Source organism: Bufo bufo, chromosome 2 (genome assembly GCF_905171765.1).
Source record: "Bufo bufo chromosome 2, aBufBuf1.1, whole genome shotgun sequence".
Classification (NCBI taxonomy): Eukaryota; Metazoa; Chordata; class Amphibia; order Anura; family Bufonidae; genus Bufo; species Bufo bufo.
Genome location: NC_053390.1, coordinates 467,831,014 through 467,970,367, shown reverse-complemented (window position 1 = coordinate 467,970,367; position 139,354 = coordinate 467,831,014). Strand labels below are relative to the sequence as shown.

The following is a 139,354-nucleotide window of genomic DNA, read 5'->3' as shown; positions in this document are numbered from 1 at the left end:
TTAATAGCAGAATAGAACCACAGTATCTAAAGGGTGTATCTCACAATGACACATGCAGCAAAGGCTGCCAAATTTTGTTTTTTGCCAAAATGGGTGTTTTTTTAATAGCAGAATAGAACCACAGTACCTAAAGTGTGTATCTCACACGTACAGATGCAGACTAGGCCGCAATTAAAGATTTCTGCCTAAAGTGGGTGTTTTATTAATAGCAGAATAGAACCAGATGCAGAATAGAACCAGAATAGAACCAGATGACAGATGCATCAAAGGCTGTAAAGTTTTTTGCCCAAAATGGGTGTTTTCTTACTAACAGAATATGACAGCAGTATATAACGCTTGAATTTCACACGTGCAGATGCAGCAAGGGCTGTAAAATTGTGTATTTTGCCCAAAAAGGGTGTTTTTTAAAACCTAGAAAATTATAGCTGTATTTCTAGCTTGAATTGCACACTGACTAATGAGGCCCTAGATGAAGGTTATTGCCAAAAATTGGTGTTTTTTCAAAGCCAGAAAATTATTGAAGTATTTCACACTAGTTTTTAACAATAACAGATGCAGCAAGGGCTGCAATATTAAGTATTTTGCCCAAAAAGGGTGTTTTTTTTACAAACCGGATTCCAAAAAAGTTGGGAATAAAACAAAACAAAACAAATTGTGAATAAAAACTGAATGCAATGATGTGGAGATGGCAAATGTCAATATTTTATTTGTAATAGAACGTAGATGACAGATCAAACGTTTAATCCGAGTAAATGTATCATTTTAAAGAAAAAATACGTTGATTCCAATTTTCACGGTGTCAACAAATCCCCAAAAAGTTGGGACAAGTAGCAATAAGAGGCTGGAAAAAGTAAATTTGAGCATAACGAAGAGCTGGAAGACCAATTAACACTAATTAGGTCAATTGGCAACATGATTGGGTATAAAAAGAGCTTCTCAGAGTGGCAGTGTCTCTCAGAAGCCAAGATGGGTAGAGGATCATCAATTCCCACAATGTTGCGCAGAAAGATAGTGGAGCAATATCAGAAAGGTGTTACCCAGCGAAAAATTGCAAAGACTTTGCATCTATCATCATCAACTGTGCATAACATCATCCGAAGATTCAGAGAATCTGGAACAATTTCTGTGCGTAAGGGTCAAGGCCGTAAAACCATACTGGATGCCCGTGATCTCCGGGCCCTTAAACGACACTGCACCACAAACAGGAATGCTACTGTAAAGGAAATCCCAGAATGGGCTCAGGAATACTTCCAGAAACCATTGTCAGTGAACACAATCCACCGTGCCATCCGCCGTTGCCAGCTGAAACTCTACAGTGCAAAGAAGAAGCCATTTCTAAGCAAGATCCACAAGCTCAGGCGTTTTCACTGGGCCAGGGATCATTTAAAATGGAGTGTGGCAAAATGGAAGACTGTTCTGTGGTCAGACGAGTCACGATTCGAAGTTCTTTTTGGAAATCTGGGACGCCATGTCATCCGGACCAAAGAGGACAAGGACAACCCAAGTTGTTATCAATGCTCAGTTCAGAAGTCTGCATCTCTGATGGTATGGGGTTGCATGAGTGCGTGTGGCATGGGCAGCTTGCATGTCTGGAAAGGCACCATCAATGCAGAAAAATATATTCAGGTTCTAGAACAACATATGCTCCCATCCAGACGTCATCTCTTTCAGGGAAGACCCTGCATTTTTCAACAAGATAATGCCAGACCACATTCTGCATCAATCACAACATCATGGCTGCGTAGGAGAAGGATCCGGGTACTGAAATGGCCAGTCTGCAGTCCAGATCTTTCACCTATAGAGAACATTTGGTGTATCATAGAGAGGAAGGTGCAACAAAGAAGGCCCAAGACGATTGAACAGTTAGAGGCCTGTATTAGACAAGAATGGGAGAGCATTCCTATTTCTAAACTTGAGAAACTGGTCTCCTCGGTCCCCAGACGTCTGTTGAGTGTTGTAAGAAGAAGGGGAGATGCCACACAGTGGTGAAAATGGCCTTGTCCCAACTTTTTTGGGATTTGTTGACACCATGAAATTCTGATTCAACATATTTTCCCCTTAAAATGGTACATTTTCTCAGTTTAAACTTTTGTTCTGTGATTTATGTTCTATTCTGAATAAAATATTAGAAGTTGGCACCTCCACATCATTGCATTCAGTTTTTATTCACGATTTGTAGTGTCCCAACTTTTTTGGAATCCGGTTTGTACTAACAGACTATGACAGCTGTAGATAACGCTTAAATTTCACACGTGCAGATGCAGCATGGGCTGTAAAATTTTTAAAACCCAGCAAATTATAGCTGTATTTCTCGCTTAAATTGTACACTGACTAATGCTGCAAAGGCACCAGATGTAGGATATTGCCAAAAAAGGGTATTTTTTTTTAAACCAGATTATTATTGCAGTATTTCAAGTTTGGATTTAAATGTCACAAAAGCACATATGCAGTGTTGGTGCACTGAGCTTGCATAAAATGGCCGCCGCCGCCCACCTAACTAACAGATGGATAAAAGTTATTTTTCTCTGTCACTGGGCTCAGGGCAGGGTTAAAAGATTGTGCACTGCACCCACACAACTAAATCTATGTAGATTGGAGTTCGGATTAAAGATTCTGTTCTATTCTCTCCCTCACAGCAGCAGCATCCTCTCCCTACACTAAACACAACAGAGTGACGTGCAGCGCTACGTGACTCCAGCTTATATAGAGGCTGGGTCACATGGTGCACTGGCCAATCACAGCCATGCCATTAGTAGGCATGGCTGTGATGGATTCTAAGGTCACACAATTAAACGCTTGTTGATTGGCTGCTCTGCTCAGGAGAGTGTTACAGCCAATCAAAAAAGCGCTAAGAAATCGAACCCGAACCTGAACTTTTACAGAACTTTTACAGATATGTTCGGGTTCGGGTCCGGGGTCCAAAAATCCTAAAGTTCGGTACGTACCCGAACTTTACAGTTCGGGTTCGCTCAACCTGCGATCGCTTTACGACACCTTCCCAGAACATTGTAAGGAACATGGACACATGTACTGCGGTCACTAAAGATTTAGTAAAGCTCATGAGAGAACTATCATCTTTAGAAAACTATGATAAAGTTAAAGCAAGAAGTAGAATGAATGAGCTTTTTATGAGAGACTATGCTAGGTCCTTAGGGGGAACCACAATCTCAAGTGTGACTTCCTTCGCTAGCAGAAGTGCCACCCATATGTCAGAGTCCTCTAATACTTCAGCCAAAAGAAAGGAATAAGCTGAACATCTTGCTGTCAAAAAAGCAGAAATTGAGATGGAAGCTGCCACCGAGGCGCAGCGCCAACGGATAGCTGAAATGGATGCACAACGCCATCAAATGGAATCTGAAAGGGATGCACAACGCCATCAAATGGAAGCTCGAATGGAGGCACAGCGCCATCAAATGGAAGCTGAAATCGAGGCACAGCCCCAAGATGAAAAGTCTGGAAAGGCAGTAAGAAGTTAAGATCATAGAAGCCAGACTCAGAGTACACAAAGCGGATATGAATCAGAGTAGTCTTAGGTTCAAATCTGTACTAAGTGAAGAAACAGACTCTTACTTTCCTCCATACACCCAGGAGAATGGAAGGAAATCTCCGTCACGTAGTGAAGAAATAAATTATTATTCTTCCATCCCTGCTCATAAAAACAAAGAGAGGTCTAGTCCAGTGTTAGGAAAAAGGTGTGTGAATTTGCCTTCTATCTCTACTGGAAAAGATGAAGAAAAGGACTCACCTAATTCAGAACTAAGTGAGAAAATAGAACCGGGTGATTCTATTCTTAGATGTCACGGCAATGCTCAGGAGAGTGTTACAACCATTGTCCCAGCAAGACAACAGAGAACAGTCCTAGCCAGACTTCCCGTCCTAGCTAGACCCACTGTATTTTCAGGAGACGTACTGAAGTTCATAGGGTGGAAGGCAAGCTTTGAAATGGTCATTGAGCATCATTGCTTCAGTCTAGTTGACAAGTTATTCTACCTTCAGAGATATGTTGGTGGAGAGGCAAAGGAAGTTCTTGAAGGTAACTTCTATAGAAACGACGAAGCAGCCTACAAACAAGCTTGGGAAAAATTGAATGCAAGATATGGTCATCCTTTCTTAGTACAAAGAGCCTTTAGAGAGAAACTAAATAACTGGCCAAAAATAAGTCTTAAAGAACACTTCAGACTCCAAAAGTATGGTGACTTCCTGAAAGCATGCAGCAATGCCATCCCACTGTCACGGTGGGGAGTGAGGGAAACTCCCCACCGTACAATGTCACCAAATACTAGGCCATAGGCAGGGAAAAGGGAGCTGGTCACCTCTTAAAGCTTGCCTAAAATTGCCCTAGTCTCCTGGCTGTATGAGCCGCCTTCAATGGTAAGGGGGCTCATACCCACGAACCTAGAAGTCTAGGAATCCCTGCATCGCCCTCAACACGGATGAAAGGCGTCTCCAGCGGCCCAGTAGCTGACAGGGAGAAAGACAATGCAGCAACTACACGGCAGGTAAGAACACAGTGTAACAACTGAACATCAAACACTTACCTTTCGCAGCAAAGATGGAAAAACACCAAAACAACCTGGACACCGATGCAAGGTGGCTCCAGGCAAGGCTGCATATATCTTTAGGTTCACCCCTTCGGGAAACCAATGGGACCCCCTTTCGGAGGTAACACACACAAAGAGACGTCTTGCACACATGCAGGGACAAACACCAACAACATCCCAAACATGCAATCACAAACAAGACGTACAGCAAACCTCCAACTCAAACCCACACCATAAACGTCACACCAGGAGGGGAAGGAAGACAAGGAGGAAACACTCAGTATGACATCGCAGATGACACTGCTAATAACCTTGATGCAGTGGCGTAGGGATCGCCATAGCAACCATAGCAGTGGCTATGGGGCCCTACGCCACTAGGGGGCCTGTCCGACCGCATTCAATTTTTTTTTATTTATTTATTTATTTATTTTTATTAACACACACAGACACTACACACAGGCAGCCAGGAGGTGGCGTAACTACCGGGGAATCAGCTGCTTCGGGGCCCGACAGTTTATTTTCAAGTTAGTTAAATATCGATGTCTTACTGTTCAGGGCCCCTTCACAGCAGCGGTCTTAATGTTCCCTCGCTAATGTGCTCTAATCTTACTGTATATACTAAAGTCTCCTGATGTGTCTGGGATTCGAACCCACAACCTCCAATGTATCAGTGTATCAGAGGCAAAGCATTAACCCTCACAGCCATAAAGAAGGCATTGCAACTGACTGAAAAAATTTGACACTTCTACTGTTATAGCTGGCTAAGTGTACATCTATACACATGACAGCTGCCCCAACACACCCAGCACTGCTATATCTCTATATGACAGCTATCCCAGCACACTCAGCACTGCTATATCTCTATATATGAGCAGCTATGTGTATAGATGTACACTTAGCCAGCTATAACAGTAGAAGTCTCATAATTTTTCAGTCAGCAGCAAGGCAGCTGTTATGGTCTTGAGGGTAGGTGCTCTGCCTCTGATACAGAAGGTCGTGGGTTCGAATCCCAGCAGAAACCTTTTCTGAAATACAAGCAGTGACTCCATATATGGACATACAGGGTGGGACACAATACAGGAAGAGGCTGCATCGCATCGAAGTAGAAGTGTTTATTTTTTTTTTTTTTAATACCCGACTGTTACTGCCATGGGGGGAGCGGGGGGGGGGGGGGGGGCACTTGATACTGGCACATGGGGGGAGGGGGGTTGGCACCTGACCTGATACTGGCACATGGGGGGGGGGGGGGTTGGCACCTGATACTGGCACATGGGGGGGGGGGAGAGAGAGGCACCTGATACTGTGGATGGCACTGTTCAGGGGAGGGGGATCTGTGTATGGCACTATTTAGGGGAGTGTGGATGGCACTGTGGATGGCACTATTTAGGGGAGGGGGATCTGTGGATGGCACTATTTAGGGGAGAGGGATCTGTGGATGGCACTATTTAGGGGAGAGGGATCTGTGGATGGCACTATTTAGGGGAGGGGGGATCTGTTGATGGCACTATTTAGGGGAGGGGGGGATCTGTGGATGGCACTATTTAGGGGAGGGGGGATCTGTTGATGGCACTATTTAGGGGAGGGGGATCTGTGTATGGCACTATTTAGGGGAGGGGGATCTGTGGATGGCACCATTTAGGGGAGAGGGATCTGTGGATGGCACTATTTAGGGGAGAGGGATCTGTGGATGGCACTATTTAGGGGAGGGGGGATCTGTTGATGGCACTATTTAGGGGAGGGGGGATCTGTGGATGGCACTATTTAGGGGAGGGGGGATCTGTTGATGGCACTATTTAGGGGAGGGGGATCTGTGTATGGCACTATTTAGGGGAGGGGGATCTGTGGATGGCACCATTTAGGGGAGAGGGATCTGTGGATGGCACTATTTAGGGGAGAGGGATCTGTGGATGGCACTATTTAGGGGAGAGTGATCTGTGTATGGCACTGTTTAGGGGAGGGGGATCTGTGGATGGCACTATTTAGGGGAGGGGTGATCTGTTGATGGCACTATTTAGGGGAGGGGGATCTGTGTATGGCACTGTTTAGGGGAGGGGGATCTGTGGATGGCACTATTTAGGGGAGGGGTGATCTGTTGATGGCACTATTTAGGGGAGGGGGATCTGTGTATGGCACTATTTAGGGGAGGGGGAACTGTGGATGGCACTATTTAGGGGAGGGGGATCTGTGGATGGCACTATTTAGGGGAGGGGGATCTGTGGATGGCACTATTTAGGGGAGGGGGGATCTGTGGATGGCACTATTTAGGGGAGGGGGGATCTGTGGATGGCACTATTTAGGGGAGGGGGGATCTGTGGATGGCACTATTTAGGGGAGGGGGGATCTGTGTATGGCACTATTTAGGGGAGGGGGATCTGTTGATGGCACTATTTAGGGGAGGGGGATCTGTGGATGGCACTATTTAGGGGAGGGGGGATCTGTGGATGGCACTATTTAGGGGAGGGGGATCTGTGGATGGCACTATTTAGGGGAGGGGGGATCTGTGGATGGCACTATTTAGGGGAGGGGGGATCTGTGGATGGCACTATTTAGGGGAGGGGGGATCTGTGTATGGCACTATTTAGGGGAGGGGGATCTGTTGATGGCACTATTTAGGGGAGGGGGATCTGTGGATGGCACTATTTAGGGGAGGGGGATCTGTGGATGGCACTATTTAGGGGAGGGGGGATCTGTGGATGGCACTATTTAGGGGAGGGGGGATCTGTGTATGGCACTATTTAGGGGAGGGGGGATCTGTGGATGGCACTATTTAGGGGAGGGGGGATCTGTGGATGGCACTATTTAGGGGAGGGGGGATCTGTGTATGGCACTATTTAGGGGAGGGGGATCTGTTGATGGCACTATTTAGGGGAGGGGGATCTGTGGATGGCACAGAGGGGGGGGGCCCATAATTTTTTTTTGCTATGGGGCCCATGCATTTCTAGCTACGCCCCTGCCTTGATGTCAAACTTGGATGGCCCTCAGATCTCATCCATGCACAGAGCAGACATCTCTCATGCAAGGCAGACAAACCAAAACTGATCTCAGTCTCCAAGCCAGAGTATATAAGGAGACCTGAGACCACACCCAACTCACCAATTTGCTCCAGTCAGTGTATTAACCCCACACACACCACACAGCAGGGAGACACTACTTAAAGGGGAATTGCACACACAAGCAAAAAGGCAACAGGTTGCCGCAGACAACAGCATGAGTGGCCAGCAAGTCACGGCGCACACAGCAAAACCCGTGACACTGCCACAACATGCCAAAACAGCAACATGTTACCACCGGCAACAGCAGGCGTGGCAACAGTGTCACGGCGTACACCATAGGCCGTTACACCCACATGTTCAAGGACTGGAAGTACTGAACGACTATCTAAAAAACCACAGGATGCTAACTAAGCTACCTGAAGAAGTGGCTTCTAGATGGAATCGCTATGTGACTAAACAGTTAGATCTAGGTAAGAACTTCCCAAGTTTTAAAGAGTTCTCTGAGTTTGTCAATGAGGAAGCACGGATAGCATGTAATCCATTAAAATCATCTTATGTCTTAAAATTCTTAGAAGAAAGGCCTGCAAGAGAGATAAGATGCGCAAGAGCAACTAGCTTTGTAACCAACACAGCAGCTAAAGGTCCAGATACCTACGAGAGCAAGTTCAAAGTCACTACTGGGATCAGTAGAGAGACAGAACCGACAAATCTTCAGACTACCTTCAAGTTTATGTTCTGTGGAGAGAACCATTCCATATACAAGTGCCAACAATTGAAGGCGAAGTCCCCAGAAGAAAAGAAAAAATTTGTGCTGGATAATCAACTGTGTTTTGGATTCCTAAGAAAAGGCCATGTTACTAAGTGTAAGAAAAAGGCCACATGCAGCGTTTGCAAAGAATGTCCAAAGAAAGATAAATCCTCAATACCTAAAGATACTGAGGAAGGAAAGAAAGTATCAGTATTCTCTTGCAGTGTGAGGGAAGGCGAAAGCAATGGCACATCAATGGTTGTACCAGTGTGCATATTAAATCCTAAAAGGAGGAACAGGAAGGTATACGCCTATGAGCTACTGGATGCCCAGAGTGATGTCACCTTCATTGATCAAGAAATCTGCAAGAAATTACAAGTGGCTACAGAACCAGTGATGCTCAAACTCACCACAATGACGAGGAGAGACACATTAGTGAACAGTCAAAGGGTCAAAGGACTGAGAGTTAGAGGACTTCATTCAAACTGCACATTAGATCTACCTCCAGCTTATACAAAAGACAATATACCTTGTGGTAATGTGAACAGTGCTGGAAGGTGTGTTGTCCCACTTCAGGTACCTCAGATGGGTGAGGTAAAATCCAGAGAGTGGCAGTAGTCTCAGCAAAGCATAGTTTGCTGAGACATTTTTGTATACATTTTCTGGGCTGGATTTTACTTGGACTGGTGGCTAGGCTTGGTAAAGGGAGTTGCCAGTCCACACCCTTCCAGTACGGGTTTTCCTTTCTACCTGAGGTGATCGCAGGTGAGGCCTGCTGTAATCAGGCTGGCATAAAGCGCCTCAGAGTAGGTCAGTCTGGGGAGAGATACAGAGACCCAGAGCAGAGGCTCTGTGCATGATCTAAGCTCGCCAGGCTGAGAGACCCCGGGGCATTGTGACAGCCCAACGTGACGCCGGGATTCAAGGGTCACAAGGCCGGAGTCGGGAGGACTGTTGGGCCACACTTCCCCATACAGGTACGGGACTGATTCCAGCCGGAGAGGCTGGGGAACTACGGGCTGAAAAAAAAAGCCGCATATGGGTTCCGTGTGTGAACAGGGTTCTATCTGCCGAGCCAGTCGGTGTAAAAACACCAGGACTAGAGACTGCTACACAAATGGTGGAGGATGCGTGCAAGTTGTCCGTGGAAGAAGGTCAACAGTCGGTTGCTAGGGGCAACAACAAGACAAAGAACAGGTGCTACTGAGTGCTGCTTTGTTGCCGTGTGATGCTTAAACAGCCGGAAGCCTCTTTCGTCCAGCGGAGCTGTGGCTTGTGCTGTTCTGGACTCTTTTTACTATTTTGCTGTGCTGTGATTTAAAGGGCCAGTTGGCCAAATATAAAAAAATATAAAAAAACTGACCGGTGAAAATGGCTGCGGCTTGGTATCATCCGTGGGAGAAGGACTGCGAGCTAGTGATTGGGGGAATCCCGCTGGGGGTCACTCTAGATGCCCACCAGCAGGTGTCTCCGGTCAGGCCTGAAGTGCTGGACTTTCTGGAGAGAGGGCCAGAGACGGATGCCACCGTGTCTCTAACCTTTGTGACAGAGTATGGCTCTGTGCAATGGGGGCTGTTAAAATGTGAGACACTGGAAGTGGAATTTGTGCTGGGCAAGGACTTTCCATTGTTTGGGCAGTTGTGGAGCGGAGCCCCTGATAAAAAGCAAAGATATGCCGTTGCCAAAAGCAACCTTCGGGAAGACAAAGACGTGGAGAGTGGTGCAGTTCTCATGAGTGCATATCTTCTCTGCGACTGTGCACAAGGTTCTAAAGGGTGCGGCTGGAATGACCGTCCAGGAAGAATCTTAACTGCAGGCTAAGTTGTTTCCGGTAGCAACTGTTGGAGTAAGGAGTCTACAGATGATCATGGTACCAGGAATCAAGGGCAGGTCTCCAGAAGCGGGATTTTGGAGGATGATCTCGGTAGAGATGTCCATGGGATGTCCTCATCTCCCGAGACTGCTGAACCCGTGTCAACGAAGGGTAAGACTGTTCCTGTTATTAACTATGTGACAGACCCAGTGACAGTGAGCCAGCGACAGTTGATACCTGCTGGGCCGGTAGGTAATAAGTCACACAGAAAAAAAACTGTGTCTGAACAGGCGGATAAGCCTGCTGTGATTGCTCCCTCGCAGAAATCTACAGAGGAGAAGGTTTCTGTGTTACCTCAGTTGCCCATGACCAAAGCTAGTTTTGGGATGACAAGGATCCGGGATCCCATGCTAGCCCGGGTAAGAGGTAGCACAATATTGAAACCTGAGACTGGTAAAATAATAAAGGTGCTGGACAGTTGTGTGGATAAGGACTATCTGCTGATTTTCACTGAGCGTGAGACTCCAATGAGAACAGGGACTTAGGAACTTGATGTTACAGATACGCTCATGCATGAGGGAGTGTTGGGGTGTAATTTTCCCTTATGCTGGGAGTTGTGAGGTAATGGAGACACTTCTGCAGAGAGTGCAAAGATTCCTGCAGAACTTGTACCTGTCCCTTTAAGTGAACATGTAAGGGAAAGGACCATTGAAAAAAGTGATGTAGTTGAAGTGAAAAATGAAAATGTGAGGTCAAGTGTAGTATTATGATGATGACATGCCTTTTCCCTTTCAGGATGTGATCAGGAGAGAAGTGCCCCCTCCTGGTAAAAATATATGTGATACAAAAATGCTGGTTAATGTTGTGAGTCCAGAGGGTGTACCACACGTACCAGAGGTGGATATGCAGTACCCACAGGCTTTTATGGTTGCTGGGGAAGTGTCCAATGTGGGGATTAGCGCATAAGTGCCCCTAGAGGTCAGAACTGATAATGATGAAGCAAGTAATATAAGTGACGCATGTGCCGTGGCCGATAGCAACTCAGAGAGAGAGGCTGCCGTGTCGAGGTCTAGCCAAATTGACGTAGTTACGGGCAGCAACCAGACGATAGTTGTACCTGACGTGACTAGAGTTGAATGGGGAGACGCCAGCCTAGTGTCTGAGACCCATATTCAGGCAGCGGTAGATGACCTGACCTGTCAGTACAGCTGCAATCATGAAGATGATTTCTCTCTCTCCACACGGTCCCTAGAAACGATAGAGAAGGGACTAGTTGTCATCATAAAGACATTGAAGAAGGCTGCAGAAGGGTCAAAAGAAGAGACCCCGGAAAAGATGAGTGAATTGAAGGGTCTACTGCCTGGTGTCCCGGAGAAGAGGAAAGATTCCAGAAAGACACGGAAGTCTGTAGTAGACATCGACAATGGGCTTGAAGAGTCCCTGGGTGGAAATCCCACAAAGTGTCTAAAGGAGAATGGTGGTACTCCTTCGTCTGATGCGGCAGCAGAACAGAGTGAAGAGCCGCTGGAACAGGAGGCCCAAGAGTGGGGTGCTTCTAACGAGCTAGTGCGAAAAACTAAGAAGAAACAGAAGTTTGGCCAGCTCCTGGCTGAAGAGAAATACATATCGGCTCAGTATGCCGAAGAACATGACCGAGCGGAGGCTGATGCTCGGGAGAAAGAGTCCAAGGCCCTCTCCTTGGCTAGACCCCTTAAAGAAGTGCTTGAGGAGCGAAATGAATTAGAGAGATGGAAGATCTCATGAGCTCAAAAGATGACATATATGAGTTGGAGAAACCTAAGCGTGCTCCTGCACAGCAGGTGGAAGAAAATGAGAAACCGGAAGAGGAAGATCCTCTGGAAGGTGCCAAGAAGTCAGAGCCTGGTAACAGTGGGTCTGGAGATGGTGGTGCCGGGGTGCTGGCCAATACAGAGAAGGTGGAAAAGGTGTCGGCTGAACAGGTGGAAAAGGTATCGGCTGAACCAGTTAATGGTGCTGATGTGGATACAGAAGCCAAGAGGCTCCTGACAGTGAGCAGCCCGGGCCTGAGAATGAAAGTTGTCCCCTCTGCCGTCAATGCCTTCCAGAAAGCCAGGGGTCTGATGGGGAACAATATCCTGGGTGAACCTCTAAAGGGATTCACAGAAGATGACGAGTCTGGTGAAGAGCCCGATGTCCCCAGTGCCTCCAACCTTGATGCAAAAGGGGAGGAGGAGTTAAAAAAACAAGGATATGATGCCATGTCCCTGAATGGTGAAAAGGCTAATAAAATGAAGGAGGATGCCAAAGAGACAGAGGCCAAGGAAGTTAAGGCCGAGGTCTTGAAGTGGGAGAAATCCTTGGATGTTCCAGAGATCAAGGATAAAGCCGAAGTGGGGAGAGCCAGTGAAGAGGCAGAAGACCCTGAAACTGAGGCACCATCTGAGAAAACCACTGCTGAGAAAGAAGTGAGCGGGGGCAAGCCAGCTCTGCTGATGGAGCTTCGCAAAGACAAGAAGAAAAGGCCTAAGCATCTGCAAGAGCCAGCAAAGTCAAACAGAGAGTCTGTCGTTTGCATAAAAATATATTCTGAAGGGAGTTCCAGAAGCCGAGATCGAAATTCTAAGAGTAAAGGAAAAAGAAATGTACGATCTGCTGCTAAAATAAAGGGACAAAAAGAGGCGAGTCGTAAGAAGCGTGCTTGGCTGAAGCAGCTGTGTAAGTCAAAGAGAGAGAAAGATAAAAAAATAAAAAGAGAGGGTCTGCCCGTCACATGGACACGGGAACCTTGTAGACAATGTCTCTTGGGCAAGATGTCAGTGTGGGTAACAAACCAAGCACTGATGGCATGGGTCTGGAAAAATAAAGGGAAGCCTCTGAAGCTGACCACATCTTCCAGGGGGAAGGTTGAGCCGGGCGATGGCAAGATAATGCGGATGCCCTGTCACAAGCATCCGGTTAGTACAAGTGTTCACCCCCACGGGTTTGAACAGAGGGGGGGATATGTGGTAATGTGAACAGTGCTGGAAGGTGTGTTGTCCCACTTCAGGTACCTCAGATGGGTGAGACAGATAAAATCCAGAGAGTGGCAGTAGTCTCAGCAAGGCATAGTTTGCTGAGACATTTTTGTATACATTTTCTGGGCTGGATTTTACTTGGACTGGTGGCAAGGCTTGGTAGAGGGAGTTGCCAGTTCACACCCTTCCAGTACGGGTTTTTTTTTCTACCTGAGATGATCGCAGGTGAGGCCTGCTGTAATCAGGCTGGCATAAAGCGCCTCAGAGTAGGTCAGTCTGGGGAGAGATACAGAGACCCAGAGCAGAGGCTCTGTGCGTGGTCTCAGCTCTCCAGGCTGAGAGACCCCGGGGCATTGTGACATCCCGAAGTTTGGGGAACGCCGTGACGCCGGGATTCAAGGATCACAAGGCCGGAGTCGGGAGGACTGTTGGGCCACACTTCCCCATACAGATACGGGACTGATTACAGCCGGAGAGGCTGGGGAACTACGGGCTGAAAAAAAAGCCGCATATGGGTTACGTGTGTGAACAGGGTTCTATAGCTGAGTCAGGTGTAGTGAGAGCCCAGCCGGGCAGGTATTTGTTTTGTTTTGATGTATGTGGGAATCTCACCACACTCAGTGATTATTAACTGGACTGTTCCGTGTATGAAAAATGTCCCAATAAATTGCAATGTTTGGCCCCGAAAGCTGCGGTGGATGGCGATTCTTGTGAGAATGACCCCCCAAGTACAGCGATCCCTTACAACCTCTAGATAGAGATCGCATACCTACCTGTGAAACAGCCAATGAATGGGAGCACCTATCTGTCATAGCTCATGAAATGTCCCCGCTAAAGGAGTTTGGTGTTGGACTGTTGATAGGCTATGATTGTCCCGAAGCCTTGGTACCACGAAATGTAATCATAGGAGGAAAGGGTGAACCCTATGCTGTTCAAACTGATCTAGTATGTGGTGTTGGGGTGTTGTTGGAGGAAAACAGCAGATCGCAAACTCAAGACAGGTGACAGGATTGTGTCATTGAATATCTCTCCAAGAGTTACCAACTATAAGTCCAGCAACAGTAATCAAGATCCTTGAATCCGACTTTGCAGATATAAGTTCTAAAGAAAAGAGTGCATCCCAAGAACACATAAAGTTTGTACACACTCTAGAAGAAAATATTCAGCAGAATCAACAAGGTCATCTTGAAATGCCCTTACCTTTTAGAGAACGACCTCTTCTGCCAAATAACAGAAATCTTGCCCAAACAAGATTGGAATGTTTGAAGAAAAAGATGGGAAGAGATCCCAAGTTCAAGCAGGATTATTTAAAATTCATGGAAGGCATCCTTGAAGAAGGACATGCAGAGAAAGTTAATAACCAACCTAAAGAAGGAGAAGTTTGGTACATCCCACATCAAGGTGTTTACCACTCAAAGAAACCAGATAAGATTAGAGTAGTATTTGATTACTCAGCAAAGTACAATGGTGTTGCATTGAACGATCATCTACTAAAAGGATCAGATCTTACAAATGCTCTGTCTGGAATACCCTGTAGATTCAAAAAGTATCCCGTAGCAGTCATGTGTGACGTTGAAAAGATGTTCCACCAGTTTCATGTGAAAAATGAAGATAGACACTTCCTGAAGTTTTTATGGTGGAAGGATGGAGATACAGATACAGAGCCAGCAGAATACAGAATAAAAGTACAGCATCATCTCCAGGTTGCGCCAATTATGGTATAAAGTACCTAACTAATCAGAATTAAATGGATTGCCCATCAGCAGCACATTTTCTGAAGAAAAACTTTTATGTAGAGGATGGTCTTATAAGTCTAGAGTCCACAGAATCTCCAATCGAACTAGTGAAAGAAAGCCAAGAGTTATGCGCAAGAAACCTGCGCCTTCACAAATTCATCTCAAACAACAGAGGGGTACTGGAATCCATCAGTGACTCTGAACGTGCAGCAACAATGAAGAATATAGATCTCAATTATGATTATCTTCTAGTTCAGAACGTACTTGGATTGGGATGGAATGTAGAGAACGACAAGTTCTTCTTTGAAGTATCTATTGAAGAGAAAGTTGCAACTAGACAAACCATTCTTTCCGCAGTGGCTTCTATATTTGATCCATTGGGATTCTTGGCCCCAGTAATCCTCAGAGCAAAAGAAATACTGCAAGAATTATGCAAACAGATGTTGGTATGGGATGAGCTTATACATGAAAATTTGAAGCCAAGGTGGGAGAGTTGGATAAGAGACTTGCAAAACTTGAGAGAAGTTCGGATACCCAGATGTTTTGTACCTCATGATTTCAGAGAAGTACAAGAAAAGAGAACATTTTTCTGATGCCAGTAGTTATCGTTATGGTCAGCGCTCCTACATCAGAGTAATTGGAGAAGAAAAGATACACTGTGCCCTGGTTATGGGGAAGGCCAGAATTGCACCTACCGGTATTCAGACAATACCAAGACTTGAACCGACAGCAGCTGTTGTTTCAGCATCAGAAAGCAAGTTTCTGAGAGAAGAATTGGAATTGAAAATAGATAAAGAATATTTTTGGACAGACTCACAAGTTGTACTAGGATACATAAACAACGAAGCTCGAAGATTCCATATCTTTGTCGCCAACAGAGTTACGAAAATTCGGGAAATAACAAGTCCGGAACATTGGCATCAGATTGACACAAATAATAACCCAGCAGATCATGCTTCAAGAGGCCTGAATGTAACAGAATTGAAAAATTCAAATTGGTTCACAGGTCCACAGTTCCTTTAGGAAAAGGAAATCACACCCAGTAAAGGTTACACAGACTTGTCTATGGGTGATCCAGAAATAAAAGTTTTTCAAACATTGAGCACTGGGGGGCGTGGCTTGCTCATGTCGGCGTAGGACGCATGGAAGATTAGCTCTCCCGCCATCCCTGTGAAAATCGCTATCCCAGTGCTTTAATTCACTCACTTTCCCTCCAGATGGGTCGCAAAACGATCAGAGCCCCCCCCCCTTCCCCGAGAGTGACCAGCAGCCCGAAAATGCCGGCATTCAGAAGTTTTTCCCAGCCGTCCACAACGGGCCCGCCAGCTACACCTAAGATGGCCGCCGGAGCGCCTCTCCCTGCAGCGGATCGTGGAGCAGGCTCCTCTCCCTCGGATAGGGAATCGGGAAGCCCGACTTCAGGTATCTCCACAGGGGAATGGGATCTCCGCTCCCAATTGCTAGCCATCCCCACTAAGGAAGACCTGGAAAGGTCTGTCTTCCGACTAGAACAGACTTACCGCTCCGAAATGGAGACACTCAAAAGGGAGATCAAACATCTAGGAAATCGTGTGGAGGCCTCTGAGAAGGTTCAGGAGGCTGTTCAGGGTCAATTAGAAGACCATCATGCAGTTCTGATGGCCCATATGCAACACATCTCTCATCTGATGTCCTATATAGACAATATGGGGAATAGTCACCACAGGAACAACCTGCGCATACGAGGGGTTGCAGAGTCGGTTAATACCGCTGACCTGGAGGCCACGATACAATCCTAATTTGGCTACATCTTAGGGGATTCGACCCCCATGCCCATCGAGTTGGACTGAGTTCATAGAACACTAGGTCCCAGATCTAATGATGCGGCCAGGCCAAGAGAAAGTGTTTGCCGCGTACATTTTCTCAAGATTAACCCCTTCGCGACTGCAATCCGTATATATACGTGATAGCTGCACATGCCCCGTACAGCTATCACGTGTATAGACGTCATTGCAGTTCTTTAATCCAAGCGCTTTGCAGCGCTTGGATTAAAGCTTCTGCCCGTGTCCTGCTGCTGTCACGGACAGCATACAGTCTAGTAATGCCGGCAAGGGACCAATCAGAGTGGCCCCTTGCCGGAAATCGATCCGATTGGTTAGTCTGTGCAGACTAACCAATCGGATCGCGGCAGTGTTAAAATGCCGGTTTCAGGCTCTGATCTGCCCCCGATGCGGTCCGCCCCCTCCTGCCCCAATCTGTAATTTGTGAATGCTGCCCCCCCTCCCCCTTTCCAGCGCTGCCCCCGATCGGTCCCCCTTCTGTGTGTGATGGCGGTGGCTCCATTCCTGATCCGCCGCCATCAGCAGCTCTATGCTGACACTGCTGTAACCCCATAGATGCTGCAGTAGTGGCATCCATGGGGTTAATAGAGGGAGGGGACTCCCTCTCTCAACCATCAGGGCTGCTGCGATCGCAGCGCCCAATGGTTAGCATGGCAACCGGACGCTTTGCAAAGGCGTCCGGTTGCCATGGCATAGGCGTCCGGTGCTGCCACCTACAGGGCATCTGATTGTATTATACTTTGCAATGCAAGAGCATTGCAAAGTATAGTACAACCATCAGCCCCACTGGATCTTCAAGATCCAAGAGGGAACTGATAAAAAAAAAATTTAAAATAATAAAAGTAAAAATAAATAAATAAAAATTGAAAAAATAAATTGCCTTTTCCTATAAAAAAACAAAAACAAAAAACAAAAACCACACATATTAGGTGTCACCGCGTCCGTAACGACCATCTATATAAATATATCACATCATCAACCCCGTCCAATAAACACCATAAAAAATAAAAAATAAAAACGGTGTAAAAAAATAAGCTATTTTTGTCACCTTACATCACAAAAAGTGCAACACCAAGCGATCAAAAAGGCGTATATACCCCAAAATAGTACCAATCAAACCGTTATCTCATCCCGCAAAAAATGAGCCCATATTTAAGACAATCGCCCAAAAATAAAAAAGCTATGGCTCTCAGACTATGGAGACACTAAAACATTATTTTTTTGGTTTCAGAAATGCTATTATTGTGTAAAACTTCAATAAATAAGAAAAAGTATACATATTGGGTATTGCCACATCCGTAACGATCTGCTCTATAAAACTGTCACATGACCTAACCCCTCAGATGAACGCTGTAAAAAAAAACTGTTCCAAAAGTTGCCCCATAAAGTGTAATAATGAATGATCAAAAAATCATATGTACCCAAAAATGGTACCAATAAAAACCTCAACTCTTTCTGCAAAAAACGAGCCCCTGCACAAGACGATCGGTAGAAAAATAAAAAACATATGGCGTTCAGAAACCAATCCAGCAAAATCTGCCTTCCAAAAACCATACGGTGTTCCTTTCCTTCTGCACCCCGACCACATGTGGGGTGTTTCTGTAAACCGCAGAATCAGAGTAATAAATATTGAGTTTTATTTGGCTGTTAACCCTTATTGTGTTAAAGAAAAAAATTTAATAAAATAGAAAATCTGCTAAAAAAGTGAAATTTAGAAATTTCATCTCCATTTTCCTTTAATTCTTGTGGAACACCTAAAGGGTTAATAACGTTTGTAAAATTGGTTTTAAGTAACTTGAGGGGTGTAATTTCTACAATGGGGTCATTTATGGGGGGGTTTCCATTATGTAAGCCCCACAAAGTGACTTCAGACCTGAACTGGTCCTTTAAAAAGTGGGTTTTGGAAATATTCTTAAAAATTTCAAGAATTGCTTCTAAACTTCTAAGCCTTGTAACGTCCTAAAAAAATAAAATAACATTTCCAAAATGATGCCAACATAAAGTAGACATATGGGGAATGTTATGTAATAAATATTTTATGAGGTATCACTTTCTGTTTTAGAAGCAGAGAAATTGAAATTTAGAAAATTGCAAATTTTTTTAATATTTTGGTAAATTTGGGATTTTTTCATAAATAAAGGTGATATACAGTACAGACCAAAAGTTTGGACACACCTTCTCATTCAAAGAGTTTTCTTTATTTTCATGACTATGAAAATTGTAGATTCACACTGAAGGCATCAAAACTATGAATTAACACATGTGGAATTATATACATAACAAACAAGTGTGAAACAACTGAAAATATGTCATATTCTAGGTTCTTCAAAGTAGCCACCTTTTGCTTTGATTACTGCTTTGCACACTCTTGGCATTCTCTTGATGAGCTTCAAGAGTTAGTCCCCTGAAATGGTTTTCACTTCACAGGTGTGCTCTGTCAGGTTTAATAAGTGGGATTTTTTGCCTTATAAATGGGGTTGGGGCCATCAGTTGCGTTGAGGAGAAGTCAGGTGGATACACAGCTGATAGTCCTACTGAATAGACTGTTAGAATTGGTATTATGGCAAGAAAAAAGCAGCTAAGTAAAGAAAAACGACTGGCCATCATTACTTTAAGAAATGAAGGTCAGTCAGTCAGCCGAAAAATTGGGAAAACTTTGAAAGTAAGGGCTATTTGACCATGAAGGAGAGTGATGGGGTGCTGCGCCAGATGACCTGGCCTCCACAGTCACCGGACCTGAACCCAATCGAGATGGTTTAGGGTGAGCTGGACCGCAGAGTGAAGGCAAAAGGGCCAACAAGTGCTAAGCATCTCTGGGAAGTCCTTCAAGACTGTTGGAAGACCATTTCAGGGGACTACCTCTTGAAGCTCATCAAGAGAATGCCAAGAGTGTGCAAAGCAGTAATCAAAGCAAAAGGTGGCTACTTTGAAGAACCTAGAATATGACATATTTTCAGTTGTTTCACACTTGTTTGTTATGTATATAATTCCACATGTGTTAATTCATAGTTTTGATGCCTTCATAGTCATGAAAATAAAAACTCTTTGAATGAGAAGGTGTGTCCAAACTTTTGGTCTGTACTGTATATATATGAATATATATATATATATATAAACATACCCGAGCGCACAGTGTGTGTGTTTGTGCTTTAGGGTGCACACCCTAATGCAATAGGCTGCGCACGCCTATGTAACCATGGAAACGAGCAGTGTGTAATGTGATGGAAAAAGTGGATCAAGCCATCAAAGGAAGCAATATGGATTATAACAATACATTAGTAAGTGCCTTGTATTAACATTCTCTACAAGATAAATGCCATTTGGTGAAGTGAGACATCACCATTAATTCTGAAATATATGGAATTGTATAAATAACTGAATAAGTATGGAACTGTAAGGGTGCTTTCACCCTTGCGGCAGAAGATTCCGTCAGGCAGTTCCGTAGCTGGAACTGCCTGCCAGATCTGTCAATCCGGACGCGAACGGATGGCATTTGGCAGACTGATCCGGATGCGGATCCGTCTGACCGGTGTCATCCGGAAAAACGGATCCGGTATTAGTTTTTTTTCACAGATTAAAAGGTCTGCGCATGCACGGACCGGAAGAACGGATCCATTTTGCCGGAACACTTAATGCCGGGTCTAATACATTTCAATGGAAATTAATGCCGGCAAGTGTTTAGGATTTTTGGCCGGAGAGAAAACTGCAGCATTCTGCAGTATTTTCTCCGGACAAAAACGTAAGAGGGACTGAACTGATGCATCCTGAACGGAATGCTCTCCATTCAGAATGCACCAGTTTTTTTCCGGTATTGAGCCCCTGTGACGGAACTCAATGCTGGAAAACAAAAACGCTAGTGTGAAAGTACCCTAAGGCTTGTTTTAGACTTAAAGCAGACGTTCCAGCAGGCTGTTCTCTGCTGCTCTCTTGATCCAACATTGCCGGACGTTACTGGAATGCACGCAGTAGTATTTGCCTGGTCGAATTCCAGCATTATAGTCAACGGGGTGGGCGGGCATTCCAGTAATGTCTGGCAATCCCAGATCCACAGAGCTTTCGCAGGCTGTTCTCTGCTGAACAGTGCTCATTTCCATGGTTACGACCACCCTGCAATCCATCAGTGGTGGACAAGCTTGCCCAATATAGGAAAAAGTGTCTGCCTCTCTGGTGGCCAAAACCGGGGCAGTGCACATAGGCTGACACTTTTTTTTATAGTGTGTAAGCACGACCACCGCTGATGGATTGCAGGGTGGTCATAACCATGGAAACGAGCAGTGTATAATGTGATAGAAAAATGAATCCAGCCAGTGAAGGAGGCAATATGGACAATCACAATACATCAGTAAATGTAAAGTATTAACTTTCTCTACATAGTACCTGCTATTTACTGAAGTGACAAGACCCCTTTAAGGCAATGTGATAGACAACGCAAATATTACAGTTCAAAGAACAATAGAAAAATGAATATACAATAATAATTAACATGCAGTATTATATAAAAATACAATGGCTGCACATTCTCTGGGAGAAATTAGCTTTGATATTTACTACATGCTACATTATACATGGTTGCTTGTAATAATTTAAGATAAAACTTATATTTGCAATAACATCATTACAAAACTATGATCACCCTCAGCTGCCCCTATGAACTACCCCCCCCCCCCCCCCCCCTCCTTCCTGGATGGAGCTGACACAGCATCTTGCAGATTGAGCTGCTTTGATCCTAATAGGATCGGGGGGTTAAATCTGTCATTAAACTGCTACCAGCCGCAGAGCTGCCTCTTAACCAATTAACCACCAATTAGTGGAATGGAGCCGTTCTGCATTAATATTTTAACGTGATGAATCCGATCAGAGATCTACGGAACCCCCTAAAGACTTGCTAATTCTTCCTCAGCAGTACGTACTTGGGAATTATGACATGGCGTGTAAGTATTGGGGAGAAGGGTTTAATGTGCAATATTTTACCATTGACTTAACAGCTTTATTGAGAAAAGCTGTCACTTTAAGAGATAAGCAGAAAAGCCTAAATATATTAACCCTCTGTGAACTGAATTGGCCATCAACTGAACTTTTCTTATGTAAACACTTTTCTTTACAGAATTTAGGCAATGGCTATATCCAGAGGCGTAGCTAAAAGCTCATGGGCCCTAGTGCAAGAGTTCAGCTTGGGACCCTCTTCCCTCAGTGCTTGTTGGAAAGGGGCAGGGGAGCACGTAGCCTTCCTGCTGCCTAAGGCAAACATTGAAAGGGCACCCCCTCATGCCAAATTCTTGACCTAACCCCTTCCCTCCAGCCAGTGGTGTAAATTGACCAGCATGCACTTTCTATAATGCCAGTGTCTTAGGTGGCACAAGGGTCTTTGGGCCCCCTCATGCTCCTGGGCCCGGTAGCGACTGCTACCTCTGCACCCCCTATAGCTACGCCCCTGGCTATATCTAGACTTTTTGCAGCATTACTAATTGATTTTAAAGGGGATGTCTCACTTCAGCAAATAGCATATATCATGTAGAGAAAGTTAGTACAAGACACTTACTAATGTATTGTTAATATCCATATTGCTTCCTTTGCTGCCTGGATTAATTTTTCCATCACATTATACACTGCTCATATCAGGATGTATAGGAAAAAGCGCCAGCCTCCCTGGTGGTCAAGACTGTGGAAGCGTGCACAGGATGGCACTTTTTCCGATAGTGTGCAAGCCCGACCACTGCTGCTGGATCATATGGTGGTCATAACCATGGAAAGAGCAGTGTATAATGTGATGGAAAAATGAATTCAGCCAGCAAAGGAAGCAATACAATACATAAACAATAAAAAAATGCCTGTACGATTAAGATCTAAAAATATTTATCCAAAATGGCAAACAGTGAAACGGGAAAAAAGTCAAAATGTTGATTTCTAGTTTTTTGGTTTCTTCACTTCCCACAAAAAATTTTTATAAAAATTGATCAAAAAGTCATACACAACCCAAAATAGTATGAATGAATGGTAAATATCACCGCGCAAAAAATTAGCCCTTACCACAGCTCCATGCAAATAATTACAAAAAAAGATATAGGGGTAAGGATAAAGCTACGAAAAGGAAAAAATTATTATTTTTCAAGGTTTTTATTTTTTCAGTATTAAAACATATGTGGTATTGCCATAATCGTCCTGACCTGGAGAAATAAAGTAACAGGTCAGTTTTTCCGCATAGTGAACTCCATTAAAAAAATACATAAAACTATTGCAAAATTGTGTTGTTTTTATTCAATTTCACCCCATTTGGATTTTCCGGTTCCCCACTACATTGTATGCAATATTAAATGGTGCCATTAGAAAGAAAAACTTGTCATGGAAAAAAATAAAAGCCCCCATACAGCTATGTGGACAGAAAAATAAAAAAGCTATGGCTCCAAGAAGGCAGGGAGTAAAAAAATTAAAACACAAAAATGGAAAATCGCTCCATTAGCAAGGGGTTAATATTAAATGAGTTTTCTGAGATTTTTATACTGATGACCTATCCTCTGGATAGGTCACCAGTATCTGATAGGTGGGGGTCCGACACCTGGGACCCGCCGCTGATCAGCTTTTTTGAGAAGGCAGCGCCGCTCCTGTGAGTATTGCGGCCTTCTCACAGCTTACCAAGCATAGCATTTATCCATTTACTTGGGGAGAGATTGGGCGAGATGTCTGAGACAGTGATGCAGGAGAAGCCATGTGCATCCAACAGAGTAGCCCTGCCAATGGTGCACTGAAAATCTTTCTCGTAAAAAAAACATAAAGAAAAATTTCTCAGGAACAGAGAACTGGATTTTTGCAAGAAAGGTATGGTTATGTTTCAGGGCCTTGACCCTACATGGCATTATGCGTAATTTTAAACTGATTTCGGAGTTGACAGACTCACTTCAAGATCTGGCATGGTTTCCCTTTATCATTGATAGGTGAAATAAATCTGGATAAAATGGTTATATTACCACAAATACACTTAAAGTATTTACATTAGAAAACTCTCCAGTTCGGATTAAGAATGAAACCTTAAAAATACAGAGAGCATTGTGGGTGGTTAAATATGGCTGAAAGTCCCTCCTAAAATACATAAGAAGGTATGGCAGTAATTAAAAATTATTGTTTAAAAAAAGTTTGGATTGTTCTATTTTTATGTTATCAGAAATGGTTAAAAAAAATGTAAAAACACATGACAAATACTGCATTAATAATTTTTTTTAGGATAACTTCTGGTGGATAAAACATATGCAGATTATACCTTTATGGGAAGATAGTTTTTGCCTGGGATATGAAGGGATTATCAATATCAGATTGGCGGGGTCTGACTCCCAGTACCTCAGCTAATCAGCTGTTTGAAAAAGCCACTGCGCTCCCTGGAGCTAATGTAACTGCTGCATATTTCATTAATAAAGTTTGGGAAGAAAGGGAACCTGTCACCTGGAAAAGACAATTTACACTAATCACAGTACCTTAAAGTATCTCTCATAGTGTGCCCAAAAATGTATTCATATCTTCTTTCTGCATTGTGCTGTCTCATAAAATCGACTTATAAAACTGTGTTTGGCACCTTTTTGAAGTCGTGCTGAAGTCACGGGGGCAGCGGCCTCCTTGACTCAACCGTCGGATAAGCCCGCCCCTATGCCGCTCCTCCACATATTGATGGACATTTTTCCCTGTAGCCGTGACCGCGCTCTTCTCGCGCATGCGCCGTGCGCGTCCTGCCACAGCACGATCCCGGCTACGGCTCCCTCCCTCCCTGGCATCTGCATGTTCACTGCGCCTGCGCTGCAGTGCAAGCAGACAGTGATCGCGCTCACGCCGCAGGGGAGAAGCGATGGGCATGAGTGCGCTGTAAAGGAACGGCGCAGGCGCAGTGAACAAGAAGATGCCAGGGAGGGAGGGAGCCGTAGCTGGGATCATGCTGTTGCAGGACACGCACGACGCATGCGCGAGAAGAGCGCGGTCACGGCTACAGGGGAAAATGTCCATCAATATGCGGAGGAGCGGCATAGGGGCGGGCTTATCCGACGGTTGAGTCAAGGAGGCCGCTGCCCCCGTGACTTCAGCACGACTTCAAAAAGGTGCCAAACACAGTTTTATAAGTCGATTTTATGAGACAGCACAACGCAGAAAGAAGATATGAATACATCTTTGGGCACACTATGAGAGATACTTTAAGGTACTGTGATTAGTGTAAATTGTCTTTTCCAGGTGACAGGTTCCCTTTAAGTATGGATGTACTTATATCTAAAAAAAAAAATCTAAAATCCTAAATACCAAAAAATGTGTAGTACCAGACTGCAATTTCACTCCAATTACGCAATTAAGGATTCATGGATTTCCTTATGTCATATAGAAGTGAATGGACAGGTGTACTGATTCAAAGAGGGACTCCATTCAGATTCTGGGGATATCATTTTCTCAGGATAACCCCTTTATATTCACAAAATGATACAGTTATGTTACTTTTTAAGGGCTCTTTCACACTTGCGTTATTGTCTTCCGGCATAGAGTTCCGTCGTCGGGGCTCTATGCCGGAAGAATCCTGATCAGGATTATCCTAATGCATTCTGAATGGAGAGTAATCCGTTCAGGATGCATCAGGATGTCTTCAGTTCCGGAACAGAACGTTTGTTGGCCGGAGAAAATACCGCAGCATGCTGCGCTTTTTGCTCCGGCCAAAAATCCGGAACACTTGCCGCAAGGTCGGATCCGGAATTAATGCCCATTGGAAGGCATTGATCCGGATCCGGCCTTAAGCTAAACGTCGTTTCAGCGCATTGCCGGAGCCGACATTTAGCTTTTTCAGAGTGGTTACCATGGCTGCCGGGACGCTAAAGACCTGGCAGCCATGGTTAAGTGTAGCGGGGAGCGGGGGAGCAGCATACTTACCGTCCGTGCGGCTCCCCGGGTGCTCCAGAGTGACGTCAGGGCGCCCCAAGCGCATGGATCATGTGATCGCATGGATCACGTCATCCATGCGCATGGGGCGCTCTGACGTCATTCTGGAGCGCCCCGGGAGCCGCACGGACTGTAAGTATACCGCTCCCCGCTCCTACTATGGCAACCAGGACTTTAATAGCGTCCTGGGTGCCATAGTAACACTGAAAGCATTTGGAAGACGGTTCCGTCTTCAAATGCTTTCAGTACACTTGCGTTTTTCCGGATCCGGCGGGCACCTCCGGCAACGGAAGTGCATGCCGGATCCCAACAACGCAAGTGTGAAAGAGGCCTAAATATAAGGCAGAATATTTTTGTTTGTCATGATTCAAATGTTTACAACGGATTGTATGGAAAGATATATTTATGTTTTTTTTTAAACCTTAATAAAAAGATTTTGGAAACAGTTATGTTACTTTGTAAAACTAAATGGTTGCAAGAACTAAAGGACTTTTAATATGCCACCTGGTCAGAAGCGATAAAGAGGATTTCTCTGAGGACCTCACACAAGGACCATAAAATAGATTTCAAGTCAGATTAATAATACAAAAAACATTGAAAGGATTCAGGAGAAATCTGAATTTAAAGAGGACCTTTTACTAATCCTGACTAGGGATGAGCGAATCAAATTCAGATGAAACATTGATTTCTACTGTAAAAAAACATTTACCTTGGAACCGTACCTGAGTTTGGGAAATGTTTTTTTACAGTAGAAATCAATTTATAAAGTTATTACCCGAAGTCTTGCGAGACTTCGCAAAGTAATAACTTTGGCTCATAGGAGCCAATACATTCTAATACTGTACGGAGCTCTCGCTCCGTACAGTATTGAAGCAAAGTTTTATGCGGATCGACTTCGGATGTTTCATCCAAAGTCGATTCACTCATCCCTAGTCCTGATATTACCATATAAATAGCTGGTAGGGAAGGGCAAACTGATGGCATGTGATATTGCTTATTATTTTCTCTATGTACTGCTCCATTCTCCTGCTATGCCCCCCATTCTGGTTTCCCACCTGGTATGTAAATCCATATCATCGGTACAGGGAGGAGGAGACGTTTCTCAAGGAGCGTTTCCTTCTCACTGGCTGTGAGTTGGCCAATCGCAGTGGGAGGAGGTGAGCTTTTTTGTGACTCTCTCCACTGTGATTGGCCAGCTCACAGCCCGGGAGTAAGGAGAAGCACCTTGAGAAACACGACCTTCTCCCTGTACCAATGGTATGGATTTACATACAGTACCAGATGGCAAACCATAATGGGGGGCACAGTGGGGGAAACGGAGCAGCGCATAGAAAAGAAAATGAGCGATATCACATGCCATCAGTATGCCCTACCCTGTCAGGTATTTATATGGTAATGTCAGGATCGGTGATAGGTCCTTTTTATTGTATTTTTCTCTCCTCCTCCCCTCCAGGTTTAAAGAGGACCTTTCATAGATTTTTTTTTTAGTTTAATTCTCTGCTGTATGAGCCGCTGTGCCCCCCTGCTGTTTTTCCGCCCAGTATGTTAATACTGAGCATTGCTACAGGGAGGAGGAGATGCCAGGTTTCTCAATGGGAGTCTCCTTCTCCCTGGCTGTGCCGCAATCCAATCACAGCGGAGAGCGTCACAGCCAGGGAGAAAAAAATACTCACCTTCTCCCTGGCTCTCCGCTGTGATTGGATCGTGGCACAGCCAGGGAGAAGGAGACGCCCATTGAGAAACCCTTGCGTCTCCTCCTTCCTGTACCGATGCTCAGTATTAACATACTGGGTGGGAAAACAGCAGGGGGGCACAGCAGGGCGTACAAGTGATATTTCAAAAAAGCAGGAAGGGTGGCAGCATCAGCAGGGGGTACCTGGCAAAGAAAGGTATTTAATTAAACTAAAAAAAAAATCTATGAAAAGTCCTCTTTAAGGGTTATATTATGACAGTTTGATGCTGTGTTTACTTTTTTTTATTAAAAGAGAATGAATAGGAAAAAGTGAGTGAACCTTTAGGATTAGCAGATCATTTGAGGATGAAATTAGTCAGGTGTTTTCAATCAATGGGACGAAAATCAGGCATGAGTGGGTGACCTGTTTTATTTAACCCTTTCTAGCCAGTTTTCACCTTCCTGCCCAGGCCATTTTTTGCAAATCTGACATATGTCAATTTATGTGGTAATAACTTTGGAACACTTTCATTTATCCAGGCAATTCTGAGATTGTTTTCTCGTGACACATTGTACTTCATGATAGTCATAAATTTGAGTCAATATAATTCACCTTTATTTATGAAAAAATCCCAAATTTACCCAATTTTTTTTTTTATAAAAATTTCAATTTCTCCTCTTTTAAAACAGAAAGTGATACCTCAGAAAATATGTATTACTTAACATTCCCCATATGTCTAATTTTATGTTGGCATCATTTTGTAAATGTCATTTTTTTTTTTTTAGGACGTTAGAAGACTTAGAACTTTAGAATCAATTCTTAAAATTGTTAAGAAAATTTCCAAAGCCCACTTTTTAAGGACCAGTTCAGGTCTGAAGTCACTTTATGGGGCTTACATAGTAGAAACCCCATTGTAGAAATTACAACCCTCAAGCTACTTAAAACTGATTTTACAAACTTTGTTAACCCTTTAGGTGTTCCACAAGAATTAAAGGAAAATGGAGATGAAATTTCAAAATTTCACTTTTTGGCAGATTTTCCATTTTAATCCATTTTTTCTTTAACACATCGAGGGTTAACAGCCAAACAAAACTCAATATTTATTACCCTGATTCTGCAGTTTACAGAAACACCTCACATGTGGTCGTAAACTGATGTAACGGCGCACGGCAGGACGCAGAAGGAAAGGACTGACGCATGGTTTTTAGAAGGCAGATTTTGCTGGACTGGTTTTTAGATGCCATGTCCCATTTTAATCCCTCCTGATGCACCTTTACAGTAGAAACTCCCAAAAAGTGACCCCATTTTGGAAACTAAGGGATAAGGTGCAAGTTTTATTGGTACTATTTTGGGGTACATATAATTTTTAATTGCTCTATATTACATTTTTGTGAGGCAAGGTAACCAAAAAATGTATGTTTTGGCACTGTTTTAATATTTTTTATTTTTTACAACATTCATCTGACAGGGTAGAACATGTGCTATTTTTATAGAGCAAGTTGTTACGGATGCAATGATATCAAATATGTCTACTTTCTTTGTTTGTTTTTTTGAGTTTTACATAATAAAGCATTTTTGAAAAAAAAATATGTTTATGTCTCCATTTTCTGAACGCCTTATTTTTTTATTTTTGTGCTGATCATTTTGTACAGGGGCTCGTTTTTTGCAGGAAGAGTTGACATTTGTATTGGTACCAATTTTAGGTTCATATGATTTTTTGATCATTCATTATTACACTTTATGGGTCAAGGTGACCAAAAAATTTGTAATTTTGGCACAGTTTTTATTTATTTATTTTTACAGCGTTCACCTGAGGGGTTAGGTCATGTCACATTTTTATAGAACAGATCGTTAAGGACGTGGCAATACCTAATATGTATACCTTTTCTTATTTATTTAAGTTCTACACAATAATAGCATTTTTGAAACCAAAAAAATTATGTTTTAGTGTCTCCATAGTCTGAGAGCCATAGCTTTTTTATTTTTTAACCGATTGTTTTAGTTAGGGTCTCCTTTTTTGCGGGATGAGGTGATAGTTTGATTGGTACTATTTTGGGGGGCATATGCCTTTTTGATCGCTTCGTGTTGCAATTTTTGTGATGAAAGGTGACAAAAAATAGCTTTTTTGGCACAATTTTTTTAATTTATTTTTTACGGTGTTCACCTGAGGGGTTATATCATGTGGTATTTTTATATAGCAGGTTGTTACGGATGCGGAAATACCTAATATGTATACTTTTTATTTATTTATTTCACTTTACCACAATAATAGCATATTTGAAACAAGAGTGAGTGATAGCTTTTTTATTTTTTGACCGATTGTCTTAGGTAGGGTCTAATTTTTTACAGAATCATGTGACGGTATGTATACTTTTTATATTTTTTTTTCATTTCACTTTAACACAATAATAGCATATTTGAAACCAAAAAAATTATGTTTCAGTGTCTCATGTTCTGAGAGCTACAGTGGGATGCAAAAGTTTGGGCAACCTTGTTAATCGTCATGATTTTCCTGTATAAATTGTTGGTTGTTACGATAAAAAATGTCAGTTAAATATATCATATAGGAGACACACACAGTGATATTTGAGAAGTGAAATGAAGTTTATTGGATTTACAGAAAGTGTGCAATAATTGTTTAAACAAAATTAGGCAGGTGCATAAATTTGGGCACTGTTGTCATTTTATTGATTCCAAAACCTTTAGAACTAATTATTGGAACTCAAATTGGCTTGTAAGCTCAGTGACCCCTTACCTACATACACAGGTGAATCCAATTATGAGAAAGAGTATTTAAGGGGGTCAATTGTAAGTTTCCCTCCTCTTTTAATTTTCTCTGAAGAGTAGCAACATGGGGATCTCAAAACAACTCTCAAATGACCTGAAGACAAAGATTGTTCACTGTCATGGTTTAGGGGAAGGATACAGAAAACTGTCTCAGAGATTTCAGCTGTCTGTTTCCACAGTTAGGAACATATTGAGGAAATGGAAGACCACAGGCTCAGTTCAAGTTAAGGCTCGAAGTGGCAGACCAAGAAAAATCTCGGATAGACAGAAGCGACGAATGGTGAGAACAGTCAGAGTCAACCCTCAGACCAGCACCAAAGACCTACAACATCATCTTGCTGCAGATGGAGTCACTGTGCATAGTTCAACCATTCGGCGCACTTTACACAAGGAGATGCTGTATGCGAGAGTGATGCAGAGGAAGCCTTTTCTCCGCCCACAGCACAAAAAGTGCCGCTTGAGGTGGGCTAAAGCACATTTGGACAAGCCAGCTTAATTTTGGAATAAGGTGCTGTGGACTGATGAAACTAAAATTGAGTTATTTGGCCATAACAAGGGGCGTTATGCATGGAGGAAAAATAACACAGCATTCCAAGAAAAACACCTGCTACCTACAGTAAAATATGGTGGTGGTTCCATCATGCTGTGGGGCTGTGTGGCCTGTGCAGGGACTGGGAATCTTGTCAAAGTTGAGGGATGCATGGATTCCACTCAGTATCAGCAGATTCTGGAGACCAATATCCAGGAATCAGTGACAAAGCTGAAGCTGCGCCAGGGCTGGATCTTTCAACAAGACAACAACCCTAAACACTGCTCAAAATCCACTAAGGCATTTATGCAGAGGAACTAGTACAACGTTCTGGAATGGCCATCTCAGTCCCCAGACCTGAATATAATTGAAAATCTGTGGTGTGACTTAAAGAGAGCTGTCCATGCTCGGAAGCCATCAAACCTGAATGAACTAAAGATGTTTTGTAAAGAGGAATGGTCCAAAATACCTTCAACCAGAATCCAGACTCTCATTGGAACCTACAGGAAGCGTTTAGAGGCTGTAATTTCTGCAAAAGGAGGATCTACTAAATATTGATTTCATATCTTTTTTTGTGGTGCCCAAATTTATGCACCTGCCTAATTTTGTTTAAACAATTATAGCACACTTTCTGTAAATCCAATAAACTTCATTTCACTTCTCAAATATCACTGTGTGTGTCTCCTATATGATATATTTAACTGACATTTTTTATCGTAACAACCAACGATTTATACAGGAAAATCATGACGATTAACAAGGTTGCCCAAACTTTCGCATCCCACTGTATATTTATTTATTTTTTTGGGCCATTTTCTTATGTAGGGGCTAATTTTTTGCAGGATGAGGTGATGGTTTTTGTGGGACATACGCCTTTATGATTGCTTGGTTTTGCACTTTTTGTGATGTAAGGTGACAAAAATGGCTTTTTTTGACACAGTTTTTCTTTTATGGTGTTTATCGGACGGGGTGGATCATGTGATATATTTATAGAGCCAGTCGTTACGGATGCGGCGATACCTAATATGTGTGTTTTTTCTTTTTTTCTTATAAAATCAGGGAAAAATTGGCGTTTTTTCTTTTTTCTACTTGAAACGTAACTTTTTTTTATTAAAGACACATTTTTTACCCTTTTTTTTTACATTATTTCTGACTTTAACTTTTGGGGGTCTGATCCCCTCTGCAATGCATTACAATACATCTGTATTGTAATAATGCATTGCCTGTTAGTGTATTACACAGAATAATACACTAACAGGTTGCCTAGGAGACCCAGCCTGAGGCTGGATCTCCTGGGCACCCGTAGAAGGCAGTTCCTGATGCCGTGCAAGACATTGGGCAGCGTCTGCACGGCATCGGGCTGCCTTCTCACCCATCAGGTCCCCGCCACAGATGCACAGGGACCAGATGGGCTCCCTCACCCGGAGCAAACTTCTTCTATGTCGCGGTCAGAGCTGACCAAGGCATAGAAGGGGTTAATGCGCCGGCATCTGCGTTTTCACCAGTGTCGGCACATACAGCAGGGGTCCAGCTAACGGGAACAGCCGATCCCCTGCAGCTGATCGTACTATTATGGCACTGGTCAGGAAGGGGTTAAAGAACAGGGAACTATCAAAGTCTGATCTTCACAACACGTTTGTAGAAGTGTATCGTGGCACAAATAAAGGAGATTTCTGAGGACCTCAGAAGAAGAGTTGCAGATACTCATCAGGCTGGGAAAGTTTAGAAAACAATAAACAAACTCTAAAGAGTTTGGATTCCACCAGTCCACATTCAGACAGATTGTGTACAACCATTATTACCTTTTACACGAGTGGTCAACCAAATATTGATATACTATGATTTTCCATTCTAAAGGGACAACGGCCACAATCAACCAATCAGCATGTATGTTCAGTTTTAAAAAAAACAATGGACTTGATTGGGTTTAAAATTTCGTACTAACCAATAGGATGTCATCCACATGTTTGTCAATGGGTAAAAATTAATGCTGAGGTGAGATTAGCAATAAATAGATTGAGACAACATAATTCTGGGTATTAGTAGGTTCATTCATTATAACAAGAGCTGTAATGCTTGCTCTCTCTGGGCCTGATAATCTAAATGAAGCTTCATCTCTGGAAAAGAATTAAGAATAGACATCCATTATTACGAACACCACTAACAAAGAGCTTGCCAAGAGCAAGGCATGTAATAGTCTGCAAAGCCACAAAGGAATCCAAGGTAACCTCTGAGCAACTAAAGGCCTATCTAACATTAGCAAATATTAATGTTCATGAGTCACCAGCAGCAGGAAACTGAACGACTATGGTGTGCATGTCAGAATTTCAAGGAGAAAGCACCTGGACAAGATTGATGGCTATTAAAACCATGTTTTAAGCACAGATAAGGCCAAAATAGACTTATATTTGGAGAAACGTCTATTTTGGAGAAAGACGTTATATTTGGAGAAAGGAAAACATTGCACGGGCAGCATGGTGGCTCAGTGGTTAGCACTGGTGCCTTGCAGCGCTGCGGTCCTAGGTTCGAATCTGACCAAGGACAACATCTACATGGAATTGTATGTTCTCCCTGTGTTTGCATGGGTTTCTTCTGGGTACTCCAGTTTCCTCTCACACTCCAAAGACATACTGATAGGGACCTTAGATTATGAGCCCCATTGTGGACAGTTGGATGATAATGTCTGTAAAGTGCTGCGGGAATATAGTAGTGCTATATAAGTGCATAAAATAAATAAAATATAATAATAAATAAATTCCAGCATAAAAACCTCATCCCATCTGTGAAACACAGTCTTGGCAATATCATGGATTGGGCCTATTTTTCTGTATCTGGGCCAGGAGGGCTTGCTATCGTTGATGGAACAATGAATTCTGAAATATAACAGCAAATTCTAAAGGAACATGTCAGGAAATCTGTCCATGAGCTGAATCTCAAAAGAACGTGAGCATCCAGCAATGAAGTGCGCAGGCGCGGCGAATCTTGTGAACGGCGCTGGCGCTGGATTCCTGAAGAACCTAGGGTGGGTGAAAGGGGAGGGGATTCATATGAATAGCGACGAGGGGCCTGGGCATCTTCAGACCTCAACCTTTTTATATTTATACTTTAACCTGTTCTCATTGTCATTCATAAAACTACTAGATCTTTTCACTTTAAGAGTAAAACATTACCTATCCATAATATTTGCCAAGAAATTGTTGTGAATCACATCTTGCATTACAAATGGTGTGTAAAGAGGTATCTCCCAAAAAAAAGAACCACCTCGCTAGCACCACCTATTGGAAGTGGCTGCCTATGAGTCAAGAACCGACTTTCTAAGAAGCTTTGGGATATAGCCATGCCAGATATCCAATTGCGGTGGCCATGCTTGCACACTGTAAGAAAAAGTGTCGGCCTTTCTGGTGATCGGGACCATGGAAGCTCACATAGGCTGGTGTTTTTTTCTATAATGTGTAAGCACAGACACAGCTGATGGATTGCAGGGTGGTCGTAACCATGGAAACTAGCAGTGTATAATGTGATGGAAAAATGAATCCAGCCAGCAAAGGAAGCAATATGGATAATAATAATACATTCGTAAGTTCCTTGTATTAACCTTCTTTACATGATAAATGCAATTTGCTGAAGTGACACAACCCTTTTAAGGGACTTTAATGGCAACCATTAACAGCCTTGGTATGATACACAATCTTAGTATCTCCATTCTACTTATATTCATTTATATTTATATAGATGGGGTGCAGTTGAACATTGAAGAGGCGGCAGTGCTGCATTCTCTTCAAAACTTATTGTCACGGCTGTATGTGAGCAACAAGAGCATGCACAGAAAATAGAGCTACTGACCGGACCCAAACTAGGGAGGATAAATGGTGACCCCTGTCAGACCCTCAAAAGCTCTCCCTATGCTGCTAAGCCCATGCCCGGATCCAAATGGTGGAAGGAGGCATGCCCGCGTACCTAAGACTGATGACCACTGTAACCCCTACAATAGTGGAAGGGGCACGGCCACCGGTGCCCTGCTCAGTATATGGAGGGAACCGTGGTCGCCTCGGATCCAGTCAGAAAACACACAGATACACAGCAATGTCTGCACACTTAGCTGAGGGGCTGCAGCCGCAGTGAAGACGGATCCAAAGACAGGCTGGCAATAACCGGAGTACTTGCTGCAGTAGAACACAGGTCCAGTGAAAGGATAGCATACAAGGGAAGATACTCAAGCAAGAGCTACAACCCAAATGAGAAATATAATCCACACCTACAATAGGAGGAGGGGGAATATAAAGGCAGGGGAATCAAACGGAGGAGGAACAGCTGGGAGGAAGGAAACAGAAAACTCCTCCCAGCTCTAGTAGTGACATCATCACAGGGGTGGAGAAACAGAGCTGTGAGAACGTCCCAAAGCTCTGGTAGTGACAGTACCCCCCCCCTCTACGGGTGGACTCCGGACACCCAGGACCCACCTTCTCAGGATGAGCCCTATGAAATGCCCTGATGAGGCGAGTGGCTTTAATGTCCGACACCGGAACCCACATCCTCTCCTCAGGACCATAACCCTTCCAATGAACGAGGTACTGGAGAGAACTGCGGACAATGCGAGAGTCCACAATTCTGGAAACCTCAAACTCCAGATTGCCATCAACCAAAATCGGAGGAGGAGGCAAAGAGGAGGGTACCGTGGGCTGGACATATGGTTTTAAGAGAGATCTGTGAAATACATTATGTATCTTCCAAACCCGTGGAAGATCAAGACGGAAGGCAACAGGATTGATGACTGACAAGATTTTATAAGGCCCAATAAACTTGGGACCCAATTTCCAGGAGGGAACCTTCAGTTTAATATTTCTTGTAGACAACCACACCAGATCACCCACACTCAGGTCCGGACCAGGCACACGTCTCTTATCAGCCACACGCTTATACTTCTCACTCATCTTTCTAAGATTACTCTGAATCTTTTGCCAAATGGTAGACAAAGACGAGGAAAATCTCTCCTCCTCAGGCAAACCAGAAAGAGCCCCTCCCGAGAATGTCCCAAACTGCGGATGGAACCCATATGCACCAAAGAATGGCGACTTATCAGAAGATTCCTGATGGCGGTTGTTCAGAGCAAACTCAGCAAGAGGGAGAAATGAACACCAATCCTCCTGGTTCTCTGCCACGAAACAGCGCAAATATGTCGCCAGATTCTGATTGAGGCGCTCAGTCTGACCATTCGACTGCGGGTGAAAAGCAGAAGAGAAGGACAGCCGAACCCCCAGGCGAGAACAGAAAGCCTTCCAGAACCTGGACACAAACTGCGTGCCTCTATCGGAAACAATATCAGAGGGAATGCCATGCAATTTAACAATATGGTCGACAAAAGCTTGCGCCAACGTTTTAGCATTGGGTAAACCAGGGAAAGGTCCACCACCACCAGGATCACCGACTTCCCTAAGGAACGAGGAAGATCCGTGATAAAGTCCATGGACAGGTGTGTCCAAGGACGGGAAGGTATGGGTAACGGGAGAAGGGAACCTGAAGGCCGTGAACGAGGGACCTTAGCGCGAGCGCACGTCTCACAAGCAGCCACAAAACCCTCCACCGACTTACGAAGAGCCGGCCACCAAAATCTCAGAGCAATGAGATCTACCGTGGCTCTACTCCCGGGGTGACCAGCAAGAACAGTATCATGATGCTCCTTGAAGAGTTTGTGACGTAGCTCAGGAGGCACAAACAACTTCCCAGAAGGACAACGGGCAGGTGCCTCAGTCTGGGCAGCCTGGACCTCGGCCTCCAAATCCGAATATAGAGCAGAAACAACTACCCCCTCCGCCAAAATGGGACCCGGGTCCTCGGAGTTTCCTCCTCCCGGAAAAAAGCGAGAGAGAGCATCAGCCTTCACATTTTTGATCCCAGGGCGGAATGTGACGACAAAATTGAATCTGGAGAAGAACAGAGACCATCTGGCCTGTCTCGGATTCATACGCCTGGCCGACTCCAAGTATGCCAGATTCTTATGGTCGGTAAAAACGGTGATAGGGTGCCTGGCCCCCTCCAACCAATGGCGCCATTCCTCGAAAGCTAACTTGATGGCCAACAACTCCCTATCTCCCACATCATAGTTTTTCTCTGCCGGGGAGAGTTTTTTAGAGAAAAGGGCACAGGGTCGCCATTTGGCAGGAGAAGGGCCCTGGGACAAAACCGCACCCACACCCACCTCGGAAGCATCCACCTCAACAATAAAAGGTAAGGAAACATCGGGATGCACCAAGACGGAGCAGATGCAAAACTCTCTTTAATCTTAGAAAAAGCTGCAAGCGCCTCCTCTGACCAAGAGGAAAAATCCGCCCCCTTTTTTGTCATGTCAGTGAGGGGTTTGACCACAGAGGAATAATTCAAAATGAACTTTCTGTAATAGTTCGCAAAACCCAAAAAGCGCATCAATGCCTTCTGATTCTCAGGAAGCTCCCACTCAAGTACAGCACGGACCTTCTCCGGATCCATGCGAAAACCAGAAGCAGAGAGGAGAAAACCCAGAAATTGCATCTCCGATACCATAAAAACACATTTCTCCAGCTTGGCGTACAATTTATTTTCCCGCAGAATCTGCAGAACCTGAAAAAGATGATCCTGATGGGTCTGAACATCAGGGGAAAAAATCAAAATATCATCAAGATACACCAATACAAATTTCCCCATTAAATGGTAGAAAATACTGTTAACAAAATGCTGAAAGGCGGCCGGAGCATTCATCAGGCCGAAAGGCATAACGAGATTCTCGAAATGCCCGTTAGGGGTATTAAAGGCCGTTTTCCATTCATCCCCCTCTCTGACCCTGACCAGGTTGTACGCGCCTCTCAAATCCAATTTGGAAAAAACCTTGGCCCCAACAATTTGGTTGAAGAGGTCCGGGATCAGAGGAAGGGGATAGGGATCGCGAATCGTGATACGGTTCAGCTCCCTAAAATCTAGGCAAGGTCTCAGAGAGCCATCTTTTTTTTTAACAAAAAAAAAACCAGCGGCAACAGGTGATTTTGAGGGACGAATATGCCCCTTATCGAGACTCTCGGAGATATAGGTTTGCATTGCGATTCTTTCCGGTTGTGAGAGATTGTAGAGGCGAGCTTTTGGCAGCTTGGCGCCGGGAATGATGTTAATGGGACAGTCAAACTCCCGGTGAGGAGGTAGCTCCTGAACACCGCTCTCGAAAAACACGTCCGAGAAATCAGAGAGAAATGATGGCACAGTTTTAGTAGACACCTCTGCAAAAGTCGCTGTAAGACAATTCTCTCTACAAAAGTCACTCCACTCATTTATTTGCCTTCCTTGCCAATCAATAGTGGGGTTATGTCTAGTGAGCCAGGGTAACCCCAAAACTAGAGGAGAAGGCAATCCGTTAAGGACAAAACAAGATATATCCTCCACATGAGTGTCACCTACAGCTAACCGGATATTGTGAACAATGCCCTTCAGAGATCTCTGTGAGAGTGGAGCAGAGTCAATAGCAAAAACAGGTATATCCTTTTCTAATGTGCAAACCTGAAAACCATGCATGGCTACAAATTGAGTGTCAATAAGATTGACGGCCGCTCCACTATCAACAAAAATCTCACAAGAAATTACTTTGCTCTCTAGCGCCACCCTGGCAGACAGGAGAAAACGGGAACTGCAGGTCAGAGGAAAAGCATCAATTCCTACATCAACTTTGCCCAAAGTAGCAGATGAAGCAGAGTTTGATGATTTACCTTTTGAGGTTTTTCTCTTATTATCGCTCTTAGTACAGTTCAAGAATCTCCTAGATGGACAAACATTTGCCAAATGACCTATGCCCCCACAACAAAAACACACCATGCTCTGAGGACTAAATACTCTTTTATCAGGGGCAAGTCGACCTAGCTGCATGGGCTCCTCCTCAGAGGGGAGCGAGACAGGATGAGGCCCCTGCACACTGAATGAGTCCGCACCACTGCCCCTAGACTGACCATGGCTGGACAGAGAGGTCTCGTTTCTTTCTCTTAGACACCTGTCAAGGCGTACCGCCAATGACATGGCAGACTCTAAGGACGTTGGTCTCTCATGGAAAGCAAACGCATCTTTCAATCTCTCTGAGAGACCATGACAGAACTGACTCCGGAGTGCAGCATCATTCCAACCTGAATCAGCTGCCCATCTCCGAAATTCAGAACAATAAAGCTCCGCAGACAGTTTGCTCTGGCATAAAAAACATAAGTTAGATTCAGCCAGAGCAACACGATCCGGGTCATCATATATCTGCCCCAGGGCCACAAAAAATCCTTCCACGGATCGAAGGGAGGGATCCCCTGATGGCAGCGAAAAAGCCCAAGTCTGAGCATTACCCCTGAGCAGGGAGATGACAATCCTCACCCTCTGCTCCTGATTACCAGAGGAATGTGGACACAAGCAAAAATGGAGTTTGCATGCCTCTCTGAAGCGAACAAAACTCTCACTGCCCCCGGAGAACGTTTCCGGAAGTGAGACCTTTGGCTCGCAACAGACTCCATGGGCCGGAGCAGAGCCCAATGCTTGAAGCTGAGTCATAGATTGACGGAGATCCGCTACCTCCAAAGAAAGACCCTGCATGCGGTCAACCAGGCCAGAAAGCGGATCCATGTCAAAAAAGACGGTTTTGGTGGATTATAATGTCACGGCTGTATGTGAGCAACAAGAGCATGCACAGAAAATAGAGCTACTGACCGGACCCAAACTAGGGAGGATAAAGGGTGACCCCTGTCAGACCCTCAAAAGCTCTCCCTATGCTGCTAAGCCCATGCCCGGATCCAAATGGTGGAAGGAGGCATGCCCGCGTACCTAAGACTGATGACCACTGTAACCCCTACAATAGTGGAAGGGGCACGGCCACTGGTGCCCTGCTCAGTATATGGAGGGAACCGTGGTCGCCTCGGATCCAGTCAGAAAACACACAGATACACAGCAATGTCTGCACACTTAGCTGAAGGGCTGCAGCCGCAGTGAAGACGGATCCAAAGACAGGCTGGCAATATCCGGAGTACTTGCTGCAGCAGAACACAGGTCCAGTGAAAGGATAGCATACAAGGGAAGATACTCAAGCAAGAGCTACAACCCAAATGAGAAATATAATCCACACCTACAATAGGAGGAGGGGGAATATAAAGGCAGGGGAATCAAACGGAGGAGGAACAGCTGGGAGGAAGGAAACAGAAAACTCCTCCCAGCTCTAGTAGTGACATCATCACAGGGGTGGAGAAACAGAGCTGTGAGAACGTCCCAAAGCTCTGGTAGTGACACTTATTGGGCACAACCCTTTACTAAGCTTTCCTCAGATTCTTCCTGGGGTAAAATTGTGAAAGGCACCGTGTTAGCGCTATTTACAATGGCTTTAAAGTGTTGTCCAGCCTTTGCTAAGTAATGGCTTATCCTCAGGATAGTCCATCACTAGCTGATCGTCAAGGGTCCAACACACCGCAACCTAGCTGATCAGCTATTTGGGTGTAGCTCTGTTGCCGGAAGCTAGTTACATATTAACATAGTATATAAGGCCGAAAAAAGACATCTGTCCATCCAGTTCAGCCTGTTATCCTGCAAGTTGATCCAGAGTAAGGCAAAAAAAAACTGTGCGGTAGAAGCCAATTTTCCTCACTTTATGGGAAAAACATTCCAATCCCGACTCCAATCAGAATAACTCCCTGGATCAAATACCCCTCTCTAGTAGCTATAGCCTGTAATATTATTACGCTCCAGAAATACATCCAGGCCCCTCTTGAATTCCTTTATTGTACTCACCATCACCATCTCCTCAGGTAGAGAGTTCCATAGTCTCACTGCTCTTACCGTAAAGATTCCTCTTCTATGTTTGTGTACAAACCTTCTTTCCTCCAGACGCAGAGGATGTCCCCTCGTCACAGTCACAGTCCTGGGGATAAATAGATGATGGGAGATATCTCTGTACTGACCCCTGATATATTTATACATAGTTATAAGATCTCCCCTCAGTCGTCTTTTTTCTAAAGTGAATAACCCTAATTTTGATCATCTTTCAGGGTACTGTAGTCCACCCATTCCAGTTATTACTTTAGTTGCCCTCCTCTGAACCCTCTCCAGCTCTGCTATGTTTGCCTTGTTCACAGGAGCCCAGAACTGTACACAGTCCTCCATGTGTGGTCTGTCGAGTGATTTGTAAAGTGGCAGCAGCTGTCTGACACCGGTTTCTGCAGCTTAGTTTGCTGTTCACAAAAATTCCTAGGTCCTTTTTCATGTCAGTGTTACCCAGTGTTTTACCATTAAGCATGCATGGGATAGGCATAAGGCCATCCTTCATATAAGATAGGGCATGGGGCTATTCATATTATTCAGTATATTGGGCAGACTAGATGGGCCAAATGGTTCTTATCTGCCGACACATTCTATGTTTATGTTTCATTTAGTATGTACGGGTGACTTGCATTATTCCTTCCCATGTGCATAACCTTACATTTGTCAGTGTTAAACCTCATCTGCCACTTATCTGCCCAAGCCTCCAGTCTATCCAGATCCCTCTGTAGTAGTATACTGTCCTCTTCCATGGTAATTACTTTACACAGTTTTGTGTCATCTGCAATTGATATTCTACTGTGCAAGCCTTCTACAAGATCATTAATAAATATATTGAAGAGAATATGGCCCAATACTGACCCCTGTGGTACCCCGCTAGTGACATTGACCCAATCTGAGTGTGTACCCTTAGAAAACAGAGGGTGGTTATTATCACTGAGCCAGTTACTTACCCACATACAGACATTTTCCCCTAGTCCAAGCATTCTCATTTTATATACTAACCTTTTTATGTGGTACAGTATCAAATGCTTTGGAGAAGTCCAGATATACGTCATCTACTGATTCGCCGCTGTCAAGTCTAGAACTTACCTCCCATAGAAACTGATTAAATTAGTGTGACATGACCGATCCCTCATGAAGCCATGCTGATATGGCGTTATTTGCTTATTTTCATTGCGGTACTCCAAGATAGCATCTCTTAGAAAACCTTCAAACAGTTTACCCATCACAGATGTTAAACTTACCGGCCTATTGTACGGGCTCTATTTTTGGACCCTTTTTGAATATTGGCACCACATTTGCTATGCGCCAATCCTGGTGCAGGTACTGCAAAGAACCATCAACCTTGCAGTGGTGGGAACTCGGCACTACGCCATAGTGATGTAATGCCCACCACCAAGGCGGAAAAAATCAATACACCATCTATCATACTGGTAATTATGCTGAAGAGCAATGCATATTGTGCTTAGAAGCAACAGAGAAACAGAGAAATGCATAGCTTGTGGATGTACTATCCATGTTTTTTCTCTTTTTTGGAATGATTTATTTCATGGTTTTGCTCACTATAGGAAAAAGTGACGGTCTCTCTGGTGGCCGAGACTGCAGGACTGCTCATAGGCTAGTGCTTTTTTCAATAGTGTGCAAGCACGGCCACCACTGCTGGATTGCAGGGTGGTCATAACCATGGAAACGAGCATTGTATAATGTGATGGAAAAATGAATCCAGCCAGTGAAGGAAGCAATATGGACAATCACAATACCTTAGTAAGTGCCTTGTATTATCTTCCTTTACATAACAAATACTATTACCTGAAGTGACACAACCCTTTAACCTTTGGCAGTTTAAAGGGAACCTGTCACCTGCAAAACGCATATTAAGCCGACCACAGTACCTTACAGTATCCCCCAGTGTGTTGCTAATCATGTTTTTCTTTCCTCTTTGTGTTTCTTCATACTTGTTAAAAACGCTGTTTTAATGTCGGTTGGCGCTGTCTCCGAGTCAGGCTTGAAGTCAAGGGGCAGCGGCCTCCTTGCTTCAAGTAAAGCTAAGCCCGCCCCTTACCCCTCCTCTACAATTAGATGGACATGCTGCCGTGAAGCCGGGATCGCGCTCTTCTAGCGCATGCGCGGTACGCTGCCTGTTACAGCGCAATCCTCACTCACCCGCCTGCATTTTGCTGACTGCGGATGCGCCAGACAGTTCGATCGCGCGCGCGCCTGTAACAGGCAGCGTACCGCGCATGCGCTAGAAGAGCGTGATCACGGCAGCATGTCAATCTAATTGTAGAGGAGGGGTAAGAGGCGGGCTTAGCTTTACTTGAAGCAAGGAGGCCGCTGCCCCCTTGACTTCAAGCCTGACTCGGAGACAGCGCCAACCGACATTAAAACAGCGTTTTTAACGAGTATGAAGAAATGCAAAGAGCAAAGAAAAATATGATTAGCAACACACTGAGGGATACTGTAAGGTACTGTGGTCGGTTTAATATGCGTTTTGCAGGTGACAGGTTCCCTTTAAATCTTTTCTAAAAGAGATTAATGCTGACGAATACCAAAACCAGTTTTTTTTACACAGAAGAAGGTGGATGAGATGGGGGAAAAGCTTACAACATTTTTTTTAATTGTTAAAAGAAATAAAATTATTTCTTGTTCAGAAGCACAAATTGTAGAACAACAAAATGTCAAATGGCTGTGTGATTTTGCTTTCTAGGTAGACATTATACAACATCGGAATGCACTGAATTTAAAACTACAAGGAAAAAATCAGCTTGTAATATTTGTAACTATTTCCTTGCTATCCAATCCAAACTTTGGCTTGATGCATGAGGCCATTGCCCGGCCATGCCCGTATATTGGAGACAGCAAACAGCGGGTCTACAATATATGGGCACCGGCCGTGTGCACACCGTATCATGGATGTGGACCCATTCACTTGAATGGGTCCGCAATCTAGAAGGAGCGGTGCGAAACGGAGGCATGGAACCTCATGGAAGCACTACAGAGTGCGGATTGATCACTGACCCATTCAAGTTAAATGGGTCTGCATCCATCTGTGGCAACCACACGAATGATGCCTGTGCATTGGGGACTGCAATTTGCACTGAACGGCCGACACACGTTCATGTGCGGCACATGTTCATGTGCATGATCTCTAAGATTGTTTCTCAGCTTGAAAATGGTGAACATTTCCCAGGATGTAGAAAAAAATGCTTCCAGTTAGGCCTCATGCACACGACAGTATTTTTTCACAGTCCACAAAACGGGGTTCCGTTGGTCCGTGATCCGTGACCGTTTTTTCGTCCGTGGGTCTTCCTTGATTTTTGGAGGATCCACGGACATGAAAAAAAAGTCGTTTTGGTGTCCGCCTGGCCGTGCGGAGCCAAATGGATCCGTCCTGACTTACAATGCAAGTCAATGGGGACAGATCCTTTTGACGTTGACACAATATGGTGCAATTGCAAACGGATCCGTCCCCCATTGACTTTCAATGTAAAGTCAGGAGTTAATACACCATAGGATCGGAGTTTTCTCCAATCCGATGGTATATTTTAACTTGAAGCGTCCCCATCACCATGGGAACGCCTCTATGTTAGAATATACCCAAACGGATTTGAGTTAGATCGTGAAACTCATATCCGACAGTATATTCTAACACAGAGGCGTTCCCATAGTGATGGGGACGCTTCAAGTTAGAATATACTACGAACTGTGTACATGACTGCCCCCTGCTGCCTGGCAGCACCCGATCTCTTACAGGGGGCTATGATACGCACAATTAACCCCTCAGGTGCCGCACCTGAAGGGGATAATTGTGCGTATCATAGCCCCCTGTAAGAGATCAGGGGCTGCCAGGCAGCAGGGGGCAGACCCCCCTCCCTCCCCAGTTTGAATATCATTGGTGGCCAGTGTGCGCCCCGGCCCCCCCTCCCTCCCTCTATTGTATTATCATTGGTGGCCAGTGTGCGGCCCCCCCTCCCTCCCTTTATTGTATTATCATTGGTGGCCAGTGTGCGCCCCCCCCCCCCGGCCCCCCCTCTATTGTATTAATATCATTGGTTGCCAGTGTTCGGCCTCCTGGTTGCAGTCCTGGTTGCCATGGTTACTTAGCATTATTAGAAGCATCATACTTACCTGCTGCGCTGTCTGTGACCGGCCAGGAGCTCCTCCTACTGGTAAGTGACAGGTCTGTGCGGCGCATTGCTTAATGATCTGTCACTTACCAGTAGGAGGCGCTCCCGGCCGGTCACAGACAGCACAGCAGGTAAGTATGATGCTTCTAATATTGCTAAGTAACCATGGCAACCAGGACTGCAGTAGCGTCCTGGTTGCCATGGTTACCAATCGGAGCCCCAGCGATTAAACTGGGACTCCGATCGGAACTCTCCGCTGCCACCAATGATCGGGGGGGAGGGAGGGGAGGCTGCACACTGGCCACCAATGATATTAAAACAATAGAGGGGGGGCGGGGGGGGCGCACACTGGCCACCAATGATAATACAATAGAGGGAGGGAGGGGGGGCCGCACACTGGCTACCAATGATAATACAATAAAGGGAGGGAGGGGGCCGGGGATATTAATACAATAGAGGGAGGGGGGCCGGGGGGCCGCACTGGCCACCAATGAAATTAAAACTGGGGAGGGAGGGGGGTCTGCCCCCTGCTGCCTGGCAGCCCCTGATCTCTTACAGGGGGGTATGATACGCACAATTAAACCCTTCAGGTGCAGCACCTGAGGGGTTAATTGTGCGGATCACAGCCCCCTGTAAGAGATCGGGTGCTGCCAGGCAGCAGGGGGCAGTCATGTACACAGTTCGTAGTATATTCTAACTAGAAGCGTCCCCATCACTATGGAAACGCCTCTGTGTTAGAATATACTGTCGGATTTGAGTTTTCACGAAGTGAAAACTCAGCTCTGAAAAAGCTTTTATGCAGACGGATCTTCGGATCCGTCTGTATGAAAGTAGCCTACGGACACGGATCACGGACCCGGATGCCAATCTTGTGTGCATCCGTGTTTTTTCATGGACCCTTTGACTTGAATGGGTCCGTGAACCGTTGTCCGTCAAAAAAATAGGACAAGTCCTATTTTTTGGACGGACAGGATACACGGATCACGGCCGCGGATGACAAACGGTGCATTTTCCGAGTTTTCAACGGACCCATTGAAAGTCAATGGGTCTGCAGAAAATCACGGAAAACGGAACAACGGCCACGGGTGCACACAACGGTCGCGTGCATGAGGCCTTATGCAAACATGAGAGTATGTAGAAAAACTTGCACATTTTAAGTCAATATTTGAGCACAGTTTCAATGATTTTAAAAACAAAAAAAGGGGTTTGAAATGTGTGTCTACCCCTTTTCAATTGTTCCTGAGGAAGCATCCCAAGAATTTCACCTGCAGCTCATTGATCTTCAGTCATGCGACAGTCTGCAAAACTTAAAGGCTATGTACATATTTTTGGTCAATTTCTTTAAATTATTGCATAATTTTTTTTATTGGTCGTTATTACAAATATGGCATCCTTTTTTCTATACAGAGCTGACATGCTCTAGTAGCACCCTATGGATTTTCTATCTTTTTCTTCAGACCAGGAGCAGAGGGGCTCCTTATCTCCGCTCTCTGACCTTTTAAACACTCATTATAGTTCAGTTCTATCTTACTGATAAGAATGTGGCTTAAATAAGTGTTTATGACCTCTCAGTAGTTTAGAGATAAGGTTTATTGGATGATGGCACCAGTCACTGAAAGTACCAGTCACACAGTTAGAAAAACAGTTAACCCTTTATGACAGAACAATTGAAAAAATTATTTTTAGCAAAAAATAAGTAACATGCAAAAAAATTATAATAATTGCCTCCGAAGATGTACATAACCTTTAGGGAAGTGGATATTTAGGAGATGAATATCCCAAATTGTGCGAGACAGCAGCTATTCATGCCAGCCTATTTGGGTCAACATACTTATGTGAGTAGACATTTTCTGTTATGAATATTAGCAAGTCAAAACTCAGCAGAATTGATTGAATCTTCAATCCATTATACAACTAGCCACAACTGAGCTGAGGCCTACTATCCAAAAACTAGTGAAAAATATGCAACCTCAGAAATCACACTTAGGCCTCATGCACACGACCGTTGTGTGCATCCGCAGTTCAGTTTTCGGAAAATGCACCGTTTGGCAGCTACATCCGTGATCCGTGTTTCCTGGCCGTGAAAAAAATAGGACCTGTCCTATTTTTTTCACGGTCAACGGTTCGCAGACCCATTCAAGTCAATGGGTCCGTGAAAAATCACGGATGCACACAAGATTGTCATCCGCGTCCGTGATCCGTGTCCGTGATCCGTGTCCGTTTTTTCCTATCATTTCAATGGCAAACTTGACTTAGATTTTTTTTTCATTTCTCATGTCCGTGGATCCTCCAAAAATCAAGGAAGACCCACGGACGAAAAAACGGTCACGGATCACGGACCAACGGAACCCCGTTTTGCGGACCGTGAAAAAATACTGTCGTGTGCATGAGGCCTAATAATAATAGTTTTTATAGCGGCAACATATTCCATGGAACTCTACAATTAGAGGGTACATATACAAACAGAGTCATCAATAACATAGCAGCAAACAAGCCAATGATTAAAAAAGAGAAAGAAGAGGAATGAGGACCCTTCCACTCACCAGATTATATTTGTAGTGCATTTGAGTGCATGGGGTGTGGTGGAGAGAAGAATAATGTTAAAGGGGGTGAATGGAGATGAGATTAGAGAATGTGATAGGCCACCCTAAAAGATATGTTTTTAGGGGGCACCTAAAACTAGGGATGTTGTGAATAAACCCAATTATTTGGGGTAGGACATTTCAGAGAACTGGTGAAGCTTGGGAGAAGTCTTGGAGACAGGAGTGAGAGGTTTGGATAACTGTGGTTGTTAATCGTAATTATTTCCAGAGCAGAGAGCACAGGTAGAATGGTAAACAGCAATGAGGGAGGAGACTTAGCAGGTGAAGCACTGTGGAGAGCTTTGTGGGTGACAATGAGCAGTTTAAATTGAATCCTGTACTGTATGGGCAACCAATGCAATGACTGGCACATGGTGGAGTAGCGGTAAAACAGATAGATTAGCCTGGCTGCTGTATTCAGCATAGATTAGATAGGGGAGAGTTTAGTGAGGTGGAGACTGATTAGTAATCAAGATGAGAAAGGATGCGGGCAAGAAATAAGAGTTTTTTTTTGTTGTTTCCAGAGTAAGAAAGGGGTAGATTCTAGAGATGTTCTACCTGGTTCTACTGGATTATATCTGGTACAACCTGCTGGTGACTGCAGTATACACTCACCTAAAAAATTATTAGGAACACCTGTTCTATTTCTCATTAATGCAATTATCTAGTCAACCAATCACATGGCAGTTGCTTTAATGCATTTAGGGGTGTTGTCCTGGTCAAGACAATCTCCTGAACTCCAAACTGAATGTCAGAATGGGAAAGAAAGGTGATTTAAGCAATTTTGAGCGTGGCATGGTTGTTGGTGCCAGACGGGCCGGTCAGAGTATTTCACAATCTGCTCAGTTACTGAGATTTTCACACACAACCATTTCTAGGGTTTACAAAGAATGGTGTGAAAAGGGAAAAACATCCAGTATGCGGCAGTCCTGTGGGCGAAAATGCCTTGCGGATGCTAGAGGTCAGAGGAGAATGGGCCGACTGATTCAAGCTGATAGAAGAGCAACTCTTGACTGAAATAACCACTTGTTACAACCGAGGTATGCAGAAAAGCATTTGTGAAGCCACAACACGCACAACCTTGAGGCGGATGGGCTACAACAGCAGAAGACCCCACCGGGTACCACTCCTCTCCACTACAAATAGGAAAAAGAGGCTACAATTTGCACAAGCTCACCAAAATTGGACTGTTGAAGACTGGAAAAATGTTGCCTGGTCTGATGAGTCTCGATTTCTGTTGAGACATTCAAATGGTAGAGTCCGAATTTGGCGTAAACAGAATGAGAACATGTATCCATCCTCTGATGGCTACTTCCAGCAGGATAATGCACCATGTCACAAAGCTCGAATCATTTCAAATTGGTTTCTTGAACATGACAATGAGTCGCTGTACTAAAATGGCCCCCACAGTCACCAGATCTCAACCCAATAGAGCATCTTTGGGATGTGGTGGAACGGGAGCTTCGTGCCCTGGATGTGCATCCCTCAAATCTCCATCAGCTGCAAGATGCTATCCTATCAATATGGGCCAACATTTCTAAAGAATGCTATCAGCACCTTGTTAAATCAATGCCACGTAGAATTAAGGCAGTTCTGAAGGCAAAAAGGGGTCCAACACTGTATTAGTATGGTGTTCCTAATAATTCTTTAGGTGAGTGTAGCACTTATATACCATTCACAAGGGTGATGACCGGAAGCCACACAAGATTGCAGCTTGATACTGCAACTCTGGCCCCACATCTATCATTACTGGCACCGACCTCCAAATGGGGAAGAAAACTCACCTGAAGCATCCTGCCTCTCCTCGTCGGCGGTCGTCAACGCCATGGACCCTGGATGCCTGCTGGACACGTACCTACCGGCCATGCATGCAGGCAAAGCATGCCTCCTGGCCTCCTGCTTTGTGTCACAGTTTGGCTCCGCCACAGAACCTGGCCTGCTGTGCTGATCTTTCACCTTTGCCTTTGGGACAGAGGGGGGCTCTCCTGACCTCCCTGCTGATCTGTCCTGTTCCTCGTCTTCATATTGGGGTTCAAGGATCTCTCTGGAGGCTGCGGCCTTCCATCCAACAGACGCGCCACCCTTGGCTGTGCTGGAAGACATGGGTGCACGGCGATCGTAGGGGGGGGACCTGCACCACATGGACGGTATGAGCATTGTTGTTTCATTTAAGCCAGTTTTTTCTCCTTCATTTTAAGTCTATTAAGTGTGGGCCTATATATGTAGTTTGGGTCTTACTACCTCTCTGAGTGTCTCTTGGCATTCTACCCCATTAAGGCTTTATTCTCTTTTCCCCTATGCTAGGCCACAGAGTGTTTTGCTTATATTACTTAATGTTGCTAATAATTACCTGCTGTTGTCGGCGCTTATTACACTTCATAGCTATTCTATACTTCCACACAAGGAAACTTCTCATTTTTGTACTTATTTGTGGTTTTCTTGTCTAGTGTTGTGTCTTTTTCACCCTTCCCTGTGTTTCACTTTGTTGTCTGAAGCTCTTACTGCTCTTAATGGACCCATAAAGGCAGAGGAGGTTATCAATCACCTCCTGGATGCCAAGTTCGCAGGGCAGTGTTGTCTTCCATACCGCTACTATAAGACCTTTAAATCTGAGTTAGGCCTCATGCACGCGACCGTTGTGTGCATCCGTGGCCGTTGTGCTGTTTTCCGTTTTTTTTCGCGGACCCATTGACTTTCAATGGGTTCGTGGAAAAATCGGAAAATGCACCGTTTTGCAGCCGCATCCGTTATCCGTGTTTCCTGTCCATCAAAAAAATAAGACCTGTCCTATTTTTTTGACGGACAACGGTTCACGGACCCATTCAAGTCAATGGGTCCGTGAAAGAACACGGATGCACACAAGATTGGCATCCGCGTCCGTGATCCGTGGCCGTAGGTTACTTTCATACAGACGGATCCGAAGATCAGTCTGCATAAAAGCTTTTTCAGAGCTGAGTTTTCACTTCGTGAAAACTCATATCCGACAGTATATTCTAACACAGAGGCGGAACGCGTAATGGGGACGCTTCTAGTTAGAATATACTATGAACTGTGTACATGACTGCCCCCTGCTGCCTGGCAGCACCCGATCTCTTACAGGGGGCTGTGATCCGCACAATTAACCCCTCAGGTACTGCACCTGAGGGGTTAATTGTGCAAATCATAGCCCCCTATAAGAGATCAGGGGCTGGCAGGCAGCAGGGGGCAGACCCCCCTCCCTCCCCAGTTTTAATTTCATTGGTGGCCAGTGCGGCCTCCCTCCCTCTATTGTATTATTTTCATTGGTGGCACAGTGTGCGCCCCCCCCCCGGCCCCTCCTCCCTAACTCTATTGTATTATTTTCATTGGTGGCACAGTGTGTGGCCCCCCGGCCCCCCCTCCCTCCCTCTATTTTATTATTTTCATTGGTGGCACAGTGTGCGGCCTCCCCTCTCACCCCCCCCGATCATTGGTGGCAGCGGAGAGTTCTGATCGGAGTCCCAGTTTAATCACTGGGGCTCCGATCGGTAACCATGGCAACCAGGATGCTACTGCAGTCCTGGTTGCCATGGTTACTTAGCAATATTAGAGGCATCATACTTACCTGCTGCGCTGTCTGTGACCAGCCGGGAGCTCCTCCTACTGGTAAGTGACAGATCATTAAGCAATGCGCCGCACAGACCTGTCACTTACCAGTAGGAGGAGCTCCCGGCCGGTCACAGACAGCGCAGCAGGTAATATGATGCTTCTAATATTGCTAAGTAACCATGGCAACCAGGACAGCAGTAGCGTCCTGGTTGCCATGGTTACCGATCGGAGCCCCAGCGATTAAACTGGGACTCCGATCGGAACTCTCCGCTGCCACCAATAATCGGGGGGGGGGAGAGGGGAGGCCGCACACTGTGCCACCAATAAAAATAATACAATAGAGGGAGGGAGGGGGGGCCGGGGGGGCCGCACACTGTGCCACCAATGAAAATAATACAATAGAGGAAGGGAGGGGGGCCGGGGGGGCCGCACACTGTGCCACCAATGAAAATAATACAATAGAGGGAGGGAGGGGGGGGGGCGCACACTGTGCCACCAATGAAAATAATACAATAGAGGGAGGGAGGGGGGCCGGGGGGGGCCGCACACTGGCCACCAATGAAATTAATACAATAGAGGGAGGGAGGGGGGCCGAGGGGGGTCTGCCCCCTGCTGCCTGGCAGCCCCTGATCTCTTACAGGGGACTATGATACGCACAATTAACCCCCCTCAGGTGCGGCACCTGAGGGGTTAATTGTGCGGATCACAGCCCCTTGTAAGAGATCGGGTGCTGCCAGGCAGCAGGGGGCAGTCATGTACACAGTTCTTAGTATATTCTAACTTGAAGCGTCCCCATCACCATGGGAACGCCTCTGTGTTAGAATATACTGTCGGATCTGAGTTTCACGATCTAACTCATATCCGACAGTATATTCTAACATAGAGGCGTTCCCATGGTGATGGGGACGCTTCAAGTTAAAATATACCATCGGATTGGAGAAAACTCCGATCCGATGGTATAATAGGGACTCCTGACTTTACACTGAAAGTCAATGGGGGACGGATCCGTTTGCAATTGCACCATATTGTGTCAATGTCAAACGGATCCATCCCCTTTGACTTGCATTGTAAGTCAGGACGGATCCGTTTGGCTCCGCACGGCCAGGCGGACACCAAAACGACTTTTTTTTCATGTCCGTGGATCCTCCAAAAATCAAGGAAGACCCACGGACGAAAAAACACGGATCACGGACCCCGTTTTTGTGGAACTTAAAAAAAAACGGTCGTGTGCATGAGGCCTTAGGCTGAGTTCACACCTAGTTATTTGCTCAATTATTTCCATCAGTTATTGTAAGCCAAAACCAACAGTGAAGCTTACTCAGAGATTAGGTGTAATGATTTTATTTGCACCTATTCTGTGTTTTTGACCCGCACCTGATTATGGCTCACAATAACTGATCGAAATAACTGATCAAATAACTGAAGTGTGAACTCAGCCTTACTGCTCCATATGATGTCCCTTTTTAAATAGAGGGTAGAGTAGTTCCTACCTCTATATCCCATTCCTATCTCACATTGATCCTGAAACCCGGTAAAGATACCCTAGAGTGCCAGAATCCAGATCCCCTGGATTGCCCTCTTAAACTCGGATATTAAAATTTTGACCTCACGGCTAAATTTCTATCTCCCCTCCTTGATACACAAGGACCAAGTGGGTTTTGTTGCATGCCAACAGGGTGGGGATAATACTAGCTGTGGCAACAGTTAAACTCCCACGTGCTGCGTCCCATCCTATACCCATTAAAAATGGCATTCGACAGGGATGTCCTCTGTCCCCACTATTGTTCGCACTGTGCATAGAACCCCTAGTGGCGACTATCATGATGAATCCAGAAATACGGGGAGTACTCGTCAGAGAAAAATAATTTAAACTGTCATTACTTGCAGATGATGTCCTGCTCCCTTTGACAAGCCTTGATATCTCCCTTTCCAATCTCCAATTTGTCCTGTGTATCTTTGGAATGTAGTTTGCATACAAAGTCAATACCCAAAAGACAGAGGCTTTACCTGCTAATATTTCACAGCCCACCCTATGCGGATGTCGCCTTTAACTGGAAGGAGAATTCCATTCGATATCTTTGCATTAATCTGTCCCTTCATTTTACAGACCTGTATAAACTTAACTTTCCCTCTATTTACAGGGAAATTAGGGAACTCCTTGCCAAGTGCCACCATTGTCTTCGGTAGTGTAATAGTGGTAAAAATGACGATCCTTCTGAAGATCCTGTACCTATTTGAGACACTACCCATTCAAGTCCCCTTATGAGATCTTAAGATGTTGCAATCACAGATATTACGTTTTATATGGTTAGATAAGCGGCATAGGATACCCAGGTTGGTGTTATTGGCTGCCAGGTCCTGGGGTAGTTTGGGAGCCCCTGAATCCATAAATATTGGGACATCGACACAATTCTAACATTTTTGGCTCTATACACCACCACAATGGATTTGAAATGAAACGAACAAGATGTGCTTTAACTGCAGATTGTCAGCTTTAATTTAAGGGTATTTACATCCAAATCAGGTGAACGGTGTAGGAATTACAACAATTTGCATATGTGCCTCCCACTTGTTAAGGGACCAAAAGTAATGGGACAGAATAGAAATTATAAATCACTTTTTAATACTTGGTTGCAAATCCTTTGCAGTCAATTACAGCCTGAAGTCTGGAATGCATAGACATCACCAGACGCTGGGTTTCGTCCCTGGTGATGCTCTGCCAGGCCTCTACTGCAACTGTCTTTAGTTCCTGCTTGTTCTTGGGGCATTTTCCCTTCAGTTTTGTATTCAGCAAGTGAAATGCATGCTCAATCGGATTCAGGTCAGGTGATTGACTTGGCAATTGCAGAACATTCCACTTCTTTCCCTTATACAATACTCTTTGGTTGCTTTTGCAGTATGCTTTGGGTCATTGTCCATCTGCACTGTGAAGCGCTGTCCAATGAGTTTTGAAGCATTTGGCTGAATATGAGCAGATAATATTGGCCGAAACACTTCAGAATTCATCCTGCTGCTTTTGTCAGCAGTCACATCATCAATAAATACAAGAGAACCAGTTCCATTGGCAGCCATACATGCCCACGCCATGACACTACCACCACCATGCTTCACTGATGAGGTGGTATGCTTAGGATCATGAACAGTTCCTTTCCTTCTCCATACTCTTCTCTTCCCATCACTCTGGTACAAGTTGATTTTGGTCTCATCTGTCCATAGGATGTTGTTCCAGAACTAGGCTTTTTTAGATGTTGTTTGGCAAACTCTAATCTGGCCTTCCTGTTTTTGAGGCTCACCAATGGTTTACATCTTGTGGTGAACCCTCTGTATTCACTCTGGTGAAGTTTTCTCTTGATTGTTGACTTTGACACACATACACCTACCTCCTGGAGAGTGTTCTTCATCTGGCCAACTGTTGTGAAGGGTGTTTTCTTCACCAGGGAAAGAATTCTTCGGTCATCCACCACAGTTGTTTGACGTGGTCTTCCGGGTCTTTTGGTGTTGCTGAGCTCACCGGTGCAGTCCTTCTTTTTTAGAATGTTCCTAACAGTTGTTTTGGCCAGGCCTAATGTTTTTGCTATCTCTCTGATGGGTTTGTTTTGTTTTTTCAGCCTAATTATGGCTTGCTTCACTGATTGTGACAGCTCTTTGGATCTCATCTTGAGAGTTGACAGCAACAGATTCCAAATGCAAATAACACACTTAAAATGAACTCTGGACCTTTTATCTGCTCATTGTAATTGGGATAATGAGGGAATAACACACACCTGGCCATGGGACAGCTGAGAAGCCAATTGTCCCATTACTTTTGGTTCCTTAACAAGTGGGAGGCACATATGCAAACTGTTGTAATTCTTACACCGTTCACCTGATTTGGATGTAAATAGCCTCAAATTAAAGCTGACAGTCTGCAGTTAAAGCCCATCTTGTTCGTTTCATTTCAAATCCATTGTGGTGGTGTACAGTCGTGGCCAAAAGTTTTGAGAATGACACAAATATTAGTTTTCACAAAGTTTGCTGCTAAACTGCTTTTAGATCTTTGTTTCAGTTGTTTCTGTGATGTAGTGAAATATAATTACACGCACTTCATACGTTTCAAAGGCTTTTATCGACAATTACATGACATTTATGCAAAGAGTCAGTATTTGCAGTGTTGGCCCTTCTTTTTCAGAACCTCTGCAATTCGACTGGGCATGCTCTCAATCAAATTCTGGGCCAATTCCTGACTGATAGCAACCCATTCTTTCATAATCACTTCTTGGAGTTTGTCAGAATTAGTGGGTTTTTGTTTGTCCACCCGCCTCTTGAGGATTGACCACAAGTTCTCAATGGGATTAAGATCTGGGGAGTTTCCAGGCCATGGACCCAAAATGTCAACGTTTTGGTCCCCGAGCCACTTAGTTATCACTTTTGCCTTATGGCACGGTGCTCCATCGTGCTGGAAAATGCATTGTTCTTCACCAAACTGTTGTTGGATTGTTGGAAGAAGTGTTTTTGGGCAAAATTGTGAGTGAGCCCACTCCCTTGGATGAGAAGCAACCCCACACATGAATGGTCTCAGGATGCTTTACTGTTGGCATGACACAGGACTGATGGTAGCGCTCACCTTTTCTTCTCCGGGCAAGCCTTTTTCCAGATGCCCCAAACAATCGGAAAGAGGCTTCATCGGAGAATATGACTTTGCCCCAGTCCTCAGCAGTCCATTCACCATACTTTCTGCAGAAGATCAATCTGTCCCTGGTGTTTTTTTTGGAGAGAAGTGGCTTCTTTGCTGCCCTTCTTGACACCAGGCCATCTTCCAAAAGTCTTCGCCTCACTGTGCGCGCAGATGCTCTCACACCTGCCTGCTGCCATTCCTGAGCAAGCTCTGCACTGGTGGCACTCCGATCCCGCAGCTAAATCCTCTTTAGGAGACGATCCTGGCGCTTGCTGGATTTTCTTGGACGCCCTGAAGCCTTCTTAACAAGAATTGAACCTCTTTCCTTGAAGTTCTTGATGATCCTATAAATTGTTGATTGAGGTGCAATCTTAGTAGCCACAATATCCTTGCCTGTGAAGCCATTTTTATGCAACGCAATGATGGCTGCACGCGTTTCTTTGCAGGTCACCATGGTTAACAATGGAAGAACAATGATTTCAAGCATCACCCTCCTTTTAACATGTCAAGTCTGCCATTTTAACCCAATCAGCCTGACATAATGATCTGCAGCCTTGTGCTCGTCAACATTCTCACCTGAGTTAACAAGACGATTACTGAAATGATCTCAGCAGGTCCTTTAATGAGGAGCAATGAAATGCAGTGGAAAGGTTTTTTTTTTTTAAGTTAATTTTCATGGCAAAGAAGGACTATGCAATTCATCTGATCACTCTTCATAACATTCTGGAGTATATGCAAATTGCTATTATAAAAACTTAAGCAGCAACTTTTCCAATTTCCAATATTTATGTAATTCTCAAAACTTTTGGCCACGACTGTATAGAGCCAAAAATTGTGTTGATGTCCCAATATTTATGGACCTGACTGTAATTAAATATTAATGGGCGGCTCAATTGCGCTATGTGACAGCCTGGGCTTCTTTACCAGATCCATATGGCAGACCTGTAGCAGAAAGTTTCCATTAGCTTCGCCATATTCTTCCATGACATCTTTTTTGTACCATTCCCTATGTTATACTCTTAGTACCTTTTCAGGATAAGATGCCTCGATACTCCTATATGGTTCACTGGGAGGAGTACCAAGGAAGGACTCTGGCTGATAGGACCTGCAGTGATTTCTGCCATCTCTATTTTAGCTAAAAAAAAACTATATAAGTTACTCATGTTTTGGTGTCATATTCACGATCTCCTCCATAGAATGAATCCAGCAGTTCCGGGGTTATGTTGGAGGTGTGGAAAATTCTGGGGAATGCTCCTTCATATTTTTTGGGATTGCGAGCTCATTCATCCTTTTTGGCGTGATGTTCAGTTGCTGCTCCGTGATCTCTTGGGATATGGTGCTCCCCTGGAGCCCATACTATACCATATATATTTGGTACCACTGTAATCATACTGACTCAAAAATTAAGTAACATAGTTCATAAGGCCGAAAAAAGATATCTGTCCATCCAGTTCGACCTGTTATCCTGCAAGTTGATCCAACGGGAGGATAAAGTTATCTCCCCTGACTTTGGTCGTTAAACACATGGTTGGCCAAACCTGCTGAATTAGGGCGCATTCATACATATGTGGTTTGGTTCCGCATCCAAGCTGCATATTTTGCGTCTCGGGTGCGGACCCATTCACTTCAATGGGGCTGCAAAAGATGCAGACAGTACTCCATGAGCTGTCCACATCCATTGCTCCATTCCGTGGCCCCACAAAAATGATAGATCATGTCCTATTCTTGTCCGTTTTGCGGACATGAATAGGTATTTCTATAATGGGCCGCCCGTTACGCAAATTGCTGAACACATACGGGCGGCATCCATGTTTTGCGGATCCACAATTTGCATACAGCAAAACACGGCACGTTTGTGTGCATGAGCCCTTAGAGGGGTCCAGCCTACATATGTGTATGGCCAGCTTAACCTTAGTACTCTCCAGAGATCCCTGTACAATATATAAAGTAAACATGAATAGTGTGTTGGACAAAGTAGGTTTGGACCATAATTATAGTCGAAGAGTTTTGAGCATGATCGCATCACAGACATACAATACAAAGCTCTATAGGCCACTATTACAAGCATGGTCTACCAATGAAACAACTGAAAAAGCATATGCATATATCTCCCTGATCTTTAAGACTGTAGCAATACCCCATTAGAAAGGTACATAATGTAAATTATAGTGAAGTTAATGAATATAAATGGAGAAACTGGGAATGTTTTTTTATAAGAGTTTTACAAGACTTTAATATTGATGGCCTATTCTCAGGATAGGTCATCAGTATCCGATTGGTTGAACCCCCGCCGATCAGCTGCCTGAGAAGGTGTCCTTCTCCATGCTCACCATGCTGTACATTGTATAGCAGTTGTGCTTCATATTGCAGCTCAGCCCCATTCACTTCAATGGAACTGAGCTGTGCCTAGGTCATGTGACCGATGAACATGATGTCACATGGCCTAGGAAAAGCTACTGCGAGCACCGGTCCCTTCTCAAACAGCTGATCAGTAGGGGTCTTGGACCCCCACTGATCAAATACTGATGACCTATTCAGAAGATTAAAGTCTCGAAATATCCCTTTAACAGCATTTAGAGATTTTCTTTATAGCAGCCATAGACATAGTAGTCTGGAGGGGACTCAATGACTTCAATGGGAAAGTTTTATAGGCATGCTCTGTGACTTGTGCAGAGGTCATTGTACAAGGAAGGAGTAAATAAGCTTTGTCAATCACCTATTGTGAATTGTGGATCCTATGTTTTCTATATATAGGTGATATCTATCATTGTAATCCTGCCTGTGATAATAATGAGATAACTGTTCAACAGCGATCTGTACAACAGACCAAGAAGAGGCATTTTGTACTGGGCTTTCGCAAATAACTGCAGAATTTCAGCATTTTTCTTGCAAAAAACAAACACCAGATAACAATAGGTCATTTTTTTCCGATGAGATATCCTCAAGTAGGTGACCTTAATTAGCAAATAAAATACTTATGACATAAAGGTGGATGACCTTCTGCTAAGATCTCCCTTGGAGGAACACGGCTACTAGTACTTATTTCCTGAAATGTAGCAACATGATAATCATTGAAATTAACTGTCAAAAAGGTGATACAAAGATACTAGCAATCCTTAGTATGCCCTAATAGGTCATATAGTGTTCAATAGGAGACAATCACTTTAAGGGAAATTATGTTTCCAAATTTCATAAACTCATAGGGAAGTCCCCTGTTGGGGCTATCTATCATAATGAACAATTTCCTGATGCAAATCAGCAAAATGCATGCTCAAAACATAAAGGAATAAAAAACCTAAAAGAATGCTCAGCAAAGATTTAATGGATGACAGACACAAATGAATCAAGAGGATTTGTAGGAAGCAGTAAACATATAAAAGCATCACAAACAACTGAAATAAGACATGGAAAGGCTGATTCAATGAGGCAGGATTCTGTACTTTAATCTAGCCTTGGCCATATTGTTAATCTGTGGTGAATTGAGTTCTCTAGGTCTGTATACACTGATATGGATTTATGATCCGTACAATGGTGCTTAACGTAGCATTTCTACAAGTGTAAGTAGGAAATCTAAAGCTATGTATGCGTGCCATTCATAAAGCACAGTGCAAGAGAAAACTTTCAATGGATATATTTGTCTTTTTGCATTAATTTAAATCCTGTAGTCATAACAATGGTCTACTCAAGTAATACTTCTCTAACATATTAAGACACAAGTGAATTTAATACCAGCTCTATAAATCGATACAAAATCTTCTCTCCCTTTGCACTTCTCCCTACATCCTTTGGGCAGTGCCAATCATCATTAGGAGGGGGAGGTGACCCTTTAATAAAGTCAAGTAATCCCCCTACGGCTGCTGAATCTTCCTTCAGTCTTGTGGACATCTGTGAAGATTTCACCAAGATTCCCTCTCCTTCGCGATCTTCATCCCCGACTGAAGCTGGCCCCCCTTCCCAGGCACCACCGCTTAAGTCTCCAAAGCCTGGATCTTATTTTGGGACTGATCCGTTTGTTTGCTGCAGTTAAGTGCAGCAGGAGGAGACGCTGCCAGGTAACCTGACCCGCCGAAACAGCGGTACAAGACAAGTAGCCAGATAAAACAGGTAAGAATTAGTGTTAGTTCATAGATCGTTTACATGCATTACTTGATGTTTTGCAAAAGGTACACAGTTTTCTGGATTGGTAACCTTTATATATCTAACCTAATTAATGGGAGTGCTTTTTTTATCCTAAAATTACCCAAATGTCTCAAATTGAAGGCCTCTCTAGTGTTAAATGTTAGACAGCAGCACAATTCTGTATAGTGAAATTTGTGTATAGTGGGATGCATAAACGTAAATGAAGACAACCCTAATAAAATTGGAGATTGTATATTTGTCCTTAGGAAAATAAACATGCCCTTGTATATTTTTTGGGGGGAGAGTAAGTCTTAAGTGTAACGCTAGTGAAACATAATTCCCTCTGAGAACTGTAGCATCTGTCATGTGGGTTTTGTACACAGAAATGAAAGAAAATGCCTCAGTCTAAGGCCTCATGCACACGAACGTATGTATTTTGCGGTCTGCAAAAAAGGGATCCGCAAAAAATACGGATGACATGTGCATACTGTATTTTGTGGAACGAAACAGCTGGTCCCTAATAGAACAGTACTATCCTTGTCCGTAATGCGGAACAGAAATACGGACATACGGAAACTGAATGCTCACGGAGTAACTTTTGAAATTAATGGTTCCGTATACGGTCCGCCAAAAAACCCGGAGCGGACGCGGAAAGAAAATACGTTCGTGTGCATGCAGTAAATCAGCATAATGAACATTGGAATTTGTGTGGAGATATGTATATTTCTAGAAAGAAAATGTTGGGGGTAATTTGTGGATTTTATTGTGTAATTTAAGTATTTATATTCTGCATTTAAAGAAAAAAATAATGGCATTTGGGTGTCGCAAGTCGTGTGTGTGTCTGCTCTTTGCATGTTCTATTACTTACCAAATGTTTAAGCACCCTGTTGCAGTCTAGAATTCCTACTGATAAAGCTGTTGCATACACATATTATGGCCATAATTTCCAGCCATTTCATGGTTCTACTAAACCAAACTTAGATCAGCATATGGTTCTATTGCAGCCAACTAAAACTAGCCTTAGGCCTCATTTAGAAGGCCGCAATGAAGCTGTAATTTTGTGGCCACAATTCATGGCCCGACTGTGGGTTTAATGACCCAATCTTACAGCATCATATATACATAGCATCAGTGGCGTAACTAGGAATGACTGGGCCCCACAGCAAATCTTTTAATGGGCCTCCCCCTGAAACTTCTTCACAAAACCTTCTTCCCATGCAACCACCACTCTTGTGGCTAGTAAAGATCTCTCTCTCAGATGAGGCCCTACAGCCGTTCCATGTTTCCTACAGTGTCACTGTATATAATGACATTGTATAATACTGTTGAGGGGGCCCTGACAATAAAATCTTTTAGTGCTCACCCTTCTGAGTTCAGGCTTCCCTTATAGCTATGCCCCTAGATAGCATTCTGTAAATTCATACTATGAGGCCTGCTGTCAGACCAGGAGTAGCACTTGTAATACGGATGCTAAAATACACCTCAAGTTGAGGCCATCTGAATTAACCTTAATTCCATACCAGTTTTTTCCCCTTCATCTATGAAGCGGGAATAACTGTAGACGTTCTAGCTGATGCAGGTCTCAGTTCTCCTCAGTACAAATATTTAGGTCTAAACATTTGGACCAAAATATCTTTCCAGTCATCTGCATGTTGTTTATAACCGTGTGCCCAAACATATTAAATGTATAATATGTATTGATATTGTACAGCAATTATAGTTGTATGTTTGGTAACTGATCATGACTGAAACAACATGGCGCTGTTAGGAGGTCCATCAAACCTACAATGAGATGTAGATGTTTTTAAAATTAGAATTTCCAAAGTCCTTTAACAGTATTTATTTTGTGCGCGCGCCAGTTCTAAAAGGTGTCTAGTTTTAGGAGAAACTCGCATGCAGGGTACACGGCAGCTTTTTCGGCGGCCACCACCATGGTTTGATCCATTTGATCTTTTCTGAGGTGTCTCCTTCTGGAAACCATCTATGTTGTTGTTTGTAAAGTTGTAACGAGACAGAAACCCTTCTAATCCCTCAACAGTAGAGCAGATCCTTAGATAAGGAGCTTAGCTGGCATACCATGAGCTAACAGCAGCATGAGTGGACCCCTTGTCAGTATCCCCATCCTACCTCACACTGGGGACACAGAGGAGGAGACTACACCTTTTACTCTGTTGCATTTATATATTATTCCTCCTTATATAAATGAGAAGACTTGTACTCCTGGGTCATCTTAAATGGTGTGTGACATATTACTATTATAACATTTCTATTTATTTGGGCTGCTCTGTACAAGTAAAATATGGGTGAGCCATTTAAAACATTTTAAAATAAATGTAGAGTTTTTTTTAAAGAAAACACAGCAGTCTACCACAGTGCAGATGCGATTTTAATTGCAATGCAGACATATTGAATTTTAATTCCATGTTTTAAGTTGTCTCATGTAATAGCATTTTATGTCCTTGTTTTGCAGCATTCAGGATGTTTCTAGACAAATGTGAAGGAGACCTTTGTGACCTAAGAAGTGACAATACACCAACCTCATGCCCCCAAGAAGAGGAAGATGAACTTCCAAAGAAAAAGCATCGCAGAAACCGAACAACCTTTACCACTTACCAACTCCATGAGTTAGAACGTGCATTTGAGCGTTCCCACTACCCAGATGTATACAGCCGGGAGGAGCTGGCCATGAAAGTCAGCCTTCCAGAGGTTCGTGTACAGGTGAGATAGATACAAGATCATAAATAAGGGACTAAGTAAAAATCGCAGGATTTACAGTAGCAGCAAAGTGGATGAGATTAACAAATCTCATCCTCATACTATGAAAAATTTCCATCACAAAATCTGCATATAACCTGATGTATGATTTTTAATTTCAGCATATCATTTCATTTGTGCCATGGATTTCCCCCTGCACAGGGAGAAATCTGCAGTATTTCTGCGATGAATTCTGCACCATTTGATTTTGGCAGACACACTGCAGATTGACCTCAAGGGCCATGCCCTTACAACCGTAAATGCAGGAAATTAATAGTAAACTTCACCCATTCGCCATAAGCATGCCTATAGTTACTGCCATATATGTTTAATTAGTTTTATGTTCTAAAAGAAGAATTGAAGCTTAACATTTAATTTTTATAAAATCCATTTGTTGTGCTATTTGCAGGTTTTAAAACTTGTATAACAATAGTAGTTTATATCACAAATCTGGAAAGAGCTGTTCTCATTGCTTTTAGGCAATAGTTAAAAAAAAAAAAAATTGCTTTACACTTTGGAATAGAAAGGTGCATCTGTAACAAATATAGTGGACTTAGTCCCTTCTTAGGGCTCTTTCACACTTGGAAATATGGATCAAATATGCACGGGCAATACAGATTTTGTTTTTACAATATTTTGTTCTGACTATTTCTAGAAGTAAGCCTGTTTTACCTGAGCTTTTCACTAAAGAATTAACAATCTTTTTTCTGTACTGTTGCTGAAATGTGGATGTAACGGAACAATCGAACATGTGAACTATGGAAATATAGAACATGTGTTTTTTAATTCAACTCATTGACATCCATGGGCTAAAACTGTACCAATATAGATCGGTTGAAACATTATGCATGCGCATAAAAAACAAATTTAAAATAAGCCAATTCAGTATATTGGCACCATTTATTCAAAAATAAAGAATAAGGATCTGTAACGCAACAGTGTGAATGAGCCTTTATGAGAATAAAAGGAGCTGGAGGGGAAAATATTGAAAACTGTATAAAACCAAAGATGTATTTGTCCATAGTAACCAATCACAAACTGGACTACAATTGGTTGATATGAGCAACAAAGAAGGTTTGTTGCTCATTCTTCATAAATCTAATACAGTATCCTTACACTGTATTAGTACCGTGTCCTGGCACCTCTCCAGATTGTATATTTTGGGATCCCTTTTGTCCAACTGTGTAGAAGATTGCAGCCTGCTTCTTTGCGCTGCATATAAAAATGAACATATTACTGTTGAGCAAATCTACTGAATGGAATTGTGTATTTATAACAGACACTTAATATGACTTTATAACCTTCATTTTACCTCGCTATTTATATCTGCAACAGTCCCACTGAAGAACACAGAGCAGATTATTGGCTCGGTGTGACAATTAGTTTCCATTTTAGGAAAATATCTGCTGAACCCACATGTACCGTTCTGTTTGCACATCACCCTATGTGCTTTTTCACCCTCTCCCTACTAATCCATAAACTACTCTATCCAATTAGCAGACACTTCGAGCCGTTAATGGAATCATCATTACCAGGGATCTGGTCCCGGCAACGCTAATTGTGCTCATCCTAATGCGGCAGATATCTTGCTCTTCCTCAATAACACCTGCCACTCCACTTTTTTTTATAGAATGATGCCTTCCAATCCCTCACAAATCCCTGTTTCTTTTCTGGCACAGGTTTGGTTCCAAAACAGAAGGGCCAAATGGAGGCGGCAAGAGAAGTTAGAGTCTTCCTCAGCAAAACTTCATGACTCCCCACTTCTCTCATTTTCACGGACACCTATAACCACAAGCGTTGGCCCATTAAGCTCTTCTTTGCCCTTGGATCCGTGGCTCACTTCCCCCATATCTGCAGCAACAACTGTGCACAGCATGCCAGGATTTATAGCTCCTTCCCAAAATCTTCAATCTCCATATGCTGGTCACACTTTCCTCAACAGTGCACCTCCAATGACCTCAATACAGCCTCTCAGCAGTGGCCCTTACCAGTGCATGGGCGGCTTTGTGGACAAGTTTCCCCTAGAAGACTTAGACCAAAGGAGCTCCAGCATTGCTGCTCTTCGCATGAAGGCAAAGGAACATATTCAGATCATAGATAAGACTTGGCAGCCAATCTGATCTATGACCACACATCTTCCAACTGAAATAGCATAAACTAAGCAACAATGAAGGCATCCCATCTCCTACAAATGTAAAGGATAAGAAACTAAAGAGTTACAGAGGACTGTTTAGCGAGAGGTATCATTGGTCTAAAAGCGTAGAAGGGATTTTGGAGCTTCTGCAACATTAAACTGGTACTGATAAATGGGACTAAGAAATATTCTGTCCTTTTTGTTGTTTTCCAGAACTATTTTTTCTAAAATAAAATAAAATCAAAGTATAATGTTGTGCAACATTTTTTTTTTATATATATTTTATACAATTCTCTTCCTGGTAAAAAAAACAAAAACAAAAACAAACAAAAACGATTATATTTCTTTGTGAAATGTTGATTACTGGAAACTAATGCTAATCTCAGCGAATCATTTGGCATGCATGAGTACACTACAGGCTGCATTTACTCTGTCATTAGTGATTTTCACTGATGTTTTTGCACGCCTGTACACCTCAGCTACATTTCTTAATGGTTCTAACTTGTCACAAAGCACAAGGCAACATATGACTTGGAGGGACAATGCACCTACATGCACACATAGAACTCCAAGTTAAGCGTGTAAATCATAGCCTGTAACTAAATCAAGACTCTAAACAAGGGTAGATAAGTGACCCCTTCCCATTCAGGTTTAACAAACTGGAATTAATTAGGCTTGAACATGGGGACCACAGGGGTCCTAGCGATAGCGTCAGTCCCAGAACAAGTTAATAGGACATTCCACGTCTTGTGATACATTTGAAACAGAATACAAGACTTTTACATAAGACAAACTTCTCAAATGTAAACTTGATTTTGTTTTTATGCATTTTCAAAAGTTAACTGAACACGTAGTATATAAAGAAAAATTATTTATTTATGATTTTCAGAGGTTTGTTCATTTATAAGATAATAGGTTGATTATTAAAACTTCTTGGCCTTGGCTAGACGATTGTTTCTCCACATGTGCAACTTTCGCAGAAGTTTCCAGTATTGAGGAGTATCTGGACTTCTTTCTTCCAAAGGTTTAGGTGGTTCCAAATCCAACTGAAAAAGCCTACAGAAACACAATAGAAGGAAAAAGGGAGGTCCCTCAATAATGCTGTAATATTTGTAATGAATAATACAATTAAGTAAGCCACATCAGGGCTATAGCCAACAGTCACTTAAGCATATATACATAGAAAATAATGATTAAACATCTATCCATCATTGCAGATGGTACAGTAATGAAAATACATCAGGCACAAAAATATTTATTCCATGGCATGCATGAAGCCTCCTTTTGCAGACAGTCGTCATAGTCACAAGATTAGAAGGAAAGGGAAATGGCTGATCTCCTGGGACACACACAAGATTTCTTTATAAATTCCTCAGATTTAATTGCAATAGGAGATAAAACAGGATAAAGAAAGGGAACAGATTATGGAAGGAATTTCTTTGTTTTGTGCGAATTTTCTACGTCTAAGGCTACATTCACTCGAAAAAATGGCCATGATAAACGGACAGAGTCCGTTTTTCAACAATTTTTGCATCCTTTTTTTTGGACAGTAAAAAAGGATGAATTCAAATGGCTTTTTTTAAATACATATTTCCTCTATGATGCCACCTGGAGAAGAAATCTCCCACCACAGTGCCCCCAGTATAAAAGAATCAGCTTGTGTAAAAAAAAAATAAAAAAAAAAAAATAATACTCACCTCATCCACTTGCACGCATCGGACACTCACTCCACATTGAATGCAGCAGGACCTAAGCTCCCAGAGGGAGGACATTATCATGCTGATAGCGAAGGTCCTGCTGCATTCAATCAAGAGCACCTGGATGAGGTGAATACCCTAAATCAAACCAAGTATTTAATATTCCCATTAAAAACAACTCTATTTCATAATCATAAAAATATATCGAAGGCCACGAAAAATCTAATATAGTAAAGGCTGCATTGACATCATATGAGTGCAGTAGGACATTAGAGGGTTATTTTGGTTGTTAGAAATTATCCCTTTTGCACAGATTACGGGATAACCATCAGATCTGTTGGGGTTCTACCGATCATGAGAACGGGGGCTCTATATCCCTGCAGCCCCTTTGAAATGAATGGAGCAGCCGCTCCATTCATATCTATGGGTATTAAGGAGATAGCCAGGCTCTGTACTCGGCCATCTCTGGAACCCCCATAGTAATCAATGGAGTGGCCACATGCGTTTCAGGGTGGCTGCAGGGGGTACAGGGCCCCCATTCTTGTTATTGGTGGGGGGTCCCAGTGGTAGGGCACTCACCGATCTAATAGTTATAATTCTAACAACCGGAATACTCTTATGGTTCAATCTCTTTTTTATTACACAGGTTTAAATTATTATTAACAATAAAAACAAAAGTTTACAAGTACCATATCTGGATAAACTGACATCAAAAGCACAGATAGTTGCTTGATGCAATAAAGTACAAAAAGCATATCAAGAAGAGACCATAATGTAAATAAAAAAACTGAAATATGAGGGGAGACAAACATACATAAAAGACCAGATAGAAACATGAGGTGGGATTAGGGTTGAGCAGTAAACCGGTGTCAACGATATTCCATGGTATTAAGAAACAGCGATATGGCGATATCGCCGTTTCCAAATAACCGTGGTATTTGGTGACATCATAGGAGCGCTCATATGTGCGCTGACAGCTCCTAAATCTGTGTCAGCCCGCCCCTGCATCGTCCATATGTGTACCGTACATATTACTTCCTGCAGCGGCTCCTCCTCGTTCCCATATACAAGTCTCCGCCCACTGGCCGAACACAGGAGCGAGGCGTGCAAAGTCAGTCAGCAGTCCGTGTTTAAGCCAAGGTGGGGGAAGAGGAGTGAGAGACCCTAACGGCCCAGGTGTCAGAAATAAAGGTTGGACTGTCTGTCTTCTGCAGCCCTGGTTCTGCCTGCAAGCTGCACTGCACATGGTGATGGCACTTGATAAACTATGTCTCCCTGTTGCTCCCATACAGGAGCAACAAGAAGACATTACTGTATGGGGGCCACAAAACATTATACTGATGGCGGAGGGGTTACAAATTGTTGTCCCATACAGTATAATATCTCCTTGTGGCCCCCATATACAGTATAGTTCCTAAGTCCAGACAGTATAATGTCTCCTGGTGGCCCCATGCAGTATAGTGACTCTTGTGGCCCACTGCCTGCCGAGCGGCCAGCCCATATAGTATATAAATGTCTCCTTGTGCCCCGCTGCCTGCCCATACAGTATATGTCACCTTATGCCCCCCATACAGTATATGTCCTTGTGGCCCCATATGCTAATGAGGCTCCAAGGTGCCCAGAGGGGCGTTTTTTTCCCTCTCCGATGCCCAGTGACGCCCCCCTGCAGTGCCCAAGAACGCCTCCTGATCCTGAAATAACCTCCCACAGCCCCGGCAAACTGTTCCGCCCCCTCCCCACGTCATAGTCTACCTTCTAGAAATGCCCCGTCCTTCTTCCTGTCGGCGGCCAGAAAACTTGCGCAGGCGCAGTACCGCCTGCGGCCTGCGCGATCATCAACCTCCTGAGGGCAACAGCCTCAAAAGTCTCACTGGGCATGCGCTGAGCCCAGTGATGTAACCTGAGCGCTGTTGCCCTGAGGAGGTTGATGATCGCGCAAATCGCAGGCGGTACTGCGCCTGCGCAAGTTTTCTGGCCGCCGACAGGAAGAAGGACGGGGCATTTCTAGGAGGTAGACTATGATGTGGGGAGAGTGCGGAACAGTTTGCCGGGCTGTGGGAGGTATTTAAGGATCAGGAGGCGTTCTTGGGCACTGCAGGGGGGCGTCACTGGGCACCTTGGACCCTCATTAGCATATCATAAAAAGGGCTTTTATATCAAAAGGACAAAACGAAATAAAGTAAAAAGACTGCTGGAAATAAGGTACTTTACTGAACATAGCGATGGTAACAGCTTAAAATGGTAAAAGCAGGTGACAGATTACCTTTAAAGAAATGTGGAAGACAGACCGATTAAGGCTACTTTCACACCTGCGTTCAGGTGTCCGCTCGTGAGCTCCATTTGAAGGGGCTCACAAGCGGCCCTGAACGCAGCCGTCCGGCCCTAATGCATTCTCAGTGGAGGCGGATCCGCTCAGAATGCATCAGTCTGCCAGCGTTCAGCCTCCGCTCCGCTCAGTGAGCGGACACCTGAACGCTGCTTGCAGCGTTCGGGTGTCCGCCTGGCCGTGCGGAGGCGAGCGGATCCGTCCAGACTTATAATGGAAGTCAATGGGGACGGATCCGCTTGAAGATGACACCATATGGCTCAATCTTCAAGCGGATCCGTCCCCCATTGACTTTCAATGTAAAGTCTGAACGGATCCGCTCAGGCTACTTTCACACTTAGAAATTTTTCTAAGTTATAATGCAGATGGATCCGTTCTGAACGGATGCAAACGTCTGCATTATAGGAGCGGATCCGTCTGATGAAACATCAGACGGACCCGCTCCAAACGCTAGTGTGAAAGTAGCCTAAAGGGGTTTTCCAAGAATTAAATACTGATGACCTATCTTTTGGATAGGTCATCAGTATCTGATTGGTGGGGGTTCAACACCCAGCACCCTTGCTGATCAACTGTTCAAGAAGACAGCAGGGCTCACAGTAGCATTACGGCCTTATCTCAGCTTTCCCTAGGCCGAGTGACAAAATGTTTATCAGGCACGTGGCTTAGACACGGCTCAGCCCCATAGAATTGAAGAGCATAGCTGCTATACTATGTACAGCGCTGTGCTTGGTGAGCACGGAGAAGGCCACGGCGCTCACAGTAGTGACAGTGCCTTCTCAAATAGCTGATCGGCCGGGGTCCCAGATGTCCGACCCCCACCGATCAGATACTGATGACCTATCCAGACAATAGGTCATCAGTATTTAAATCTCGGAAAACTCAAGTATTTTGTGGATCTGCGGTTTGTGGACGGTCGTGTGCATCAATGCTTAAAAGTGTATTCCGAGACATTTTCGCACACTGTCGCCATAAACAATAGCTTTAAATTTTTTTACATGGTTAATTAGGATTACTGTTTGTATAGAGGAATGGAAAATTATACACTGCAAAATTCCCAGCACTTGCATGCAAAAGTTGGTTGGTGCATCTCTGCGGTTTGCTGAGGGCAGACGTGTGGTATGTATGAACTCCTAATATCTGAAGTTTTTTGCAGACTATACTTTACTTTATTTGTATAAGGAATCTGCAAGAATATGCATTTTAGTCGTAATAATCACGATCTGCTTCAAATTTGAATGAATGGGGTGGAATTATAAAAAACACCACAATTCCACCACAGTTTTATGGGTTTTCGTTTTGTATGCAGTTAAACTGACCTGTTACTCCAGGTCAGTACGATTACAACGATACCACATATGTATAGTTTCTTTTTTTTAATGACCCCCATAGCTCTTTATTTTTGTGTAATTTTTTGCAGCGCAATCTGTACTTTTCATTGATACTATTTTGGGGTGTGTATGACTTTTTGATCACTTTTCTTTTTAAATTTTTTGTGGAAGGTGAAGCAACCAAAAATCAGTGAACCAGCCATATTGACTTTTTTCCCCCCATTTTGCTGTTTGGGATAAATATTTTTTATATTTTAATAGTTTGGGCCTCGGATCATTCAGGAGGACCAAGGCTGCCAAACAACACTCAGCTCCCCAGATCTTGACTACGCGGAGGCGGTACATGGCCGGGTGCATGCGCTTCCAGATGCCGTTGTTACATTTGACCATGCATCTAAATGGTTAATGCAATCAACGTTATTGCCGACATTCATAAAACCCTAGGAGCCTGCTGTGGTGGTGAATGAATTCAATCTTTAAATACCCGACAGACAATATAAATTTAAGTTAGGTGGTCGGGAAGGGGCTAAAGACCGGACTTCCGCAGTACATGTATGGCAGAGGTCTATATATATATATATTTTTTTTTTATATAATTTCCTGCTTAAAACCAGATTTTCGATCTTTCCAGTTCTGGTGATTTTAGGTGCATGCAAGTGGTATGTACGAACTCTGCACATTGCTGAACGTTTATTTTTAAAGGGGTTGTCCGGGTTCAGAGCTGAACTAGAGCATAACCTCTTCTTCACTCATTTACCATGTAAAATATTTTTCATTAGACCTCAGATCAGACCCTCAATTAATTAATCGGACCTCAGCTTCGGACGGCTGATCAGCGAGTTTGAATTTTTATTTTATTTTTTTCCACTTTTTTGGACCTTTTTTTAAATTGAGTTTTTTTTTTCTTCTGTTAGTGTTAGGGCAAAGTCCACGAACACCCATGCCCCCACACACACCAAATAAAGATTTCCACGCACACACACACTCCCCTATGGCCCGCCGGATGTTCTCGGACAGGAGGCATACACCCAGCTTGCCTCAGACTCAGAGAGCCTCAGTGGAGGACGAGGATGACCCCACTTTCCTTTTGTCATCCGCGTCCTCCTCATCTAGCGATAATGATGAGCCCCCAAGGCGGCGGAGTAAGTGGACCGCCATGCTAGGGACCCTGTGGCCCACACAAGTACGAGCAGCTCTGGGGCTCGTACTAGTTTTCCGGCCCACCAGTGAACTTGCATGGTGTACCCCAGAGCATTTTGAGCCTGTGATTCCTGATTTTTTTGGCCAAGCAGGAATCCAGATTCCCACAGTGGGCTTCACTGAATATGTACGCCCAACAGTTCGTTTCTCAACACCCGGGCTCCTTTTTGGCTAGGGCCGGTGGCTGGACTCCGGTCAGTGCAGCCGAGATGAGGACGTTTTGGGGCCTCGTGCTGCACATGGGCCTAGTCAAAAAACCCAGTGTCAGGCATTACTGGAGTGGGGACGTCCTCTACCAGACCCCACTTTACAGTACGGCCATGACACGCTCCTGGTTTGAGGCCATCCAGAAATGCCTGCATTATGCAGATAATGCAGCATGTCCCCCCCCCAAGGTGATCCTGCCTATGACCGCCTGTACAAAATCAGGCCGGTCATCGATCACTTTGGGACCAAATTTTTGGAGGCCTATGTACCTGGAAGGGAGGTCGCGGTTGATGAGTCTCTCATTGCTTTCAAGGGGAGACTCGTTTTCTGCCAGTATGTTCCCTCTAAGCGGGCGAGGTATGGCGTGAAGCTGTACAAACTTCGTGAGAGTACCTCAGGGTACACTTACAAATTTTGTGTGTACGAGGGGTGAGATTCCCGTATTGAACCCCCAGAATGTCCCCCCACTCTGTGTTAGCGGGAAACTTGTGTGGGACCTTATGCACCCACTGCTAGATAAGGGTTACCACCTGTACGTGGATAACTTTTTTACTAGTATCCCCTTGTTCCAGTCCCTCACCGCCAGATCCACATCCGCTTGTGGGACCGTGCGGAAAAGTCAACGCGGTCTCCCTACCCACCCCCTCCAGGTACCTATCCCCAGGGGTGAGACCCGTGCCCTTACCAGTGGAAACCTGTTGCTGGTCAGATATAAGGACAAGAGGGATGTCCTTGTACTGTCCACAATTCACGGTAACGGCATCACCCCTGTCCCTGTGCGAGCTACCGCGGCAACGGTCCTCAAGCCCGATTGTATCGTCGACTACAATCGGTATATGGGAGGAGTTGATCTCTCTGATCAAGTCCTCAAGCCATATAACGCCATGCGCAAAACCCGGGCATGGTACAAAAAAGTTGTGGTCTACTTGGTACAGGTTGCCTTGTACAACTCTTTTGTGCTGTCCCGGAGCGCTGGCAACACAGGGAAATTCCTGCAGTTCTATGAGGCAGTCCTCAAGGCCCTGATCTTTTCTGACCGGAAAAGAGCAGGCCGGAGTACCGGATCGTCCCTGGCCAACACTTTCCAGGTGTGGTCCCCCATACTGGAAAGAAGGGACGGACCTAAAAAAGGTGCAGAGTGTGTCACAAGAGGGGGATACGAAAGGACACCACCACTCAGTGTGACACATGCCCCGATCATCCGGGTCTCTGCATTATTGGTTGCTTCAGGGAGTACCACACTTCCATGGAGTACTAAATGTATAATCCCCTTCCCCTTTTTAATTCCATTTAGCCACTGACAAATCGAAAAAAAACTATGGTTCTCAGACTTGAGACAAATTTTTTCCCCAAAAATATTAATTTTGTAAAACTAAAATAAAAAAGTAGACATATTAGGTATTGCCGCTCCTGTAAGAATCTGCTCTATAAAAATACCCCATGACCCAACCCCTCAGATGAACACTGTAAAAAAATAAAAATAGTGGCAAAACAGCTATTTTTTGTCAAATTTTCCATTTTAAACCGTTTTTTCCCAGTAACAAAGCAAGGGTTAACAGCCAAACAAAACGTAATATTTATTACCCTGATTCTGCAGTTTACAGAAACACCCCATATGTGGTCATAAACTGCTGTATGACCAAACGGCAGGGTGCAGAAGGAAAGGAACGACGTATGGTTTTTGGAAGGCAGATTTTGATGGCCTTTTTTTCTTTTGGTACCATGTCCCATTTGAAGAACCCCTGATGCACCCCTAGAGTAGAAACTCCATAAAAGTGACCCCATCTAAGAAACTACACCCCTCAAGGTATTCAAAACTGATTTTACAAACTTTATTAACCCTTTAGGTGTGTTCAACAGTTTATGGCAAATGGAAATGAAATTTCAGAATTTGTATTTTTGGTAACCTTGCCTCACAAAAATGTAATATAAAGCAACCAAAAATCATATGTACCCTACAAATAGTCCCAATCAAACTGCCACCTTATCCCATGGTTTCCAAAATGGGGTCACTTTTACCGAGTTTCTACTCTTGGGGTGCATCAGGGGGGCTGTAAATGGGACATGGTGTAAATAAACCAGTCCAGCAAAATTTGCCTTCCAAAAACCACATGGCGCACCTCTCCCTCTACGCCCTACCGTGTGCCTGTACAGTAGTTTACGGCCACATATTGGGTGTTTCTGCAAACTACAGAATCGGGGCAATAAATATTGAGTTTTGTTTGGCTGTGAACCCTTGCTTTGTTACTGGGAAAAAATGGAAAATTAGCAAAAAATTAAAATTCTTAAATTTCATCTCCATTTGCCAATAACTCTTGTGGAACACCTAAAGGGTTAACGACATTTGTAAAATCAGTTTTGAATACCTTGAGGGGTGTAGTTTCTAGAATGGGGTCATTTTTGCGTGGTTTCTATAATGTAAGCCTCACAAACTGACTTCAGACCTGAACTGGTCCTTAAAAAAAGTGGGTTTTTGAAAATGTCTGAAAAATTTCAAGGTTTGCTTCCAAACTTCTAAGCCTTGTAACGTCCCCAGAAAATAAAATGTAATTCCCAAAATGTTCCAAACATGAAGTAGACATATGGGGAATGTAAAATAATAACTTTTTTTGGCGGTATTACTATCTATTATAAAAGTAGAGAAATAGAAATTTGGAGATTTGCTAATTTTTCAAAATTTTGGGTAAATTTGGTATTTTTTTTATAAATAAAAAGGTTTGGTTTTTTTTTACTCCATTTTACCAGTGTCATGAAGTACAATATGTGACGAAAAAACAATCTCAGAATGGCCTGGATAAGTAAAAGCGTTTTAAAGTTATTCACACATAAAAGTGACTCTGGTAAGATTTGCAAAAAATGGCCTGGTCCTTAAGGTGAAAATGAGCCCGGTCCATAAGGGGTTAACACCTCAGATCAGACAAAAAGAAAATCAACATATCTGTCCTGTTCCAGACACCACTGCTCCCGAGATCCAGTGCTCTTCCTGCCGTGCTGTGAAAAGACATCGCACACCATGAGGTCAAAGAGCACGAGAAGAACAGGAAGTGGTGAGTACAGAGCCTGCACAGAGAGTGCTGCATTCGCTGCCTTTTTTAAAGAATTTTGGTGAGGTTACATTTTCCATGTCACTATTTACACTCATTGACACAAAAATAATGCACCCAGACAGAATTGTTCGCTTGCTGAAAAACTCAGCATGCAGTTATGTCTCAAGTAGACATGTAAAAATTACAGGTGTGGTCAGATCAGACACTGGGTCTTGCCACAAGAGGGCGTACAAGTGCCCTATCTGTGGGCCTATAAAAAGACTCTCAGAGGCTACTTTTGGGTAGTGTTCTTCTTTGTGAGAAATTGTTGAGTGCTAGGCATGCATCTGTGATGTACTCAAAGACATTTTGCCTAGTTGACTTGAGAGGCAACGCATCTTTGCACTGAGAGAAACAGGATGGTCATTTTGACTAATTGCCTGCCATCTAGGCTGTTCTGACCTAGCTGTTAGGAGGTGATGGGAGCAGTGGTTCCATGAGGGCACGCAAACAAGGCGAACAGGCTCTGGTGGCCCAGCCAGATCACCAGTAGAAAGCCAGCTCTGTAATCAAGATCGGTGTGTCTTCTGTGGACTGTGCCCCAAGGCTCCCTGGACTTCAGAGACCATCCAGCATCGCCACCCCCTGAGCTAGAACCAGATAGGCAGGCACATTGATGCAGGCTTCAGTTTGGGTGTATGCGAATAGGGTAGTAGGAGGCCAGTGTAAATGTAATAGTTTAAAGGGAACCTGTCACCAGGATTTTGTGTATAGAGCTGAGGACATGGGTTGCTAGATGGCCGCTAGTACATCCGCAATACCCAGTCCTCATAGCTCTCTGTGCTTTTATTGTGTAAAAAAACTGATTTGATACATATGCAAATTAACATAAAAGAGTCATATCTTACTTGTGTGACCAGAGAAGAGTCATATTTTCAAGCTCTGACTCATCTCAGGTTAATTTGCATATGTATCAAATCGTTTTTTATACACAATAAAAGCACACAGAGCTATGGGGACTGGGTATTGCGGATGTGCTAGTGGCCATCTAGCAACCCATGTCCTCAGCTCTACACCAAAATCCCGGTGACAGGTTCCCTTTAATAAAGATAATAGTGTCTGTGTGAGAGATGTATATGTAGCCGTGCTATATGTGAGTGTTTGAAAAGGCAGCACAATTTTTGACCATTAAATTCTATAGTACTTTTCCCACAAGTATTTTTGGCACGTATGTGCACATCTCAAATGGTGTGGGGTTTTTTTCTGCTTCCCATTTACTTTAAATGGGAAAATCAGCACCGATTCTGCCGCAAGATAGGGCATGCCGCTCCATTTTTACACATGTAAAAAAGAAGCAAGTGCTGCTTCCCATTGAAATGAATAGAAAGCCGTTTTGGAGCTGATTGAGGCAGAAACGCTCCAAAATCAGCACCAAAAAACTTCTGACCCTAAAAAGAAGAGTGTAAAAAAGAAGCAGCATGTCCTATCTTGGGGTAGAATCAGCGCCGATTTTCCTTTTCAACATAGTGGGAAGCATTTTTTTGTGCAACATTATTTGGAAAAAGTAATATAGAATTTAATAAAGTCAATCTGCCTGAAAAACGCTTTACAAAAAAAAAAAAAGTAAAAAAACGCACGTAATTTTGAGGCATAGCAATCTGCTTGGATTCTGCGCTGATTTATTTACATATGTATTTTTAAAATCCGCTGTGTGAACTGACCCTTAGAATATCTGAAATAATTAAACATTAAAATCACTCTCTTTCCCAATTTTACATCTAAAAATAAAACAATAAGTAAAATAAACATAACTGGTATTGATGTGTCCAAGGAGGTCCAAACTGCTAAAATTATTTTATCCTGGATGGAGAATGCCATAATGGAAAAGAAAATATAGCCAAATCACATTGTTTGTCACCCTGCTCCCTGAGAAAATTTAAAAAGTTGTATATACCCCAAAATGGTACCAATAAAAACCATACAGTTTAACCCACAAAAACCAACCCCCTACACAGTTTATTTTAAGTACAAAAATATAATAAAAATTACATAAATTTGCTATTGTCATATTCGTACCTGCAGAATAAGGTGAGCAAATTGATTCTTTACCTGCGAGGGGTTGACCTGCTAGTGAAGAATTTCCCCCATGCTGCCTGATTGAGAGGGCGGGCCCTGACAATCTCGCATGTGTGTACACTTCTGGCATCTGTCTAATATTAGTAGTTTGATGATCTGAAACATTGAGGTGTCACTAACGGGCATAAATATAAGAAATTGGGAAGAGGGCACATTTTTTCACAATGTATTTTTGTAAAACGCTGAAAATCACAGACAGGGTCTGCCGATGTTGGCTTACAAATTTTTACATAAAGATAGATTTCTCATTGCTGCTTTACAAAACAGAGTGCACTCAGGGTCTGGAACTTACCTACTAGGTTAGGTAGTGTCTCCTAGTGGTGGTTCATATGTTAGCATGCCACATAAAATGTCATCACAGAAAAGACTGTACTTGTATGAGGTATAGGAAGCACAAGCAGAAATTAAATTGAGCCTTCAGTTCACAGTAAAAATAAATGCAAACAAAATACTTGACTGTCCTCCTTTTTAACCTGTTAGTGCTGTTTGACGTGTGTATCAGTCATGGAGCAGCGCTACAAACGGTCACCACGTTTTACTACATGGTGGCAGAGCTGTGATGGAAGCTGTCCCAGACAGTTGGCCTGGGACCCATGAGAGCAGACCCAGTTCTCTGATCGGTCCGTGGAGTCTCATGAACCAAACAGCACTAAGAATTGCAGAAGAGGATGCCTCCACGGAGGGGGCTGTATAGGCGCTCTGACAGTCAGACACCGCAGCAGTGGCTCTGATGGTCCCTCTGATCAGAGTAGAAAGGCATCTGTGATCGCTCGCATTGACATCCATCTCAATGCAGATGCAAACCTGGCACCATGTAAGTGGTGACAAAGCTGTGATTGGTAGCTGTCTGTAACAGCTGCCAATCACTGCTTGCCAACCCAGACCCAATCAGGTTGGTCCTAGGTTAGCATTCTTTAGAAATGTTGGCCCATATTGATAGGATAGCATCTTGCAGTTGACGGAGATTTGAGGGATGCACATCTAGGGCACGAAGCTCCCGTTCCACCACATCCCAAAGATGCTCTATTGGGTTGAGATCTGGTGACTGTGGGGGCCATTTTAGTACAGTGAACTCATTGTCATGTTCGAGAAACCAATTTGAAATGATTCGAGCTTTGTGACATGGTGCATTGTCCTGCTGGAAGTAGCCATCAGAGGATGGATACATGTTCTCATTCTGTTTACGCCAAATTCGGACTCTACCATTTGAATGTCTCAACAGAAATCGAGACTCATCAGACCAGGCAACATTTTTCCAGTCTTCAACAGTCCAATTTTGGTCAGCTCGTGCAAATTGTAGCCTCTTTCTCCTATTTGTAGTAGTGATGAGTGGTACACGGTGGGGTCTTCTGCTGTTGTAGCCCATCCGCCTCAAGGTTGTGCGTGTTGTGGCTTCACAAATGCTTTGCTGCATACCTCGGTTGTAACGAGTGGTTATTTCAGTCAACGTTGCTCTTCTATCAGCTTGAATCAGTCGGCCCATTCTCCTCTGACCTCTAGCATCCACAAGACATTTTTGCCCACAGGACTGCCGCATACTGGATGATGTTTTTCCCTTTTCACACCATTTTTTGTAAACCCTAGAAATGGTTGTGCGTGAAAATCCCAGTAACTGAGCAGATTGTGAAATACTCAGACCGGCCCGTCTGGCACCAACAACCATGCCACGCTCAAAATTGCTTAAAATCACCTTTCTTTCCCATTCTGACATTCAGTTTGGAGTTCAGGAGATTGTCTTGACCAGGACCATGCATTGAAGCAACTGCCATGTGATTGGTTGACTAGATAATTGCATTAATGAGAAATAGAACAGGTGTTCCTAATAATTCTTTAGGTGAGTGTATATACACACACACATGTTTATTTTTACCAATTTTTTTGTGCTACCCCCATAATCATCTGCACTGACCAGCACCCACCAGTCCCTGAACCAGTGTCACAGTGCGGTTCACCGTGATGTGGATTTCCGTGCAGGCTGGCTGCACGCCTTTTGAGTACTGGCTCTGGTGTTCCATGCAGGCTGGTTGCTTTTGGCTGCGGTACCTTGTGTTTTCCTGCCAGTGTGTGTGTGTACACCCCCTTTGGCTGTATGGTCTCCCTGTGGGTATTAAGGTCTGTTGCGCTCTTGCGTACTGGCTGCGGGGTTCCGTGCATGCTGGTTGCTAGGGGCAAAGTCCTGTATGGCAGCTAGGTAGGCTGCGGTTTCTGGTTACCCCTGACCTGATTTGGTACCTCCCCGTTTTGGTTCTGATGGGGTTAACCTCCCCTGGTCAGTTCCTGCGTGTGTCCTTTCAGGTGTGCTCGTTAGGCTGTTATTTCTGCCTTTGAGCGTGGAGTGTTGAGGTCAGTCTTAGGGCTCATTCACACGAACATGTGATGCCCGTTGCTGTATTCCGGAACGCATTTGCGGATCCGCAATACATGGTCACCTTTCCATGGCCATTCTGCATCACGGATGCGGACCCATTCATTTTAATGGGTCCGCAAATCCGGAGATGCGGAATGGAAGACTACGGAAGCACTACACAGAGTGCTTTCTGGGGTTCCGTGCTTCCGCACCTCAAAAAGATAGAACTTGCTCTATATTTTTGCAGAATGGAAGGATCGCAGACCCATTCAAGTGATTGGGTCTGCGATCCCCATGCGCCTGCCCCATGGAACGAGCCCATAGTCAGTCAGTCTGTCTTTATCATGTCTTGTGGGCGTTTCACCCTTATGCTCTGTCAGGTCTATCTATATTTGCCTTGCCAGGTTTTGCCCTTTGTTGCTGACCCAAGGGGTCTGGCCATCTACGTCTCAGTATGGGCCGCCTGGTTCTGCATTGTTGTCTTCTGTCCTGTACCATGCTATTCCCTTTCCCTTTGCAACATGACTTGCATCATTCCTTGTTTCTGTCCTATATTTGTTCGCCTAGCAGTGCGTAACTACATCCGATAGCCTAGCAGAGCTGATCTGCGTCTGTTCTATGTTCCTGTTATTGTCTGTCTGGCACTCTTTACTGATTCTGTTCTGGTCAGTCCATGTCCACCTTTGGAAGAGGGCTCCTGTGTTCCCTGATGGGGGAATGCCCATTCTCTGCCTTGCTTTGCCTTGTCTATCTCTATGTCTTGTCCCTATTCTGTACCATGCCATGCCTTGCTCACGTACTGTCGGTACCTTGTCTGGTATCTCCTTGCCGCTGGCTCCTGCTGCCACTGACTTTTTTACGCTTTGGAGTAGCCCCTGGCAACTATCCTGGCTCAAGTCTATCCTCGTTCATATAAAAAAAACGCAGCACTCACTTGTCTTCAATTATGCAGGATTTCTTCACCAACACAATGCGACGTTTCGACAGACATGGTCTTTCTCAAGCAACAAATAATGTGAACAAAACCAGATAGATAGATAGATAGAGATATATATATATATATATATATATATATATATATACACACACACACACCCTCCCAGTAGGTCACATGACCAAATTAAATATGTAAATTATAAATCAAATATGCTAAATACATATATCACACCCTAGTGTATGGTCAAATTATTTAAACCTAATTATACTTCCCACCATCCCGTTACATACAGTGCCATTCATATTAATATGATTGTAAAGCCAGAAAGAAGTGCTTACTTAGGAAAACTATGATGGAAATCTGGTGGGCACATCTCAGAAGGGACCTTCCTCATTGTTCTAGTAGAATCAGAAAGCGCGCGCATCCCGGCATCTATCTGCTGGAAGTGCGCACGCGCTCGGGACATGTGTAAGCATATTTGATTTATAATTTACAGATTTAATTTGGTCATGTGACCTACTGGGAGGATATATATATATAAAATCTCAAATACTGCAGCAGCACAGTCAGACCACGTGCACTGGGTGCAATTCCTCACAGAGGTCGGCTTCTCCTCCACGATACGTACTAAACAAATAACGAGGCAGCACTTCCAGCTTTTGGTGACAGGGTGACGACCTCAAACTTTATTCCCAGCAACGTTTTGGCCTACTCAATGAGGCCTTCGTCACCCTGTCACCAAAAGCTGGAAGTGCTGCCTCGTTATTTGTTGAATATATATATATATATATATATATATATATATATATATATATATATATATATATATACACACACACACACACACACACACACACATACACACACACACAAACCGGATTCCAAAAAAGTTGGGACACTAAACAAATTGTGAATAAAAACTGAATGCAATGATGTGGAGATGGCAAATGTCAATATTTTATTTGTAATAGAACGTAGATGACAGATCAAACGTTTAATCCGTGTAAATGTATCATTTTAAAGGAAAAATACGTTGATTCCAATTTTCACGGTGTCAACAAATCCCCAAAAAGTTGGGACAAGTAGCAATAAGAGGCTGGAAAAAGTAAATTTGAGCATAATGAAGAGCTGGAAGACCAATTAACACTAATTAGGTCAATAGGAAACATGATTGGGTATAAAAAGAGCTTCTAAGAGTGGCAGTGTCTCTCAGAAGCTAAGATGGGTAGAGGATCACCAATTCCCACAATGTTGCACAGAAAGATAGTGGAGCAATATCAGAAAGGTGTTACCCAGCGAAAAATTGCAAAGACTTTGCATCTATCATCAACTGTGCATAACATCATCCGAAGATTCAGAGAATCTGGAACAATCTCTGTGCGTAAGGGTCAAGGCCGTAAAACCATACTGGATGCCCGTGATCTCCGGGCCCTTAAACGACACTGCACCACAAACAGGAATGCTACTGTAAAGGAAATCACAGAATGGGCTCAGGAATACTTCCAGAAACCATTGTCAGTGAACACAATCCACCGTGCCATCCGCCGTTGCCAGCTTAAACTCTACAGTGCAAAGAAGAAGCCATTTCTAAGCAAGATCCACAAGCTCAGGCGTTTTCACTGGGCCAGGGATCATTTAAAATGGAGTGTGGCAAAATGGAAGACTGTTCTGTGGTCAGACGAGTCACGATTCAAAGTTCTTTTTGGAAATCTGGGACGCCATGTCATCCGGACCAAAGAGGACAAGGACAACCCAAGTTGTTATCGATGCTCAGTTCAGAAGCCTGCATCTCTGATGGTATGGGGTTGCATGAGTGCGTGTGGCATGGGCAGCTTGCATGTCTGGAAAGGCACCATCAATGCAGAAAAATATATTCAGGTTCTAGAACAACATATGCTCCCATCCAGACGTCATCTCTTTCAGGGAAGACCCTGCATTTTTCAACAAGATAATGCCAGACCACATTCTGCATCAATCACAACATCATGGCTGCGTAGGAGAAGGATCCGGGTACTGAAATGGCCAGTCTGCAGTCCAGATCTTTCACCTATAGAGAACATTTGGCGCATCATAAAGAGGAAGGTGCAACAAAGAAGGCCCAAGACGACTGAACAGTTAGAGGCCTGTATTAGACAAGAATGGGAGAGCATTCCTATTTCTAAACTTGAGAAACTGGTCTCCTCGGTCCCCAGATGTCTGTTGAGTGTTGTAAGAAGAAGGGGAGATGCCACACAGTGGTGAAAATGGCCTTGTCCCAACTTTTTGGGGATTTGTTGACACCATGAAATTCTGATTCAACATATTTTTCCCTTAAAATGGTACATTTTCTCAGTTTAAACTTTTGTTCCGTGATTTATGTTCTATTCTGAATAAAATATTAGAAGTTGGCACCTCCACATCATTGCATTCAGTTTTTATTCACAATTTGTATAGTGTCCCAACTTTTTTGGAATCCGGTTTGTATATATATTTTATCTGGTTTTGTTCACATTATTTGTTGCTTGAGAAAGACCAGGTCGGTCGAAACGTTGCATTGTGTTGGTGAATAAATATGCATAATTGAAGACAACTGAGTGCTGCATTTTTTTATATGAATGACATGTTGAAGGGGGAGCTTCAGACTGGCTCCCAACACTGCCGGCACCACCACTAGAAAGGTTCCGTATTTACCAATTTTTCGTTGTGCTGCTACAAACTTTTCCTTTTTTCAAGTCTATCCTCACCACCAGAGGCGCTAGTGAAGACCAGATGTTGCTGTTACGCTTCTCCAGAGTATTGCTAGTCAGTGGCGCAGTGGGTTCACACCCACTGATTTGGTTCAGTACATTGAGGTCTTCTATTACTGTCATTGTTAAGTGTCTTGGTTCCTTTGTACGGTTATGTGTTCCGTGGTGCTTGGCCTGTTTTGCCTTGTCCAGCTCGTATGACCCCCGGCACGAGACACCCAGTAAGCCCCAGTACACCCAGTGCTCCTGCCAGAGTAGCACCAAGCACTACATATCTCCCCCCGCCCCCATCTGCACATGGCAACGCCATGTAATTTTTTATATATCTATATATGAAGTATTTTAGTTACTTGTTTTCTGTTTAGTTGGTATGCTCAGAACTAATGGTATCAAAAAGGAAACCAGCTATCAATGTGAAACATGTCCATCAAAATCTGGCCTCTGTACGAAAAGGTGCTTCAAAATTTACTTCTTTTGACGTGAAATTGTATACTTTTATTTTCACAAAACCCTCTTTATCCTTTCATGTTGTCCAGTTGTCAATTTTTCACAATTTTGTAGCCCACCTTGTCTAAATTATTCCAACTAAAATTAAATTTGTTCACGTCACTGTATAAATTATAATTAAAATATAAAACGTATACCACTAGGTGAATACCTTAGTGGGTATAGTTTCCAAATGTGGTCACTTATTGGCGGTTTCCACTATATGGGTGCCTCAGCAACATTGCGCCCAAATACCATTCCATCAAAATCTGCACTGCAAAAATCATATGGTGCTCCTTCCCTTCTGAACCCTGCTGTGTGCCAACACATCAGTTTATGACCAAATATAGGGTGTTGCCGTATTCAATAGAAAATGAGTAACTTATTGTAAGCTGTATATTCTCCTTTTACCCCCAGAAAATGAAAAATGTGTGCCTTTGTGCAACATTTTCTTGTAAAAAATGCAATTTTTCATTTTCATGGCCAAGTGTTTCTAAATTCTATGTTGGACAGAAATTCTCATCACCCACATTGAAAAATTCCTTGGGGGTGTAGTAACCAAAATGGGGTCAGTTTTTGGGGAGTTTCCACTGTAGGAGTACCTCTGGGTCTCTTCAAATGAGACATGGTGCCCGAAAATTATTACTGCAAAATCTGCCCTCCTATTAAACCATATGAAGCCTTTCCCTTCTGAGCTCTGCAGTGTGCTCATGCAGCAGTTTAGGTTTCTGTGAACTTCAAATTCAGAGTAACAAATACCGTATTTTTCGCTTTATAAGAAGCACTTCCCCCCCCCCAAAAGTGGAGGGAAAATGGCAGTGCGTCTTATAAAGCGAACACTGCCATGTTTACTTTGGTGACGCTGATACATCGCAAGCCGCAATGTATCAGAGGGGTGGGAGGAGGGGACGGAGGCTGGCAACACTCGCGGCGGGGCCCGATGCAGTCACTGTACTGTAATACATCGGGCCGCGCTCACGGCAATTTTCACATGTACAGTCTATAATCTTCAAGCAGCATCTCTGCTTTAAACTAGGGCAATCCTCTGTAGTAGTAGTACAACTCACTATGAAAGCGGCAGGCAGGGTGGCAGCGTAACCTGGCGATGCTCACTCATTCACGCTCCTCCCACTTCATTCATGAAGGCGGAGCAGGAGCGTGAATGAGTGAGCATCGTGAGGCTACGCTGCCGCCCTGCCTGCCGCTTTCATAGTGAGTTGTAATACTACAGAGAATTGCCCTAGTTTAAAGCAGAGACACTGCTTGAAGATTATAGACTTTACATATGAAAACTGCTTCATTACACTCTGCTTTCTATAACAGTACTCACTATGAAAGCAGCGGTCCAGCCGGCGTGTGACGTCACTCACTTGGTCATGCTCCTCCCACTTCATTAATGAAGCTGGCAGGAGCGTGACTGAGTGAGTGACGTCACGTGCTGGCCGGACTGCTGCTTTTATAGTGAGTACTGTTATAGAAGAAAGCAGAGCCATTAAAATATTTTACATACAAAGTCTACTGTGTGCCCTGTGGTGTAATGGGGGTCACTATTCGCACAGGGACAATATACTGTGACACATATGATACTGTGACCAGCATAAGATCATCTTATGCTGGGCACAGTATCATATGTGTCACAGTATATTGTCCCTGTGTGAATAGTGACCCCTATTACATAAGATGCTATATATGATGCTACATCCCCCCCATAACAGTGCGTCATCCACCGGTCCCCCCCAAAACAGTGCGTCATCCACCGGTCCCCCCCAAAACAGTGCGTCATCCACCGGTCCCCCCCAAAACAGTGCGTCATCCACAGACCACCATTAGTTCAAAAGCACACCTTTTGGTTCAAATTTTTTTTTCTTATTTTCCTCCTCAAAAATCTAGGTGCGTCTTATCAGGTGCGTCTTATCAGGTGCGTCTTATAAAGCGAAAAATACAGTAAATATTGAGGTTTGTCTGGCCGATAACCCTGGCTGTGTTACAGGAAAAATTTGATTAAAATGGTAAAAAAAAAAAAAAAAAAAAAAAAAATAAAGGAAATTTTGAAAGTACACCTCCATTAAATTCTTGGTAATCCAAAACGATTAGCAAACTTTGAAAAATCATGTTTTGAGAGACGTAGTTTAAGAGTAATTTATGGATGGTTTCTATTACATTAGCCAGATAAAATGACTATATCACTAAATTGGCCTTTGAAAAAGTTGGTTTTGGACATTTTCTTCAAAATTTCAAATATTGCTTTTAAAATTCTAAGCCTTTCAACATTCGAAAAAAAAAAAAAAAAAAAAAAAACATGACATTTACAAAACGATGCAAACAAACACATGGGGGATATTAACCCCTTCCCGACATATGACGTAATAGTAAGTCATGGCGGCAAGTGACTTGCCGCATTTTGACGTACTATTATGTCATGGTGATCGGGCGGGCACCGGAGCGGTGCATGCCTGATTACTGCAGGGGCCCGGCAGTCCCAGATAGCCGGGCCCCTACTGTATCTGCCAGCAACACTGTAAAAGCAAATGTCAGCAGAATAACCACTTCTATGACACGGTCAGCATGCGGAGGGTGAGGGAGCCCATCGGGTCCCCACGATGGAGTGACAAGGCAGCCTGATGTAGACATATTAGGTATCGCTGCATCCGTAACAACCAGCTCTATAAAAATATGGCATGATCTAACCCCCTTAGCTGAACACCGTAAAAATAAATAAAAACAGTGCAAAAAAAAACCATTTTTGTCACCTTACAAATCACAAAAATTGCAACACCAAGCGATCAAAAAGGCGTATTCCCCCCCAAAATAGTACGAATCAAACCGTCACCTCATCTCACAAAAAAGGAGATCCTACCCAAGACAATCAAAAAAAAATATGACTCTCAGACAATGGAGACACTAAAACATCATTTTTTTTGTTTCAAAAATGCTATTATTGTGTAAAACTTAAATAAATAGGAAAAAAGTATACATATTCAGTATTGCCACATCCGTAACGATCTGCTCTATAAAAATGTCACATGACCTAACCCCTTAGGTGAACGCTGTAAAAATAATAAAAACTGTGCCAAAACAACCAAGTTTTGGTCACCTCTCCCAATAAAGTGTAATAATGAATTATTAAAACCCAAAAATGGCAGCAATAAAAAAAAAGTCAACTCTTCCTACAAAAAAGCCCCTGCACAAGACGATCAGCATACAAATAAAAATATGGTGTTTCTGAAAATGGAGACACAAAAACTTTTTTTTTCAAAAATGCTTTATTATTTAAAACTGAAACAAACAGTAGACATATTTAAAATGAGTGAAGGCTGCTCTTCCCCACTGTACGATTGGTGGGAGGGGCTCCCCCATATATTGGTCCCTTAGGAGGATTCCGAGGAGCAGTGACAATCTTTACTAACTATTTTTCTGAAAAGTTGTAAACCTCTTTAAGCCGTGCAGGTCAGGCAGTGTTGTTGAGACTTTTTGAACATAGCTAGTAAATACCTGGTTTACGTCACATATTTGTGTTAAATTACTTTCCCGAGCGCTTCAGCTTTGATTAATTTTTTTAAAATCAGCACTCCGTACAAAAAAGGTTGCCGGCCCCTGATCTAGCGTATATGCTTGTAGTCACTTCCTTTCTACTTTTTAATAAGGTAGAGACTGTCGAAGAGACCTTGTGCTTCTTCTCGCAGATGCAGGAGAAATTCGGGCTGCCCCGCAACTTTTTCTTTAGATACCTGCAACTGAGACAGGCGTTAAAGGCCCAGTTTGGGAAAAGAGGGCGAGGCATCTCAAAATACTCTTTAATAGGCATACTAAAAGGTCGCAGGGTCCGAGGGGCATCATCTCTGTGCTTTATACACATCTGCTCAGTAATCGCATGACGAACCCTCTCGCTATTGAGAGTAAATGGAAAATGTCAATACCGTCTGACGACTGGAACGAGGCTTTAATGGCTCCGCTGAAGGTCTCTCCATCAATCAACAATAGATTGATTCAGCTGTTTATATTGCACAGAAGTTACCTTACGCCCACTAGGTTACACTAAATGGGTAAGCTGTCACACAATAGATGCCATAGATGCCTGAGGGATAATGCTGACTTTTGGCATCTGATGTGGGATTGTACTTACTTGAGAGGCTACTGGAGGGAGGTGGTAGAAGTATTTTCAACTATGGTTCCCTCTGCAGTACCGCTGTGTCCTAACATTTGTGTACTGGGTATATTAGATGAGCAGGGTATTACCATAGAGTGTTTGAGTGAGATCCTATTCCTTCCTAAAAAAGCCATTGCTTTGAGGTGGATGGCCGATAGAGCGCCCACACTAAGCCAGTGGAAATCACTAGTAAATCATGCTGTGAGCATGGAAAAAAAATAATTATATTCATGCACAGAAAATGCCCACAAAACTTTCACAAGGTATGGGGAGACTGGTGCTCATCCTCCCTAACATTGCACAACGCATGCATACACTCTGGGCCAAATATTGATAGCCCACCTGATGTATAATAATGTAAGACTCATGTTCTGGATCAGAGCTTTATTATATCTGTTCCTCACTCCTCTCTGATTAAGAATGGGTTTTTATGTACCTCTTGTAAGATCCTTAGGGATCTCTTATGATTTCTGTGTATCCCCTGCGAGGGATGTATCCTTGGATCAATAGTGACCTTTCAAAAACCAAGCTGTCAAGTGAAGGCCCTTGACACAAACCAAGCTGTCACTGGGCCTTGACACAAGAGATCCTGAATTTCCAGAAGGACCCATGGCTCCCTGACCTACAGTAGTCTTAACCAGGTGAACCATGCTCGACGGGGCTAAAAGGCGGCTATGAAGATCACAGAAGCTCTGTCTTACCTTATTTTGTTCAACACCCTGGGAATCAATTGTAATGGAAGGAAAGCATACAGAAGACCCCTGTCCCAAGCCTGAAGGAAGGCATCCACTGCTGTGGGAGAACCCCCTGGACAAATGGAAAAATAACCTTTTCACCTTCCTGTTGCTTCTTGTAGCAAAGAGGTCTATGTCTGGCAACCCCACAGGCTTGCTATTTTTGCAAATAGGTCCTGATTCAAGGGCCATTCCCTCTGGTCTAGTCTGTTTCAACTTAGGTAGTCGGCTTGCCTGTTGTCTATACCCCTGATATGAAGGGCTGATAGTGACAACACCTGCCCTCCAACAAAGGAAATATGCGATTCGTAATTCCCATCAACTCCTTGGAATGGGTTCCCCCCTGATGATTTAAGTAGGCCACCACGGAACCATTGTCGGACAAAACCTTTAAATGCTGGTTCTGAAGCCAAGGCAGGATCTTCTGCAGAGTCTTTAGAACTGCTGTCAATTCTTTTGCTTTGGGAGAAATCTCCCAATCTGCACTGCCCCAGGATCCCTGAAAAACTCTGTCCAGAACATGGGCCCCCCCCACCCAGACAGACTGGCATCTGTAATGACTACTAAAGGGTTTACCACCTTCCACGGGACCCCCTGATCTAGATTCTCCTGTATCAGCCACCATTCTAGTGACCGATGGGTCTTACTGGAGATTAGAATCTTGCTGCTCAGCTCTTCTGGCCTCCCTGACCATGACTGGAGAATCTACCACTGCAGATCCCTGGAATGAGCTTGAGCCCATAAAACTGCTGGAATGTATGATGTCAAGGTACCGAGGATGGACATAGCTTTCCTGACTGAAATGTAAGAACATAGAATTAGATCTCGCACCACTGAGCTTACTTTGTTCAAAGGTCAGAAAGGATCTCTGGGAGGTCGAGACAAGCAAAATCCCCAGGAACCTCTGTGACTGTAGGGGGATCATCCTGGATTTCTCCATTTTCACTATCCAACCCAATGATTCCAGGATCTCTCCCTGGATGGGGCTACTATTAAAAAAATCATCCAGGTAGGGAACAAACAAGATGTCCTTCTCTCTTATGTGAGCAGCCATCTCCACCACCAACTAGGTAAATATACGGGGAGCCATAGAAATCCCGAACGGAAGCACCTGGAACTGAAAGTGTCTTACTCTCCCCTTCAGATGCAGTGCTACTCTCAGAAATTTTTGGTGACCAGGATAAATTGGCAGATGGTAATATGCATCCTATATATCCAGGACTACCATAAAGCAATGTTTGCAAAGGAGGTTTACTAGAGATCTGAATGTCTCAATCTTGAACTTTCTGTATTTCAGAAATCTGTTCAACTCTTTTAAATTTATAATTGTCCTGTAATCCCCATTGGCTTCTTTACTAGAAAGAGATTGGAATAATAACCCAAACTTTCTTCTCCAGGAGGGCAAGAAATAAGAGCACCTTTCCTTAACAACGTATCCACCTCTCTTTCGAGCGCCCCCTGCGAATTCTGACTTATTTCTGAAACAAAAAAAAAAATTCTGGAGGAGAAGAGCAGAATTCCAACCTGAACCCCTCTTTTAGATTTTTCCAATTGCTGTTTGTAATTTTGGTCCAGGCGGGGAGGAAGTTTGACAATCTTCCTCCCACCCTGGCATCATTGTGTGTTATCCTTCCTGTGGGCAGAGCCCTGACCTCTGAACATGAAGATTTAGAAGAGGAGAATTTCCATCTGTTATCTTTTCTACCCATGTTCCTATCTCTATCGGGAAATCTTTTATTCTCATGAAAGGGATTATATTGTCTGTGGAAGCCAGAGGGAAACCCCTTTTTCCTATCATCAGCCTTTTCTAAAATGTCATCCAAGGTGGAGCCAAATAAATACTTTCTTTCGCAAGGGATGTTACATAGGCGGTTCTTTGATGCTACATCGCCTGACCAACTCTAACCATAAGGCCCTCCGGGCAGAGTTAGATAACGAAGCGGCTCTGGCAGATAATCTAACAGCGTCTACAGAAGCATCCGCTAAAAAGGACGCAGTCTTAACAATAACTGGAATATTCTCAAATAACAGTCTCCAGAGAACAATTTAATCTGAGACTCAAGCTGTTTAATCCATAAAATCAGGGCTCTGGCTGTGCAAGTAGCGGCAATATTAGGCTTAAAGGAAGCCCCCAGTAATTCCCATGTACGTCTTAAACTGTCTGCCTTCCTATCCATAGGGTCTTTTAACTGACCCAAATCATCAAAAGGAAGGGAGGATCTACGAGATATCTTTGTTATGGGTACATCAATCTTAGGAGCCAGATCCCAAGATTGACAATCTTACTCCTCAAAAGGATATTTTTGCTTTACAGATGACGGAATAAAACTCAGTTTATCTGGATTTTTCCATTCATTTGATATTAAGGAAAATAAGTTTTTATGAATGAAAAAAATTCTGCTTGTTTTTTCCCTCTACACCTTCAAACATTACATACTGAATTGAAAGGACCTCTTTTTGGGTCTTCAATGTTGATGGTAGCTCTTATTGCTTTTAAAAGCTGATCCGTATCCCGAATAGGAAACGGGGGTTTACCACCTCTGTCCCCCTCAGAAGAAGAATCTGAGCTCAGGTCTCCGCTTTCTAACAAAAAATCTTCTTCTGAACTAGAGATATCGGAGTAAACCGGAGATTTATGAGGAACTTTCTTTGACTTTAAGGGGTTGTCCGGGTTCAGAGCTGAACCAGGACATAACCCCATTTTCACCCAGGCAGCCCCCCTGACTTGTGCATCGGAGCATTTCATGCTCCGATGCTCTTCTTTGCCCTGCGCTAAATCGCACAGGGCAAAGACATTTTTTGGAGTTACGGTGACCGGCACTGATGGGCGAGCTTTAGCGCTGCCCTAGCCTGTAAATCAGAGCCGGTGACATCACCGAACACACTGCTGGGCGGAAGCCTCCGTCCAGCAGTGTGTTATTGTAAATAAACGAGCCCTTGCCCTGCGCAATCCAGCGCAGGGCAAGGGAGCGCATTGGAGCATGACATGCTCCGATACCAACATCAGGAGGGCTAGCAGGGTGAAATTATGGGTATGTCGGGGTTCAGCTCTGAACCCGGACAACCCCTTTAAGAGAGTTCCCCACCTTCCTCTTTAATTAACTTCTTCATGCATTTCATCATGGAAGGAGATTCTTCTGCAATTGTAGACTCAATACAAGGTTGACAAAGTAGCTTAGTATAGGCGGGAGCTAACTTTGCTGTACACAATCCACATTGTCCTATAGAACCCTTGTCCTATTCACCCTGATAGATCTCTATCAGGGTGAATAGGATCTCACACTGTCCCTGCTGCTCTGTGCTTTGTGCACACAGCAGCATGGAGCTTACCATGGCAGCCAGGGCTTCAATAGCGTCCTGGCTGCCATGGTAACCGATCAGAGCCCCAGGCTTACACTGCTGGGGCTCAGATCGGAGGAGGAGGGGAGAGGGGACCCTGTGGCCACTGCCACCAATGATTAAAACTGGGGGGGGGGGGGGGGGGGGGGGGGGGCCTTGGGTGGGGGGCGCACTGCGCCACCAATGTTTTTAATACGGGGGGGCTTGGGGGGGGCCACACTGCGCCACCAATGTAAATAAATATCTCTTTTATTCATATACAGGAGGCGGGAGTTGCCTGCAGAATCACATAGCCGGCTCCCGACCTCTATGAGCGGTAGCTGCGATCCGCGGCACCTAAGGGGTTAACTACCGCGGATCGCAGCTACCGCTCAGAGGTCGGGAGCCGGCTATGTGATTCTGCAGCCAGCTCCCGCCTCCTGTTCAATTTGAATGAATAAGTCAACATCATTGGTGGCGCAGTGGCCACAGCCCCTCCCCTCCTCTTGTCTTCTCTCCTCTCATTGGCGGCAGCGGCATCACAGGGGGAGGGTGACACTGCTTCCTTCTCCCCTGTGCTGCTGAGGGAACACAGAGCGCTGAGAGCAGCGCGATTTGTGTTCCCCATACGTTATCGGAATATCGGCAAAATAGATGCCGATACCGATAACTGTCAAAATCCTGAATATCGGCTGATAATATCGGTAAAACCGATAATCGGTCGATCCCTACATACCACCGTACATACCCTCCATCCATACCACAGGCATAGGGGTAGATGGTTTCTTCTGGTCACCAGTACTCTCCATGACCTTCAACAGCCTGGATCCAGACCTTCCAGACAAAGGATCTCGGCATGTAGCTGGGTTCTGACTTTTAAAACCGGCTTTTTTCCCACCTTCCTGGTCTGCAGGGCAAATCTCGCAGGATTTATGACGTCACATGCGCATGCCTCACCATGCCAATCTTGTCTCCGCCCCCTTCCTGGCATAGTCTGCCGCATGGGAGCCTCTCCACATTCAACAGCCTGGAATCCCGTTTACATGCTTCTGCCGGAGATGCCCGCTTCCCTGCTTTCTTCAACCCGGTTAGTAAGGGAAGAACGAGCAGAGATGGAGTTTGAAAAAACACATCGTGCGCACCCAGTACAGGCATCACTCCTTGGGTCCCGATCCTAGTACAGAGCTCCTGTACTCTGATGCTTCCTGTGTCTTCCGGGTGTGTGGAGCGGGGAACTCACCCGGCGCACACACCCCCAGCTAAATAAAACTTTTCTTAATAGTCCAGGAAGAAACTACTCCCCTCTATGGCCATACCTGTAGGATCCACTTCCAAGGACAGGAAACCACTGGGGAAGAGAGAGGCTCCTCTTTTTTTTTTCTTCCTTTATACCTGTGGGTTTCCTGTCCTGGGAGGCAGACCATCTCTCATGGTGCGGTCATGGACAATAGGGGGGGGGGGGGGGATTGATTAAAATGGAAAATCTGTCAAAAAAAGGGAAATTTTATCTCCATTTCCTTTTAATTCTTGTGGAACACCTAAATGGTAAACAAAGTTAGTAAAATCAGTTTTGAGTAACTTGAGGGGTGTAGTTTCTACAATTGGGTCATTTATGGGTGGCTTCCACTGTTAGCCCCACAAAGTGACTTGAGATCTGAACTGGTCCTTAAAAAGTGAGTTTTGGAAATTTTCTTTAAAATTTTAAGAATTGCTTCTAAAATTCTAAGCCTTCTAATGTCCTAAAAAATAAAATGACATTTAAAAAATGATGCCAACATAAAGTAGACATATGGGGAATGTTAAAGGGGTTGTCCGGGATTGGGAACATTTGTCTATTAGTAATCTAATGACATAAACATTACAGACATGCATGTGGTACCTTTAGAACATATTGCTGAAGCCCTGTTTTCCTCCTTTCAATTCATGCCCGGAAGTGAGTGTTTTCTTATCTTCAGTGACGTACCGGGTCCCTAGCAGGCGAGCATAGCTTCCTCTTCCTCTGCCAGGGAGCCTGGTGACGTCACTGGCAGTCTAGATAATAATGCAGAGAGGTTGGAGGGGCGGTAACTTGTCCGGCCGGCATCGCGCTAAGCCCCGCCCCCAGTCGGTGACGTCACCGGCCCTTCAGCATTACAATGAATGGAGGAGGATTACTATGCTTGTTAGCATAGAAAACTCCTTCCATCAGAATTACTAGCTAATGGGGCAGAAGGCTTTAGACAGGAGGAATTCCTTTCACCACAGGATGACATGGCCGTGCTAATTGCATATATTGCATTTAGACAATGGCATGTTGATTGTGTATAAAAAAATAAATAAAACAATGGCTCAGTTGAAAGAAAAGGTAATAATAGTGTAATCAGTCTGCTTTTTTTTTTTGTTGATTTGAAATAAACGGATAATCCTATTTATGTAATGAGGCTGTCCGTGCCGCCGGACCGCCGCTCCGTCCCCATTGACTATAATGGGGACGGGGGCGGAGCTCCGGCGCAGCACGGCGGTGCACGGCGAAAGGCCACCGGACTAAAAGTCCTGCATATCCGACTTTTTAGTCCGGCGGCCTCTCACCGCGAACTGCCGTACTGTGCCGGAGCTCCGCCCCCGTCCCCATTATAGTCAATAGGGACGGAGCGGCGGCACGGCGAAATAGCGGAAGGACGGATCCGACAGGGTGAACAGCCTGTCAGATCCGTCCTGCCGCAAGTGTGAAAGTAGCCTTATACATCGGTTTTAACTGATTGCCAGGTCAGTATATAAGGCTTGCCTTGGAAAAAAATAAAAATAATTATATATATATATATTGTGACGTGTCCGGTATGTTTATGGATGCATGTGGGAGCGTGCCCCTTACAGTGTAACTGTGTCCGGTATGTTTATGGATGCATGTGGGAGCGTGCCCCTTACAGTGCGACTGTGTCCAGTATGTTTATGGATGCATGTGGGAGCGTGCCCCTTACAGTGTGACGGTGTCCGGTATGTTTATGGATGCATGTGGGAGCGTGCACCTTACAGTGTGACTGTGTCCGGTATGTTTATGGATGCATGTGGAAGCGTGCCCCTTACAGTGTGACGGTGTCCGGTATGTTTATGGATGCATGTGGAAGCGTGCCCCTTACAGTGTGACGGTGTCCGGTATGTTTATGGATGCATGTGGAAGCGTGCCCCTTACAGTGTGACAGTGTCCGGTATGTTTATGGATGCATGTGGAAGCGTGCCCCTTACAGTGTGACAGTGTCCGGTATGTTTATGGATGCATGTGGAAGCGTGCCCCTTACAGTGTGACGGTGTCCGGTATGTTTATGGATGCATGTGGAAGCGTGCCCCTTACAGTGTGACGGTGTCCGGTATGTTTATGGATGCATGTGGAAGCGTGCCCCTTACAGTGTGACGGTGTCCGGTATGTTTATGGATGCATGTGGAAGCGTGCCCCTTACAGTGTGACAGTGTCCGGTATGTTTATGGATGCATGTGGAAGCGTGCCCCTTACAGTGTGACTGTGTCCGGTATGTTTATGGATGCATGTGGAAGCGTGCCCCTTACAGTGTGACTGTCCGGTATGTTTATGGATGCATGTGGGAGCGTGCCCCTTACAGTGTGACGGTGTCTGATTGTCTCTAAGCTCTGCAAACACTGAGCACATGACAGATGCCAGAGATAGAGCAAGGAGAAGTTTATGGGTGTACATATGAGGGAGGAATATAAGCCAGGAGGATGAATATTTATGAGGGGGCGGATCGAAGGAGGAGTGGAGGCTGTGCAGGATGCATGAATATGTATGAGGGGGCGGGTGCAGGGACACGATGTTAGACAGGAGAAATCAGCAGATGCCGCCCTGCACTGGGACCCACAATGCAGTGCGGCAGGAAGTGAAGGAACAGATAAACAGATATGTAAACAATGTGTTCAGGGCTGTAGGAGCCATGCTCCAGTGTAAAAGATACCTCAAAACACCTTGGGAATATAGACTTGGCTACTAAAGGTGAGTAAGATGTTTTAAAAAAAATAAGTTTGATCCCGGACAACCCCTTTAAGTTATAAATATTTTGAGGTATCACAAATTTTTTAAATTTTTTGGTATCATGAAGTACAAGGTGTCACGAGAAAACTGTCTCAGAATGGCTTGGATAAGTAAAAGTGTTCCAATGTTAATACCACATAAAGTGACATGTCAGATTTGCAAAAAATGGCCTGGGCAGGAGGCGAAAACTGGCCTGGGGTAGAAGGGGTTAAGTAACTACTTTGAGGTATATCCATCTTAAAAAGCACTGAAATACGGGAGCGTGGCCTGGCCGGCAATGTAGGAAGACGTGTGCGCTAGAGCTCCCGGGCAGCGCCTGCTAAAATCAGTCTCCATTCTGTGGCGATCTGAACAGCCGAGCACCATCACACTATCGAGGGAGATCTTCCTACTACCCCTGGCCAATATGACTCGTTTGGGCACCGAAGGATAAGGAGGTGGTGGGACCGACCCCAGTGAAGCAACATGGCGCGACCGCTTCGCTTAAGGCGGCAGAGGTAGCAGCGCGCCTGGAACAGTATGCACATGTCCTCCCCCTCTAAAGAGACCCTCGCACCGGAGGATAATGTGCCCGGAGTCCTGGCAGAACAAGCGGTGACTTCGGCCGCTCATGCTGCAGAGGGAGATTCCTGTTCTCAAGATGGCGGATCCCACGTGGAGGAGGTGAAGGCAAGTGACGGGGGGCCCCCCACCGAGCATAGTTCTCTGTGCAAAGCCCAAATGCAGCCTTCTATCCCCATGCTTCCACTGCTGTCTGATCCTACCACTAAGGACATTTATGCAGCTGTGCACCAATGTAGTGCAGCCTTGATGACCCTTAATACATCCATTGGGTCCCTCCAAGAGAATGTGTCCTTTATTAGACAGGACATCAGGAAAGTTATTGAAAGAATGGCTGAAGCAGAGGGACGCGTATCCCGCCTGGAAGATCAGGTCCCCCCTATGAAACGTGATCTGGCTAAAGTAATCCACAACATCACTCCCCTAATAAATAAAACGGAGGACTTGGAAAATACATTGCGTCGAAACAACCTTCGCATAGTGGGAGTTCCTGAAAAATCTGAAGGGTCCCACGCTGTCCATTTCTTTGAGGACTGGTTCAAAAAGAGATTTGGAAAAGACTCTGTCTCCCTTCTTTGCTATAGAGAGGGCGCACAGAGTGCCGTCTCGCTCACCACCACAGGGAGGCCCTCCTAGACCAATGCTAATGAGGATTCTACACTTTCAAGATAGAGAGATACCATTCTCCGCAAGGCAAGAGAACACCAGAATCTATTCATAGATGGACAAAGAGTCTCCATTTTTCCGGACTTCTCAGCGGAGGTGCAGAGATGGCGTGCACAATTCCTGGACGTCAAGAAACGACTACACTCACAAAATATCCAAAACTCCATGCTTTATCCCTCAAAGCTGCGGATAATGTTTAAAGGAAAAACCCATTTTTTCGAATCTCCGGAGGAAGCCAGCCACTGGGTTGAACAAATGGAATCCCTGACGTCTGAACGCTATGAAAACGACTGATAGAAGAGCGTGAAATGCCATGCCTGGGACTTTTCCTGAGACACCATGGAAGACTATGGGGACGGGCGGATAAGTATAATGTTTAATGCTTGTTATGAGTCCGTTCTTACATGATCACTACCGTGTCCTGGAGTAGCAATCTGGTGCTATACAACAACACTGACTTTAGTATTCATAACGGTGTTATTGTTACTTGTCTTGCTGACATGTCAAGAGTTAAACATGCCGGTTATGCCCTCTTTTATTGCTGCCCGGATCTCTATCAGAGATCTGGTCCGTAAATGCGGATGTGTTACCGCTTCCTATGTTACGGGTTACAGGAACTTTCCCTGTGCCTCAGGTCCTGCTTGGGGACCATCAAAAGTTTGTTCTTTTATAGGAATTATGTTTATGGTTCATCGGGGGTTAAGATCTGCAGAGAGACAGTGCATGCTATTGTTCATTTGCCATATGGCGATTGTTTTATATGGGTACCTGGTCCGCCCTCTCTCCTATGCTTATCACGGAATGATGGCGGATAAAACTCACGTTTTGGCATGGAATGTTAGAGGCCTGGGAGATCCTTCTAAACGTCAAGCGGTTTTTACGGCTGTCCCGATATATCAACCAGCTATAATGTGTCTCACTGAGACTCGCCTGTCTAAACAATCCCAAAGACTGCTTCATAAAGCATGGATCTCACAGGCCTTTCATTCCACTTTCTCTACGCACGCTAGAGGGGTTAGTGTCCTGGTTCATAGAGCCATTCCCTTTGAGTGTCACTCTAGCAAAATTGATACTGAGGGCCGATATGTCTGTCTGCACTGTTCTATTTTTGGGGTACAATTTCTTCTAATTGCCATATACATTCCACCGCCATACTCCACTGTATGACATGGATAGGTAATGACATGGATAGTGCAGGGCCCCCAGGCGCCAGTCCTGATGGTGGGTGACTAACAAATATCTGAACCCTTCTATGGATAAGTTCCCGCAGCCTAATGACCTAACACATACTGGGGAAACCACATTGGCAAAAATGACTCAGAGAGCTGGACCTGCACGACCTATGGAGAATTAGATTCCCTCAGGAACGGCAGTACTCCTGCTTCTCTGCGTCCCATAATTCTTTGTCCAAAATAGATCTACCCATTGGATCCCTGGAAGCTTTGCCATATACCTCTGTTATTGAATATTTACCGCAATGCCTCTCGGATCATTCTCCTATACATATAGAATTGAGATTTGAAAAAGACAGGGGGCGCTGCGGTTTAACGCTCTCGAAACTTAACCCTTTTTAGATACACTTGTTAGATAAGGAAGATCCCCTGACAGAATATATAAGGGAATTCTTTAATTTTAACATAGGGTCAGCACCCATTGGGACAGTATGGGATGCAATGAAAGCATATATGAGAGGTCTTTATATACAGAAAATGATAACTAGGGAACTCACTAAAGCTATACAGCAGGAAGTGATAAGGAGTGAGCAAGCAGATATAAGTACACCCTCTCAGCAGTCTGAGGCAGTATGGAGAGAAGCGCAATCCAAACTCACTGATCATTTGTTACATATAGCGGACAATAAACCGCTCTTCACCAAACAAAAATACTTTGAGGCAGGGGAGAGTACAGGTAGTCTGCTAGCTAGGGTGGTCCGGTCACAAGAGGGTGCATCCAGAGTAGCAGCAATTAGAACATCTGATGGAGAACTTTCCGTGGAAAGTTCAGTAATCCTTAAGTTTCATAACTTTTATAAGGAATTATATTCTTCTAAATTGTTCATGGCAAGAGATGATATTAAAAAAATATCTTAGCCAAATATCTATCCCTAAATTATCCCTAGACTCTGCCGCGTATCTGGATGAACCCACTACATTGGAGGAAATTGAAATTGCTGTTAAGCTCTCTCCCCCTAATGAAAAGGCCCCAGGGTCGGATGGATTACCGGGGGAATTCTTTAAACAATACCGGGACCGTCTCCTCCCACACCTTTTGGAGACCTTTAACCACCTCCGGACCGCTGTACGCACAGACGCGTCCTGGAGGTGGTTGTTTAATTCCTCCTGGACGCGCCGGCGCGTCCTCTCGCGAGACGCGAGATTTTGGTCACAGCCGGCCCGCGCATGCGCATCGCGGGCCGGCAAAAGTTAAAGGACTATTGCATCAGCAACCTGCCAGCCAATGATCGTCGCTGGCAGGTTGCTGATTTTTAAAAAAATCGAATCACAAGCCAGATAACAGATCATATTAGTAAATATGATCTGTTATATGGCTTCTCTGCTCCTCTGCTGGTCCTTTTCGTCGGTTGGATCCAGCAGAGAAGCAGACATCACTGTGAGTACACACCAAACACTGCCCTTAGCCCCTGATCACCATCCATCACCCCCATCATCCAAATTAACCCCTTGATCGCCCCCTGTCAATCACTTAGTGAAAGACAAAAAGTGATCAGTGTAAACTGACACTTTTTTTTTTCACTAGTATTGGCTGTTAGGTTTTAGGGATAGTTTAGGCCCCTTGGTTAGGTAGTTAGCATCAGTTAGCGCCCACCGCACCGCAGTCACTTTTATTCGCTGTTTAGCGTATCGCTAATCAGCATTTGTACTTTTATAGTATCTGTAAGTGATCAAAACTGATCACGGTCAGATCTATAATAGTATTAGTGTCACTTTAGTTTCCCCTCCACCCAAAACGCAGTGTTTGCCCGATCAGGCCTGATCGGTCGCCCACACGTGCGTTCACCCAAGCCCGCCCCATCGCAGTGACAAAAAATTATTATTTTTTGATCACTGCACATTCACTTTACACGCTCTGCGGCGATAAAAAAATCAGTTTTGATATTTTTTATCAACCGCAGCGGCCCCCGGTACTTCGCTAGCCTCCCCTTTGTAAGACAGGCTTGCTTTTTTTCTTGGGTAGTCTCAGGGAATACCCCTAAATTTAGTAGTCCAAATGTCAAACAGGGGGTATTCTTCTGAAGAGGCCTACAGGATTCTGACCCAGTCGGATGAGGAGTGGGAACCCTCATCTGACGAATCTAGCGGGTCAGAATATGAACCTGTAGAAAGCAGTGGCTCTCTGACCCAAAGTTCGAACGAGGAGGTTGAGGTCCCTGGCAGCACCAGGCGTACCCGGCCCCGTGTCGCTAGACCACAGGTTATGCAGGATCCGCTTCAAGAGCAGCAGAGTGGGGCTGTCGCTGCCGGATCACGTGGTGAGGCATACACCAGCAGCGCAGCCCTTCCTGGACCTAGTACCAGCACTGCCGTACAACCTGGTGAAGTAGCGAGCACCAGAAGGGCAGTTGAAGCTGGTACGGTGGCACGTGCACTAGTTACCCCGTCGCAGCCACCGCACAGACAGGCCCGTAGAGCCCCTAGAATCCCTGAGGTGCTGGCAAACCCTGATTGGCAGTCACCAACTTCAGCCGCACCAGTAGTTCCCCCTTTCACCGCCCAGTCTGGAGTTCGGGTTGAGACGGCTCAGATCAGTACGGCCCTGGGATTTTTTGAGCTGTTCTTGACTGCGGAGCTCTTGGACTTAGTCGTGGCAGAGACCAACCAATATGCCCACAATTTATAACCGCAAACCCGGGAAGCTTTTATGCCCAGCCTTTCCGGTGGAAACCAGTCCAAGTTTCCGAACTTAAAATTTTTCTGGGCCTTCTCCTCAACATGGGCCTGACAAAAAAGCATGAATTGCGGTCATATTGGTCAACGCACCCAATTCATCACATGCCCATGTTCTCTGCTGCTATGTCCAGGACACGATTTGAGGCCATCCTGCGTTTCCTGCACTTTAGCGACAACACCACCTCCCGTCCCAGAGGCCACCCAGCTTTTGACCGGCTCCACAAAATTCGGCCCCTCATAGACCATTTCAACCAGAAATTTGCAGATTTGTATACCCCTGAGCAAAACATCTGCGTAGACGAGTCCCTAATACATTTTACCGGGCGCCTTGGCTTCAAACAATACATCCCAAGCAAGCGTGCCCGGTATGGGGTCAAATTGTATAAGCTCTGTGAAAGGGCCACAGGCTATACCCACAAATTTCGGATCTATGAGGGAAAAGATCAGACCCTGGAGCCGGTCGGTTGCCCTGACTACCTGGGGAGCAGTGGGAAGACAGTCTGGGACTTGGTGTCACCCTTATTCGGCAAGGGGTACCATCTTTATGTGGACAATTTTTACACAAGTGTGGCCCTCTTTAGGCATTTGTTTCTAGAACGGATTTGCGCCTGTGGCACCGCGCGAACTAGTCGCGTGGGCTTCCCCCAACGGCTTGTAACCACCCGTCTTGCAAGGGGGGAGAGGGCTGCCTTGTGTAACGAAGAACTGCTCGCGGTGAAATGGAGAGACAAGCGTGACGTTTACATGCTCTCCTCCATTCACGCAGACACGACAATACAAATTCAAAGGGCAACCCGTGTCATTGAAAAGCCCCTCTCAGTCCACGACTATAATGCGCCCGTGGGAGGGGTGGACTTCAATGACCAGATGTTGGCTCCCTATTTAGTTTCCCGCAGAACCAGACGCTGGTATAAGAAGGTGTCTGTATATTTAATTCAATTGGCGCTCTACAATAGTTTTGTTCTCTACAGTAAGGCTGGGAGAACACGATCCTTCCTCAAATTCCAGGAAAAGATCCAGGAGGTTCCGTGGCCCCATCCACCAGTGTAGTTAGCCGTCTACACGAGCGACATTTCCCCAGTGTCGTTGCTGGTACCTCAACCCAACCGCCACCCCGAAAAAAATGTCGTGTCTGTAGCAGGAGTGGAATAAGGCGTGACACCCGCTATTTCTGTCCTGACTGTCCGGACCACCCTGCCCTATGCTTAGGAGAGTGTTTCCGGAAGTACCACACACAGGTACACCTAGCATAGGGATCACATCTCACCAGGACAGGCACACAGGGCTATTAGGGCCCTTTCTCTCACAGCTGCTGCAAACCTCTCCTTTCACCTGGGATAAAGTGCATAACGTACTTCGCCACATCTTTGGGCGATTTGCGCTTTGCACATTGTCCCATGGGGAAGGAGAGGTTTGTTCTATAAAGGTAAAAAAAAAAAAAAAAAAAAAAAAATTACCGGTAAGTAAAAAAGTTAAAAAAGTTAATATGTTCTGTTCTAAAGTTAATAAAGTTATTGCTTTGCGGCCTGGTTTTTTCTTTTTTGTTTTGTTTTTTTTACCTTCCAGGTGGACCAACCGATCGACCAGCTGCAGCACTGATGTGCATTCGGACAGAAGCATTGCGCTGCTGTCAGATTACACGCAAGTCGGTGTATGCGGCGCTGCAAGACGAGATTTCTCCTCTGCAGTAAAAGATATGTTTGCCGAGGCATATGAGCTGAGGAGGTGGCGGTGTTCATATACTTTGGCAAACACTTTGTATATATAAAAAAAAAAATCCCGGCAATGATTTATTCATCCACATCGATTGATGTGAATGGAGAAATCTGGTTTGCCAGGGCATACGAGCTGAAGTGGGTATGGATGTTGGGCGGAGCTCCTATGTCCTGGCAGACGCCTTTCCCCTCCTTTTTCTTTTTTTGGCAGAGATTTTTTCATCCACATTGATCGATGCGAATGAAGAAATCTGTGCCGTTCATTTTTTTCTTTCAGCCCAGAGGCTGAACGGAAAAAAAAAATCTCATTACCTGTATGCTCAATATAAGGAGAATAGCAGAAACTCCTAATGCTGGGCATACATGTAATGATTGCGGAGACCCTCAAATGCCAGGGCAGTACAAACACCCCACAAATAACACCATTTTGGAAAGAAGACACCCCAAGGTATTCGCTGAGGGGCATATTGAGTCCATGAAAGATTGAAATTTTTGTCCCAAGTTAGCGGAAAGGGAGACTTTGTGAGAACAAAATCAAAAAAATCAATTTCCGCTAACTTGTGCCAAAAATTTTTTTTTTCAATGAACTCGCCATGCCCCTCATTGAATACCTTGGGGTGTCTTCTTTCCAAAATGGGGTCACATGTGGGGTATTTATACTGCCCTGGCATTTTAGGGGCACCAAAGCGTGAGAAGAAGTCTGGTATCCAAATGTCTAAAAATGCCCTCCTAAAAGGAATTTGGGCCCCTTTGCCCACCTAGGCTGCAAAAAAGTGTCACACATCTGGTATCTCCGTACTCAGGAGAAGTTGAGGAATGTGTTTTGGGGTGTCTTTTTACATATACCCATGCTGGGTGAGATAAATATCTTGGTCAAATGCCAACTTTGTATAAAAAAATGGGCAAAGTTGTCTTTTGCCAAGATATTTCTCTCACCCAGCATGGGTATATGTAAAATGACACCACAAAACACATTCCCCACCTTCTCCTGAGTACGGAGATACCAGATGTGTGACACTTTTTTGCAGCCTAGGTGGGCAAAGGGGCCCACATTCCAAAGAGCACCTTTCGGATTTCACAGGTCATTTACCTACTTACCACACATTAGGGCCCCTGTAAAATGCCAGGGCAGTATAACTACCCCACAAGTGACCCCATTTTGGAAAGAAGACACCCCAAGGTATTCCGTGAGGGGCATGGCAAGTTCCTAGAATTTTTAATTTTTAGTCACAAGTTAGTGGAAAATGATGATTTTTTTATTTTATTTTATTTTTTTTCATACAAAGTCTCATATTCCACTAACTTGTGACAAAAAATAAAAACTTCCATGAACTCACTATGCCCATCAGCGAATACCTTGGGGTCTCTTCTTTCCAAAATGGGGTCACTTGTGGGGTAGTTATACTGCCCTGGCATTCTAGGGGCCCAAATGTGTGGTAAGGAGTTTGAAATCAAATTCTGTAAAAAATGACCTGTGAAAACCGAAAGGTGCTCTTTGGAATATGGGCCCCTTTGCCCACCTAGGCTGCAAAAAAGTGTCACACATCTGGTATCTCCGTACTCAGGAGAAGGTGGGGAATGTGTTTTGGGGTGTCATTTTACATATACCCATGCTGGGTGAGAGAAATATCTTGGCAAAAGACAACTTTTCCCATTTTTTTATACAAAGTTGGCATTTGACCAAGATATTTATCTCACCCAGCATGGGTATATGTAAAAAGACACCCCAAAACACATTCCTCAACTTCTCCTGAGTACGGAGATACCAGATGTGTGACACTTTTTTGCAGCCTAGGTGGGCAAAGGGGCCCACATTCCAAAGAGCACCTTTCGGATTTCACAGGTCATTTTTTACAGAATTTGATTTCAAACTCCTTACCACACATTTGGGCCCCTAGAATGCCAGGGCAGTATAACTACCCCACAAGTGACCCCATTTTGGAAAGAAGAGACCCCAAGGTATTCGCTGATGGGCATAGTGAGTTCATGGAAGTTTTTATTTTTTGTCACAAGTTAGTGGAATATGAGACTTTGTATGGAAAAAAAAAAAAAAAAAAAAAATCATCATTTTCCACTAACTTGTGACAAAAAATAAAAAAATTCTAGGAACTCGCCATGCCCCTCACGGAATACCTTGGGGTGTCTTCTTTCCAAAATGGGGTCACTTGTGGGGTAGTTATACTGCCCTGGCATTCTAGGGGCCCAAATGTGTGGTAAGGAGTTTGAAATCAAATTCAGTAAAAAATGACCTGTGAAATCCGAAAGGTGCTCTTTGGAATATGGGCCCCTTTGCCCACCTAGGCTGCAAAAAAGTGTCACACATCTGGTATCTCTGTATTCAGGAGAAGTTGAGGAATGTGTTTTGGGGTGTCTTTTTACATATACCCATGCTGGGTGAGATAAATATCTTGGTCAAATGCCAACTTTGTATAAAAAAATGGGAAAAGTTGTCTTTTGCCAAGATATTTCTCTCACCCAGCATGGGTATATATAAAATGACACCCCAAAACACATTCCCCACCTTCTCCTGAGTACGCAGATACCAGATGTGTGACACTTTTTTGCAGCCTAGGTGGGCAAAGGGGCCCATATTCCAAAGAGCACCTTTCGGATTTCACAGGTCATTTTTTACAGAATTTGATTTCAAACTCCTTACCACACATTTGGGCCCCTAGAATGCCAGGGCAGTATAACTACCCCACAAGTGACCCCATTTTGGAAAGAAGAGACCCCAAGGTATTCGCTGATGGGCATAGTGAGTTCATAGAACTTTTTATTTTTTGTCACAAGTTAGTGGAATATGAGACTTTGTACGAAAAAAAAAAAATAAATCATCATTTTCCGCTAACTTGTGACAAAAAATAAAAAGTTCTATGAACTCACTATGCCCATCAGCGAATACCTTAGGGTGTGTACTTTCCGAAATGGGGTCATTTGTGGGGTGTTTGTACTGTCTGGCCATTGTAGAACCTCAGGAAACATGACAGGTGCTCAGAAAGTCAGAGCTGCTTCAAAAAGCGGAAATTCACATTTTTGTACCATAGTTTGTAAACGCTATAACTTTTACCCAAACCATTTTTTTTTTTACCCAAACATTTTTTTTTTTTTATCAAAGACATGTAGAACAATAAATTTAGAGCAAAATTTATATATGGATCTCGTTTTTTTTGCAAAATTTTACAACTGAAAGTGAAAAATGTCATTTTTTTTGCAAAAAAAATCGTTAAATTTCGATTAATAACAAAAAAAGTAAAAATGTCAGCAGCAAAGAAATACCACCAAATGAAAGCTCTATTAGTGAGAAGAAAAGGAGGTAAAATTAATTTGGGTGGTAAGTTGCATGACCGAGCAATAAACGGTGAAAGTAGTGTAGGTCAGAAGTGTAAAAAGTGGCCTGGTCTTTCAGGGTGTTTAAGCACTGGGGGCTGAGGTGGTTAATGATGCGCTACGAATCGGAAAGCTACCTGCATCTATGAGAGAGGCGATAGTGGTGGTTATCCCAAAGCGCAATAAGGACCCAGTTAGACCTGACTCATACAGGCCTATTTCTCTCCTACCGAATGATGTGAAATTGTTATCCAAGTTACTGGCCAATCGACTTAATAAGGTAATTACTCCAATAATATCCGTCAACTGTTTTTTAATCTCCAGAGACCGATAAATACTGAGGGATGCCGCGCAATAATATCCTTAGATGCTGCCAAGGCTTTTGACAGCGTGGAATGGGAATACCTGTGGGAAGTCTTTGAATAAATGGGATTTGGGTCAAATTATTGTATAATTCCCTGTTAGCAAGGATTAGAGTGAATGGACTACTTTCCAAACACTTTCCTTTACATAGAGGTACACGGCAAGGCAGTCCCTTGTCCCCCCTGCTATTTGCGATAGCAATTGAGCCCCTAGCCTGTCTTCTACGCAACTCTCCACATTGGAGGGGATTTCCAATAGGCACCGGGGAGAAAGAGTCTCGTTATATGCAGATGATCTATTGTTATATGTAAGAGACCTGCAGAAGTCCATAGATCCAACAATGAAGGAGATTGTTGATTTTGGGACATTTTCTGGGCTAAAAATAAGGCTACTTTCACACTTGCGTTCAGAGAGGATCCGTCTGCTGTCTGCACAGACGGATCCTCTCCTATAATGCAGACGTTTGGATCCGTTCAGAACGGATCAGTCTGCATTATAGTTTCGAAAAATTTCTAAAGTGTGAAAGTAGTTCAGACGGCTCCGTCCAGACATTACATTGAAAGTCAATGGGGGACGGATCAGTTAGAAAATTTAGCCATATTGTGTCATCTTCAAACGGATCAGTCTCCATTGACTTACATTGTAAGTCTGGACGGATCCGTTTGGCTCCGCATGGCCAGGCGGACACACGAACGCTGCAAGCAGCGTTCAGGTGTCCGCTTGCTGAGCGGAGCGGAGGCTGAACGCCGCCAGACTGATGCATTCTGAGCGGATCCGCGTCCACTCAGAATGCATTAGGGCAGTACGGATGCGTTCGGGGCCGCTTGTGAGAGCCTTCAAACGGAGCTCACAAGCGGAGCCCCGAACGCTAGTGTGAAAGTAGCCTAAACTGGGACAAGTCCACAATTCTCCCATTAGATCCCACACAACCACAATTGGATCTCACCCGTATACGCCTGCAACTAACCACTCAATTCAAATATTTAGGTCTAATGATAAACACCAGTACCAGCCGAATACATAAAACTGAATCTAGAGCCACTAATTGCTAAATTGGTAGTCAAAACTAATGTTTGGTGTAAGCTGCCCCTTACGGTAATTGGCCGCAGTAATCTAATTAAAATTATATTCATGCCACAGCTACTATATTTATTACATAACTCGCCAGTATGGGTCTCTCAGAGTATATTTTACAAAATTCAAGGGATTTTTAGATCGCCGCTATGGAAAAAAAAGCAACCGAGAATTCGCATAGAGACACTCCAAAAATGTAAGGAAGAAGGCGGCTTGTCCCTCCCGAACCCATGGTCCACAACTGCAGCATGTTAGGGGATGGATTAGAACAGGTGAATTAGACTCTTCGGCTGAGATAGTGGCTCATAGTATGAAACAGAAAGCACCTATTGCTTCGGTTGAAGTAAGCGGGCAGCAACTTCTAGGTAGAAAACTTCCCACAATCTCCCTTATAACCAAAGTTTGGTCGAAATTTAACCCCTTAGTGACCAAGCCAAAATTTTGGAAATCTGACATGTGTCATTTTAGCTTAGAATAACTTTGTAACGGTTTTGTACATCAAAGTAATTCTGACATTGTTTTCTCGTCACATATTGTACTTTACTTAGGTGGTAAAATTCTACCGATAAAATATACGTATCTTTATTAAAAAAAGTGAAAATTTATGAAAATTGGCACGTATTTTTAACTGCAATATTTCACATACATACATACTATTCAATATTTTTAGCAGAAATATATTTCCACATCTTTACTTGATTTTGGCTGCACTTAAAGTAAAAATTTTTAGTATTTAAATGTGTGTGTGTGTGTGTGTGTGTGTGTGTGTGTGTGTGTGTGTGTGTGTGTGTGGGGGGGGGGGGGGGGGGGGGGGCGCCCTAATAACTTTATTTAACACATCTGGGGGCCGGGGGTGCTGGGGGATAATTTGAACTTCTCTCTCCTCTGAGGAGAGAGACCTTACTGAGAGCAGCGGTGGCCGGCTGTCAGACTGCGCATGCGCCGGGCCGCCATCTTTCTTGAGGGTAAGGGGGGGGGGGGTTGCGGATCGGGACCCAGCTTAGGGCCAGAAGCGCTGGGGGACCAGATCGCTGCACCGGAGACTCTCTCCCTCCTCTCTTACATGAGAGGAGGGAGAAAGTTTAGTGCGGGCATTTTCTGTGATCACCGTGATCAGAGACCGCTTGTCACAGTCTCTGATCACTGCCCGAGCCCTCAGCTACCTCGGTAGCTGCGGGCACGGAGCTACAGCGCTTGATTTTATCGCTAACTTGGGCTGAAGTGCCGCCATAAAAAGGCGGCGCTCCAGCCAAGGTCCCTTAGTGACCGCCGTAATAAAACACGTATGGGTGGTCACTAAGGGTTAAGGAACTGGCAAATCTAACAGGTTTTAGCGAGATTACACCATTATGGCAAAACCCCCAATTACCTGAGATGTTTAGACTAGAGGCTTTTCCACATGGGAGGAGAGGGGCATACTATTTTTGGGCCAAATTCAATCTCAAGGATTGTTCAAATCTTTTACCCAGATCCAGGAAGAGTTTGGCCTACCCAAAACTGAATTTTTTCAATTCCTCCAATTAAGACATACCGAAGGGTATGGTGGTTGTCACATCCCCTCCTGTGATGAAACAGCTACTGGAGGACAGGTCCACCAAAGGCCTGATATCACGATTATATAAATTTATACTTGATGCCAATGCCTCCTCAACTCCCTTGGTGGTAAAAGGACAGTGGGAAGAGGATGTAGGGACAATATCTAAAGAACAATGGTCTGACGTTCTGGCTTTAACAACTAGTCTTACACTGAATGAATCCCAGAGGCTGTCCCAGCTATATCTAATACACAGAGTGTATAGAACCCCAAAATTTCTATTCAAAATAGGCGCTCGACAGTACTCTTCATGCCTTGCTGTGGAGAAATAGAAGCAACACTGCTTCATATGGTTTGGAATTGCCAAAAATTTGAGAAATTCTAGGAAGATATACAGTACAGACCAAAAGTTTGGACACACCTCCTCATTCAAAGAGTTTTCTTTATTTTCAGGACTATGAAAATTGTAGATTCACACTGAAGGCATCAAAACTATGAATTAACACATGTGGAATTATATACATAACAAACAAGTGTGAAACAACTGAAAATATGTCATATTCTAGGTTCTTCAAAGTAGGCCACCTTTTGCTTTGATTACTGCTTTGCACACTCTTGGCATTCTCTTGATGAGCTTCAAGAGGTAGTCCCTGAAATGGTTTTCACTTCACAGGTGTGCCCTGTCAGGTTTAATAAGTGGGATTTCTTGCCTTATAAATGGGGTTGGGACCATCAGTTGCGTGAGGAGAAGTCAGGTGGATACACGCTGATAGTCCTACTGAATAGACTGTTAGAATTTGTATTATGGCAAGAAAAAGCAGCCTAAGTAAAGAAAAACGAGTGGCCATCATACTTTAAGAAAATGAAGGTCAGTCAGTCAGTCAGCCGAAAAATTGGGAAAACTTTGAAAGTAAGGGCTATTTGACCATGAAGGAGAGTGATGGGGTGCTGCGCCAGATGACCTGGCCTCCACAGTCACAGGACCTGAACCCAATCGAGATGGTTTGGGGTGAGCTGGACAGCACAGAGTGAAGGCAAAAGGCCAACAAGTGCTAAGCATCTCTGGGAACTCCTTCAAGACTGTGGAAGACCATTTCAGGGGACTACCTCTTGAAGCTCATCAAGAGAGTGTGCAAAGCAGTAATCAAAGCAAAAGGTGGCTATTTGAAGAACCTAGAATATGACATATTTTCCGTTGTTTCACACTTGTTTGTTATGTATATAATTCCACATGTGTTAATTCATAGTTTTGATGCCTTCATAGTCATGAAAATAAAGAATGAGTCCAAACTTTTGGTCTATACTGTACGTGAAATCATACCGTACGACTCAGATAAGATTGCCTAATGACCCAAGAGTCTGTGTATTGGGTATTTTGAACTCTTCAGAAATAGACGATAAACTATCTCTGTGCATTCATAGAATGCTGATCCAGGCGAGGGTTCTAATTGCTCAATACTGGATACGAGGAAATCCACCTAACAAGAATATATAAATAGGCTAAATACAGTTTTACACCTTGAAAGAGGGGTCTATGTCAAGAGAAAATGCCCTAACAAATTCCTGTCGATATGGAGGGGTTGGGTGGAGACCGGGAGTTTGGCTTCTGCGGCCCTATCAAGAGATTGCATACGTGGGCAATTCTCTCTATTGGGCCAGTTATCTCAGCACACGCTGTCGAATGGGGGATGTCGATTGGTCACTCTAATTTCAATTTTCACTGTAATGGCCTTCCTGAGATATAACTAATGGTGAAATTAAAGTAATGCAGCTGTCTCTCTGTTGGATCAAGTAAAGAGGGGGGAGGTTGGTTGGTTATGTTATATAATTATATAACATCAACTTTGCAATGTCCTGTACTCTTATAACAACAAGTATCTGTCTTTATATCCTATATTACGCTGCTTTCATGTTAATATGACGACAGACTCATAATATTGATAAGATTTTGATGTATGGACTGACAAGATCTTTGTTATTGTACACAAATCTTTATTTTGTTAATACCTTTATTGTCAATCAATAAAAACAATTTTGATTTAAAAAATAAATAAAAAAAAAGCACTGAAATACAAATTTTGAAAATTGCTAACTTTTTTCACATTTTCTGTAAATTTTGATTTTTTTTTTATAAATAAGACTAACTATGTAGAGTCAAAATTACCCCTTACATGAAGTACAACGTGTCACAAGAAAACAGAATCGGTTGGAAGAGTAAAAGCATTCCAAAGTTAGGCCCCCTTTCACATGAGCGAGTATTCCGCGCGGATGCGTTGCACGAGTTGAACGCATTGCACCCGCCATCAGAATACCGACCCATTCATTTCTATGGGGCTGTTCACAATGAGCGGTGATTTTCACGCATCACTTGTGCGTTGCGTGAAAATCACAGCATGCTCTATATTCTGCGTTTTTCACGCAACGCAGAGGCCCATAGAAGTGAAATGGGGTTGCGTGGAAAATCACAAGCATCCCCAAGCAAGTGCGGATGCGGTGCGATTTTCACGCACGGGTTGCTAGGAGACGATCGGGATGGAGACCCCGATCATTATTATTTCCCCTTATAACATGGTTTATAAGGGAAAATAATAGCATTCTGAATACAGAATGCATAGTAAAATAGCGCTGGAGGGGTTAAAAAAAAAATTTTTTTTTTAACTCGCCTTAATCCACTTGATCGCGGAGCCGGCATCTCCTTCTGTCTTCATCTTAGCTGTGTGGAGCAACAGGACCTGTGGTGACGTCGATCATGTGATGGATCATGTGATGGATCATGTGATGGATCATGTGATGGATCATGTGATGGATCATGTGATGGATCATGTGATATCACCACAGGTCCTATTTGCTCCACACAGCTAAGATGAAGACAGAAGGAGATGCCGGCTCCGCGATCAAGTGGATTAAGGCGAGTTAAATTTTGTAATGACAGGATAAACTGTTGTACCAAACATGTGCGATTTTTCTAACGTGAGTGCAAAACGCATTACAATGTTTTGCACTCGCGTGGAAAAATCGCGCGTGTTCCCGCAACGCACCCGCACATTTTCCCGCAATTCCCGTGTGAAAGAGGCCTTAGTACCACAAAATGACATGACAGATTTAAAAAAAAGGGATTATGTTAATACAGCTGAATCTCTGTAGGAATGGAGTTCATGAGGAGATGCTGACATAATGAGAGGACAGAAAATATGGGTGGACAGCACTCCTAAGTAGTAATGTGTCGGGTGCTCGTCTCCAGGAGGGGTGGTAAAAAGCCCCCAGTATAGCAACTTGTAGAAATCCAGGAAAAATAAAAAAATGGAGACAGCACGTCCAAAAAGGGAGCAAAAAGTTTAATCCGGATGCAACGTTTCGGCTATGTTTGCTTGAAAAAGGCTAACATAGCCGAAACGTTGCATCCGGATTAAACTCCACTTTTTGCACCCTTTTTGGACGTGCTGTCTCCATTTTTTTATTTTTCCTGGATTTCTATAATGAGAGGACAGACAGGATAAACTGTTGTAATGTAGCCGATTGCATACAAGTGCTGCTGCTCATTAGCTACACCTCTGTCTGTCCTCTCTATACGTCAGGTCTCCTCATGAACTCCATTCCTACAGAGATTTAGATAAAGATCTTATCAGCTGTATTAATATAATCTATGACAAGCAGAGCAGAGAGGAGGATGAGGCAGATCTTTAGCTCAGTGTTGTGAATTAACTTGTCCTCCTATGTGATTAGGACAGGTTTTGTGTGTACTAATAGGACGGCAGCCATTTTATTTTTTCAAATGATTGCTCCCCAGACAAAATGAGCCATTATAGCTAGTAAAAGGTATTTGGGAATATATTTATATTAAATTAATATTTAATTATTTTCAGTAATTTTACTTTATTAATTCCCTGAGAACCCCTTTAAGGTGAAGACTGGGTCAGTCTTGATGGGGTTAAAAGGGCCCTGCAGCAATGGTGTCACATCCATCATTCACATAACTGCCCTGGTAAATCACTTGGCTCAGAAGACACATGCCATGCCGGAGCGAGGGGAACCAGAACGCGGTGTTGGACAGGCAGGACACAAAAAAAGTTTTATTTTATGCAGCCCCTACTCTTGGCAAAGTGATTGTAAATCTTTCTGAGGAGATTTCTCACATTCTCAGACCCCACTGGATTTTTGTAATATGGTCACCAGCTTCTTAGACTGCTCTATGCACACTGTGCTTTGGTAGTCTGAGACATAGCCTCTTGCCATCTTTAGTAATATAGGTACATGCAGAACTCTCAAAACATGAACTTTTCATGCATTTTTCACAGCAAATTACAGGTAAAGGCAATTAGCAGAAAATAATATCAATTACTGGACATTTAAGATCTCACTCTCAGGGTACATGCTGAAAACAAGGGAATTACCATTCAGGATACTGGGAATCGTCCATCAGCTTCACATCTGATCCAGACTTGTAGATATTCACCCCCATGGCATGTGTTGTCAGGAGAGCTGGGTCTTTACAGACTTCAGGTCCTTTCTGAACCTCTTTAACAAATCCCTTCCCCTTTCCTTTAGCAACTGTGAAGAAAAGGCCATGGTTATTTCCAGGAAGAATGAGAATACATTCCCTAGTAGTCAGAATGTAAATATGGATTACACCCCATTAGATGCATGAAGCATGTGGAGGAATGGCAGGGAGGATAGGCCAACAATAGTATGGGCTGGATATAGGGTTGGGCGATATACCGGTATCACGATATACCGCGGTATTAAAAAAACGGCGATATGGCGATATCGCTGTTTCCAAAATACTGCGGTATTTTGTGACGTCATCAAAGCGGTCAGCTCACATTGTGCGCTGACCGCTTCTAAACGTGCGCCCGCCCGCCCCTGCACCTTGCATAGCGCTGCCGCTGAGTAACATTACTTCCTCTAGCTCCTGGCCTGGCTCCTTCTTGCTCCGCCTCCCTAGTCAAGTCTCCACCCACCATCTGACATCACGTCGTCACCCACCAGTGCCGGCCTCTATTGTATATGTGGCGAATCGATCCCCTGTGTGAGTACTGTGTGTCTCTGGAGAGACTTTTCCTGCGGCTGCCTCACTAGTGTGTGCTCTGGTGACGAAATTATAAACTTACTACTTCCCGCAGCGGCCGCCCGGCTCTCCTCCTCCTTGCTCCCATATTCAAATCTCTGCCCACCGGCATCTGATGTCAGAATCAGAGCACACAAGCGAGGCCAGCCGGGGGAAAGGTATATCGCAAAAGTATTACTGCATGTATGGTGGCCTGTGGCCACAAGACCTTATTATAACGCCTCCTTGTGGCCCCCCATACAGTGTAACGCCTCCTTGTGGCCCCCCCCCATACAGTGTAACGCCTCCTTGTGGCCCCCCCATACAGTGTAACGCCTCCTTGTGGCCCCCCCCATACAGTGTAACGCCTCCTTGTGGCCCCCCCATTACAGTGCAACGCCGCGTTGTGGCCGCCCCTTACAGTTGCAACGCCGCGTTGTGGCCGCCCCCATACAGTTGCAACGCCGCGTTGTGGCCGCCCACATACAGTGTAACGCCTCGTTGTGGCCGCCCCATACAGTGTAACGCCTCCTGCTGGCCCCCCCATACAGTGTAAACGTCTCCTTGTGGCCCCCCATACAGTTAACGTCTCTCCTTGTGTTTTTTTTCTTTTAAACGGGTATTTATCGCGATATATATCGTTATCGCGATAAATTTTTTAATATCGTTATCGTCTGAATATTTTTGATATCGTCCAACCCTAGCTGGATAACCCCTTTAACAATATTCTCTTTGTTACAGACACAGATAGGAGAGGACAGAGATTGTGCTGATCGGCACACCAATATACCCCCCCCCCAGTTGGCAAATTGCTTGACAAATTTCACCACACGTTCTGTGCTGCACCTGCCCAAAAAAAGTGTATGTAACAACTGCCACAGACGAAGCACCACAACAATGGCTGTCCTGGCCCACATCGTAGCACCCGGCGTCTGTCACGGGAGTGCTGGGCGATTCCAACCACCATCCGGCAGATACTGGCAATGCAAAAATGGCACCCATACAAGATCCAGTTGCTGCATCATCTCAACAAAGATGTTCCTGATTGCCATGTTGAATTTTCAGAATGGGTGTCACAGCAATTGTAACAGGACCCAGATTTCACAGAGACGGTACTGTTTAGTGCTGACGCGAACTTCTACGTGAGCGCGGAGGTGAAGAGAGAAAACCTTCGATGCTGGTCCGACACAAATGTGCCCCCATACATTACGGAAGTGATATCTGAGGTTTTATGTCAGTGGATTGGGCCTTGTGGCCTCACCCTTCTACATGGCTGTGATGTCAAGTGTAGGGTTTAGGCAGTGGAAATCCAGAGTGTGGAGCACATGTAACAGCAGATCCTGGCTGCCTGTGCTCTCAGTGTATCAACTAGACCAGGCATGCTCAACCTGCGGCCCTCCAGCTGTTGCAAAGCTACAACTCCCAGCATGCCTAAACAGCCTACTGCAGGGCATGGTGGGAGTTGTAGTTTTACAACAGCTGGAGGGCCGCAGGTTAAGCATTCCTGAGCTAGACGATTTGAAGCAATGGGGAGCACATGAACCAAATCCTGTATCAGATAGCCATTGGGTTCCATGTCATGCAAAAATGAATAACAGGTATGTCACACTCAAGTATAGATCTGGATTCCTCGTCAGATACAACTACTGTGGGCGTTTCACCCATCAGCTCCGCTGGCTGTCTAGTAAAATCCATAGCATCTGCGGCTTTAGAAGAGCGGGTGTGTGATACCAGAGCTCCCGCCTTACGCTCGCTCCGCTTATAGCCTGCACCTTTTTCCACACCTGCACAGTATTGTATACATATATACAATATATATTAACTTACTGTATATATTATTGACTAATAGTAAAAATATGATTGCACACCGAGTAACAGAAAAAGGAAACGTACTGTAAAGTCAATGGGGGAGATTTAGCAAAACTGGTGCAAAGGAAAATTGACTTAGTTGCTCATAGCAACCAATCAGCTTGATTCTTTCATTATCCAAAGGGGCTCTGAAAAAAAAAAGGTATGGTCGAATCTGATAGGTTGCTATGGGCAACTAAGCCAGTTTTCCTTTAGTCTATCCCAATGCCTGGGAGAACTGCCGCAATCACTTAGCCGTCCTTGCAGGATCGCTATACTATACCATCAGGATTCTTACTAATCACTCATGTTTTGGGCAAGAAATCTCTGGATGCTACACAACTTGGAAAGCATGTCTAGTCAGTAGAGAGAAGTGAATCGATTCTAAAATTTGGCTAGAAGTTTCCCAACATTTCAGATTCTGATTCTACCAACTTTAAGTTTCGTGCGATTGGACCCAGGAGAATCAAGGACAGAGTCAGAAAGACTTTCCAGGACATCAGAGCACTTTTGATTCTGGTAGAATTTCTTTAAATCCGAATCTAATTGCATGGACGATTCAACCTAATCGGACCTGAAAAGAATATTGAGCGATCTATTCATCTCTACTTGGAAGATGCCCATAAACCATCATAGTGTCCAACAGGTGCTGGGGCACAATGTCATCTGGGCACAGCAAGGTTACATGAAGGTGATAGGGATTGGCTGCACCCCCAATAAAAGGGCAGAGTGCCGTACAGCCGCGACCCTGTGATACAGAGGTGACATGAGCAGCAACCTCCTGAACTAACCCCGCGGTAACGCGAGCTCCCGTACAGCCAGGGGGTATACTCCGCTCACCCGGCTTCTTGGCATAGCTCCGTAGCTGCACTGCCCCTGGCCGGCTGATGAGAGTGGCCCACAGCCCTCAGAGCTGCCCCTGCCAGCCCATCATCACACACGTGCGTCGGTTCGGGGCAATGAGGCCGCACTGCACCACGGGACATGTAGTCCCCTCGCTCTACGCTCCACCTATCCGTCATTAAATGCTGTCCTGAGCTCCGAACAAAGTAGCCTCACTTTTAAACGAGACGTCTGGTCTGTAGTGCGGTCCCTGCTGGTCGCCTTCTGCTTGCGCACAAAACCCCGGCATCCATTCCACCTCCCCAGCGAGAACTACAACTCCCAGCGGTCCCTTCGCGCTGAGTGCAGTGGTAGAAGCCCCGGGAACCCGCACGTTCCCCCCCCCCCCCCCCCCCTTACAGTGAACGGAAGTTGAGGAGCTGACACAGGGTCAGGGGTGCACACGACTTGACAGGAAGGGATGGTGGGGGCAGTAGGGCAGGGTATGTGGTAAATAATGACGATACCATAAGTAGCCGTGTGTGACCAGCCGCCTGTTCAACCTGCAAAGAAATGATGGAAACCGGGATGGACTTCCAGAAGCAGACGCCCTCGCCGCCCTCTTATCTCTCGGGGAACCTGCTTGAGGCTCCTCACATGGACTTGGAGACGCAGGAACTACTGACTGGTAGCAGCCATGAAGAGTGCTGCGGTACCGCAAGCACTGGCTCAGTAGACATTGATAGTAGAGCGCCCCCGCGTGTTGACAGTTGTCCAGACATGGACACCAGACCGCCGCTGGAGGTCACAGGCATGGAGTCACAGCTGGACCCAGCAGGGCAGGGCAGTGCCTTCCACATGCAGGAGCTTCTCAATGAGTTGCCTACCATGACCTGCCCCTCTAATGGGGATCACTATGAAGGGGAGGAACCCCATAAATGCCAGCCATGCCTACTACATATTGCCATGGGGAAAGGGCTTGCGCAACGTCTGCAGCGACTGTCGGAATCCAGCACGGTACCAGCTGGCGGTAATGGACTCTTTCTGACAGACAATGGCAAAGATGGGATGTTCACCCTATTCCAGTGTGAAGAGGGCACATTATCACCTGGGGATGCCAGGACGCCCCTGGCCAGACTGGAGGCTATATCTAGCAATGAGCAGTACTCTGAGGCTGGGGGGCAGGAGGAAGAAGAGTCCTCATCATTGTCTTCTGGACTCAGCAGAGAAGACTCTTCATGTAGCCTGGCAGATCAAGAGCTTCAGCAGTCCCTGCGTAATGTCCAGGAGGTGAGAGGAGGCGCTGTTAGTACTTACTGTCAAAACGCTTGGAGAACAGCGCAGCTGGATGGTGGGGTCCCACAGGTATGCCAGGTCTGCTGCGCTGCGTTTTGGACCACTTGTGAGAGCCTATGACGGATCCCCAAAACGCCAGTGTGAAAGTAGCCTTAGGGTACTTTGACACTTGCGGCAGGACGGATCCGACAGGCTGTTCACCATGTCGGATCCGTCCTGCCGCTATTTCGCCGTGCCGCCGCTCCATCCCCATTGACTATTATGGGGACGGGGGTGGAGCTCCAGCGCAGCACGGCGAAAGCCGCCGGACTAAAAAGTCGGACATGCAGGACTTTTTAGTCCGGCGGCTTTCGCTGTGCACCGCCGTGCTGTGCCGGAGTTCCGCCCCCGTCCCCATTATAGTCAATGGGAACGGAGCGGCGGCACGGCGAAATAGCGGCAGGACGGATCCGACATGGTGAACAGCCTGTTGGATCCGTCCTGCCGCAAGTGTGAAAGTAGCCTTAGGCTACTTTCACACTAGCGTTCAGAGCGGGTCCGTCTGATGTCTGCTCAGACTGATCCGCTCCTATAATGCAGACGTTTGTATCCGTTCAGAACGGATCCGTCTGCATTATAGTTTGAAAAAAAAAAACTAAGTGTGAAAGTAGCCTGAACGGATCCGTCCAGACTTTACATTGAAAGTCAATGGGGGACGGATCCGTTTGAAGATTGAGCCATATGGTGTCATCTTCAAGCGGATCCGTCCCCATTGACTTCCATTGTAAGTCTGGACGGATCCGTTTGCCTCCGCACGGCCAGGCGGACACCCGAATGTTGCAAGCAGCGTTCAGGTGTCCGCTCGCTGAGCGGAGCGGAGGCTGAACGCTGGCAGACTGATGCATTCTGAGCAGATCCGCGTCCACTGAGAATGCATTAGGGCTGGACGGATGCGTTCAGGTGTCCGCTTGCTGAGCGGAGCGGAGGCTGAACGCCACCAGACTGATGCATTCTGAGCGGATCCGCATCCACTCAGAATGCATTAGGGCAGGACGGATGCGTTCAGGGCCGCTTGTGAGCCCCTTCAAACGGAGCTCACAAGTAGAGCCCCGAACGCAGGTGTGAAAGTAGCCTAAGCCGCTGGTAACAGAAATGAGCACACCCCTAAGTAAAAATAGCCAAATTATCCATTTTTTCTCCCCGGTGTCATGTGACCTGTTAGTGTTACAAGGTCTCCAGTGTTTATATACAAAAAATGTATCTCCATGCACCAGGTGCATATGTGCAGAGATGTCACACCACTTATAAACTTATTTACACTGTGTGGACTGGGTATATATAAAATATAACTTTTTTTACTTTAATTTCACTAAATGCATTGGTGGTTGCAGTGGGACGAAGGACAAATAACATCATACATAATACTCATATATTGCAACCCGTCTAGAGCCGTGGTAAGATAATAGTGTGTGGGTCTTAACCCGTCCTGTAGTCACTCGACCAATGGATGGTGGGTGGCGTCAGTGCTCCAGTGTGTTAACAGGCACTGTGCCCAAATGCTTCTGTTGGTATGGCAATCTGGACACTCCTATAATGCCCCTGGTCTAGAGCGCTCCCTATATGGATGGTCAGGCGGCTATCATCATGACCGGCCTCAACGACACGTTATCACACTGGAGCACTGACGCCACCCACCATCCATTGGTCGTGTGTCTACAGGACGGGGTAAGACCCACCCAGTATTATCTTACCGCGGCTCTAGATGGTGGCAATATATGTGTTTATATGTATGTATGTTATTTTGTCCTTCGTCCCACTGCAACCGCCAATGCTTTTAGTGAAATTCTAGTAAAAGTTATATTTTATATATACTCAGTCCACATGTGGTAAATAAGGTCTCCAGTGTGAATGGGAAGCAGGTGTGTTAAGTTTGGTGTTATTGTACTCACACTCTCTCATACTGGTCACTGGAAGCTCAACATGACACCTCGTGGCATAGAACTCTCTGAGGATCTGAGAAAAGAATTGTTGCTCTACATAAAGATGGCCGAGGCTATAGGAAGATTGCCAACACCCTGAAACTGAGCTCCAGCATGGTGGCCAAGACAATACCGTGGTTTAATAAGACAGGTTTCACTCAGAACAGGCCTCTCCATGGTCGACCAAAGAAGTTGAGTGCACATGCTTAGCGTCTTATCCAGAGTTTCTTTTCAAAATAGACTTCTGAGTGCTACCAGCATTGCTGCAGAGATTAAAGGGATGGGGGTGGGGGGAGTCAGCCTGTCAGTGTTCAGACCATATGCCGCACACTGCATCAAATTGGTTTTCCCAGAAGAAAGCCTCTTCTATAGATGCTGCACAAGAAAGCCTGCAGTTTGCTAAAGACAAGCAGACTAAGGGCATGGATTACTGGAACCATGTCCTGTGGTCTGATGAGACCGAGATAAACTTATTTGGTTCAGATGGTGTCAAGCGTGTGTGGCAGAAACCAGGTGAGGAGTACAAAGACAAGTGTGTCTTGCCTACAGTCAAGCATGGTGTTGGGAGTGTCATGGTTTGGGGCTCCATGAGTGCTGCCGGCTGTGGGGAGCTACAGGTCATTGAGGGAACCATGAATGCCAACATGTACTGTGACACACTGAAGCACAGCATGATCCCCTCCTTCTGAAACTGGCTGCTGGAGTATTCCAACATAATAACGACCCCAAAACACACCTTCAAGATGACCACTGCCTTGCTAAAGAAACTGACGGGTAATGTGCTGGATCGGCCAAGCATGTTCCTGCCTAAACCTTTTGCATCCTCAAATGGAAGGTACGAAGCGCAAAGTCGTAAAATCACCACCTCCATGATGTCGTCATGGAGAAGTGGAAGAGGATTCCAGTGGCAACCTATGAAGCTCTAGTGAACTCTGTGCCCAAGAGAGTTGAGGCAGTGCTGGGAAATAATGGTGGCCACACAAAATATTGACACTGGGAACAATTTGGGCATTTTTCACTTAGCGATGCACTCACTTTGTTGCCAGTGTTTAGACATTAATGGCTGTGTGAGTTATTTTGAGGGCACACAACATTTACAACGGTTATACAAGCTGTACACTGACTACTTTACATTGTAGCAAAGTGTCAGATCTTCAGTGTTGTGCCATGAAAAGATAGGGTAAAATATTTACAAAAATGTGAGGGGTGTACTCACTTATGTGAGATACTGTAACCGCTGGGTGATGGTAGATCTGAAATGATTGTATTGTCTAGACTAGGCCATTGTAGTAGATTGATAGGACTGTCTTTCTGTGATTCCCTTACACCTGTGATATTCTGCCTCCACAGACATTACCGGGGTCTGAGGACTATCCAGCACCTCCGAAAGGTATGTGTGGCACAAATATGTGGTGATATATGGGAACATATTGGCATCCATGTTGTGGCCGTACCGAATGCAGTATTAGTCCAGTATTAAAGCTGTAAAGACCATTTAATATTCACCAAACTGACTTGTAAGTTGGACTAAGCTATGCCAGCCCTTCCTGGCACATTTCACAGCTGGCATACAGCCATCACCACTGGCTAAGTGGCCGGAGATGTTGAATGGAAAAAGCAAGCAAAGAGGGTTGGAGGAAACATGAGGGATGGGTTAACAGTGTGATTATTGTGTGTGAAGTAGTAATTTCTAACAGAAATGCTTCAGTTGTGGGATATCCTATTTATTTCATTTATAATGGCACCCCCTGGTGTTCATCCTGTATAATGATGTGCACCTCCTCCTGCTGAGTGGATGAGCATGGCCTTCTTCTAGAAGGTCTGATTTGATGGATCTTGCCTTCAGTATCAAAATCTTGGAAAACCCCTTTAACCTCTTGGGGACATAGGGTGTACAGGTACGCCCTGATGTCCTGGTACTTAAGGACACAGGGCGTACCTGTACGCCCTGTGTATTTCCAATCCCCGACGGGTGGTGATCGGAACTGGGTGCCTGCTGAAATCAATCAGCAGGCCCCCTGGGACAATGCCGAGGGGGGTTCTGTGACCACCGCCCGTATCGGCGATCGCTGCGGATTAACCCCTTCGATGATGCTGACCGCGTCCTTAAGGTGTCCTGGTCCTTAAGGTGAAAAATGGCCCGATCCTTAACGGGTTAAAGAGGACCTGTCACCATGCCTGTTTTAATAGCGTCATGCATTCACCACGTACTAATAATTCTGGAGCATCTATTCTTATGTCTGTATGTTGTGCCATTCCTTTATTATATCTATTAGAAGTGATGCATGGATTTCTAGCAGTCTGCAGTAAGGGTACAGAGGGGAGGTAACCAGTTGGGGGGGTGTACCTGCACAGTCTGACTCCAATCAGTGCTGCCAGACTGTGCAGGTACACACACCCAACGTGTTACCACTTCTCTGTATTCTTACTAGGGATCGACCGATATTGATTTTTTAGGGCCGATACCGATACCGATAATTTGTGAACTTTCAGGCCGATAGCCGATAATTTATACCGATATTCTGGGAATTTTCATTTTTGAGAAAAAAAAAAAATTCCTACACAAATCTGCTGAAAATTAATATGTTTATTGTTAATGTGTATTTTTTTTGTTTATTGTTAATGTGTATTTTTTTTTTATAAATCTTTTTCATTTATACTTAATATTTTTGTGTTTTTTTTTTTTTACTAACTTTTAACCCCCTTAGGGACTAGAACCCTTGTCCTATTCCCCCTGATAGATCTCTATCAGGGTGAATAGGATCTCACACTGTCCCTGCTGCTCTGTGCATAGTGCACACAGCAGCATGGAGCTGAACATGGCAGCCAGGGCTTCAATAGCGTCCTGGCTGCCATGGCAACCGATCGGAGCCCCAGGCTTACACAGCTGGGGCTCCGATCGGAGGAGAAGGGGAGAGGGGATCCTGTGGCCACGCCACCAATGATTAATACTGGTGGGTGGGGGGGGGCGCACGGCGCCACCAATGTTTTTACTATTGGCCGGGATTGGGATGGGGGTGGGGGGGCGCACTGCGCCACCAATGATTAATACTGGGGGGCTTGGGGGGGGGCGCACTGCGCCACCAATGAAGATAAGTCTATCGATCATTCATATACAGGAGGCGGGAGCTGGCTGCAGAATCACATAGCCGGCTCCCGACCTCTATCAGCGTAGCTGCGATCCGCGGCACCTGAGGAGTTAACTACCGCGGACCGCAGCTATTGCTCATAGAGGGCCGGGAGCCGCTATGTGATTCTGCAGCTCCCGCCTCCTGTATATGAATGAATGAAAGGCTTATCTTCATTGGTGGCGCAGCGGCCACAGCCCCTCCCCTCCTCTTATGTTCTAATCCCCTCATTGGCGCAGCGGCAGCAGCAGCACAGGGGGAGGAGACACTGCTTCCTTCTCCCCTGTGCATGCGGAGGGAACACAGAACGCGCTGAGAGCAGCGCGTTCTGTGTTCCCCATACGTTATCGGTATATCGGCAAAATAGATGCCGATACCGATAACGTTCAAAATCCTCAATATCGGCCGATAATATCGGCCAAACCGATAATCGGTCGATCCCTAATTCTTACTGCAGACTGCTAGCAATTTATTCATAACTTCTAGTAGAAATAATAACCCAACCACATTTGTGTGAACATACTGTTGGGCTACTTTCTCCCTGTGACATATACCTCTGATGGATTAGCACTGTGTGGTCATTCAGTGGCATTCATTGCCCATGGGGCGGCCATAGAGGAAAAACATACACTGACATATTCGGCACACTTTGCAGACATTAGCATCATGCTGTCTCCAGTGGGGCTCATGATCTAAGGTCCCTAACAGTATCTCCTTGGAGAACATACAGACTCCAGGCAGATGTTGTCCTTGGTTGGATTGAACCTAGAACCCCAATGCTGCCAGGCACCAGTGCTAACCACTGAGCCACTGTGCTGATGGGTATGCTGGGAGCTTTCCACCATATGCTGCAGATACAGTGTGACTTCATATGTTTCATGACTTCTCCGATGGGACTTCAGGGCAGTGAACAGGACTGGTAGCGTAGCGCGCAGGACATTTTGCTCATTTATGTTTCTACATGGTAGTTAAGTCATGTTTTGTTTCTATGTTGTTAATGGGGTTCTCTGTGTCTCTCATTCATTGCCCGGGTCCCTTGTGAAGCAGAGGATTTACTGGATGGGGTAGTTTTGGTGCCAAATATCTGGGCTCTACACAGCTGCAGTGTGAGAGACACCAGACCTCTTCCCAGCAACACGTATGCGGCAGGGCAACTAGAGCAGGGGATAGGGGTGAAGGTGAGGGCCATGGATGGACTAGTGTCCTCGTGAAGATTCTTTCTTCCCTCATCCCTTTCTTCTATGCCTTTTTTTTTCTGTTTTACCTCGTTAGGGCACCAGATGGGGAATCTCAGCCTATGAACAGAGGTGGATGTCATGGTGTCTACACAGCGTGTCAAAGTCCTGACTGCAGACACTCAGGTCAGAGCTTAATCTAACTTAGGCCATGTTCACATCTCTGGGTTTTCTGTCTGAACAGCCTGCCGGAGTTCACCAGATCCAGCACTGAATGATTCCACAGATCACTACTGGATCCCTATTGACTAGAATGGGATCCAGCAGTGATCCGATAAAGCTTTCTGGCATAAATGCCAGGTTTTGGCCAGACAAGGATAGTTGGATGCAGCGGTTCTTGACTGGCTGACATCCGGCATTGTGACTGATCAGGCAACTGGAACTTCACGGGGGACGTGATTGCAGATTCCAATGTAATCTCATGCACATGCCTGTATTACGGCTGTGTTTTGTAGCCAGCTGTAATATAGCAGGTGGCCCCACTGTACCTCCAGTTTAATTTCTGAATGAATTGGACAGGAGGTGGCATGCTCGATTGGGTGCAGCATATAGGACGTTTTGTTCTGTAGAAACTTTGCTAACCTGGGATATGAAAGCTCCATACATATTGATCAGAGCTGTACAGGGCCAGGTCTACAGGAGGCCCAAACTCTTTCTGTATAAGGAATTATTGTATTTTATACTGCAGGGAGGCCCTTATGGATCACCACTTGCAGACGATTTCCTATACAGCTGACATTGGTAATATAGTGGTATTCATGGCACGCTAGGGAAATCGCCACGCAGATCAGGACCAACAGTCTTTCACACAAGAGGCCACATAAAATGCTGTGCCACGTCTTCCAGTCTGTTGATGTGAGTCCCCTGCTATTGCCTGTAATCTTGACTGTGGCATGCAGCCTTTTCTGGGGGCAGATCTAGGGCATGTGCTGTATAGTTTGGTTTCAGTCTTTATTTTGGGGCGTAAAATGCTGCCCGCAGGAGCCTGTGAGTCTACCTTCCTTGCCCATGTTGCTGATATGAATTTACAATTTATACAGAAAAGGCTGGGACTCTAGATGGGTCTTGTTCCGTGAAAACCATTACCACGCGCTTTTTCGAAAGTAAAAATGAAGCTAGTTGTTACTTACCTACCCAATCCTTCGTCCTGGCTTCTATGGACCATACAGGGAATGTGTGAGATTTTAACAATTGCCACTGAAGTATCATTGTACGAGGAACATGCCATACAAAACATTATTCTCACTCGGGAATTGATCTTGAGCGAAAGGGCTCCCTTTATACCTTGTTGAGTTGAAAAGCCATGATTTAGCTACAAAAAGAGATTTCTGTGATTATTTTCTATTTAACATGCTAAGACCACTTTTTGAGGCGAAAAAAACAAATGTGTTCCACCACTTTTAGGCTCAAACTCATTGCCCAGGCTATTGGACAGGCTTTTGGGTTGGCATACCAGAACTTCCTTCGCGCTGAAGGTTTGGAACCTGACAGACACGAGAATACACAGCGTGACAGAACAACTGTTACAATGCAGACCTTGCCCACTTCATCCAAGGAGGAGAATATCAGGGAGGTAAGAAGAAGAGTACGTGTCCACATCCGCAATGTGTTAATTATTTATATTTAGTATGGCAGGATTAGGAATGAAAGAAGTAGCTAAAAAAAAAAAATGAAAATGCTTTGATGGGTGCTTTATTGGGGATGATCATTTCCACAGACAGGACACGGTCTAATACAGGTGCATTGTTTCTCAACTGTACCATGTTTGTGTGACACTAGAATTACAAATTCGAACGGAGGTGCACCAGATAATTTCACATTGGGGAATTCATAGAGGGCCGTGCCCTATTCAGAGTCTCACTCTGGAAGAAGCTGTCCTGCGTTACATAGATAGACAACCCTTTGATTTGAATGACAACTATAAGGATGCGGTTAATATGGCGACACTGGTTGAGGTCAGGACCACAAAGTTGCCCATCACCACGCAGTTGCAAGAAATCAAACACTGCTGGATTTCTTGTGACAGACATCGGCAGTCCCATTCATTTCTATAGAATCACCACTGTAGCCGTACCCTTCTTCATTTTCCCTGTGGTCGGGGATGTCAGGGAAATTAAACACTTCCTCCAGGTTTCCCCACATATTGTCCAAGCATGAGGACACTTTTGTGGTCATTTCATCATCAAGCGACTGCTCTAACAATAGGGATTGTTGACCAGGGATTTAGCGTACAATATAAAGGTCATTTTACACACTGCAATTTTCACATTTTTGCTTTGCAGTAAGTTTTACGTGGTGATTTGTCATTTCCCAGAGTGTGGTTTGTGTGGGGACCAGCATACCTGACCACTAAATAAGGAAACGCCAGTGGAATATGCCACAGTCAGAGTAGAGCGGTGGGGGTAAGAAAATTGTAAAACGCTGCTTAACCATTAGTATATGGTACAATGGGCCTCAGGACACAATATTTTTCAACATACAATGGTCATTTCTGACTCATCCTAAGATGAAACCAGACTCAACATGCAATGCCTCGGACTCGGATCCAACCAATCAGGCCACTTCTCTGGTAAAACAGCTGTATTAGTTTGCTGGTTAGCAGTTGTTCCTGACTGTTATATGTAAGGACTTGTTTTATATGTCCTTGGTTATCAGCTTATTTTTTCTTTATATCTTCATTTTCTCTCATCTTGGATGACATTTTGGGGCTTTGGAACCGATTACTCAACTTACAATGTCGTCCTGGAACCAATTAATATTGTATCTTGAGGGACCACTGTACTTGTGTTGTCCAAATTCTTCTCATGTGTCATGTGAAATAATTGCTTTGTAATGGCCTTTTTTTCGTCAGTCTGCTTGTAGTTATGGGGTAAGTGTGACTACCAATACAAGTTGGTGTGGCAGTAAGGATCAGCCATTTTGTGCAGGATCCTATTGGAAGAGACATAAAGGCTATCTGCCATCAGGAAATTCACTGCCTTTGCTCCTCCTACTTCCTCAGCCAGCCCCTCCTCTTGAGTGACAGTTGAGTTTACACATTAATGAATTTTGAAGAAAACGTCAAGAATGGATTCAAACTGAGGATATGACTCAGCTTTTCCTTTTGTGTGTGTCCTTCATGGCTTTGGCTTCTAAAATTGCTGAACATGTGAACTCAGCCTAAAAGTTACTTATTCCACAGAATGGAAGCACAGATCGCTAAGTGAAAGTTATTAGGCATACAGGGCATTGTGCCTAAGTTACCTGTGAATTTCCTTTTGAAACTCTCAAACGATTACTCTGATCTTGGCCATATTTGGATGCGCTCAGAATAACCCTTGTATATTGCAGCCAGGGCTGGCCGCAGTTAGGGAACAGCAATAGATAAATAATTTCGCCACACCATGAATTGAATTAATCTAGCTACAGTGAGGGGCAGTTAATGCCTGCTTTAAAACCTTTTCCCTGCCAAGGACGTATATAATACATGCCGGCAGGGTCCGCAATTCAGTAAGCTAAGGATGTCACTGCTACGTCCTTGCTGCTGATGGCTGGATCTCAGGCTGTGTACAGCTAAAGATTCAAGCAGGTCTTGTTTCAAGGCCTCATGCACACGACTGGTGCCGGCCGTTAAATTGCCTGCGGATCGTAAATTGCAGTCCTCCAATACACAGGCACAGACTGTTTGCCTGCCATCTGCGGACGTGGACCCGTTCACCTTGAATGGGTTCCAAGATCCGCAATCAGTCAGCATCGCAAAAAAGTAATGCTTGCACTACTCTTTTGCGATGCGAGGCATGGACATAAAACCCACGGAAGCACTTCCCACATTGCGGACCCATTCAAGTAAAATGTGGGCCACAATATGGACACAGACAATCTCCAGGTCTAAAACAAGACAGTGCCTCATGCACACACCGTAGCGAGTTTCTGTCTGTATTGCAACAAGCAAACAGCTGGTCCGCAATATACGGGCACCGGCCGTGTGGCCTACAGTTTCACACCCATTCACTTGAATGGGTCCACATCTGGAAGATACATACACTACTTTTTTTTTTATACACTGTAAAGGATCACTCTCTCACAGGGGGGTCGCAATCACAGACTTCTCCTCTGACAACGGGTTAAAGTCCAAATGGTGCTTTATTGTGGCACTTCAGCACCAGTAAAATTAACACCTACCCATCTGGCCCTAGCTAATACAGAGGTCCTTCTCCCTGACTCTCCTCAAAAGCGCAGTTTTCACCCACAGGGTCTCAGGCTCCAACCCTTAGCAGGTCAGCTCACCAAACATAAGTCCAGGGGAGAAATCCGCTTTCACTAAGCCGCACTTTTTGAAAGCCCTCCTGGCTGTGACCACAGAAGCCTCTCAGGCTTCCCTCTCTGTAGGGTCACTTCCTCTCCCCTAGACTCATGCACAGAGGGTTGATTTACCCAGCTGGCCTCACCTGGGGACAGGGAAACCTGTAATGGACTAGGGTGTGGACTTGGAAGACTCCCACTGCCAACCTGTCTTCCAGTCCAAAGAAATCCAGCCCATACAACTTTAAATAAAAAACAGCTGAAGCCATACCATTTCTGATTTCAGTTCTCAACCCAGCTAAACTGAAAAACCGGGTGAGATATACACCGCCACCATACCTCTACCGTGCACTTACCACAACACATATATAAATGTTATACATTTTTAACTCTTAATGGCAATTAAACAACGTCCTCAGTTTACTAGAACATGCTTTGCCCTCATATATACATGTACTAGCAGAAGGACCTGGCTTCGCACAGGGTATATTTCATCTATTTAATTAATGTTTTCTGTGTGTCGTTAAAAGATACAGTACCCCGCCCCTTTAAAAGTGACCTCCACGGTGCTCGCCCCCTTAACAGTGCCCCTGCCCCCTTAACAGTGACCTCCACAGAGCCTTGCCCCTTTAGGGCTACACGACGACATGTGTCGCACCAATGTCACTCAACAATTTTTATAATGATAGGCTATGGTGTCACACTGCGACATGACAGTCGCAAAAAATCCATCCAAGGTGGACACAATAGATATTTCTGCTGGTAAGGTAGTGCAGCGATTTACAGTCAGAACCATGGCGTTATAAGCAGGATATAGATCTCATTACTGACACTCTCACTACATGCACTCTGTTCTGAATACAGTGTTTGTGTGCAGTCCCCACAGTGAGCAGTCACTTGTCCCACACAGATTAGTACAGTGTGATGAAACACAATGCTATGTACAGCAGAGTACATTTGTTCAGTGTCTACCAGAGCTCACACAACAACCTGTACAAGCGTCATACACACCTGTTCTGGCTAGTTTGCTCCCTGAAAAAAGAATCCTGTGTATTTTTCCGCATTGTCTTTTTCTAGTCGGCGAGCTCTGTATCAGCACACTGCCAGGTCCAGCACACAGAAAGCCCCGCCCCTCACGGACATCTCCAGACTAAACGGCACATTAGGTGTACAGGGACCTGTGGTGAGGTCAGTCATGTGATCAGCCACGTGTATGGAAGGAGTAAGACGAACTCCTGAGGCTTCCGTGTAGGACTGTGCAGGGTATAAGGCTTCCTTAGTGGAGCATGTGTACCGTGTAAAGCAGGGCTATGTAAGCATGTTGTGCAGTTTCCTGTGTGGCAGAGCTGTGTATGCAGTGAGCACCATGTGGCAGTGCTGTGTGCGCGCAGTTGGACACCATGTGGCAGTGCTGTGGTATGCAGTGAGCTGCTCTCCCCTTCATCAGTGATCGAACCCCCCCGCCATCCATCCTCTGCTGCTTTTCCCTTCACCAGTGATGGCACCCCCTCATGCCATCAATCCTCTGCTGCTCTCCCCTTCCTCATTGATTGCTCCAAACCCCCCCTCCCCCATCAATCAATCCATCCTCTGCTCCTCTCCCATAGGAAGCACAGCAGGCTGTAGAACAAAAAACGAAAAAAGATAAATAAAGCAACCAATTGGAGAAATGATTTTCTCCACACAAAAAATTAATTATTGGTGTAAAATTGTTTTTTATTTATTTTTACAAAGGTGTCCATATCCTTTAAGTAGTTGAAGGGGATCTCCTACACCACATTATATACTCATAAATCCCAATGTTTGTAGGGCACAACAGTCAAACATTCCAGCCTGTAGAGGAACTGGATAATGGGGGTGAGAAAGGATGTCACCGTCTACATGTAGAAAATTACTTTTAATCTTACTTTTATGACATCAGATATAGACTTTTCAGATGTTTAAGTTCAGACGGCTTAACTACTGAATAAAGCTTCTTTGTAGCCACAAATCCATTTTTTGCATCTTTTTTGGTTTTGCATTTTCATTTATTTCGCACAAACACTTATTCTGGTAAAAATCTTTTTTCTTTTTTTCTTCTATCAACAGGTTTATATCCAGAAAGAGAGAGGAGAAATGTTGGGTGGTGGCTGTCGTGGAGTCAGGGTGGGGATCCTTACTCCCCACTGTAGTAATTGCCAATTTAATGCATGCAGGACCAGCAGAACGTAGTGGAGAACTGAGCATTGGGGATCACGTGACCAGTGTCAATGGCACAAGTTAGTTGGTCTTCCTTTTCTACCAGCCAGGGATTAATCCGGTAAGAAAAAGTTTAAGAAAAAAAAAGAATACTTTAAGGTTCTCCGGGCCAGAATAAGTCCAATGGACACAAAAAATGGTGTTACTTTCTCAAAAATATATGAACGAGTAGGCAGCGCCCACGATGCCAAATACGTATGGCTTACCAGTAATGGTGGACCGCAAAGAATAGATGTATGCGGCGCCAAGAAGTATAAAAAGTAATACTAAAAGGTGTATCATATATATGTATATTGTCGAATAAAACATGTACATCGTACTATCCACAGTAAGAGAATTTATAAATCTAGATTATGTATAAAAACAATTACATATATAAGCAAGAAAATGCATAGAGATTCTCAAATTATAAGCGCAAGATAAACTCGTGACAATTGTCACCCTCAACCTCCCTTGCGAGATCGCCTGTACTTATCACAAAACACCACGCCCTGATACATTAGGACCGGAAAGATTGGCATATGAGGGGGCGATTTCTGTCCCATTGCCGTGCCCTTGCTTTTGCAAATAAGTTCTCCCTTTTACTGAAATACCGTATTTTCGCCCCATAAGACGCACTGGGGGTAAATACCCCTGCGTCTTATGGGGCAAATACTAATGATCGCTTCCATTATGGAAGCGCTGATTAGTACCGGAGGACCAGGAAGCGGTGAAGACTCTGTACGCACCGCTTCCTGGTCGTCGGCTGTGCAGTGGCTGACGCACAGCATGAGGGCGCTCTGTGACCTCACGATGTGCACGCCAGTCATATCTTATGTATAAATAATCTCTGGGGTCTAATCTGAGGTTTTATGAACATTGGGGGGTCTAATTGGGGCTGTCAGCTGAGGTCTAATTAACTTGGTGGTCTGACCTGAGGTGTAATGAGAATTTTTTTTTTCTTATTGTCTTACTCTAAAACCTAGGTGCGTCTTGTAGGGCGAAAAATACGGGTAATTGTTTTCCACTATGACCTTAATTGCATCCAAGATCAATTCCTTCTGTTTCTGTGGAAGTTAGAAATCTTCCAGAAGGAAACTATCAATTGCCTTTCGGCCTAAATCGCGAATAATATAGCTGTACAAAGATGAAACATCCATGGTGACCCAAAACATATTCGGTTCCCACTTGAATTCTTGTAATAGTGATTAAATGACTAGAATCTTTTGATATGAGGCCGACATGGTATTTATGCATTTATCTTTATATATTTATGTGATAGACATGATATATTGCTAAATAAATATATAAATAGATCTGTGTTCATCCAACATTCATATTCCCTCATCAATATATTCGTCCATGTGAACGTCTAGTATTATACGTATACCGTATTTTTCGCTTTATAAGACGCACTTTTTCCCCCCTAAAAGTGGGGGGAAAATGGCCGTGCGTCTTATAAAGCGAATACCCTCGCTGGCCGCTATGCTGCACAGCGCGGCCAGCGAAGTATCAGTGACAGTGTGGAGGGAGGAGGCGGGGCCCGGTGCAGTGACTCTACTCTAATACACCGGCCCCGCAACTGTTAAACATTCAATCTGATCTATATCTGATAGTATATACTCTGTACAGCTCTTACTGTAGTACCGTAAGTATAGCGCAGACCGGCATCTCCATCGTCCATGCGCCGCTTTGCCGCGCCTTCCTTCCTCATGCGCCGTCTGCTCCAGCTCCCTCTGTCATGCGCCACCTGCCCCAGCTCCCTCTGTCATGCGCCGCCTGCCTGTTCATTCATAAAGTGAGATAGCAGGCAGGCGGCGCATGAGGAGGGAGCTGCGGCAGGTGGCGCATGACCGATGGAGATGCCGGTCTGCGCTCTATACTTACGGTACTACAATAAGAGCCGTACAGAGCATAAGTGTCATCCACAGAGCCCCATAGGTGTCATCCACAGAGCCCCATAGGTGTCATCCACAGAGCCCCATAGGTGTCATCCACAGAGCCCCATAGGTGTCATCCACAGAGCCCCATAGGTGTCATCCACAGAGCCCCATAGGTGTCATCCACAGATCGCCCCCATAGGTGTCATCCACAGATCGCCCCATAGGTGTCATGCACAGATCGCCCCATAGGTGTCATGCACAGATCGCCCCATAGGTGTCATGCACAGATCGCCCCCATAGGTGTCACGCACAGATCGTCCCCCATAGGTGTCACGCACAGATCGCCCCATAGGGTGTCACGCACAGATCGCCCCATAGGTGTCACGCACAGATCGCCCCATAGGTGTCATGCACAGATCGCCCCATAGGTGTCACGCACAGATCGCCCATAGGTGTCATGCACAGATCGCCCCATAGGTGTCATGCACAGATCGCCCCCATAGGTGTCATTGCACAGATCGCCCCATAGGTGTCATTCACAGATCGCCCCCCATAGGTGTCATGCCACAGATCGCCCCATAGGTGTCATGCACAGATCGCCCCATAGGTGTCATGCACAGATCGCCCCATAGGTGTCATGCACAGATCGCCCCATAGGTGTCATGCACAGATCGCCCCATAGGTGTCATGCACAGATCGCCCCATAGGTGTCATGCACAGATCGCCCCCATAGGTGTCATGCACAGATCGCCCCATAGGTGTCATGCACAGATCGCCCCATAGGTGTCATCACAGATCGCCCCATAGGTGTCATGCACAGATCGCCCCATAGGTGTCATGCACAGATCGCCCCATAGGTGTCATGCACAGATCGCCCCATAGGTGTCATGCACAGATCGCCCCCCATCACAGTGCGTCATGCACAGATCGCCCCCCCCATCACAGTGCGTCATGCACAGATCGCCCCCATCACAGTGCGTCAATGCACAGATCGCCCCCCATCACAGTGCGTCATGCACAGATCGCCCCCCATCACAGTGCGTCATGCACAGATCGCCCCCCATCACAGTGCGTCATGCACAGATCGCCCCCCATCACAGTGCGTCATGCACAGATCGCCCCCCATCACAGTGCGTCATGCACAGATCGCCCCCCATCACAGTGCGTCATGCACAGATCGCCCCCCATCACAGTGCGTCATGCACAGATCGCCCCCCATCACAGTGCGTCATGCACAGATCGCCCCCCATCACAGTGCGTCATGCACAGATCGCCCCCCATCACAGTGCGTCATGCACAGATCGCCCCCCATCACAGTGCGTCATGCACAGATCGCCCCCCATCACAGTGCGTCATGCACAGATCGCCCCCCATCACAGTGCGTCATGCACAGATCGCCCCCCATCACAGTGCGTCATGCACAGATCGCCCCCCATCACAGTGCGTCATGCACAGATCGCCCCCCATCACAGTGCGTCATGCACAGATCGCCCCCATCACAGTGGCGTCATGCACAGATCGCCCCCATCACAGTGTGCGTCATGCACAGATCGCCCCCCATCACAGTGCGTCATGCACAGATCGGCGCCCCCCATCACAGTGCGTCATGCACAGATCGCCCCCCATCACAGGCGTCATGCACAGATCGCCTCCCCATCACAGTGCGTCATGCACAGATCGCCCCCCATCACAGTGCCGTCATGCACAGATTCGGCCCCCCATCACAGTGCCTGTCATGCACAGATCGACCCCCCATCACAGTGCGTCATGCACAGATCGCCCCCCATCACAGTGCGTCAATGCACAGATTCGCCCTCCCATCACAGATGCGTCATGCACAGATCGCCCCCCATCACAGTGCGTCATGCACAGATTCGCCCCCCATCACAGTGCGTCATGCACAGATCGCCCCCCATCTCAGTGCGTCATGCACAGATCGCCCCCCATCACCAGTGGCGTCATGCACAGATCGCCCCCCATCACAGTGCGTCATGCACAGATCGCCCCCCATCACAGTGCGTCATGCACAGATCGCCCCCCATCACAGTGCGTCATGCACAGATCGCCCCCCATCACAGTGCGTCATGCACAGATCGCCCCCCATCACAGTGCGTCATGCACAGATCGCCCCCCATCACAGTGCGTCATGCACAGATCGCCCCCCATCACAGTGCGTCATGCACAGATCGCCCCCCATCACAGTGCGTCATGCACAGATCGCCCCCCATCACAGTGCGTCATTGCACAGATCGCCCCCCATCACAGTGCGTCATGCACAGATCGCCCCCATCACAGTGCGTCATGCACAGATCGCCCCCCATCACAGTGCGTCATGCACAGATCGCCCCCCATCACAGTGCGTCATGCACAGATCGCCCCCCATCACAGTGCGTCATGCACAGATCGCCCCCCATCACAGTGCGTCATGCACAGATCGGCCCCCCATCACAGTGCGTCATGCACAGATCGCCCCCCATCACAGTGCGTCATGCACAGATCGCCCCCATCACAGTGCGTCATGCACAGATCGCCCCCCCATCACAGTGCGTCATGCACATATCGCACCCCCATCACAGTGCGTCATGCACAGATCCGCCCCCCATCACAGTGCGTCATGCACAGGATCGCCCCCCCATCACAGTGCGTCATGCACAGATGCGCCCCCCATCACAGTGCGTCATGCACAGATCGCCCCCCATCACAGTGCGTCATGCACAGATCGCCCCCCATTCACAGTGCGTCATGCACAGATCCGCCCCCCATCACAGTGCGTCATGCACAGATCGCCCCCCATCACAGTGCGTCATGCACAGATCGCCCCCCATCACAGTGCGTCATGCACAGATCGCCCCCCATCACAGTGCGTCATGCACAGATCGCCCCCCATCACAGTGCGTCATGCACAGATCGCCCCCCCATCACAGTGCGTCATGCACAGATCGCCCCCCATCACAGTGCGTCATGCACAGATCGCCCCCCATCACAGTGCGTCATGCACAGATCGCCCCCCATCACAGTGCGTCATGCACAGATCGCCCCCCCATCACAGTGCGTCATGCACAGATCGCCCCCCATCACAGTGCGTCATGCACAGATCGCCCCCATCACAGTGCGTCATGCACAGATCGCCCCCCATCACAGTGCGTCATGCACAGATCGCCCCCCATCACAGTGCGTCATGCACAGATCGCCCCCCATCACAGTGCGTCATGCACAGATCGCCCCCCATCACAGTGCGTCATGCACAGATCGCCCCCCATCACAGTGCGTCATGCACCAGATCGCCCCCCCATCACAGTGCGTCATGCACAGATCGCCCCCCCATCACAGTTGCGTCATGCACAGATCGCCCCCCATCACAGTGCGTCATGCACAGATCGCCCCCCATCACAGTGCGTCATGCACAGATCGCCCCCCATCACAGTGCGTCATGCACAGATCGCCCCCCATCACAGTGCGTCATGCACAGATCGCCCCCCCATCACAGTGCGTCATGCACAGATCCCCCTCCCCATCACAGTGCGTCATGCACAGATCCCCCCTCCCATCACAGTGCGTCATGCACAGATCCCCCCCCCATCACAGTGCGTCATGCACAGATCCCCCCTCCCATCACAGTGCGTCATGCACAGATCCCCCCCTCCCATCACAGTGCGTCATGCACAGATCCCCCCCCCCCATCACAGTGCGTCATGCACAGATCCCCCCCCCCCCCCCCCCCCCATCACAGTGCGTCATGCACAGATCCCCCCCCCCCATAACAGTGCGTCATGCACAGATCGCCCCCCATCACAGTGCGTCATGCACAGACCACCATTAGTTCAAAAGCTACCAAAAGCACACCTTTTGGTTCAAAATATTTTTTTCTTCTATTCCTCCTCAAAAACCTAGGTGCGTCTTAACATCAGGTGCGTCTTATAAAGCAAAAAATATGGTAAATACATATGTATTAACTAGCATCGCTCCAAATATTGTCCCTTGTAACTGAGACTAATATTCCTTTTGAACGACACGCTCCACATTGGAACACACTGTACATGGGCACGGCTGATCTTAGTGACTTCTTGCCACGCCCCCTTAGAGTTTACCTTCCCTTTCTAATACGGAGCGTTCCATACTGGGACGCATTATGCACAGTGACATCGCCCCAGCTTGGACGCTCACCGGAAGAGACGTGACGCTAACCGGAAGTGGAGGCCCCATTCATTCTATCCGGTTTATTATCTACATAGCCGTGAGGCCATTTATTTGATCAATCAAGTCCTTTGCTTACTTAGATCACTATAATCATGCCCTCCAGTGGTGGAACGCACTACACACTTCCAGTCCGGAAGTCACATAATCAGGAAATCAATTATTTTCTTGGACTCTCCCACATGTGTATTGTTCGGTATGGCTATTTAAACATGCACTGTACAGAATACTTTTATTGTATATTCTTCTAAGGAAGGTCCATCATGATGTGGTGTTAGGGTGACAAGTGTCATGAGTTTATCCTGTACACCCCCCCTCCCTGGTGAAGTAAGTGGCATATTCTTGCATCAGATACTTATAATTTGAGAATCTCTGCAATTTTTCTTGTGTTTATATTTATATGCAATTGTTTTTACACATAATCTAGATTTTAAATTCCCTTGCTGTGGATAATACGATATATATTATATTATATATACGTAAGGGAAGGCCAAGGCAGCACACAGCAGCACAAAAAAGGGTATTTTTTCACCCATGTGTAGACAGCAACGTTTCAGCTCACTCAATGGAGCCTTTGTCAAGCCATAATACAGAGTGCAAAGTCAGGTGCTTATATAGCATACATATTATATATAGATAGATAGCAAGATACACCTTTTAGTATTGCTTTTTATACTTCTTAGCGCCCCACGCATCTATTTCTTTGTACTGATAAAGAGCCACTAGAGGTCAGACTAATGCCAATACACCTAGTCTAATTGATGAAGTGCTGTGAGACTTTTGATAAATAATCAAATGGAGTAGGGAAAAATGTGTATTTCCTATAGTCCTTCAGCTAACATCTGGAGCTGGTGTTTTTACAACAAAATAATGAAAGTGCTGGGGAAAAAAACTGATTGCACATTTTGCAGCAGATATTCTCAGTTTCTGCCTCAGTTTTTTTTTTTTTGTGCTGTCTGGAAAACCGCATGTAAGTAATCTGCCTAAAGGGTTTGTTCTACAAAATTCTGGCAAAAAAAACAAGCAGCTGTATAAAACAACAAAAGAGTCCCACTGTGCTCCACCATTTTTTGTTTTGTTTACTGGGCTTGCGCGGATAGACATAGGTCACTTTGACAACATGGCTGCAGCCTAGTAGACAAGGACTGGTGGGGAAGCACCATTGCTGCAGCAGAGGGTTCAACACGTAAGTGATGCTGCTTTTGTCATTTTATACTATTGCTTAGCCTTGCTCCAATTTTTAATGATCTTCTGATCCTATCCACCACAAGAATGGGGGCTCAAGTCCTCTGTTTGAATAGAGCGACGGCTGTGCTGCTGGAGATAGCCGTTATAATTACTAGACCCGAAAAATAAAATAACATGCTACCTGCGACACTGAATAAAAAAGCCTTAGTAGTGGGGTCCTAGATATTCAGTTTAACCTTCTGTTTTTATAAACCTGTTTATTGGGGGCAGGTCGATACAGGTACTTATTGTACGTGAGTTGCGTAATTACTTTTTCCCCACATTCTTTTCTCAGGACCTGAAAGGTCAATCTGAGGTGGTCCTAAGCATTGTTCGCTGCCCCCCAGTTGTTACAGCGATTATTCAGAGGCCCGACACTACTTACCAGCTAGGCTTCAGTGTAGAAGATGGAGTGGTGAGTGTCAAGAAGCTATTAGGAAGTCTAAAATAAGTGTTATATGTTAACCGTGTGTGCCTAAACAGATCTGTAGCCTTGTACGGGGAGGTATTGCTGAACGAGGAGGCATCAGAGTGGGGCATCGAATCATTGAAATAAATGGACAAAGTGTGGTGGCCACAGCACATGAGAAGATTATCCAGACACTGTTGGATGCTACAGGGGAGGTAAGATCTTTCTAGAAAACACAATGTAATTTGGTTTTATATAATTGAGTTATGATCGTATGAATCTATCTACAGGTCCATATAAAAACCATGCCAGCCTCCACCTACAGACTGCTCACCGGACAAGAGACCCCAGTATACCTCTGAGGAACAGCTCCACTTTTATATGTACAGACTCTGCTTGTCCTACTGGAAAACCGTTGTCTTCATATGTCAAGGATATTCTTCTGTCCACAACCATGTTGTGCCTTTACATTTAAAGGTGGATGTCTACCAAGTAGAACTGAAATCAAATCTGTACCAGACATGTTTTTATTTAGATATTAATATTTATACTCATATCTTTGCCTGGCTTTTCAGATCATCTATAATGTGAGCAGATACCAGTGAAATATGTGACTGCTTGCTGCAACTGAAGCCATCTCCTGTGAACACTGCTAACAGCTTTCAAGTGGTATTCCCATCTCCTAAAGTGATGGCATATAGCATCTTTGTATGATGATTGGGGGGTGCTACTCTGGGACACCTGCCGATCCTGAAAATGAAGGGACCGAAGCACTTATTCAGTGCTGCAATTCCTTCAGTCTTTCTCTACATAGCAGTGCTCCTGCCCACCCACTGTGCTGGGTAACTGCAGCAAAGCTTCATTTAGGTGAATGGGAGCAGTTGTAGTTCCATAACTGGGCGGCCAGAGGCACCACAGTATTCACTGGATGATTGGAGGTCAGACACCCACCAATCATAAAGTGGTGCCATCACTTTATGAAATAGGATTGCATTTATTAACACAAGCAGTGATACTGCAGCTTCCATTTCAGCCTGTACAGGACCAATATGCTCAGTACTTAAGCAGTATGGAGAGGGACTGAAGCAGCACTGGTCACAGTTGGAAAGTTATTATACAGCAGCCATTCAATGTTTGGTAGAGATGTCAGTTGTCCTTAGTATGCATCCATCTATGGATCTTTTTGATACTAAGAAGCAAAAGTGTAACCAATCTGAACAGAGATGCCACAGCAATGTTGGGGCTGATGTTGGTCGTCAGTGTAAAGGAATTGCGGGGACTTTCCACTGGTTTTTAGCTGCAGGAGTAATGGGAAGCCTTATTTATGGGAAAAGTGCAATAAGAAAACGGAAGCATTTCTAGCTGTAACATTCAGGGTAGGCCTTTCCTGCACTGTTTATATTGTCTGACTCATGTTTGGTACAGGTTACTGGCTACATACTGTTCTATTTTTAATAAATATATTATAATTGCCTATCCAGCAGCCTCGTCATCATTTAATGGACTGTGTGATGTAGCAATGTTGTGAGTGAGGGTCTTTGCAGCAGATCCATTTTCCCCTCCCTTGGACTAATGTACCTTGCTAATACAGTGCACATTTGGTGCACTTTAAAAAAAAAATGTTATCCTGTAATGAAGATTTAATCGAAACGATAAAAAGTAGATTTTAGATCAGGCAGTGACTACACCGGGTGGTATGATCGGTTTGATTTTACAGCTAAATCCTTCCCTGTAACATTGTATGCCAATATAAATCTACTTACAACAAAGC

The 139,354-nt window shown here is 44.9% G+C and overlaps 3 protein-coding genes and 1 long non-coding RNA gene across 4 annotated transcripts; 3 read left to right on the top strand and 1 right to left on the bottom strand.

Moving 5' to 3' along the window:
• Window positions 1–61,747: 61,747 nt before the first annotated feature.
• RAX2 (retina and anterior neural fold homeobox 2) lies at window positions 61,748–64,933 on the top strand. Its single transcript, XM_040417700.1, has 2 exons — window positions 61,748–62,090; window positions 63,806–64,933. Exons 1-2 carry the CDS (start codon window positions 61,851–61,853, stop codon window positions 64,244–64,246), a joined length of 681 nt encoding a protein of 226 aa, XP_040273634.1. The 5' UTR covers window positions 61,748–61,850; the 3' UTR covers window positions 64,247–64,933.
• Window positions 64,934–65,064: 131 nt separating this feature from the next.
• On the bottom strand, window positions 65,065–116,065 carry MRPL54 (mitochondrial ribosomal protein L54). Its single transcript, XM_040419821.1, has 4 exons — window positions 115,993–116,065; window positions 115,774–115,839; window positions 112,433–112,589; window positions 65,065–65,316 (listed from the first exon to the last, which is right to left on the bottom strand). The coding sequence occupies exons 1-4, from the start codon at window positions 116,063–116,065 to the stop codon at window positions 65,184–65,186; spliced, it is 429 nt and encodes a 142-aa protein (XP_040275755.1). The 3' UTR covers window positions 65,065–65,183.
• On the top strand, window positions 85,979–99,801 carry LOC120989534. The gene is made up of 3 exons (XR_005776274.1): window positions 85,979–86,918; window positions 97,920–97,922; window positions 99,787–99,801. It is a non-coding gene; the product is annotated as an uncharacterized LOC120989534 (long non-coding RNA).
• APBA3 (amyloid beta precursor protein binding family A member 3) lies at window positions 115,777–139,055 on the top strand. Its single transcript, XM_040419820.1, is given in 16 exon segments — window positions 115,777–117,120; window positions 120,360–120,399; window positions 123,164–123,202; window positions 123,205–123,308; window positions 123,405–123,437; window positions 123,439–123,498; window positions 123,892–123,894; window positions 124,065–124,174; window positions 124,176–124,232; window positions 124,783–124,945; window positions 129,742–129,777; window positions 129,779–129,921; window positions 129,923–129,952; window positions 137,469–137,589; window positions 137,658–137,798; window positions 137,874–139,055. Coding segments are annotated over 16 exon segments (1,944 nt in total). The 5' UTR covers window positions 115,777–116,328; the 3' UTR covers window positions 137,946–139,055.
• The last annotated feature ends 299 nt before the right edge of the window (window positions 139,056–139,354 follow it).

Bases quoted from the DNA above. Each gene is read 5' to 3' on its own strand.
- RAX2 (XM_040417700.1), top strand. From the start codon at position 61,851: ATGTTTCTAGACAAATGTGAAGGAGACCTTTGTGACCTAAGAAGTGAC. The intron at 62,091-63,805 runs GTGAGATAGATA...TTTCTGGCACAG, and splicing joins TTCCAGAGGTTCGTGTACAG to GTTTGGTTCCAAAACAGAAG.
- MRPL54 (XM_040419821.1), bottom strand. From the start codon at position 116,065: ATGCCGGGGTTTTGTGCGCAAGCAGAAGGCGACCAGCAGGGACCGCAC. The intron at 112,590-115,773 runs GTGAGCGGAGTA...TTTTCTTCACAG, and splicing joins GAGCTATGCCAAGAAGCCGG to TTGCTAAAGGAAAGGGGAAG. The intron at 65,317-112,432 runs GTAATTCCCTTG...GTGTTTCTGTAG, and splicing joins GATTCCCAGTATCCTGAATG to GCTTTTTCAGTTGGATTTGG.